At 40.3% G+C, this 143,499-nt stretch overlaps 1 protein-coding gene, 2 long non-coding RNA genes and 1 pseudogene across 3 annotated transcripts; 1 reads left to right on the top strand and 3 right to left on the bottom strand.

The window, feature by feature from the left end:
- The first annotated feature begins 24,493 nt into the window (after window positions 1-24,493).
- On the top strand, window positions 24,494-26,031 carry LOC136686737 (uncharacterized). Its single transcript, XR_010800368.1, has 3 exons — window positions 24,494-24,703; window positions 24,856-24,912; window positions 25,743-26,031. It is a non-coding gene; the product is annotated as an uncharacterized lncRNA (long non-coding RNA).
- A 14,231-nt stretch (window positions 26,032-40,262) lies between these two features.
- Window positions 40,263-44,042, bottom strand: LOC136677810 (B-cell receptor CD22-like). The gene is made up of 5 exons (XM_066655463.1): window positions 44,000-44,042; window positions 42,588-42,938; window positions 41,746-41,979; window positions 41,113-41,355; window positions 40,263-40,519 (listed from the first exon to the last, which is right to left on the bottom strand). Exons 1-5 carry the CDS (start codon window positions 44,040-44,042, stop codon window positions 40,263-40,265), a joined length of 1,128 nt encoding a protein of 375 aa, XP_066511560.1.
- A 9,424-nt stretch (window positions 44,043-53,466) lies between these two features.
- On the bottom strand, window positions 53,467-139,574 carry LOC136677804 (sialoadhesin-like; annotated as a pseudogene).
- On the bottom strand, window positions 134,073-134,982 carry LOC136686741 (uncharacterized). The gene is made up of 3 exons (XR_010800373.1): window positions 134,893-134,982; window positions 134,694-134,774; window positions 134,073-134,403 (listed from the first exon to the last, which is right to left on the bottom strand). It is a non-coding gene; the product is annotated as an uncharacterized lncRNA (long non-coding RNA).
- Window positions 139,575-143,499: the final 3,925 nt, after the last annotated feature.

The following is a 143,499-nucleotide window of genomic DNA, read 5'->3' as shown; positions in this document are numbered from 1 at the left end:
TCTCTTACTTTGAAATCACTAAGACGAGGGGAACAAACTGTTTTTCTGTCTCCCTCGATCAATCTCTACAGAAAACAAACTTAAACATGGTGTTACCAGTCGTTTGTTTGTGCACAAATTCTATATATTTGATTATTTAAATAAATTAATATGAAAGTTACATCTTTTTGCTGTAGGTTTTATTTTTCTAAAATATGGTTAAATTAGGGGGAAAAAAACAAAGTACTGTGTGCAAAGAACTACTGTGTGCAAAGAGGACGCATTAGTCCCACCCTGCATTACATTTCAAAAGCTCTACTAAGCTTTGATATATTTTCAAAAGCACAAATTATATTTTCCTAGCTTCAGGAAAATGTTGTTCAACTTCTAAATCATAAGAACCAAAGTCCCTGATTACGGTAACATTTACAGTCAATAAAATAAAGTTTACTGTCCGTATGTTTAAGGTTGCAGTGATGCTGATACTTTAGAATACTTTTCTTTTCAACCTTCCCTCTCTTCCTTCCTGTCGTCAAGTACAAAATATTACATTTTCATCAAGTCACATTGTATTGTCTCAAAAGCTTAATCCATGTTTAGGAACAAATCCATTTTCAGAAAAGTTTAGACTGTTTATAAAATGCAGCAAAATGGTTCTTTCTTTTTGAACTTTTATTTAAATGACAAAAGTAAGAAAGCATTTCCAACCTGATGGTATGTAGATTTGAACAAATTAAGGTTCTCTACTTACACCCGTCAGACTGCAGACTAAGGACATCATAAAGTACATTTCAATCATTCAACTTGAGCGGTAATTGATGCAAATCCAAAAGAATAGCAAACAATTGCCCTCCTTTCATATGGTGACATTTATCTTCTGAACCCAAAAGTCAAATTGGGTCAACAGGAAGAGATTTTGCATGTAACAGTTAACCTGTCGAAGACTGTGGTAAGGCTTTTTGCTTTGAAGAGGCGCCCTTCATTTCAGCCCACATACACGTTCTTCCACCCTCCAGTTAACTGTAAAATGAGTTAAACACTGTTACTGCACTGAACATTAGATGTGTGTTACATAGCAGTGTTTCTACAGTTATAGAGAGAACACTTTGTGGATCCTGAAGGAAACTGCAGCGTTGCAGTAGCAGACGCATATTCCACATGAACAGACATAAACTAAACTAGACATAGACTATACTCTATTTATCATTTATTTAATTGTAAATTATAAAAACATTAAATATTGGAAGAACTGTTGTATATTGTAGAATACAGAGTCAGTAGTGAGATGATGAACATCTTCCATTTAATCAATGAATTTAATCTTTCTTTCTCATCTGTCGGTTGAGAGATTGAGTAACTGATAAACACCTCTATTTTCTCTAACCCGTACTTCCGTTGTTGCCTCTGAACAGGCCTCAGTGGTGAGTGTGGTTAGTGTGGTAGAGATGTCATCTACTGTTATACTGATGGCTTATACTGCCATCAAGAGGAATTTAGAGAGATCTACTCCCACTGCACCATAAGGTCCATCACTGACTGAGATCTGGAGCTCTAGTAACTCATCTGTCTCTTCATCCATCTTTCTCTTCTGCTCAGATTTCACTTTAAACATTGTCCTCAACATGTTTCATTTCATATGACGATAACTGGTGTTAAAGTGATGGTGTAACAGTTTTGGCAGAAAGCAGATAAATCTGAGATACAGCTGGAAACTCTGAGTGGAATCATCTCACACCGTCAGATATGAAGAAAACACACACACACACACACTGATTGTTGTTTGTTCTGGGATCACTTTCTCTGGTCTGAGAATGTAGGAGCAGTGTACATGTGTGTGTGTGTTTAATTTTCTAGTTAGCCAGCATAGTGAACATTTATAGAGAACATTTATTTATCTCTGTGCTTCTCTGTCAAAGTTTTACATCAATGTATTTACAGAGTTCAGATGAAGGTCCGTTCAGATCATAATCCTTTTGGAGTCTCTACTGAAGAAGGCCCTGAATACAGCACCAACTTTGCTCCAGAGGATGCTGTTGTTAATGTAGAAATGTTCATATCTGTTACACACCTGGCAAAGGGCCGCTGATTGCTGACAAAGTCTCACAGATGGTCAGTGATAAGAAGTTCTTTGCTGCTGAAACCTTGGTGATGATGGAGTCATCTTTGCATTGGATGTGAATGACCCTTTGAGGGAAGACATGTTGAAACAGCTCAATGCAGCTACTGCAAATGATTGTACACTGTAGAAACTGAAAGACATTAAACTAAATAGCTGTCCAAAATGTAGAACGCAGCTCCACCATGTGCTTCAGCAGTACACACTGCTCTTCAGGGTATGTAGTGAACAAGGGAACGTACCAGAAACCTCATGTATTGGCCAGGAATGACCAGGTATATCAAAGAGATGGGGGCGGTATGTCCAGCTGTTTCAGCCAAAGAACCAGAAAGAGCTGAATTTGGCATGAAATCCCAGAGCTTCTCTGGCTGAAAGTGGCTGGAGAGGTCAGTCTTTGTTGTTGATAGTTGACTGTCTGTCCTGAAATACTGAATATCAGAGAGAAGTCATTGACTGTGGTCTGCAGAATGAAGGTATTGTTTACCAGATACGGCAAACAAGAGGATAAAGTCTGACCATGTGCTGTTCTCCAGTTTTGAAAGTTGAGTTTGTATCTACTTGTCTTGACTCATCCTGGAACCAGTGAAGTGTAAACCCTGCAGAGCACTGATTGGCCAGAGAGACTTATCAACCACAGTGAAATGCAGACATCCAGCACAAACTCACCATCTGTATGATCTCCAGTTTACAGCAGCGACCACAGTTGTTTTTATCCGACTCACAGCAGCAGCTTATAAAATTACACTGTGGTCTTTTAAAGAGATTCAAATGTCCCTTTGATCTGTGGCTGAAGAGAAACTCCAGCAAGAGGTGGATGTACAACAAGTGACAAAATAACTGCTGATCTGTGAGAACTGGGATGTGGAGCCGTGGAGGACAAGGGCTGAAAAGCACATTGAGGCGTGCCAAGTCGAGTAGGACTTTGGGCTGAGAAATTCCAGGCAGCTTATCCACAGTCAGTGGGCTAGCAGAAAGAAACATACAGACTGTAAAGCAGTTACTGAAGGAGGCAGAACTGTCAGGTTCATCACAGTCCTCCTTCACTTTAGAAACACCCTCACCATAGACATGAAACACTCTCCAGCACAGATCTTAAAGGCTTGTGTCCTCAGAATCACTCTCCCTGCTACCACTGCAGTTCTGTTCCCAGCTACGCCTAAAGGTGTTCATCTGGCACTGACACGACTGCAGAGGAGGCAACAACACTACTTCAACAGAGGAACAAAAGCTCCTCCTGTGCTGCAGGCTGGTGACACAGTGCACATGGAGACAACTCAGGGGTGGTGACCTGCTGTAGTTGTTTCTCTCAGAGATGAATCCAGATCCTATGACGTTGTAACAACACGAGGACAACAGTTTCATTGCCACAGGTGTCTCCTGAATCACACTGTACCAAGTCCCTGTGGAGTTTGTGTGTTGATTGTTGTGGTAAAACACTGCTGTGTTTGTCTGTAGTTCGTTATAAAGAAACACTTCACCTGATCTGTCTGTTGCCACATATTTTTATTAAGCTTCCACTTCACATGAATCCCACAATACGATCGTAATATAAACTAAAGAACTAGTAGTTGATATTTATTTTTTAAATACTCTTTACATCCCAATAATGATTAGTAAAATGCTCTGAAAACAGACTGTGCTCTAGATGAACCTTTTTCTTTTATCAATCTTATTAATATTAATATATAATATAATAATAAAAAAAATTTCTGCGGCACAGTGGCGCAGCAGGTAGTGTCGCAGTCACACAGTTCCAGGAGCCTGGAGGTTGTGGGTTCGATTCATGCTCTGGGTGACTGTCTGTGAGGAGTTGGTGTGTTCTCCCCGTGTCTGCGTGGGTTTCCTCCGGTTGCCCCGGTTTCCTCCCACAGTCCAAAAAAACACACGTTGGTAGGTGGATTGGTGACTCAAAAGTGTCCGTAGGTGTGAGTGAATGTGTGTGTGTGTGTTGCCCTGTGAAGGACTGGCACCACCTCCAGGGTGTATTCCCGTCTTGCGCCCAAAGATTCCAGGTAGGCTCTGGACCCACCGCGACCCTGACTTGAATAAGCGCTTACAGATAATGAATGAATGAATAAATATTCCTTTCTCTGTGTTTTTCTTGTTCTCCAAAAGGTGGTGCTGTTGAGTTGTGGTGGATACAGAGAGAGATCCAGGTATTTGTTGGACATTTTTAAAATAATAAACTGTTGGTTGATGTCACACATTGTCCTTTCTTCCAGAAAGTATGTCTTTAACAGCGGTGGTCACTGAAATATTCTTCATAAATTCAGTTTCATTAGAAATATGTTCTCTATCAAAACGACTAATCCACAAAGTGAAATCCAAATTTGATGAAACTGAACTAATATCTTCTCTTTCCAGTGGGATTCAGATGAAAACTGTCAGCGGGTCATAACTCTGGTTCTGAACAGGTCTGTGAATGTTATTTTACACTGCTGTAGATCACTGACAGATCCTCAAATGTGGAGGTAGGAGACCTGCATCAGCAGAACAAACCGTGTGAGTTACCACAAACAGATATTTCAATAATAATCCAGTTCTAAACTGTTAGGAGAGACCAAGTACGTTTGATAAAGACAGTTCCTCTCACCATAGACTAGAGATTATTATTATTATTATTATTATTATTATTATTATTATTATCATTATTATTGGAATCTAGGTTGTTAGCGTTGTATGCTGCATGTAGTAATGCTAAGACAAATTAAGCGTTTATTCTCAAAAATAAATAATACATTAAATATTTTCTGCCATTAAACACAAAAAACTGATATTACTTTGTTGTAACTGATTCACCTGCTGTAGGTTTACTTCATCAGTGGGATTTCCTCTTCTCTTTCTCCTGAAGAGTAGTGAGAGTTATAATAACAAACCCAACATGCATATTCTGACTGATACAAACAGAAAACTCACACAATGGAAAAGTCCAAGTGAATCATGGGTAAAATTATCCATTAATATTCAGTTTCAAAGCATTATTTTCAGAGAATGGATCAGAAAAGATGTAAACACTTACCGTAAACATACAACAGCAACGATGAGAGATAAACCTCCAGCTACCACTGCAGTCACTGCAAAGACAACTACCAAACCAGACCCTGTGGGCAGATAAACACTGCAGTTTAAAGAGATTAGCTTTAAGGAATGTCCTTTAATGATTTCTTAACTATTTAATACCTTTTACACTGACAGACACTGCAGCTGCTGTCTGAGCTCCGTACTCATTCTGAGCCACACAGTAGTAGGATCCACTCTGTAGAGCACTGTAACTGTGTCCAGATCCTACAGGTGAGGTTTCACCTTCTTTAAACCAGGTGTAGTTCTGCACAGGTGGATTAGCATCACTGCTGCAGGTCAGAGTCACTGAACTGTCCACTGTTTCACCAGAGGGACGGATGGACACTGAGACACTCTTTGGAGGATCTACACATCAGAGAATAACAGCAGTGAGTGATCTGATCATCACAGGACACAGAGTCTGATTAAACAAATCATTATTCACTTACACAGAACATTCAGAGTCTGAGCTTCAGAGTATTTCTCTCTGTGTTCATTACTGCACTTGCACTTGTATTCTCCACTGTCCACAGAGCGGATCCTGTTCATTGTGTAGTTCTCTCCTTTTGATAAAAATGATGTTCCTTTAAACCAGTTACACTCTGGAGGTGGATTAGCATCACTGCTGCAGGTCAGAGTCACTGAACTGTCCTCCACTGTATCACCAGAGGGACGGATGGACACTGAGACACTCTTTGGACCGTCTGGAGGTAGAGAGACACATTGTGTTTTACAGGGATGAAAATGTCAGGACTAATGACAAGTGTCTAATATAAGTTTAATAACTATCACATTAACTGTTGTCAGTTTGGAATTATTCATTAAAAAAAAAACAAAAAGAAAAACAGAGCTTTAATATAAACTCATCTAAAGCTAATTGGGACCAGTATAAAATAAAGTTTTGTGAGATGTTCTTCTTCTGGTTGTTTTTCAGACAGGTTTAGACTGTGTTCATCATTTTCAGATTTAAAGCTCCTTCCTGCAGATATTTCAGTGAACTCTGGAGAATTTCTGTAACTGTGTCTTTCACTCATAGATTTGTTATTGTTTAAAGAGAAATTACTGCTACAGTTCAGCACCAACCCTCAGTTTCTTTATAGACTCAATCTCTACCTACATCAGTGATAGCTGTCCTTATTCTTTTACTTTATTATATGACTTCTCTGGTTAGCGACAATGTTTACATGAAACAAATGGTGTATAATTACAGTTTTTGCTCAATTATTAATTTAGACATCATTGCAATAATTGGATCTTCAGCTTTGGTCGAATTATGAAACTTCAGGACCCTGTACTTACATCTGACATTCAGCGTGACCTCAGGAGACTTTAGGGACATCGGACTCCGTACAGCACAGTGATATCTGTCTTTATTCCCACTGCTGACTGACTGCAGGAGGAGAGGGTCAGTGCTGTAAAATGTATATTGTCCGTTTTTGTACCAGGTGAATGTTGCACTGTCAGTCAGATTGAAACTTGGTTTACATGTGAGAGTGATGTTATCTCCCTCTATCACTCTCTCAGGAACCTCCACCTGCAGATCTGGAAGTTAAAACATGCTTGTACTTTATTGTCCTGGGTTTAGCTGAATAAAAGTGTCAATATTAACTGTACATTCATTAAAATTACTGCATAGATTTAAAACATAACTTTAATGAACCTTTAGAAACTCATGACATTACTCTGATTACTCCAATCCAGTCAGTGTGTAAACACCTCAGAATCATCTCTGAGTTAGAGAACTGATCTAAGACCAGATTCAGTCGCTGTTACTAATGATTACAGCCACGGAATCCTTAATCAACACTGTATTCCTTTCATAAATGAACAAATGAATATTTACATTCACTTATGGATTTATTATTGTTTAAAGAGAAACTATGGAACAACCCTCAACTTTCTTTATTTTCTAAATAGAGAAAGTCTGTACTTACATCTGACATTCAGAGTGACCTCAGGAGAGTTCAGACCCTGTACAGCACAGTGATATCTGCCCTTATCCTCCCTGCTGACCGACTGCAGGTGGAGACGTTTAGTACTGGAGGATAAACCACGTCCATTTTTGTACCAGGTGAATGTTGCACTGTAAGTCAGACTGCAGGAGGTTTTACATGTGAGAGTGACTTTATTTCCCTCTGTCACTGTCTCAGGAACCTCCACCTGCAGATCTGTAAAACAAGGCAAGTTTATTTGTAGAGAATGTTTCATACAAAATGGTCAAAGAGTTTTACAGAGACAAGAGGAACAGTAAAAAGCAGCTAAAAAAAAAAACCAGTGCAATCAAAGAAAAACATTTAAATACTATTCAAAATTATTCTACAACATAGAAATAAACATGAAAAATTAAAGAATGAGAACATTGCTGAGATCTAGCTCCTCAGAAAGGAGTTTAAATAGATAGTTAAAGGAAGATCATATTAAAGTCTGGAAGTTTCCTCTGAAAGTGAGGAAGAGCACCTTGATAAAGGCTGATAGAACTTAGGAGAACATTTACTCGAGTCATTTCCAGCCCCTGAGTGAGGAAGAGTGCTAAACGCTACAGCTTTCACCCAGTGTACAGCAGCCATAACTGAATATGATCTTACTCTGTAAACAAGAGGAATATATACACAGTGCTGTCCTCACATTAACGGAATAAATGCTCCTCCAGGACTAAGCAGTGTTTTTCTCAGGTGTGGTGTGAAGGACTGATGTAGTTCTCTTACAGAACTGCTGGAGGAATCCTGTTCACCAGTGAATGAAGTACAGTGTCTTATTTCTGCTGATGGATCTTACCTGTGACAGAGAGATCAACTCCATCTGCACCTTGATACTTTCCTCCAGTCTGATCTGTTATAAATCTGAAGTAGTATTTATTCTGGTCCTTTTCTGTCACATCTCTCAGTCTGAGGGTGCAGTTGTGTTGTTTATCTCCAGTGAACTGAACCCTGTCTCTGTACTCTGGGGCATTTAACAGATCAGGAGGCTCTTCACCATTTACAGGCCACCCTTTGGTCCAGAAAGCTCTTTGGACTGAGCGACCCCTTGGATATCTGTAAGTGCAGCCCATCGTCACTGTAGACCCCTTTAGAGCACAGATAGATTGAGGGCTGTAATCCACACACCACCAGTACTGAGCAACACCTCCTGCAACACACACAATACAGAAGAAGAATTACAGTGAGGGTCTCAGTCGTGCAGATTGCTGCTTTAACTAAGACTCTTCAGCTGAACTCAGTTAAAATCATGAAGTGAGAATCTCCACAGATTTGTCAGTAATGTGGGGGAGGGGGAGGGCTGCAGAAACGAACACACTGTAGAGAACTGTTAACACTGAACACACAGTAAAACTGACCAGGGTCATATTCCAGAAATAACCTCACTCTAAAATCTAATCTTTATCTGTAACGTTACCATGAAAACTTCCATTAGGACTGAGTTTAGGACGATAGCTGTTACACAACAGCAGTTTCTGAGTTCAGTCTGATCCTGACTCTAGAGAGGAGCAGTGTTACAGAAGATAATGTGGATAAATACCTGCTAAATACATTAATGTAGAGATGGTGCTGAAAATTGTGAATAATGTAAACAACTGGAGAATAATCATTTAAAAGTTGAGAGAATTAAATCCAAACACAGTGGAGAAATACAGCCTTTGTTCAGAGAGATCTAGAGGACACTCCCAGTGTATCCTCTGTGTCCTGCACTTACCCACAATTCACTGCACACTGTACAACACAGAGAACAGAAATCACTATCTTAGAGGAAACTGAAGTCTCCAGGTTGGAGTTTGTCTTAAAATATATTATTTAATGCTCTTAAATTTGACCAAGGCTTTGGGAAATGGAAACTGCAGCAGAGACACTTTGTGAAACAACAGGGGGCGCTGTTACAGTGTTTCACACTTCCAGTTCTGCACACTTCAGTCTGGACATTTTAATTTTTGTAGCTGTGTGAAGAACTAACTAACAGCTGTTTATTAGGGTTCAAGCACACAGTGCGTAGAACCCTATTGTTTTTGTACCGGTTTTTCTTATTATTCTTTTTCTCCTGTAAAAGTCATTGTGCGGAAGAGACCGTAGGTCATACAGACTTCCCACTTGGAGGGTAGATGTAGTTTGTGTGCATCTCGGAGGACAACAAAAATTACACTGATTGGCCTAATGGTGGCGCTATAGCAAAGTGAAACGCGTTTAGGTTCATATCTCCTACACCGTGAGGCGTAGAGACAAAATCTTTTTTTCCACTGATTCTTTGGGTCCTGACAAATCAAAAACGGGTTAGTCAAAATTTCATATTTCCAACGTTATTATCACGCTAATTTGCATAATTTGCAAAACCTAGTCCGGGGATTTTTGTCCAATTCTCTTGAGCTTGGTGCCAAAATGTTCGCAGGAGTCTGAAGGTTAATAATAATCAAAAAAAAGTTTAAATTTCGATTCAATATGGCCGCCACATGCAAATGAACCTCTTCGGCTTATCGTATGTTTTACTTACGAATTTATAACAATTTCATACTTTACTCCAATGTGTTCAAATTTCTTATTCTACTTCCAGATATGATTCTGAGGTAGCATGTCAAATGAGGAGCCAATATTCATATAGGGGGCCCTGTAAATGCTACAAGTGTATATCTCAGCATCCGCAAGGCAGATCGGACCGCCGTTTTGCATGCTGCTTCTGTGGGCAAGGCTATAAGTGGAAAATTAAGGACAATTAAATTCGGGCAAAATTGTGAACGTCATCGACCAATCAGATGTTAGCACCTGTTTGACTACCTTAACAAGGTCCAATCATCATGGGATTTGACTGGTATGTTCCTGAGAGCACTCCCTAAGTGCATAAAAATGTTCGAAACGATAGCCACTAGGGGGCGCTATATCAAGAAAATATGATATTTCTCAGCGAAAAGTAAGCGTATCAACACGAAGTTTACTTCTCTGTATACTCTGCAGAGGGCCTCACAACTTTATCATTGCAAGTGTTGTCAAAAAATGCATTGTATTTTCTCAATCGCCAGTTGTTTAAAATCAAACTTTTTTTAAGTAGTCCGTGGAATTTTGCTCTATTCCCAAATAATTGACCTTGTTAGAATCTGCAGAGCCTGTAGGTCAATAATTATCAAAAAAAGTTCAACATTTGGACAAACTTTTGTTGTAATAAATCAATAAATCGAAGTGTGTGGAGCTTTAAACATTCTTTCAGCTGTAACTCAAACAAATTAAGCCCAATCAAGACTAAATTTGACATACGTATGTAGGACCTTACTATGAATATACAATATGACTCCAATCCACCAAAAGGGGGCGCTACAATTGGACAATAACTGATAAAATTAGCTTTTTTGTGTTATAGCGCCATCTAGGATTGCAGTGGCACCACAATTTAATCATGTCATCTGATCCTCATACTGATCAAGCATGTGCAGTTTTGAAATTTTGGGGGAAAGCGTTTTTGAGTTATAGGTGCATTTGTGATTTCTAGAATTCATGCTGGATCTCTATTATTTGGAGGGGCCTGTAAGCCACATAGTGATGAAAGTTCAACATTTTATTGATAATTATTATATGCCAGGACTTTAGGATTCCACTGATACCACATATGTCCATGTTAGGAAAATATCCATAGAGTAGTACTCCCTTAAACAGTTCTAACATGAAAGACTGTAACTGCTTAGCAACACTATGTTACAGTAGTAAATTCTTTCACCACCAGGTAGAACTACAAAACTAAATATTGTTTTGTTGATCTATATGGAGGTTAAGATCCTATTCACCTGCAAAGGTTAATGGTCATACCATAATTAAAAATTATAAAGTCTCCTATACCTCTTCAAGTGCCCATTTACCCTCACCAGTCAGAAAATACCCTTTGTTATTGTGTGTTTTATTCTGATGTACTGAGTTTCTGATGTTTACACTTGTTTCTCACAGAGTACAGTGTCCCATTTAATGCCTGACATGTTAAAAGGCAAGAGCTGCACTCTGATTGGCTGTAGTGCGAGGCAACCTCCTCCCCCACACCACCTCCTGCATTTAAATGCCCACCTGCATTTAAATATTTTAGATTTATATATAACTACTCTATAGTAGCCTGTCCAGAGCACAGGTTGCTCTGATAGTGGCCTTCAGCTCTTCTGCATTGTTGGGTCTGGCGTATTGCATCTTACTCTTCACAATACCCTGTAGATTTTCAATGGGGTTAAGGTCAGGCATGTTTGTTGGCCAATTAAGAACAGTGAGACCATGGTCCTTAAACCAGGTACTGGTAGCTTTGGCACTGTGTGCAAGTCCCAAGTCCTGTTGGAAAATGAAACCTGCATCTCCATAAAGTTGGTCAGAGCAGGAAGCATGAAATGCCCTAAAACATCCTGGTAGACGGCTGCATTGATCTTGGCCCTCAGAGAACACAGTGCACCAACTCGAGCAGATGACATGGCAACCCAAACCATCACTAACTGTGGAAACTTTACACTGACCCAAGCCACACTCTGATGCTGTCTCTTGTTCAAGAGTGGGTTCACACAAGGAATGCAACGCTGAAACCCATGTCTTGCATAAGTCTGTGCGTGGTGGTTCTTGAAGCGCTGACTCCAGCTGCAGTCCAGTCTTTGAGAATCTCCCTGACATTTTTGAATGGGTTTTATTTAACAATTCTCTACCATATCTTTTCCTTTCCTTCACCTCTCTATTAATGTGCTTGGACACAGAGCTCTGTGAACAGCCAGCATTTTTAGCAATGACCATTTGTGTCTTGCTCTGCTGGTGTAAGGTGTCAATGGTCGTCTTTTGGACAACTGTCAAGTCAGCAGTCTTCCCCATGATTGTGGAGCCTACAGAACTAGACTGAGAGACCATTTAAAGGCCTTTGCAGGTGTTTTGAGTTAATTCACTGATTAGAGTGTCGCACCAGTTGTCTTCAATATTGAACCTTTTCACAATATTCAAATTTTCTGAACTACTGAATTTGGGGTTTTCATTAGTTGTCATTTATAATCATCAAATTAAAAGAAATAAACACTTGACATATATCAGTCTGTGAGTAATGAATGAGTATAATATACAAGTTTAACTCTTTGAATAGAATTATTGAAATAAATCAACTTTTTCATGATATTCTAATTTTATGACCAACACCTGTAATATTCAAGTTTTTAGTAAGCACTGCTCACACATTATATATCTCACACAAAGACCCTCTTACATCACACACATCACTCAGAAACAAACACACCTCAGAGACTGTAGAACACAAGTCACAAACACAAGCACTTATTACAAATAATCTGACACTGCACATACCTACTTGGCTCAATGTCTAACAATTTTGCCATAGCCACAAATGTCAATACATCCTCTCCCGATCAATTCATACTACAGGAGTTGTCAGATTTGACTTGACTGCCATATTAAGCCAGTTAGTGCTTGAACCCGCAGATAGCCGCTAGCGGCTCTAGTTTTATTTTGTTTCTGGTAACAGACCGATCAAATGATTACTGACCTCTTTAGAGTCGAGGATTTCCAAACACGAGATAAGAGTAGGGTTTAATAAAACAGAACTGTATCAGATCTAGAGTCAGGACTAAAGACAGGACATTAACACAGCCCCAAAGGATGATATAATAATAAACTCCTAACTGTACAGAGTGGAGATTATAAATGATGAGGAGTGACAGCTCTGACTCACCAGAGATGAAGAGCAGAAACAGCAGAGAAACAGTGAGAGACATTCTGAGTGAAACCATCAGTGAAACCTGGATGATCAGAAATGACACATTACTTTTTCAAGGCTCAGCAACATCTCTAAATCTGCAGAACCATGTTCATAGTGCAGACACAGAGCTCTGAGTTAAACACTGTTACTGCACTGAACATTAGATGTGTGTTACATAGCAGTGTTTCTACAGTTATAGAGAGAGCACTTTGTGGATCCTGAAGGAAACTGCAGTGTTGCAGTAGCAGACATATTCCACATGAACAGACATAAACTAGTCTAAATAGAGGGGGTTATAGTTCTCATATCACTGCTACATTTCCTCTGTTATATACATGCACTTCACTAACAGTGCGTCTCAGTAGATGCTTTAGAGTAGAAATGATCACAAGGGACCAATAGTCAACCTACATTTCTGAACCTAAAGACAACACAAATATTAGAGTCACTTCACTTCTCTTTCCATTAACAATGAATTAATGACTCTTTACTGATTCCAAAAGCACTGGGTCTTTCCTACCTTCATTAAGCGTCGTTCATCTCTTCAACACAAAGAACAAATGCTGAGACCAAGACAAGCTTTATCCATTTATTCTGAGCCTAAATGCGTTTAAATTGTTGCTGAGTTGTTCTTCCTGTTTTTACTGCATTTGTCCTTCCGTATTCCAGTATAAACTAGACATAAACACTCTCCTACTCAGAGAAATGGCAGATTATCAAAAACAACCTATATATTGAAAGAATTGTTGAATATTGGTGAATACTGAGGCAGCAGTGAGATGATGAACATCTTCCATGTAATCAGTGATTTTACTCCTTCTCATCTGTCTGTAGAGTTTGAGAGACTGATGAAGTTCTCTATTTTCTGACATTGCACTTTCCTTTTCCTCTGAACACTCACGCCTCAGTGTGGAGCTGAACTTGTGGTCAGTGTGGTGATGATGTAATCTATTCTTGTCTTAAACTGCCGTCTAGAAGAATTCAGATCTACTCCCACTGCTCCATAAGGTCCATCACTGACTGAGATCTGGAGCTCTAGCAACTCATCTGATTCATCAGACATATTCCACATGAACAGACATAAACTAGTCTAAATAGAGGGGGTTAAAGTCCTCATATCACTGCTACATTTCCTCTGTTATATACATGCACTTCACTAACAGTGCGTCTCAGTAGATGCTTTAGAGTAGAAATGATCACAAGGGACCAATAGTCAACCTACATTTCTGAACCTAAAGACAACACAAATATTAGAGTCACTTCACTTCTCTTTCCATTAACAATGAGTTAATGACTCTTTACTGATTCCAAAAGCACTGAGTGTTTTCCTACCTTCATTAAGCGTCGTTCATCTCTTCAACACAAAGAACAAATGCTGACAAATATAGGATTAAACTATATGTGGGTAAAGTGTTGCTGACTTATTTTCACACAGACACCTTTTCTTCCTGTTTTGAATGTGTTGACCCCTCCTTAATTACATTGAAACCAAACATGAACGAGACTAAATTAGGTAAATTAGGAAACATTGAAGATTTAAAGAACTGTTTGTAGAATGATGAACATCTTGTATTTAATCAGTAATTTTACTCTTTCTCATTCGTCTGTCTGCTGAGAGATTGAGTAACTGATGAACAGCTCTATTTTCTTTCATTGGAACTTCCTTTACCTCTGAACACTCAGGCCTCAGTGGTGAGTTCAGCTTGTGGTCAGTGTGGTAGAGATGTCACCTACTGTTGGGTTATACTGCTATCTAGAGGAGTTTAGAGAGATCTACTCCCACTGCACCATAAGGCCCATCACTGACTGAGATCTGGAGCTCTAGTAACTCATCTGTCTCTTCATCCATCTTTCTCTCCTGCTCAGATTTCACTTTAAACATTGTCCTCAACATGTTTGATTTCATATGACGATAACTGGCGTTAAAGTGATGGTGTAACACCTGTGGCAGAAAGCAGATAAATCTGAGATACAGCTGGAAACTCTGAGTGGAATCATCTCACACCATCAGATATGAAGAAAACACACACACACACACTGATTGTTCTTTGTTCTGGGATCACTTTCTCTGATCTGAGAATGTAGGAGCAGTGTGCACGTGTGTGTGTGTTTAATTTTCTAGTTAGTCAGCATAGTGAACATTAGAGATCCATTCATGAGCCTTTGAAGAAAGTAAAGTCTAAGGAGACGAGATCTAATCACCAGCAATGGCTTTATTTAAACAGTACCTTGTGGACACTGAGAAGAAAAATCAGACATTGTGGACGTGCTTAAAAGTTTGTGGCTTAAACAAAGCCGTGTTTAGACAGCATTCTCCATCACTCATTGAACATCTCCAGCAGCTGCTACAGAAAGACATGGATTGGGAGTGGAATCACGAAGTTGATGAGGAACAGAAAAGCCTTAAGAAAACCTTGATTTAATGCTCCAGTGCTCAGGTGCTTTCATTCTACTAACTATCACCTGCAAATTGAGGGCTCTTACTGACACTGGACTCAGATAGAGAACATCTAACAATGTGCTTCTCTGTCAAAATATTCCATCAACATATTTACAGAGTCAAGGGGAAGGTCCATTCAGATCATAATCCTTTTGGAGTCTCTACTGAAGAAGGCCCTGAATACAGCACCAACTTCGCTCCAGAGGATGCTGTTGTTAATGTAGAAATGTTCATATCTGTTACACACCTGGCAAAGGGCTGCTGATTGCTGACAGAGTCTCACAGACGGTCAGTGATAAGAAGTTCTTTGCTGCTGAAACCTTGGTGATGATGGAGTCATCTTTGCATTGGATGTGAGTGACCCTCTGAGGGAAGACATGTTGAAACAGCTCAAGGCAGCTACTGCAAATGATTGTACACGGCAGAAACTGAAACACATTAAACTAAATAGCTGTCCAAAATGTAGAACGCAGTTCCACCAAGTGCTTCAGCAGTACACACTGCTCTTCAGGGTATGTAGTGAACAAGGGAACATACCAGAAACCTCATGTATTCACCAGGAATGACCAGGTGAAGGAGATGGGGGAGGTATGTCCAGCAGTTTCAGCCAAAGAACCAGAAAGAGCTGAATTTGGCATGAAATCCCAGAGCTTCTCTGGCTGAAAGTGGCTGCAGAGGTCAGTCTTTGTTGTTGATTGTTGACTGTCTGTCCTGAAATACTGAATATCACAGAGAAGTCATTGACTGTGGTCTGCAGAATGAAGGTATTGTTTACCAGATACAGCAAACAAAAGGATAAAGTCTGACCATGTGCTGTTCTTCAGTTTTGAAAGTTGAGTTTGTACCTACTTGGCTTGACTCATCCTGGAACCAGTGAAGTGTAAACTGATTAGCCAGAGAGACTAATCAACCACAGTGAAATGCAGACCTCCAGCACAAACTCGCCATCTGTATGATCTCCAGTTTACAGCAGCGACCACAGTTGTTTTTATCCGACTCACAGCAGCAGCTTATAAAATTACACTGTGGCCTTTTAAAGAGATTCAAATGTTCCTTGGACTTGTGGCTGATGAGAAACTCCAGCGAGAGGTGGATGTGCAACAAGTGACAAAATAACTGCTGATCTGTGAGAACTAGGATGTGGAGCCGTGGAGGACAAGGGCTGAAAAGCACACTGAGACGTACCAAGTCGAGTAGCACTTTCGACTGAGAAATCCCAGGCAGTTTATCCACAGTCATTGGGCTAGCAGAAAGAAACATACAGACTGTAAAGCAGTTACTGAAGGAGGCAGAACTGTCAGGTTAATCCTAGTCCTTCTTCATTTCAGAAACACCCTCACCACAGACATGAAGCACTCCCCAGCACAGATCTTAAAGGCTTGTGTCCTCAGGATCACTCTCCCTGCTACCACTGCAGTTCTGTTACCAGCTACGCCTAAAGGTGTTCATCTGGCACTGACATGACTGCAGAGGAGGCAACAACACTACTTCAACAGAGGAACAAAAGCTCCTCCTGTGCTGCAGGCTGGTAACACAGTGCACATGGAGACAACTCAGGGGTGGTGACCTGCTGTAGTTGTTTCACTCGGAGATGAATCCAGATCCTATGACGTTGTAACAACATGAGGACAACAGTTTCATTGCCACAGGTGTCTCCTGAATCACACTGTACCAAGTCCCTGTGGAGTTTGTGTGTTGATTGTTGTGGTAAAACACTGCTGTTTGTCTGTAGTTCGTTATTAAGAAACTTCACCTGATCTGTCTGTTGCCACATATTTTTATTAAGCTTCCACTTCACATGAATCCCACAATACGATCATAATATAAACTAAAGAAGTAGTAGTTGATATTCATTTTTGAAATACTCTTTACATCCCAATAATGATTAGTAAAATGCTCTGAAAACAGACTGTGCTCTAGATAAACCTTTTTCTTTGATCAATCTCATTAATATTAATATATAATATAATAATAATAAATATTTCTCTCTGTGTGTTTTTCTTGTTCTCCAAAAGGTGGTGCTGTTGAGTTGCACGTGGTGGATACAGAGAGAGATCCAGGTTTATGTTGGACATTTTTAAAATAATAAACTGTTGGTTGATGTCACACATTGTCCTTTCTTCCAGAAAGTATGTCTTTAACAGCGGTGGTCACTGAAATATTCTTCATAAATTCAGTTTCATTAGAAATATGTTCTCTATCAAAACGACTAATCCACAAAGTGAAATCCAAATTTGATGAAACTGAACTAATATCTTCTCTTTCCAGTGGGATTCAGATGAAAACTGTCAGCGGGTCATAACTCTGGTTCTGAACAGGTCTGTGAATGTTATTTTACACTGCTGTAGATCACTGACAGATCCTCAAATGTGGAGGTAGGAGACCTGCATCAGCAGAACAAACCGTGTGAGTTACCACAAGCAGATATTTCAATAATAATCCAGTTCTAAACTGTTAGGAGAGACCAAGTACATTTGATAAAGACAGTTCCTCTCACCTCTCACCAGATCTGACACTAGTAAACTGAGTGTCCTCTCTGCTCTTCTTTTTCACTTTATCAGGGCGGAGCTGGACAGTGGCGTACTGAACCTCCTCATCAGCCCCAGAGGCTTTAGGTGAAGAGCTTTCAGCGTTCCTGGGGTTTCTGTCTCTCCGGGGGACAACATTACCATAATGAACATCGTCCTCATTGGGCGGCTCTGGATCAGTCGATGTGTCACTGACTGGAGATCTCACTGCCACATCGCTGTAGAGATTTTCCTAAAGTGAGGAGTAGTGACCAGCTGAATAAAGAATTTTGCTACGATGCAATGGAAGTTGATTAAAAAATTTTAAACCACACAATTTTGAATTGTTCCATTTTACATTTAGTTAGTTTTGGGTTACAGTAAGTGTTATGTTTCTCTACAGTAACTACTGCCTTTCAGCCATAGACTGGAGATTATTATTATTATTATTATTATTATTATCATTATTATTGGAAGCTAGAATGTTAGTGGTGTATGCTGCATGTAGTAATGCTATAATAAATTAAGCGTTTATTCTCGAATATATATAATACATTAAATATTTTCTGCCATTAAACACAAAAAACTGATATTACTTTGTTGTAACTGATTCACCTGCTGTAGGTTTACTTCATCAGTGGGATTTCCTCTTCTCTTTCTCCTGAAGAGTAGTGAGAGTTATCATAACAAACCCAACATGCATATTCTGACTGATACAAACAGAAAACTCACACAATGGAAAAGTCCAAGTGAATCATGGGTAAAATAATCCATTAATATTCAGTTTCAAAGCATTATTTTCAGAGAATGGATCAGAAAAGATGTAAACACTTACCGTAAACATACAACAGCAACGATGAGAGATAAACCTCCAGCTACCACTGCAATCACTGCACAGAGAACTACCAAACCAGACCCTGTGGGCAGATAAACACTGCAGTTTAAAGAGATTAGCTTTAAGGAATGTCCTTTAATGATTTCTTAACTATTTAATACCTTTTACACCGACAGACACTGCAGCTGCTGTCTGAGCTCCGTACTCATTCTGAGCCACACAGTAGTAGGATCCACTCTGTAGAGCACTGTAACTGTGTCCAGATCCTACAGGTGAGGTTTCACCTTCTTTAAACCAGGTGTAGTTCTGCACAGGTGGATTAGCATCACTGCTGCAGGTCAGAGTCACTGAACTGTCCTCCACTGTTTCACCAGAGGGACGGATAGACACTGAGACACTCTTTGGACCGTCTGGAGGTAGAGAGACACATTGTGTTTTACATGGATGAAAATGTCAGGACTAATGACAAGTGTCTAATATAAGTTTAATAACTATCACATTAACTGTTGTCAGTTTGGAATTATTCATTTAAAAAAACAAAAAGAAAAACAGAGCTATAATATAAACTCATCTAAAGTTAATTGGGACCAGTATAAAATAAAGTTTTGTGAGATGTTCTTCTTCTGGTTGTTTTCAGACAGGTTTAGACTGTGTTCATCATTTTCAGATTTAAAGCTCCTTCCTGCAGATATTTCAGTGAACTCTGGAGAATTTCTGTAACTGTGTCTTTCACTCATAGATTTATTATTGTTTAAAGAGAAATTACTGCTACAGTTCAGCACCAACCCTCAGTTTCTTTATAGACTCAATCTCTATCTACATCAGTGATAGCTGTCCTTATCTCTTTACTTTATTATATGACTTCTCTGGTTAGCGACAATGTTTACATGAAACAAATGGTGTATAATTACAGTTTTTGCTCAATTATTATTTTAGACATCATTGCAGTAATTGAATCTTCATCTTTGGTTGAATTATGAAACTTCAGGACCCTGTACTTACATCTGACATTCAGAGTGACCTCAGGAGACCTTAGGGACATCGGACTCCATACAGCACAGTGATATCTGTCTTTATTAAACCTGCTGACTGACTGCAGGAGGAGAGGGTCAGTGCTGTAAAATGTATATTGTCCGTTTTTGTACCAGGTGAATGTTGCACTGTCAGTCAGATTGATACTTGGTTTACATGTGAGAGTGATGTTATCTCCCTCTATCACTCTCTCAGGAACCTCCACCTGCAGATCTGGAAGTTAAAACATGCTTGTACTTTATTGTCCTGGGTTTAGCTGAATAAAAGTCCTAATTGACTCCACGGTGTCATTGTCATTGAACTGAATGTGTGTGTGTAACACGTCACTCGTCTCCTGTCTCCTTCTCGGGCTAGAGTACGCTGGCGTCGCTCTGTTGACTGCCGCTTCTCCCCGTATGTTTTGTTTTGTTTGTTCCCCGTTCCTGCTGACTTTGTGGATTCCCGGTTGTAATCTTCGCGGTTATTCGACTGTCTTCACCAACACTGCGGATTCAGGCCGGCTTGCACCGAGGCTGTCCTGCCCTAGCTCTGTGGATTCCCGGCCGGTTAGCTTTGCTGCTGTCCTGCCCTAATCTGCGGTTTTCGGCTGCTGTTCCAGTTAGCTTCGCCGCTGTCCTGCTCCAACTTCGCGGATCCCGGCTGCTGTTCCGGCTGGCTTCGCTGTTGTCCTGCTCCAACTTTTCGGATCCCGGCTACTGTCCCGCTTAGCTTCGTTACTGCCCTGCCCCAAATCTGTGGTTCCTGCCTACAGTGTCTGCTAGCACTGCGGCTATGCAATTACTTTGCTCCAACCCATTGACAATGCACCTGCTATCTGCTATGACTCTATTACTGGCTATTCCACTTTTTCCCATCCTTGATTGCCCCCACATGAACCCAGACCCCCTGTTCAAATCACTGTTTGTTAGTTATACGGCTGATGAACTACGTAAATATAGGTATTCTCACTGCCTTTCCAAACATTCTGCTGTTGCTGCCTGCAGAGCTGGTATACTCAAACGGCGACGCTATCTTCACCGTGGCTCAAGGCAATAAATCGCAATAAATCTGTACACTATACCAATGGTAGTAACATTTGCTCTTTCTGGACACTGTCTCGCTCACCTTCTCATTCTACAAAACGTTTTTCTAATCTGTCTAATTTACGCCCTCTTACCCCTGTTCCCCCTAGTTCCTCGTTTGCCCTCCTTAATGTCCGCTCACTCACTAACAAATCTTATCTGTTGCAAGAATTAATATTGGACAATTCACTTGATCTCCTTTTCCTAACAGAAACATGGCAACAACCAGGTGATTACTATTCTCTCAACCAAGCAACCCCACCCAACTTTAATTATGTGCAAAAACCACGTTCCTCAGGCCGTGGGGGCGGTCTGGCAGTGATCTTTAAAAACAATCTCAGAATTACTGAACTTGTTTTCTCATCACCATCATCTTTTGAGTATCTTGCAGTCAAAACACCTGGCTCTATTACCGTACTCCTCATCTATCGCCCTCCCAAATCTAATTCATCCTTTTTCTCTGAACTATCTGAGCTACTCACTCTCGCTAACTCTTCTTCTTCTCGACTGTTGCTACTTGGTGACTTCAATATACACGTTAACACTCCTGACAACAAGTTAGTGACTGATTTTTTAGCTCTCCTTGACTGCTTTTCCTTCACTCAACATGTAGATTTTCCTACTCATGACAAAGGTCACACACTTGACCTAGTCTGTTCTTCTTCTGTCCTGGTTCACAACCTTCATCCTCTCCTGTTTCCACTCTCTGACCATAAGCTCCTTCTATTCTCTGTCCCTATGAATGTAGCTCATCAATCTGTTAAAAGACTTATCTCTTTCCGTAATATTAAATCTGTTGATCCCTGTTCCTTCGCTCAGTCCATCAATATGAGCTTTCCTGTTCTCACTGCTCCATCCTCTCCTGAGGTACATGCCATAATGCTTAACTCTGCTCTTTCCGCGTCCCTCAACGCTTCTGCTCCTGCGAAAACCAAATTGGTCTCTTTCACCACTTCTGCTCCCTGGTTCACCACTGAGCTGCGCGCTATGAAACAAGCCGGACGTCAGCTTGAAAGGCTGTACAAAAAAACCAAATTAACGGTGCATGCTGATGCTTATCTGCAACACATGCGCAAATACAGAGATTCCTTACACACCACCAAGTCTAGGTATCTCTCAGGTCTTATTAATAGGCCTAATGCTAACCCCCATAATCTCTTTACAACAATCTCTAAACTTTTCAAAGCCCCTGGCAGCAACATGACACCCTCCTCTGAACTCTGCAACTCCTTCTTACACTTCTTTGAAGATAAAATTTCCAATATTAATAACTCTCTTACGATTATCTCATCTAAATCCACCTTTCCTTCCTCACTGTCTCCACAGCCCTCAGTCTGTTCTATATCCACGCCCTGTTTTTCTGATTTCAGCCCGGTTACTCCTTCTCTTATCAGTGATATCATTACCCATTCTAAAAGTACCACCTGCTCTCTTGATACCCTCCCTACCTCACTAACGAAAGCCTGCATGACTGCTTTGGTCCCTCATCTAACCTCTATTATTAACCATTCACTGTTTTCTGGCTATGTCCCCTCAGTTTACAAATTAGCTGCAGTTACACCTATCCTTAAAAAACCTGGTCTTGACCCAGCAAATCTAAATAATTTCCGTCCGATTTCAAATCTTCCATTTTTTTCTAAAATCCTTGAGCGTGTCGTAGCCACCCAGCTGACAACATATCTAGAATCCAATAACCTCCTCGACTCATTTCAGTCTGGTTTTCGCCCTCACCATAGTACCGAAACTGCCTTGGTCAAAGTTATCAATGATCTGCTGGTGGCTGCAGATACGGGAGCTCTAAGTATTCTGGTCCTCCTTGACTTAAGTTCTGCCTTTGACACAGTAAATCATGCCATCCTCCTCTCAAGACTGCGTGAGCTGGGTGTCACTGGTTCTGCCCTTGACTGGTTTAGATCTTACCTAACAGATCGAAAACAATTTGTCACACTTTCTGGACATAGTTCAACCATCTCATCCATCTCACAAGGGGTCCCACAAGGCTCTGTCCTTGGCCCATTACTGTTTATTGTCTATGTACTTCCCCTCGGCCATATTATCCGTCATTTCAATCTTGATTTTCACTGTTATGCTGATGACACACAGATTTACCTCCGGACCAATTCTTTCAACAACCCACCACTCTCCAAATTGGAACTTTGTCTCTCAAAAATCAGGCACTGGATGACACAAAATTCACTAATGCTTAATAGTAATAAAACTGACCTAATCCTCATTGGCTCCAAATCTACTCTCAATAAAACTGGCTCCCTCTCAGTCTCAATTGATGATGTCACCCTGTCCCCCTCCACTGTGGTCCGAAATCTTGGTGTCACCCTCGACTCTACGCTCACGTTTCATTCCCATGTTAGTTCCGTCATAAAAACCTCATTCTTCCACCTTCGCAACATTGCTAAAATCCGTCCTTCTCTTTCCCAGTCTGCCTCTGAACGCCTCATCCATGCATTCATCTCCAGCCGTCTTGACTATTGTAACTCTCTTCTTTCTGGCATTAGCTCCTCACTACTACATAAACTCCAAATGGTCCAGAACTCTGCTGCCCGTCTCCTCACCCACACCCGGTCCCACCACCACATCACCCCAGTTCTCCACAACCTCCACTGGCTTCCTGTTAAATATCGTATTCAGTTCAAAATCCTCCTTCTAACATACAAAGCTCTCAATAACCAAGCTCCCTCTTACTTATCGGACCTTCTTCAACCATACACACCTAATCGCATTCTCAGATCTTCCTCAGCCGGTTTACTCACCATTCCCCCTTCTAAGCTGCGTAGTCTTGGAGATCGAGCCTTCTCCAGACATGCCCCCCGCCTCTGGAACTCCCTTCCTCCAGAAATTCAACAGTCAACATCTCTATCACTATTTAAATCCAAACTTAAAACACACCTGTTTGCGGCTGCATTTAATCCCTCTGTTTCTGATTAGCCCTTGTTTTTTTTTTTTTTTTTTTTTTTTTTTTTTTGTTCCTGTTTTGTATCATTGTATGTTATGTAGTGTTATGGATGTGATTGTCTTTATGTGTTCATCATCTGATTGTAACAGCGTCTTTGGGTTACTGAAAAGCGCTTTAAAAATTCCATTTATTATTATTATTATTATTAAAAGTGTCAATATTAACTGTACATTCATTAAAATTACTGCATAGATTTAAAACATAACTTTAATGAACCTTTAGAAACTCATGACATTACTCTGATTACTCCAATCCAGTCAGTGTGTAAACACCTCATAATCATCTCTGAGTTAGAGAACTGATCTAGGACCAGATTCAGTCCCTGTTACTAATGATCACAGCCATGGAATCCTTAATCAACACTTTATTCCTTTCATAAACGAACAAATGAATATTTACATTCACTTATGGATTTATTATTGTTTAAAGAGAAGTTATGGGAACAACCCTCAACTTTATTTATTTTCTGAGACTGAGTCTGTACTTACATCTGACATTCAGAGTGACCTCAGGAGAGTTCAGACCCTGTACAGCACAGTGATATCTGCCCTTATCCTCCCTGCTGACCGACTGCAGGTGGAGCTGGTCAGTTCTGGAGGATAGATGTAGCCAGGTGAAAGAAAAAAATAAAAATAAATAAAATAAAAACAAAAAAAATGAATAAATAAACGAAACCATACTCAGTTAAGACAAATATTGGGAATATATAAATATGTATTTTACTTTAATTGCTACATCGGCAGGGTTTCAGATTTTTTTATTGTAACTAATTTGCATTTGCTCAGTTCGCTTGGCTCCGCGTGGGTGGTGCCTGGGGTTCAGCAGACAATCAGGAGCTGTTCAGGTGACGTTCAGCCTATCGGTTGGAGGTGTAGGGAAGTGCGTAGTTTCTCCCGGGTTTTGCTCTGGACCTCGGTCACGAGAATGAGGGCAGCTTCATGCTAAACAGAAGAAAGAAGAGAAAAAAAAACCCCGAGAAAAGTCGGCGTTACACCACGGCACGGAAAAGAGTAGGTGAACTTTCCTATTAGGAGTCAGAAGCCGAGTAATTGAATAACGACAACGCGTTGTATCAGATAAAAGAGTGCTTGTTAATATTTATCGTTGTCACCCAATGCTAATGCTAGTTTGGTGTATCATCGGCTAATCACTTTCCTTCCAGTTTCGGGGCCGCTTCAAGCCGAGGACGGCGGGCGCAGTTTTGAAATACGGAGCAACGGTGAGAAACATGTCTCTCTTTGATGCCCTGGGGCTAAATTTATCTTACGTCTAGTGTGCTATCAAAAGCTGGGGTATTTCTGAAGTCTGCGAATGCATAGAAGTGAGTAATTGTGCAAAGTTTGGAACATGTATATTGTATTTATTATTTTATATCAGTGTATAAGAGGAACGGTTTTATTTTCTGTTGCCCATTTAAGGAAAGAAAGGGAATAATAATGATTTGATAATTCATATGATGAGTGTAAAACTACATTCTATTGTACTTGTAACTGCAGAAATACATTAATTCCAATGGTGAATTTAAGGAATTAAGAGGGTAATTTTTGGCGCAGTCTTCTTCACACTAGGAGGCCTATAGTGTATGACAGGGGTGGGCAATCTTATCCGCAAAGGGCCGGTGTGGCTGCTGGATTTAAGTCCATTCAGGCTCAAGCACACCTGATTTCACTCCTTTAATTAGTTGGCTTGAGTAAAACAAATGATCATGTGACCTCCTGGTTGGTTGGAACAAAAACCAGCAGCTACACCGGCCCTTTGCGGATAAGATTGCCCACCCCTGGTGTATGAGGAGTAATTAATTAAGCACACGTCTTTGATACCTCTGGAAGCAACTCAGAATGTTAAGTATCTCACTGTGAGTAACATTGAAACCTTTCATATGAGTGGAAACCCATATTTTTGAATGTTGTACAACTGAAACTGAAGATGTGAGATCTAATAAGATTTAAGATATATGTATGAAGTTGGGTGTAGTATGTAGAAATTAGACATTTAAACTTTTAGTGATGAATCTGAGAATAGAAATAATAGATATGACCTTGTTTATAGGTCCGGTTTTCTGAGAGGACGGGAAAATTCAAGAATCAGGACGTGATTCCGAATGCATTAGATGGCGAGCCAGGAACATTGAAGAAAAGACACGGACAAGGAGATACCTACGTACCCTCTTGTACATCCTCAAGACACTCAGACGAACATTTAATATCAGGTGCACCTGGAACAAATTCTCAGGCCTGAGGGATCCCAAACAGACACTTTATTTTATTTTGTGTGTGCACACTTTTGGTTATTGATTATTTTGTGAAACAATATTTTTGGTTAATTGAAAAATACAAGAGAGGTTAATCAATATTCATTCCCTTGTCTGATTCTTTATTGCTGCTCAACACACCGGCTCCTAGAGAATTTGGTGTCTTCTGGTTCGGGTCATAGATTGTTACCGGTCCAACTCATTATCATACTGTAACTTACTATTATATTACTGATAATTGGTTACATAAACCATGTCTATTTTTGTACCAGGTGAATGTTGGACTGTCAGTCAGACTGCAGGAGGTTTTACATGTGAGAGTGACTCTATCTCCCTCTGTCACTGTCTCAGGAACCTCCACCTGCAGATCTGTAAAACAAGGCAAGTTTATTTGTAGAGGACCTTTCATACAAAATGCTCAAAGTTAGAGAGTTTTACAGAGACAAGAGGAACAGTTAAAAGCAGCTAAAAAACAGTGTAATCAAAGAAAAGACTTTTAAATATTAGTCAAAATTATTCTACAACATAGAAATAAACATGAAAAATTAAAGAATGAGAACATTGCTGAGATCTAGCTCCTCAGAAAGGCGTTTAAATAGATAGTTAAAGGAAGATCATATTAGAGTCTGGAAGTTTCCTCTGAAAGTGAGGAAGAGCACCTTGATAAAGGCTGATAGAACAGAAGAATCCTGTTCACCAGTGAATGAAGTACAGTGTCTTATTTCTGCTGATGGATCTTTCCTGTGACAGAGAGATCAACTCCATCTGCACCTTGATACTTTCCTCTAGTCTGATCTGTTATAAATCTGAAGTAGTATTTACTCTGGTCCTTTTCTGTCACATCTCTCAGTCTGAGGGCGCAGTTGTGTTGTTTATCTCCAGTGAACTGAACCCTGTCTCTGTACTCTGGGTCATTTAACAGATCAGGAGGCTCTACACCATTTACAGACCACTGTTTGGTCCAGAAAGCTCTTTGGACTGAGTGACCCCATGGATATGTGTAAGTGCAGCCCATCGTCACTGTAGACCCCTTTAGAGCACAGATAGATTGAGGGCTGTAATACACACTCCACCAGTACTGAGCAACACCTCCTGCAACACACACAATACAGAAGAATAATTACAGTGAGGGTCTCAGTCGTGCAGATTGCTGCTTTAACTAAGACTCTTCAGCTGAACTCAGTTAAAATCATGAAGTGAGAAGCTCCACAGATTTGTCAGTAATGTGGGGGAGGGGGAGGGCTGCAGAAACGAACACACTGTAGAGAACTGTTAACACTGAACACACAGTAAAACTGACCAGGGTCATATTCCAGAAATAACCTCACTCTAAAATCTAATCTTTATCTGTAACGTTACCATGAGAACTTGTGGTCAGTGTGGTGATGTAATCTATTCTTGTCTAAAACGGCCATCTAGACTAATTTAGTTCTACTCCCACTGCTCCATAAGGTCCATCACTGACTGAGATCTGGAGCTCTAGTAACTCATCTGACTCTTCATCCATCTTTCTCTTCTGCTCAGATTTCACTTTAAACAGAGTCCTCAACATGTTTCATTTCATATGACGATAACTGGTGTTAAAGCAGTGGTGTAACAGCTGTGACAGAAATCAGATAAATCCGAGATACACCTGGAAACTATGAGTGGAATCATACCACATCGTCAGATATGAAGAAAACACTCACACACTGATTGTTCTTTGTATAGAGATCACTTTCTCTGGCGTGAGATTGTAGGTAAATAAAATGGCTTTCCAGTCTGTCACTAAAATGTCTGAAGTGTAACACACACAATGACTTTTATGAGTTTTATTTATATGGGACTTTTAGTTTGTATCTAGACACATGCCTCCTCCAACAGTGGCTTCACTTATGGTTGAAGATCCTTAGACTATGTTCTGGCGCCCCCTCTAGGTCACATTCTACAATGTTAATAGAGAGGGGAAGATGGTGGCTGAATTTATTTCTCAATTTAGTTTGAACGAGGATGGAGGAGAGAATCAAGTGCAGTTGTTTTTTTAACAGATCAGAGAATGGTGTACAGAGCCCCATCATGGTCCCACACATTCAAAAAACTGTCAAGCTTCTTCTTTGTCTTATAAAACATAAAATCAACTTTGATTCTTAGTTGAACCAAATGTTTAAAGGTCTCACAGACATCACAATCTACACCAGAGTCTGGGTTTTTCTTTCTGCTAAAATGGGTTTAAATTTTAGCATGACCTTAAAATCAATCAACAAGCACTTTTCTTTTTTCCTGACACTGAAGAAAAAAACAATGTAGATTACAAAATTCACCAAAATCATAATGTGAAGTTAAAATTTTAAATAAAGTTTTCAGTCTAAAACAGTGTAAAACAATGAAACACTTTCTTTCAAACAGCAAAAAAGGCATAGACTTGGCATGGATGGAAGTGATGTGTCCCAAGAAATATCCAGCAATTTTCTAGTACAGACCACACCCGTAGAGGCTGAAACTGGGAGGTGAACTCAGACGTCTTTGGGGATGAGAGCAGGGCGGCTTATGAATGCATATGAAGCCGGACCCCCAAAAATTTACAAGAATGCTGGTCATTAAGTGCTACAGAATGGACATGTTCAGGAACTCTGGTCAAGGGTTTGATTGGTGTCCTGATTGTGTGTAGGTGAATGAAAGGGATTAGTGAGTCTTTGAATGAACTATCTTTAATAAACTGGTGCATGACTGAGTGTGAGACGGTAGAGAAATAGCATGAGGAAGTTTAATGTCCTTTATTGATTATGATAACGGAAATTCTAGCGTGACTGGTAATTTGAGTATTCAGATGCCGCAGCGGTAAAGGGGTGATGATTGTGAAATGCGATAGAGTCAGAGTTGGTCTTAAGACGGACAAGATCATCGCGTCGGCATAAAATCAAATTGATCAACTAATAATAGAATTTTAAATTATCACCAGGTAAATGTCATTAAGCTACGGTGTAACAATAATAGTGACATTTATCTGGGGCCACCATGATAGTGCATCAGGCTGGATGCACTGGACAGTGTGTTGCTAAGTCTCAGTGTAATTGATGGTGATTGGGTAATAGTGAGGGGTCTGAGGCGGGCAACAATAGGTGGAAAGTGGATTAGTAGCAGCCTTGAAGTCAAGTACTACAGAGGGGCAGCATTAATAAAGCAAGATGTGCTTCGTTGGCGGGGGTGCCCTGGTGGTGCCTTTCCAAAGGCATAGAGGGAATTGAGAACGGAATGGTGATCTAGAGAGATGACAGATGAGGCCAATTAAGAAGCCCAAAAAGGTCAGCACCACAGGAAACGCGAGATAGAGAGAAGGCAGTTTGTCACATGGGAGAAAACTCTGAAAGAGAAAAATTCAAAAGTTGCTAAGGAGCTCAAGCCAGGAGGCAAGGTAGAAAGTTAGAAGCTGAGAGCAACAAGGCTGTATGTAAGAGGGTGACTTGAATTTGAGGTGGCGGCCTGAGTGCTGGGTAGGGGGGCTGGTCTAAGGCCACGCCTGTGAAGAGAGCTTAAGCTGGAACTTAGGGGCTCGGAGCAGCATGATCGCGAAGAGGAGAGGTCAGGTTGAAAGCCCGCAGCTGCTGGAAGAATTAGTACGAACAGTACCATAAGAGGCAGTGTGAGGTGCAGTCGCTAGGAGAAGCTTAGCGGTCCTAGTCCCAATATTATGTTATTACATAACTTTACTTATTTAATGGTCCCCACCAATAATTTGATCTCCAACATAAAAAAATAAAATAAAAAAAAGATCTGTCACCGTCTCATTAACTTAGAGGTGCAGAAAGGGTTAAATCATTTTCTCTACTGGAGTCCTTCCTCCCCGTATCACATATGATCAGAGTGATTGGCTGTGCCTTTCCCTGATGTCATGTGAGACTCTGTAGCTATGTTTGGTTGTTAGCAGCACCAAAACTGGAAGGAAGTCTTTCCAGTCATAAGTGAGTGTTACTGAAAGAGTAAGGTGCATCCTGGGTGACACATGGGTGTCAAAAGCAAGTGAAGATGGCAGCAAAAAAGAAGAAGGTGGACATGAGCTATTTTTCAAAGAAACATTTAAAGTCAAGTTTGCAAATGAAATGAGTCCATCACAATAAGATTAAAGGCAATGCTAGGCTTTGGCACACAGCATACAGCAGGCTGAAGTCTGTAGCTATGAATAACGTCATTTGGAAATTAACTGCACAACAAACTGCCAGCTGTCAGTTCACTTAGTCTCCCAGAGCAGCTAACTTTAGTTAAAACTCTCAATGTCAGAGAAAACATTGACACATTGAGAGAGACCTTTTTTCTGTCATTGTTACTTTGTTGGTTTTGTGGAGATTATGAAGTGGTGAGTGTGATTTACAGTGCGCCTGGAAGTCATCTCTGTGTAACATGAAGGTAGTTTCTGAAGAACTGAGAAGGCTCAGTGGCACAGAGGGATATAATGTTTGTTAAATCTGAGCTCTGAGTTTTAAAAGAAATTAACAAACCTTTCCTCCCCTCAGATTTAGGTCTGTGATGGAGCAGGTGCTGAAACACTGATCTAAAGTGAATTAGAGACTGAATCCATGAATACAGGAGACCCAGTAAACTCACTGTTACTGTTCACAGTGAGCACTGCTGAGGGTTTACTGGGTCTACTGTAAAAACTGAGAGGGGCAAATATATGTTAATTTCTTAAAAATCTCAGAGGCCCAGGTGTTTGTAAAGTTATTTTAAACATTATTTCCCTCTTGATATTGAGCATGCATGAGTCAGTATAGATTTTTCAGTGTGTTGTGTGCAGGTTTTTCAGTGTATTTTGCCCTAGACGGCCTCTCATAAAACTGGACTTACTGCTGTTTCAGCATTGGTTTTCTCACCTACTCAAGTCTTCTGCAAACAGCCCATTCCACATTAAGTTCTGAATCTCAGGTCTGTGCTCTGATCTGGTTTATTTTCATCAATTATCATTCACACATATGTAAAACTAAAAACTAAAAGAGGGAGTGAGGTAATGTTAATGATAAATATCAGTAAAAGTCATGACAGTGATATTGTCTGTGATTGTGGGGAAACTGTTCCATCTGTTTTCTTTATATTAAGAAACTCAGCGTCTTTTAAGGTGGAAGTGCGAGTTTCAGGAAGAAAAAGGTCTTTGTTTGTACGTGGGTACAGTTTAACTTGTCTCCATGCATATAATTTTATTTAGGTATAAATATGCAGTTTCCCGAGATAAAGAACGTGGATTTACACTTGGCTCTCATGAGCAAATTCAACACATGAACACAGCACTCACTCGTATAATATAGAAAAGTTATTTATTTGGGTAAAAATAATGTTCATAAATGGAAATTAATGATTAAAATTTCATTGATTGGTCTAATTGGCAAACCAAAACCCTTATATGACCTTCAATAATGTGTGATGAAAGTTTAATGTGTGTGGATTGTGTTAAGAGATAAATTATAATTAGTGACAAAAGGGGATGGAAAATTTAATCAAAAGGATTGAAGGCATTCACCTTAAAAGCTCGTTTGAAGACAGAGTCTTACTGTACACAATGGTGACTTCTCACGGCTGTCAGCTCTAAGCAAATGATCTGGGTCTATGGTAGAGGTCCCGGGCAATCAGTCCTCTCACTGATAAGGGCGACCTGAAGGATTGTTTTTCAGGGTCTATCTGCTGGGCGCTTCAGGCGTAGCGGGGTCCTGGTGGTGAAGAGTTGGTTCCTCAGGACTTGCAGACACTGGAATATCTTGTCCTGGGCTGGCTGTGGTTGTCGACAGGCAGGTTGGATGAATGCTGAGCGTTTATTATATTATAATCTCTGATCTGTGAACTTAATCTAGGGTGGTCTACTTGCTTGGCCAAATGAAGTTTACCAGCCGTTGATCAGTTATCAGGTACGAAAGTTTTTTCTTAGGATTATACAACCCCTAATTAAGAAATAATTTACCATTCTAAAGAAAAATATACAGAAAATTGTAGGAGACATGCTAGATGAAATAACTCTTTGAAGAATTTGTTCAAATACTTTGAGGTATTCTTTTGTTGGATTCGTTCCCTGTGTGGACCCAGTTGCTGCTGAAAATTCAGGATTCAGATGAATGCTCTCTCCATGGGTCAGAATGATTTTCCTGGTGCAGAGGTTTATTTCGCACTGCAGTAGATCACTGTCAGATCCTCCAGTGTGGAGGTAGGAGACCTGCGTCAGCAGAACAGAGTGAGATAGCAGAAACAATTATTTAATTATGAATCCAATTGTAACGGTTACAAGAGATAATGCAGTGTTGCTAAGGACAGTTCCTCTCACCTGTTAGCAGCACCAGTGTGAGCAAATCAGAAACTAGCATTCTGAGGGTCCTCCTCAGGCTTCTTTTCCACTTTATAATTGTGGTGAAGGACAGCAGTGTACTGGACCACCTCATCTGCCACAGAGACTTTTGGTGAAGAGCTTCCAGCATTGCTGGGGTTTATGTCTCCCCGGTGGACAACACTACCATAATTAACATCGTTCTCATTGGGCTGCGTAGAGATTTTAGTAACCAACTGAATAAACAATTTTGTCGTGATGCAACAGAAGTTTATGATGATGATTTAAGAAAAAAAACTAGATCATAATATTTGGAATACTGATACATTTCACATGTGATTAGATGAGGATTACAGTAAAACTTGAGCTTTTTTTTATACTGTGCTTTATTTCTTTAAAGAAAATACAGCCCTTTTTCACGCTGTAGACTGGAGTATTATTATTATTATTATTATTATTATTATTTATTTTTTTAGATTAATTTGTAGAAGTGTATATTGTACACATTAAATAAATAAGTAAATGTAGTTTACATGTAGTTACTCATTTAAAATTAAATGAATATTTTAATAAATATAGAGCAAAAGGAATTAAAACATGTATCTGATGTTATTAGTGTTGTAACTGACTTACCTGCTCTAGATTTACTTCATCGACAGGATTTCCACTGCTCTTTCTTCTAAAAAGTGGTAAGAGTATTAATAATAAACACAACAATGATAAAGGATGTTTAAATAAAGATAAAGGAAATCAAGGAACAGCATCACTGGTACTAAAAAAAGACTAATAGTGGAAGAACAACGTATGTTTGAAGAAATCTGAAATTATATTAAGTTTCAGAGCACGTATTTAAAAGATGCACACACTTACATTATAAATAAAACAACAATGACGACAAATAAACCTCCAGCTAACGCTCCTACAACTGCATAGAGAACTGCATTTCCACCTCCTGTGTGCAGAAGAGTTTTAAATATTAAAGATAAGACTTTCATTAGTGTTCTTTAATTCACTTAATCTTTTTATTAATACCTTTAACATGGACAGACACTGCAGCTCCGTACTCATTCTGAGCCACACAGTAGTAGGATCCATTCTGTAGAGCACTGTAACTGTGTCCAGATCCTACAGGTGAGGTTTCACCTTCTTTAAACCAGGTGTAGTTCTGCACTGGTGGATTAGCATCACTGCTGCAGGTCAGAGTCACTGAACTGTCCTCCACTGTTTCACCAGAGCGACGGATGGACACTGAGACACTCTTTGGAGGATCTACACATCAGAGAATAACAGCAGTGAGTGATCTGATCATCACAGGACACAGAGTCTGATTAAACAAATCATTATTCACTTACACACAACATTCAGAGTCAGAGCTTCAGAGTATTTCTCTCTGTGTTCATTACTGCACTTGCACTTGTATTCTCCACTGTCCACAGAGCGGATCCTGTTCATTGTGTAGTTCTCTCCTTTTGATAAAAATGATGTTCCTTTAAACCAGTTACACTCTGGAGGTGGATTAGCATCACTGCTGCAGGTCAGAGTCACTGAACTGTCCTCCACTGTATCACCAGAGGGACGTAGGGACACTGAGACACTCTTTGGACCGTCTGGAGGTAGATAAAACTTTATGTTTAACACTTTATTATATGACTTTGCTGGTCAGCTCCATTTTGACAAGAAGAAATGGTGTAAACGTTTCTGTGCAAATCATTCATTTAAATTTAATCACAAATAAATGAACCTTCATCTTTGGTCGTATTATCAACCTTCAGGACCCTGTACTTACATCTGACATTCAGAGTGACCTCAGGAGACTTTAGGGACATCGGACCCCATACAGAACAGTGATATCTGTCTTTATTCCCCCTGCTGACTGACTGCAGGAGGAGCTGGGCACTGCTGTGGTATGAATATTGTCCATTTTTGTACCAGGAGATTTGTGGACTGTCAGTCAGACTGCAGGAGGTTTTACATGTGAGAGTGACGTTATCTTCCTCTTTCACTGTCTCAGGAACCTCCACCTGCAGATCTGTAAACAAGAGAAAACACACTTACACTGTGATCTCCTCACATTAACTACAGTGCTGTCCACACACCGACTTAATGAACACATCACTGATGACGTGTCTCTATTTATTACAACAGTAAACTACACACTGTGTTCTTATCAAGTCATAGTCAAACGTTATCAGAGTGGAAGGGTAAAGAGAGCAGGGCCTTACACAAGTGATATTTATCCTACTGCTGTAATTATCATCACATCAATGTTGATTTGTCACATACAGAGTCACACATGGTACAACCAGCAGTGAAATGTTCTGATGACTGAGCACTTCTTTGGGGGAAAATAATCAGTATCAGAATCTATAAGAAATTAGAAATAAAGATATATAAAATGTAAGGACGGAGTTCTCAATTGAACCTGAAATAAGACGAGGACACAGAGATATTACTCTAATGTAACTGTTCAAAGGCCCAGTGTGTATAACAGACTTATAGTCGTTCAGTAAATAAGAACTTAAATGTGTATGTTAATATTTTCTTTTCTTTATAAATGTGCATTTAGCCATAGTTATTTCTCATTGGTTGAAGCTCTGTCACATGACTCACGTTGGTTTCCAGCATCGTCTACTAAGGGAGCAGTAGTTAAGTGCCGCCACCATAGTTCCCTCTCAGTCTGCTTTGTGTTATTCAAACTAGGTGATGTGTGTCATTGATGAAACGTGAGTCAAATGTTATTCATTCATATTAGTACCTGGATGCTAAGGAATCTCCGCGAGTTCGTGTTTATGAGCATTATTGCTTAATTAGGCGAGTGTGTTCTGTCCATGTGCTCCTTTTGTATGTTCCGTTTCCCTTCTCTCGGTGTGTACTGTGAATTTATCTCTTACCGATAGTGTCCTACTTTAAGTGTAGATTTATTCATTCTTTACGTTATATGTTCATATATATGTGTAATATTCTTAATTTATGTTATGGACATTGAATTGGTGGGTGGAGAAACCGTAGGAATGCTACCATCGTCTTCTCTGAATATCATTGGGTTAGTTACAGGAACCGACCGCTAGGTGGTGTCTCAGTTCTATTTATAATGATTAATGCTCTGATGTTGCTGTACTGAATCCTGAGTTTAGAACCCCACCCATTTATCACAGTTCGACACGTGTCTACACATGTGTTTCTTTCTTATTCATATTGCTATTTTTGTGTATTAATATTTACAATATTTTATGTATTTGTTTTCTACAGACCACACACACACATACACCCAGAGCCCTCATTCCTCATGTTCATGGACTAATAAATTCTTGAATTAACTCTGGCCTCAAGTGGTGTTCTGGCCGACACACCGGATTGAACCCAGGACAAACCACGTATCAGTGGTAGCCTTCTAATATTACAGTGGTCTCCACCACAGTAACTAAGGGAAATAGGTGAATAGTGTCTAGTGAAAAATATCCTCTCTCTCTCTGTGTGTGTCTGTGTCTGTCTGTCTGTCTGTGCACGTGTGTGAGAGACACATACCTCCTGCACTGAGGGAGTGGGTGGCTGAGACATGTTTACCTACCCACACTGCTTGTGGTCTGTCGGTCAGGAAGTTTCAGACCACAAGCAGCGTAGATAAACGAACATGTCTCACTCACCCTCACCCTCAGCACTGGAGCCTCCAGTATTTAATACGGCTCTGTGTTTAACCTCAGTGTTCTCTCCCCTAATTCTTCCAGTCACAGTTAATAACTCCGTAAGAGACAATACGGTTCTTACACTCGCACTGTAGGAGGTTTTAACGCTGAGGATTTTACCATCACACACCACCACCATTCAGTAACATTCAGATGTGTAATGCAGGGCAAGTATCAGGTAAATCTCCCTGAATCTCAGCTACAAAACCTCATCTGATATAAACACTCTTACTGTGTAGTGGATTGTAAATGTTGGTACCACAGCTTTTAGCAGTAAGTCCCTAATTCCACATGTAGTGTGAAGGACTTGTGTAGGTCTCTTACAGAACTGCTGGAGGAATCCTGTTCACCAGTGAATGAAGTACAGTGTCTTATTTCTGCTGATGGATCTTACCTGTGACAGAGAGATCAACTCCATCTGCACCTTGATACTTTCCTCCAGTCTGATCTGTTATAAATCTGAAGTAGTATTTACTCTGGTCCTTTTCTGTCACATTTCTCAGTCTGAGGGTGCAGTTGTGTTGTTTATCTCCAGTGAACTGGACCCTGTCTCTGTACTCTGGGTCATTTAACAGATCAGGAGGCTCTTCACCATTTACAGACAGGTATTTGGTCCAGAAAGCTCTTTGGACTGAGTGACCCCTGGGATATGTGTAAGTGCAGCCCATCATCACTGTAGACCCATTTACAGCACAGATAGACATAGGTCTGTAATTCACACTCCACACGTCCTGAGGAACAACTCCTGCAACACACACAATACAGAAATGTGTACATTATTACACTGAGGGTCTCAGGCTGAGAAAGTGCTCCATAAACACTGTGCTTTAACTGAGACTCTTCATTTTGATGAATATTTGAGCTCAGGTGAAATCATAAAGTAAATATATGGAGAATAAATACTGGAAAGTTGTGAGAACAGAGTCTGAACACAGTGGAGAAATACAGCCTTTGTTCAGAGAGATCTGGAGGATGCTCCCAGTGTATCATCTGTGTCCTGCAGTTACCCACAATTCACTGCACACTGTACAACACTGAGGAAACACACTAAACTTGGTGGAAACTAAAGTCTTCATTACTGAGTTGGTCTTAAAATATATTGTTTATGCTTTTAAATAAGAACAGCTCAGAATTTACCAGGCCTTGGGAAATGGAAACTGCAGCAGAGACACTTTGTGAAACAACAGGGGGCGCTGTTACAGTATTTCACACTTCCAGTTCTGCACATATTAGTAGTTTATTTTTATCGCAGTGTGATGAACTAACTCACATTTTTTAAATAATATATATTTATATTTACATTATATTTATCTGGTAACAGAGCGATCAAATGAATCTCCACAGAGTGAATATGATGAAGAGTGACTCACCAGAGATGAGCAGAAACAGCAGAGAAACAGGGAGAGACATTCTGACTGAAACCATCAGTGAAACCTGGATGATCAGATCAGGCTCAGCAACATCTCTAAATCTGCAGAACCATGTTCATAGTGCAGACACAGAGCTCTGAGTTAAACACTGTTACTGCACTGAACATTAGATGTGTGTTACATAGCAGTGTTTCTACAGTTATAGAGAGAACACTTTGTGGATCCTGAAGGAAACTGCAGCGTTGCAGTAGCAGACATATTCCACATGAACAGACATAAACTAGTCTAAATAGAGGGGGTTATAGTTCTCATATCACTGCTACATTTCCTCTGTTATATACATGCACTTCACTAACAGTGCGTCTCAGTAGATGCTTTAGAGTAGAAATGATCACAAGGGACCAATAGTCAACCTACATTTCTGAACCTAAAGACAACACAAATATTAGAGTCACTTCACTTCTCTTTCCATTAACAATGAACTAATGACTCTTTACTGATTCCAAAAGCACTGAGTCTTTTCCTACCTTCATTAAGCGTCGTTCATCTCTTCAACACAAAGAACAAATGTAGAGATCTAAAGAGTAAAACTATATGTGTGTAAGGCGTTGCTGAGAATTTCACACACTCTGACAATGCTCTTCCTGTCTTCACTTTACTGGTCCCTCCTTATTCAAGTTTAATCTAGACATAGACTAGACTCTCTCATTAGAAATGGAAGATTATAAAAACATTCAATATTGAATGAACTGTAGTATATTGTAGAATACTAACGTTGTAGTGAGATGATAAACATCTTCCATTTAATCAGTGATTTTGTTCTTTATTGCTTTTTTGTCTGTAGAGGATTTGAGTGATGTCACCTGATAACCAGCTCTATTTTTATGTTTGTCTAGCATTTCCTCCACCTCTGAACACTTAGTGGTGTCAATGGTGAACTCAGCTTGTGTCCATTTAGAAAGGTCTACACCCACTGCACCATTAGGTCCACAATTGACTGAGATCTGGAGCTCTAATCTCATCTGTCTCCTCATCCACCTTTCTCTTCTGTTCAGATTAAAATTGAATCCTCAACAGGTTTAGTTTCATATGACTACAACTGGTTTTAAAGATAACGTGTTACTGTGACAGGAAACTTTGAGTGGAATCATCTCACACTGTCAGACATGAAGAAAACACTCATAAGCTCCTCTTACACATGCACAGTAACAAATATTTTGGGACTTTACCCTGAGGAAATGTGGGTGTGAACACAAACATCCTTAACATTTGTACGATACATTACACAGACTTTATCCTGCCAGCCCCCTAACTCTATGTCTGAGCAATATCTGAGTAAGCCAGTGTGTGAATAGAGCCGCTAATGTTCCGGACTATCACAGTGAAATTATGTTGTTTCTCCTGCAGGTGCTGCCCCATGTCTACACCACATGGAAAGATTTGAGAAAGTGTCTGATACAGAAACTCTCCAGCTGTGCACTACATGAGTGAAAGGTCAACTCTAGAAATGTCTGAATCTGAGTCTCCAGACATTTTCTATAGTTCATATGTGAAGGTAGTTTAACACTGATGTTTCTTTGCACTGAGATCACCTTCTCTGGTCAGAGAATACAGGAGCAGTGAGTGTGTGTTTAATTTTCAACGTAGCCAGCATTGAGAAGATTGGAGATCATTTAATGAGCTCAGAAAAAAGAGAAATCTGAACACCAGCAGTATCTTTATTGAAACAGTACCTTTTAATATTGTACAGTTCAGCAAATGCAAAACCCCTGATTATTAACTCATACAACTCATTTTAATAGCAATATGATCATAAAATAATTCCTTCTTCCTTCAGTTTGTTCTTGGTGAGTCTGTGATAATCTGAAACTGATGTTTTCATCACTGTTTTCTGTGATGCTGGTCATTGCTGGCTCCTCCTACCAGTGCTTTATGGGTTCTTTGGTGATTGTTGGTCACAACTATTGTTTAACAATCTGAAAGAAACACACACACATGGAATCTGATGCATAAACTCACCAAATGGTAGTAGCACTAACATTTAAATCAATAACTCAAATATGTTTATACTAAAACAGAATACTGAGGGAATCATTTATGAACAGAGAACAAGCCACAGAAGAGGAAGGAGAAGCTGTTTAGATGGTGGTGAAGGAGACTCCAGAGTGGAGACTCTCCTGTGTCTTGAAGAGCTACTAAACAGTCCTCAGTAGAAGAGGATTGACTCACTGCTAGAGTGTCGTGCTCAGGAGAGCAGGACTGAGGATCCAGAGCTGTGTACGGATCATCAGAAGGACTGGAATGGACAGTCTGTTTGAGGGAGAGACAGAATGAAGCAGAGGAGGAGACATGGAGACGTTTGAGGTGTGTAGGAGTTCTTCATGAATCTGAATGTCTGAGTGAAGTGTGTTTCTGAAGAGACTCTTACTGCGAGTGTGTGGTACACATCATCAGAGGACCTGGACATGGGGTGGAGAGCTGTGTATGTGTCGTCCTTGGTGTTAGGGTCAGACTTCTGGAGAGAGGAGGGTCAGAGAACAGAAGCAGGTCAAGTCCTCACTGACTTAAGTTAGAATGAATCTGGTTTATAATGTTTAGTTTGTGATGGATTCAACTGCTGTAGGTTTACTTCATCAGTGGGATTTCCTCTTCTCTTTCTCCTGAAGAGTAGTAAATGTAATAATAACAAACCCAACATAAATATTCTGACTAATACAAACAGAAAACTCACACAATGGAAAAGTTCAAGTGAATCATGGGTAAAATAATCCATTAATATTCCGTTTCAAAGCATTATTTTCAGAGAATGGATCAGAAAAGATGTAAACACTTACCGTAAACATACAACAGCAACGATGAGAGATAAACCTCCAGCTACCACTGCAATCACTGCACAGAGAACTACCAAACCAGACCCTGTGGGCAGATAAACACTGCAGTTTAAAGAGATTAGCTTTAAGGAATGTCCTTTAATGATTTTTTAACTATTTAATACCTTTTACACCGACAAGACACTGCAGCTGCTGTCTGAGCTCCGTACTCATTCTGAGCCACACAGTAGTAGGATCCACTCTGTAGAGCACTGTAACTGTGTCCAGATCCTACAGGTGAGGTTTCACCTTCTTTAAACCAGGTGTAGTTCTGCACAGGTGGATTAGCATCACTGCTGCAGGTCAGAGTCACTGAACTGTCCTCCACTGTTTCACCAGAGGGACGGATGGACACTGAGACACTCTTTGGACCGTCTGGAGGTAGAGAGACACATTGTGTTTTACAGGGATGAAAATGTCAGGACTAATGACAAGTGTCTAATAGAACTTTAATAACTATCACATTAACTGTTGTCAGTTTGGAATTATTCATTTCAAAAAACAAAAAGAAAAACAGAGCTATAATATAAACTCATCTAAAGTTAATTGGGACCAGTATAAAATAAAGTTTTGTGAGATGTTCTTCTTCTGGTTGTTTTTCAGACAGGTTTAGACTGTGTTCATCATTTTCAGATTTAAAGCTCCTTCCTGCAGATATTTCAGTGAACTCTGGAGAATTTCTGTAACTGTGTCTTTCACTCATAGATTTATTATTGTTTAAAGAGAAATTACTGCTACAGTTCAGCACCAACCCTCAGTTTCTTTATAGACTCAATCTCTACCTACATCAGTGATAGCTGTCCTTATTTTTTTACTTTATTATATGACTTCTCTGGTTAGCGACAATGTTTACAAGAAACAAATGGTGTATAATTACAGTTTTTGCTCAATTATTATTTTAGACATCATTGCAATAATTGAATCTTCATCTTTGGTCGAATTATGAAACTTCAGGACCCTGTACTTACATCTGACATTCAGAGTGACCTCAGGAGACTTTACGTACATCAGACTCCATACAGCACAGTGATATCTGTTTTTATTCCAGCTGCTGACTGACTGCAGGAGGCGCGGGTCAGTGCTGTAAAATGTATATTGTCCGTTTTTGTACCAGGTGAATGTTGCACTGCCAGTCAGATTGAAACTTGGTTTACATGTGAGAGTGATGTTATCTCCCTCTATCACTCTCTCAGGGACCTCCACCTGCAGATCTGGAAGTTAAAACATGCTTGTACTTTATTGTCCTGGGTTTAGCTGAATAAAAGTGTCAATATTAACTGTACATTCATAAAAATTACTGCATAGATTTAAAACATAACTTTAATGAACCTTTAGAAACTCATGACATTACTCTGATTACTCCAATCCAGTCAGTGTGTAAACACCTCAGAATCATCTCTGAGTTAGAGAACTGATCTAAGACCAGATTCAGTCCCTGTTACTAATGATCACAGCCACGGAGTCCTTAATCAACACTTTATTCCTTTCATAAATGAACAAATGAATATTTACATTCACTTATGGATTTATTATTGTTTAAAGAGAAACTATGGGAACAACCCTCAATTTTCTTTATTTTCTGAGACTGAATCTGTACTTACATCTGACATTCAGAGTGACCTCAGGAGAGTTCAGACCCTGTACAGCACAGTGATATCTGCCCTTATCCTCCCTGCTGACCGACTGCAGGTGGAGCTGGTCAGTTCTGGAGGATAAACCATGTCCATTTTTGTACCAGGTGAATGTTGGACTGTCAGTCAGACTGCAGGAGGTTTTACATGTGAGAGTGACTTTATCTCCCTCTGTCACTGTCTCAGGAACCTCCACCTGCAGATCTGTAAAACAAGGCAAGTTTATTTGTAAAGAATGTTTCATACAAAATGGTCAAAGTCAGAGAGTTTTACAGAGACAAGAGGGACAATAAAAAGCAGCTAAAAAACAGTGCAATCAAAGAAAAGACATTTAAATATTAGTCAAAAAGAATCTACAACATAGAAATAAACATGAAACATTAAAGAATGAGAACATTGCTGAGCTCTAGCTCCTCAGAAAGGCGTTTAAATAGATAGTTAAAGGAAGATCATATTAAAGTCTGGAAGTTTCCTCTGAAAGTGAGGAAGAGCACTTTGATAAAGGCTGATAGAACTTAGGAGAACATTCACTCGAGTCATTTCCAGCCCCTGAGTGAGGAAGAGTGCTAAACACTACAGCTTTCACCCAGTGTACAGCAGCCATAACTGAATATGATCTTACTCTGTAAACAAGAGGAATATATACACAGTGCTGTCCTCACATTAACTGAATAAATGCTCCTCCAGGACTAAGCAGTGTTTTTCTCAGGTGTGGTGTGAAGGACTGATGTAGTTCTCTTACAGAACTGCTGGAGGAATCCTGTTCACCAGTGAATGAAGTACAGTGTCTTATTTCTGCTGATGGATCTTACCTGTGACAGAAAGATCAACTCCACCTGCACCTTGATACTTTCCTCCAGTCTGATCTGTTATAAATCTGAAGTAGTATTTACTCTGGTCCTTTTCTGTCACATCTCTCAGTCTGAGGGTGCAGTTGTGTTGTTTATCTCCAGTGAACTGAACCCTGTCTCTGTACTCTGGGTCATTTAACAGATCAGGAGGCTCTTCACCATTTACAGGCCACTGTTTGGTCCAGAAAGCTCTTTGGACTGAGTGACCCCATGGATATGTGTAAGTGCAGCCCATCGTCATTGTAGACCCCTTTAGAGCACAGATAGATTGAGGGCTGTAATACACACTCCACTCGTACTGAGCAACACCTCCTGCAACACACACAATACAGAAGAATAATTACAGTGAGGGTCTCAGTCGGGCAGATTGCTGCTTTAACTAAGACTCTTCAGCTGAACTCAGTTAAAATCATGAAGTGAGAATCTCCACAGATTTGTCAGTAATGTGGGGGAGGGGGAGGGCTGCAGAAATTAACACACTGTAGAGAACTGTTAACACTGAACACACAGTAAAACTGACCAGGGTCATATTCCAGAAATAACCTCACTCTAAAATCTAATCTTTATCTGTAACGTTACCATGAGAACTTCCATTAGGACTGAGTTTAGGACGATAGCTGTTACACAACAACAGTTTCTGAGTTCAGTCTGATCCTGACTCCAGAGAGGAACAGTGTTACAGAAGATAATGTGGATAAATACCTGATAAATACATTAATGTAGAGATGGTGCTGAAAACTGTGAATAATGTAAACAACTGGAGAATAATCTTTTAAAAGTTGAGAGAATTAAATCCAAACACAGTGGAGAAATACAGCCTTTGTTCAGAGAGATCTGGAGGACACTCCCAGTGTATCCTCTGTGTCCTGCACTTACCCACAATTCACTGCACACTGTACAAGACAGAGAACAGAAATCACTATCTTAGAGGAAATTGAAGTCTCCAGGCTGGAGTTTGTCTAAAAATATATTTAATGCTCTTAAATTTGACCAAGGCTTTGGGAAATGGAAACGGCAGCAGAGACACTTTGTGAAACAACAGGGGGCGCTGTTACAGTATTTCACACTTCCAGTTCAGCACACTTCAGTCTGGACATTTTAATTTGTATAGCTGTGTGAAGAACTAACTCACAGTTATTTATTTTATTTTATTTCTGGTAACAGACCGATCAAATGATCACTGACCTCTTTAGAGTCGAGGATTTCCAAACACGAGATAAGAGTAGGGTTTAATAAAACAGAACTGTACCAGATCTAGAGTCAAGACTAAAGACAGGGCATTAACACAGCCCCAAAGGATGATAAATAATAACAAACTCCTAACTGTACAGAGTGGAGATTATATCTGATGAGGAGAGACAGCTCTGACTCACCAGAGATGAAGAGCAGAAACAGCAGAGAAACAGTGAGAGACATTCTGAGTGAAACCATCAGTGAAACCTGGATGATCAGAAATGACACATTACTTTTTCAAGGCTCAGCAACATCTGTAAATCTGCAGAACCATGTTCATAGTGCAGACACAGAGCTCTGAGTTAAACACTGTTACTGCACTGAACATTAGATGTGTGTTACATAGCAGTGTTTCTACAGTTATAGAGAGAACACTTTGTGGATCCTGAAGGAAACTGCAGCGTTGCAGTAGCAGACATATTCCACATGAACAGACATAAACTAGTCTAAATAGAGGGGGTTATAGTTCTCATATCACTGCTACATTTCCTCTGTTATATACATGCACTTCACTAACAGTGCGTCTCAGTAGATGCTTTAGAGTAGAAATGATCACAAGGGACCAATAGTCAACCTACATTTCTGAACCTAAAGACAACACAAATATTAGAGTCACTTCACTTCTCTTTCCATTAACAATGAATTAATGACTCTTTACTGATTCAAAAAGCACTGAGTCTTTTCCTACCGTCATTAAGCGTCGTTCATCTCTTCAAAACAAAGAACAAATGCTGAAACCAAAAGGAGCTTTATTCATAATCTTTCATACTATATATAGATATAATGTTGCTGATTTGCACTCTGACATTGTTCTTCCTGTTTTCACTGCATTGGTTCTTCCTTATTTTAGTATAAAGTAGGTAGACTAGACTCATTCAATCCAGTCATTCATTGTCTGTAACAGCTTATCTAATTCAGGGTCGTGGTGGGTCCGGAGTCAATCCAGAATCACTGGGCGCAAGGCAGGAACACATCCTGGAGGGGGCGCCAGTCCTTCAGACTAGACTCTTCATTAAAAATGGATTGATATGAAAACAAATATTTTTCACCATAGTTTCCTCCGGTCTCCTCCCACAGTCCTAAAATACACATTTGTAGGTGGACTGGCAGCTCAAAATTGTCCATAGGTGTGTGTGAGTGAATGCGTGTTTGTCACCCTCCGAAAGACAAGCGCCCCTCCAAGGTGTGTTCCTGCCTCTGTTCTGTGTTTTAACCAGACGTGCTGAACCATTTCTACGCACGGTTTGAGGCACAGAACAACGTAACGGCGAGAAAGTCCACCCCTTCTCCCAGTGACCAGGTGCTGTCGAGTTTTTTTCTGCAGCTGACGTGAGAAAAACTCTATGAATGTGGCTGCAGAAGTCAGTCTTTGTTGTTGATTGTTGACTGTCTGTCCTGAAATACTGAATATCAGAGAGAAGTAATTGACTGTGGTCTGCAGAATGAAGGTATTGTTTACCAGATACAGCAAACAAGAGGATAAAGTCTGACCATGTGCTGTTCTCCAGTTTTGAAAGTTGAGTTTGTACCTACTTGTCTTGACTCATCCTGGAACCAGTGAAGTGTAAACCCCGCAGAGCACTGATTGGCCAGAGAGACTTATCAACCACAGTGAAATGCAGACCTCCAGCACAAACTCACCATCTGTATGATCTCCAGTTTACAGCAGCGACCACAGTTGTTTTTATCCGACTCACAGCAGCAGCTTATAAAATTACACTGTGGCCTTTTAAAGAGATTCAAATGTTCCTTGGATTTGTGGCTGATGGGAAACTCCAGCAAGAAGTGGATGTGCAACAAGTGAGAAAATAACTGCTGATCTGTGAGAACTGGGATGTGGAGCCGTGGAGGACAAGGGCTGAAAAGCACACTGAGGCGTTCTAAGTCGAGTAGGACTTTGGGCTGAGAAGTTCCAGGCAGTTTATCCACAGTCAGTGGGCTAGCAGAAAGAAACATACAGACTGTAAAGCAGTTACTGAAGGAGGCAGAACTGTCAGGTTCATCCTAGTCCTTCTTCCCTTCAGAAACACCCTCACCACAGACATGAAGCACTCCCCAGCACAGATCTTAAAGGCTTGTGTCCTCAGGCTCACTCTCCCTATTATAGACTTATTTAAATTAACCTCACTTAATTATTTTGCTTTAGTTACTACAACTTACTTTCATGAGTTCAATTAACTTAAAAGTCACACATTTTATCTCAAAAGAACTTTTTAGTTTGAGACTACGTGAAACAATGAAGTTTAATGCAGCTTTACGTCTGACGTCATTACGTAAGCTTTGCACGAGGCAGATCTCTGGTACCGACAACAGGTTCGCCCGCCGACGTGACTCGAATAAAACAGTAAATATGCTACCCACCATAAACAAACATTTAATAAACCTTAAAATTGAAACAGACTGTGTTTAATGTCGAAGTATCGTCAGCTATTTGCTCTTAATACATTTGCTAGTTGTAATTAGACACGCTGTTTGGCGGGGTTCAAATCTTAAAATGTTTTAACATGGTTAGACTGAACTTTTATTTTGTGTGTACATTTAGTTTTACCCTAAAAACCTCAAAGACCTCAAAGCTGAAAGTCATGTATGTAGTGACAAACATATTTGATTCGAACTTCAGACGTTCTGGTCAGGTTCAGGTGAAAATTTAATATTGGCCTCACGTGTATTCTTATTCAGAGGACTGCGCATTCTGGTGGGAAGGCGCTGAACTGCATCCAAATGTGGCAGCGGTTAATGTGTTGCAGTGGCGGCCAGACTTCACTTTATAGCATTAACCACTGTGGACAAGTTGTTTATTTATGGGTAAGCTTAACTTGCTTGAAATTACGGAAGTGTGGTTGCCCATGCAAAACTAATTCAATATGCTGCAACTCCACTGTGCTAATCACTGTGAGCTGCAGCCAGTGAAGCCATTTTTTACACTTTTCTCATGCTGCTTACTGGCGACATGATATAAAACGCATAATCCACAGATTTCTGTAAGCGTGCACGTAGGCTGCTATGACAGACTGCTACTTCCACCTAATGGTTTCACACCTCCACCTTCCCAAAGTCAGTGTCAGAGTTAATGACAAAATTCTGTTACCTCTTGCTGTAACTGGCGGCTATATTAGATGCAGCATGAGCTCGGGTTCAACTTGTGAAGATGATGGTTGTCACAACTTCGGTCAGGACATTTTTTCAAATTATTTTATTATTTTATTCTGTATATTTGTTCATTTTCCCGCAATTGCACATCCTACCACTGTATAGTTTCCTTATGTTTTAAGTTTTCCTTTAATGTACAGCCTCTTAATTTTTTTTATGTTGTTTTATTTATAGTGTGACACTACAGCATACAGCCTACACAAAGCTTTAACAATGCGTGGCTTCCACTGTTACTGAATTATCCTCGCTGCTATTTAAAACGTCTTTGCAATACCATTATGCCAGGTAAAAGAAAACGCAGCCTCAAAATGTTTAAATGAAAGGCAAGTGCGTAGCCCTGCAAATGTAAACAACAGCGCAAGCAGAATTAAACTACCGGTTTCCGCTATGAATTTTGGGTAAAGGTGCGAAGTCAGGAATACTGTGGATACCCTGATAGCGCTAAGAATCCATCAGCTGTCATTTCTTTTTAAAAAGCAAAAGAAAAAAAGCAATATATTTTTGTAGGAACGTTGCAATAACTTGTCCTCCCCACTTCTCTTTTCAGGCCTGGAACCAAGATCAAACCATATAAGGTGAGCCAAATTTGCTTCATAAAAGGAATTGCTTAATATCATAAAGCTTCTAATTTAGAAAAAAAAAACATTAAATACAAAATAAATATGAAAAGTGAATATGCTATATTGATATGAAATGTGTGGTCTAAACTAATTCAAATAATGGGCTCTATACATGGCATAATTGTAGGCAGTTTACAGTAAAAGGAATAATAAGTGGGTGGTGACAGAACAAGATGAAATGAATTTCCTTCAAAGGGGGTTGATGGGCTCTCCCTCAGAGATGGGGTCAGAAGCTCAGTCATTTAGGAGAGGCTGAGAGGAGAGCTGTTGCTCCTCCACATCCAGTGGATCCAGCTGAGGTGGCTCAGGCATCTGATTAGGATGCCTCCTGGAAGCTCAGGGAGGTGGCTGGGGAGAGGGAAGCTGCCCTTGCAACCCCACCGTTGATTAAGCAGTGGAGAATTGATTATAGTCAAATAAGCTTTTGTGTTTTTTTTCTCCAATATCTGAAGCTATTGTAATTTCTAAGAGTGAACAGACACAAAATAAGAATGGAAATATTGTCCCTCAGTGGGAAAATTCCAGTGCAACAGCAGAAAGCGACAGGCAGTTTATTCACACAACCACACATACGTGTGTGCATGTATATATGCACACACACAGAATTAAGAGTAACATACTATACAGCCAGGGCAAAATTACAAACTAAATATACTGTGGAGTAATTAAAAAGGCTTACTGCCATCCTAAGGACTGTGCAACTGAGTAGGACAATTTAAGAAATATGTATATATACATTAAAAAAATACTTTCAATATTAACAACATGACATTGATTTTATATAGAGAATGCTTTCAGTAAAAACACAATAAAAATAGTAATGGTAAAAAATGCATTTTGAATCTATATTTTACCAAGCAGTAAAACAAACATGTCAAGTATTGCATTGGGCTAGGGAGTCAAAAGTTACTCTGCTTCCATATTCGTTTCATCTTCCTTGCCTTCTTGGCAACATATAGGTAACAGAGTTTCTCTCTTGTCCTTCTAGTGTCGCACTTCATGTGGAGATGCAAAGACTGCAAGAGTGTGTTTTCCAGAAGATCTGAATTGCTCAAGCACTACAAACTAAACCATAGGCATTATGGACGGGGCTATTCATATCCATGCACATATTTAAGTTGCGCATGTAGATTCAAGACCCGGAATGCTTTACTGAGCCATTTATCAAGAAATCATCCAGTGAAACAAACAGTTACCAAAGACTTAACCAGATCCAAATGCCCCATTTGTGATTTTAATCAACTTTCCCATTGAGAGAGATTTTTTTCAACATATATTTCAACATCTCAGGAACAAAGCAACTGTCACGTGTGTGTTTCAGGACTGTGTTTATCAAAGAAATACTTACGAGAACTACAAAAGTCATAAATACAGAAAACATTCCGGCACTAGCAATGCATTTAAGACTGGGATTACTGAACAGAAACAATTAGACTGTGGTGAAGAATTTTGTGCTAGTGCTGGTAGTGATATTTTTGATCAGGAAAGTACTGTAGAAGATAATCCAGATCACACACTTAACAAAAATGATTCTGAAAACCTAGAGAGAGATATTGAACTTAAACTTGCATCAGTTCTTCTGAAGTTAGAAAGCAGTTTTCTTGTGTCAAATGCAGCTATTGATGAACTATTGCAGGAGTTAAACTATTTAATTGGTTCTTTGTCCCTGCCAGTTACATGCAGAACTATAACCCAAATACTACATGATCATCATTGCCAGTTTGACCAGTCAGTTGTTGAAAAACTTGCCAATGCCCCCTGTCAAACAAACCCTGTAAAAAAAGCAATAGGAGATAAAGGCTCCCTTTCTAGTGCTTGGAGATGAAAACAATTCTATAAAAGACATTTTAAAGTGGTAGAACCAGAAGAATATATTCTTGATTAAAAAAAAAAAAAGTCATTCCAGTATGAATCAATCCTAAAGTCTTTGCAGCAAGTCCTTGATTGTGAGGCTATCTTGGATCAGACTGATGATTTAAAGTGTGTGAATAAACTACTACAAAGATGTAGTGTTCATACATATAGGTCGTTCTGTGATGGGTCATTTTTCAGTGAAAATAAGCTTTTGTGTAAAGAGGAGAGCATTTCATTAATTTTGTATATTGATGATTTTGAAATATGCAATCTTCTTGGTACATCTAAATGGAAGCATAACATTTGTGGCATATACAGGATTCTTGGTAATTTGCCACGGGTGTAATTCTAACTTGTCTTCCATTTACCTGGCTGCTTTAATTAAAACCAATGATGTGCTATGGTTACGAGACGGTTTTAGAACCTTTACTTAACGAGCTTGTGATTTTGGAACAAGAAGGGGTGTCAAAGTTTGGGAGAGCTGTAAAAGGCACAGTTCAGTTGGTTGTTTGCAGATAATCTTGCTGCCCACAGCATTGGTGGCTTTGTAGAAACCCTTTTGTGCCCAATGATTCGAGGTAGGCTCTGGACCCACCGCGACCCTGAATTGGATAAGCGGATACAGACAATGAATTAATTAATGTTTTAACACAGGGGTGTCAAACCAAATCCACGGAGGGCCGTGTGGGTGCAGGTTTTCTTTCCAACCATGCAGAAGCCACACCTCATTCCACCTGTTTTTAATAATTGGATCTAATCAATAGATCTTGACTTTCAGTAGTGTGGGGCTTTTGCGTTGTTGAAAAGAACACCTGCACCCACACGGCCCTGCGTGGATTTGGTTTGACACCCCTGTTTTAACATATTGTTTACCCTATCCAGGACAGCAGCGGAGATGATGCCCAGATAGAACTCAAACAACTCACCATGGCAGTGTTTGTGATTTGGAAGGAGGACGAGGGATTGAAAGAACCCCCAGAAGACATTGGCATCGTCATTGAGGGAGTGGAGGTGTTGCATGACCTTACTTCAGTTGCCTCAGCATGTGCCCTGCTTCGGGGTTTGATATATGCCCTTAACCTGGCTTATCCAAAGGGACATTGTGCATATTAAAGCCACAAGTAATACAGAGTTTAATGGATAACAATTGTAACTGGCATTTCTACTGATGATGTTTTGATGAGCATTATCCTATTGGGAGTAGGTCCTTTTTTTGTTGACATTTTATAAAGATATATGATTTATCTCTTTGGTTTTGTGTGGACCAAACACAGGTTGGGGGGAGGGGGGCGTTTACAGAAGGAAAGTAGTAGCCTACTGCAGAGACACTTTCACAAAATTTTCTATTGGCATTTTTAAAATTTGGATCATGAGATTTTTGCAGTGTTTTTTGAAGGAATGTTAATGTTGATGTCTTAATGTTTACTATTCTGTCCTTTCCTCGTGTCGGTTAACTTAATTGTCAGACTTGGCTTAAAATAGGCACATCCGTGTTTGAAAGCTTTTTGCTCAAATATTTTTTTGGGTATTGTTTAGTGTGGTCTTGAAGATGTTAAAAATAGTCACTAATTCTATTATATTTTATGTCATGTTCTTAGCAAATCTTACGGTCTAGGAGTTTTTAGGATGACTTGTTAATTCTGAAAAACCTACAGAGTCCTGGAGAGCTACCATTATGCAACTTTCAGATAGACCCTATTTTGATATCACCTGAATCAAATTGCTGAATTCACACACCAGCAGACATTCAACTCAGCACAAGCATGGTAATGAGCAGTTCATTTGATTCATGTGTGTTGGAGATGGGATGCATCTGTAGTATGTTTAATGCACAAGAGTTTGTGAAAAATTAAGTTTGTGATGTTTTCACAATAAAATTTAAAAATTTTAAAATTTGTGCAATGTAGATTTATTATTTTAACCAAGTTGAATTTCTGAGTAGCGTAAAGGTTTTTTACTCCTATTTACAAAACTAAAATATGCTAAAAAAAAAAAACACTTTTAAAATTATTTAAATATAAGCTGTATTTTAAGTATAAAGTGAGTGATAATGTAATTTGGAATAGTTTAGTTTTTTAAGTTGGATCAAAATTTTTTGTTGACTTTCTATAAAATTAAGAGGGATTTAAATTTTTTATTTGAAATAAATAAATTGAGTTAGACTGACTTACAATTTTCAAGTTAAAAAACCTTAAAAAATTAAGTTGGATAAACTTAATTGAATTACTTGTTACCAATTGAAGCAATTCAGTTAAGTTGGATCAACTATTTTCTTTCTTCAGTGTACCACTGCAGTTCTGTTCCCAGCTACGCCTAAAGGTGTTCATCTGGCACTGACACCACTGCAGAGGAGGCAACAACACTACTTCAACAGAGGAACAAAAGCTCCTCCTGTGCTGCAGGCTGGTAACACAGTGCACATGGAGACAACTCAGGGGTGGTGACCTGCTGTAGTTGTTTCACTCTGAGATGAATCCAGATCCTATGACGTTGTAACAACATGAGGACAACAGTTTCATTGCAACAGGTGTCTCCTGAATCACACTGTACCAAGTCCCTGTGGAGTTTGTGTGTTGATTGTTGTGGTAAAACACTGCTGTATTTGTCTGTAGTTCGTTATAAAGAAACACTTCACCTGATCTGTCTGTTGCCACATATTTTTATTAAGCTTCCACTTCACATGAATCCCACAATACGATCACAATATAAACTAAAGAAGTAGTAGTTGATATTCATTTTTGAAATACTCTTTACATCCCAATAATGATTAGTAAAATGCTCTGACAACAGACTGTGCTCTAGATAAACCTTTTTCTTTTATCAATCTCATTAATATTAATATATAATATAATAATAATAAATATTTCTCTCTCTGTGTTTTTCTTGTTCTCCAAAAGGTGGTGCTGTTGAGTTGCACGTGGTGGATACAGAGAGAGATCCAGGTTTATGTTGGACATTTTTAAAATAATAAACTGTTGGTTGATGTCACACATTGTCCTTTCTTCCAGAAAGTATGTCTTTAACAGCGGTGGTCACTGAAATATTCTTCATAAATTCAGTTTCATTAGAAATATGTTCTCTATCAAAACGACTAATCCACAAAGTGAAATCCAAATTTGATGAAACTCAACTAATATCTTCTCTTTCCAGTGGGATTCAGATGAAAACTGTCAGCGGGTCATAACTCTGGTTCTGAACAGGTCTGTGAATGTTATTTTACACTGCTGTAGATCACTGACAGATCCTCAAATGTGGAGGTAGGAGACCTGCATCAGCAGAACAAACCGTGTGAGTTACCACAAACAGATATTTCAATAATAATCCAGTTCTAAACTGTTAGGAGAGACCAAGTACGTTTGATAAAGACAGTTCCTCTCACCAGATCTGACACTAGTAAACTGAGTGTCCTCTCCGCTCTTCTTTTTCACTTTATCAGGGCGGAGCTGGACAGTGGCGTACTGAACCTCCTCATCAGCCCCAGAGGCTTTAGGTGAAGAGCTTCCAGCATTCCTGGGGTTTCTGTCTCTCCGGGGGACAACACTGCCATAATGAACATCGTTCTCATTGGGCAGCTCTGGATCAGTCGATGTGTCACTGACTGGAGATCTCACTGCCACATCGCTGTAAAGATTTTCCTAAAGTGAGGAGTAGTGACCAACTGAATAAAGAATTTTGTTCCGATGCACTAGAAGGTGATTAAAAAAATTAAACCACGCATTTTACATTTAGTTCGATTTGGGTTACAGTAAGTGTCATGTTTCTCTACAGTAACTACTGCCTTTCAGCCATAGACTGGAGATTATTATCATTATTATTATTATTATTATTATTGGAAGCTAGATTGTTAGTGGTGTATGCTACATGTAGTAATGCTAAGTAAAATTAAGCATGTATTCTGAAATATAAATAATGCATTAATTATTTACTGCCATTGAACACAAAACTGATATAACTTTGTTGTAACTGATTCACCTGCTGTAGGTTTAATTCATCAGCTGAATTTCCTCTTCTCTTTCTCCTGAAGAGTAGTGAGAGTTATAATAACAAACCCAACATGAATATTCTGACTGATACAAACAGAAAACTCACACAATGGAAAAGTCCAAGTGAATCATGGGTAAAATAATCCATTAATATTCGGTTTCAAAGCATTATTTTCAGAGAATGGATCAGAAAAGATGTAAACACTCACCGTAAACATACAACAGCAACGATGAGAGATAAACCTCCAGCTACCACTGCAATCAATGCACAGAGAACTACCAAACCAGACCCTGTGGGCAGATAAACACTGCGGTTTAAAGAGATTAGCTTTAAGGAATGTCCTTTAATGATTTCTAAACTATTTAATACCTTTTACACCGACAGACACTGCAGCTGCTGTCTGAGCTCCGTACTCATTCTGAGCCACACAGTAGTAGGATCCACTCTGTAGAGCACTGTAACTGTGTCCAGATCCTACAGGTGAGGTTTCACCTTCTTTAAACCAGGTGTAGTTCTGCACAGGTGGATTAGCATCAGAGTCAAAGTCAGAGTCACTGAACTGTCCTCCACTGTTTCACCAGAGGGACAGATGGACACTGAGACACTCTTTGGACCGTCTGGAGGTAGAGAGACACATTGTGTTTTACAGGGATGAAAATGTCAGGACTAATGACAAGTGGCTAATATAAGTTTAATAACTATCACATTAACTGTTGTCAGTTTGGAATTATTCATTAAAAAAGAAAAACAGAGCTATAATATAAAATCATCTAAAGCTAATTGGGACCAGTATAAAATAAAGTTTTGTGAGATGTTCTTCTTCTGGTTGTTTTTCAAACAGGTTTAATCAAATCAAATCAAATCAAATTTATTTATATAGCGCTTTTCACAACTGATGTTGTCACAAAGCAGCTTCACAGAATTCCAGTAAGACAAAGATTTGACATGAAATGTAAAAACAAATGTAAAACCCTCAAGTGAGCAAGCCAGGGGTGACAGTGGCAAGGAAAAACTCCCCCAGCTGAGGAAGAAACCTTGGGAGGAACCAAGGCTCACAAGGGGTGACCCATCCTCCTCTGGTCAATCTACTGGTGATGATAGTTAGTAGTCCATGAGAACTTCAGTGTAGGGACAGCTTCAAGGCACTTGGTGGTTGCAGGAGCGTGGGCAGCTGGTCTGAAGCGTGGAGGAGGATCTCGACAGTCATCCATCAGTGTCCAGACAGACAGGTGGGCAGTTGTTTACTCGGAAAGATGTAAAGGGATGGAGTTAGTTTTGAACTGTTTTGTGTTTGTAAAGTAGAAAATATGAGAATTTCCAGAGTGTGGCTAATGACTCCGGCAGATCTGACTATGACAGCTTTAACTGAAAGGAGAGAACCAGGAGGACACACAGACACGGGAGCATCCTGAAACACTGGCATCCCTCCGCTCCACCGTCAACAAACCTGAGTGATCGCGAGAAGCGGCGGGACGACAGCACCAGCGTCTCAGTTTACTATAATTCCCTGTGTCCATGGACCCCCCGGATCTGCCGCCTTTATCTATGGGGGAGCATTAGCTACCAAAAGATAAACTAAACAAATGAGTTTTTAGCCTAGATTTGAAGATTGCGACTGTGTCTGAGTCCCGAACATTTTCTGGAAGATCATTCCAGAGTCTGGGGGCTTTATAAGAAAAGGCTCTTCCCCCAGCTGAGGCCTTCTGAATTCTGGGAACAATTAAAAATCCAGTATTCTGTGATCTGAGTGAACGTGGAGGCTCATAATAGGAAATTGTATCTTGAAGATATTCAGGAGCAAGCCCATGTAGAGCTTTATATGTTAATAACAAAATTTTGTAGTCAATGCGGAATTTAACAGGCAGCCAATGAAGTGATGATAAAACTGGGCTGATATGTTCAAATTTTCTAGTTTTAGTGAGGACCCTAGCTGCAGCATTTTGAACTAGTTGAAGTTTTCTTAAATTGCTGCTGGTGCATCCTGACAGTAGTGCGTTACAGTAGTCAAGCCTTGAAGTAATAAAGGCATGTACTAATGTTTCTGCGTCCTGAGGAGATAAGGCATTTCTAATCTTAGCGATATTGCGAAGATGTAAAAAAGCTGTCCTAGTGATACTACCTGTGTGTTGATCAAATGATAAATCCGGGTCAATTATGACACCAAGATTTTTTGCTGCTGAACCAGGTTTAACTGGAAAATCAGCGAGATTTAAAATTAAATCTGATAATTTATTTCTTGCCACTTTTGGACCCAAAAGCAGGACCTCTGTTTTGTTGCTGTTTAGAAGGAGGAAGTTACGCAACATCCAGCCTTTCACGTCTTTTACACAGTCCTCTATTTTCTTTAATCTGTGTTTGTTATCGGGCTTGGCTGAAATATACAATTGTGTGTCGTCTGCGTAACGGTGAAAGTTAATGTCATGGTTTCTTATAACTGTGCCTAATGGTAACATGTATAATGTAACTAATAATGGTCCTAAAATAGAGCCTTGTGGAATTCCAAATCTTACTTTAGAATAATTTGAATTTAGATTGTTTACTTTTACGAATTGATAACGTTCCGTTAAGTAAGATTTGAACCATAATAGGGCTGTCCCTGTGATTCCAACCATGTTTTCTAACCTTTCTATGAGAATATTGTGGTCTATTGTATCGAAGGCTGCGCTTAGGTCAAGAAGCACCAACAGGGATACGTGGCCTTGATCAGAGGCAAGAAGAAGATCATTTGTTATCTTGACTAGAGCTGTCTCTGTACTATGATGTTGCCTGAATCCAGATTGGAATTTTTCATATATATGATTCTTATGTAGATATAAACTAAGTTGTTGGGCCACAGCTCTTTCTAAGATCTTGGACAGAAATGGCAAATTAGAAATAGGCCTGTAATTAGACAGTGTATTAGCATCAAGATTTGGTTTCTTGATCATAGGTTTAATAACTGCTAGTTTAAAAGCTTTGGGTACATGGCCCAGACTAAGGGATGAGTTTACTATAGTTAAAAGAGGATCAATAATAGCTGGTAGTACATCTTTGAGCAACTTTGTGGGAATTGCATCAAGTGTGCAAGTTGTACAGTTTGCGGAGGTGATAATCTTCTCTAGTTCCAATTGTGGGAGTGGGTAAAAGGTTTCAAGTCTTTCTTTTACAGTTATATTATGTTTTATATCATTCACATCGGGTGGCAGCCAGGATGGATTTGATCCTGTGGCTTGAGTTCGTTGTCTAATATTCTCAATTTTATTATTAAAAAAGTCCATAAAATCTTTACTGGTGAGAGTTGCTGGAATTAGTTGTTCAGAACCTGCTTGATTTTTTGTAATTCTAGAAAACACACTAAACAGTGCTCTCTGATTATTTTTATTATGGGAGATCAGCGAGGTGTTGTAGAAAACAATTTTATTACTTTGTGTTTGTTGACAAATATCCTTAAATGATGATTAGTTAAATTAGCATACTCATTGTGTGAAATCCTGTACCCTATATGCATGTATATGAATGACTAACCAGTATTTACATTATTAATTACTTACACATGTAGTTAAACATTTTTACTTGATTCTGCACTACTAACTCATATGATAATTACTCTTAAAGACATATTATAAGCTAACTTCACTATATGGCATGATAACTTGATATTGACACACAGTTTTAATTCTTAACGTCTAACCTTGAACGGATGTGCACTCCAGGATTGTAACACACTGACATCATAGTGTTGGGCATGGAGGCGCTGATCTGTAGCTTCTTCTTGTGGCCTTGAAGTGTATTTCTAACTCCCTAAATTTTAGTCTCTAGGGAAAAAGTGCTGGGAAGAGAGGCCCATTGTCAGCCTGGCCGGATAATGAATGTCTTCAAGGTCACAACAGGCACCTGAATATTGCACGTGAAGAGCTGAGTACTAACACGTGAAATTATGCATATTAATATACGCTAATCAGCCAGAAACGCCTTACTACCAGGCTATACGTCATCATGGGTATAACTTTCGGAGTCAGAGGATGGGAGGTCAGAATTTTCACTTGGGAGGGGTATCACACTGTTCTCAATGTGTTAATTCTCTTGGATCCAATACTTTGTAAAATAAATACTTTGATTTGCTTTGAACTTCACTCGACTGGTGTCTGCGACTCTCTCGTGACGGACACGCCTTCCCCGAAGAGGGAGAGTGTATTTTTGGACCTTTTTGTTATTTTCTCATGAGTTGGTAAATTTTGAAATACTTTGAGAACGGTCCAAGGCAACATTGTTTATCTTCAGAGGCCAGATATGCTGAGCGAGCTTTAGTGAGGGCATTTCTATACTCTATAAGGCTGTCCTTCCAGGCAGAATGGAACACTTCAAGCTTGGTTGATCGCCATTTCCGCTCTAGTTTTCGTAATGTTTGTTTTAAAGTACGGGTCTTATCATTATACCATGGTGCAAGCATTTTCTGTCTTATACTTTTATGTTTAAGTGGTGCTACCTTTTCTAAAGTAGATCGACAGGTATTTTCTAGGTAATCAGTTAGTACATCTAGGTCCATTGGGTCTGATGGAGTTGGAACTGGGGTCGATAGTTCTGGTAGGTTTTCTATAAATTGTAGGGCGGTAAATGGTTTTATTATACGCCTTGTAGAATAGCGAGGGTTCTTACATATATTATGGCTAAAATGTAGCTCATATGAAATTAAGTAATGATCAGAGATTGCTGAGGATTGCGGTAAGATATTAATTTTTTCAATGTTAAGACCTAGTGTCAGAACTAAGTCTAAAGTGTGGCTGCAGTAGTGTGTAGGCCCTGTTACATTTTGAGTAATACCAATAGAGTCTAAGATTGAGGTAAATGCCTTTTTTAGTGGGTCACTTTCCTTCTCAAAATGGATATTGAAATCTCCTACAATTATAACTTTATGATTGCACACCGCTAGGTTTGTAGCAAAATCACTGAATTCTTTCAGAAATTCTAAGTAAGGCCCTGGTGGTCTGTAAATGTTGCATAATAAAAATGCGTCCTTTTTTGTGACCGGATTTGTAATAATAGTGGAGAGAACCTCAAAAGAAGAGAAGGTGTCACATTGTTTAAGACTAATTTCTAGGGTATTTTGGTAAATTACACATACTCCACCTCCTTTGCCTGATATTCTTGGGCTATGTGCATAATTATAGCCTAGGGGGGTGGCTTCATTTAGTGCTAAATATTCATTTGGTCTAACCCACGTTTCCGTGAGACAGAAAACATTGAATTTATGATCACTTATAATATCATTTACGATGAGTGCTTTTGAGTTTAGTGATCTAATGTTGAGTAACCCAAATTTTAGTTTTAGTTCTGAGGTGTTGCTGCTAGGTGTTGTGTATGATTTAATATTGATTAGGTTGCTGAAACAGGCTGATTTTGTTTTTCTACTTTTACATTTAGTTCGGGGGAAAGACACAGTCTCAATACAGTTGAACCTGGGTGACACCTCAAGATAGTTCGCAGACGGTCGGTTTAGCCTGTCTGTCTGCGGCCTGGTCCCGGCTCTGGATTGTCAGCAGCTATCTACACTACTCTGCTGACTAACTAAAAGACTATGTGCTATGCTGCAAGAAAGTAAGGCAGCACCCTCCCGCGTGGGGTGGATACCATCCCTACCTATAAGACCAGGCTTGCCCTCAAAACGTAACCAATTGTTTAGACTGTGTTCATCATTTTCAGATTTAAAGCTCCTTCCTGCAGATATTTCAGTGAACTCTGGAGAATTTCTGTAACTGTGTCTTTCACTCATAGATTTATTATTGTTTAAAGAGAAATTACTGCTACAGTTCAGCACCAACCCTCAGTTTCTTTATTTTCTGAGACTGAGTCTGTACTTACATCTGACATTCAGAGTGACCTCAGGAGAGTTCAGACCCTTTACAGCACAGTGATATCTGCCCTTATCCTCCCTGCTGACCGACTGCAGCTGGAGCTGCTCAGTTCTGGAGGATAAACCATGTCCATTTTTGTACCAGGTGAATGTTGGACTGTCAGTCAGACTGCAGGAGGTTTTACATGTGAGAGTGACTCTATCTCCCTCTGTCACTGTCTCAGGAACCTCCACCTGCAGATCTGTAAAAAAGAGAAAGATAATTACAGTGCTGTCCTCACATTAACTGAATAAATGCTCCTCCAGGACTAAGCAGTGTTTTTCTCAGGTTTGGTGTGAAGGACTGATGTAGTTCTCTTACAGAACTGCTGGAGGAATCCTGTTCACCAGTGAATGAAGTACAGTGTCTTATTACTGCTGATGGATCTTACCTGTGACAGAGAGATCAACTTCATCTGCACCTTGATACCTTCCTCCAGTCTGATCTGTTATAAATCTGAAGTAGTATTTACTCTGGTCCTTTTTTGTCACATCTCTCAGTCTGAGGGTGCAGTTGTGTTGTTTATCTCCAGTGAACTGAACCCTGTCTCTGTACTCTGGGTCATTTAACAGATCAGGAGGCTCTACACCATTTACAGACAGGTCTTTGGTCCAGAAAGCTCTTTGGACTGAGTGACCCCTTGGATATGTGCAAGTGCAGCCCATGGTTACTGTAGACCCCTTTAGAGCACAGATAGACATAGGTCTGTAATACACACTCCACATGTCCTGAGGAACAACTCCTGCAACACACACAATACAGAAATGTGTACATTATTACACTGAGGGTCTCAGTCTGAGAAAGTGCTCCATAAACACTGTGCTTTAACTGAGACTCTTCATTTTGATGAATATTTGAGCTCAGGTAAAATCATAAAGTAAATATATGGAGAATAAACACTGGAAAGTTGTGAGAACAGAGTCTGAACACAGTGGAGAAATACAGCCTTTGTTCAGAGTGTTTCTCACTTCCAGTGTTACAGTGTTTCTCACTTCCAGTTCAGCACATATTAGTAGTTCATTTTTATTGCAGTGTGATGAACTAACTCACATTTTGTTTTATATTATTTTATCTGGTGACAGAGAGATCAAATGAATCTCCACAGAGTGAATCTGATGAAGAGTGACTCACCAGAGATGAAGAGCAGAAACAGCAGAGAAACAGTGAGAGACTTTCTGAGTGAAACCATCAGTGAAACCTGGATGATCAGAAATGACACATTACTTTTTCAAGGCTCAGCAACATCTCTAAATCTGCAGAACCATGTTCATAGTGCAGACACAGAGCTCTGAGTTAAACACTGTTACTGCACTGAACATTAGATGTGTGTTACATAGCAGTGTTTCTACAGTTATAGAGAGAACACTTTGTGGATCCTGAAGGAAACTGCAGCGTTGCAGTAGCAGACATATTCCACATGAACAGACATAAACTAGTCTAAATAGAGGGGGTTATAGTTCTCATATCACTGCTACATTTCCTCTGTTATATACATGCACTTCACTAACAGTGCGTCTCAGTAGATGCTTTAGAGTAGAAAGGATCACAAGGGACCAATAGTCAACCTACATTTCTGAACCTAAAGACAACACAAATATTAGAGTCACTTCACTTCTCTTTCCATTAACAATGAGTTAATGACCCTTTACTGATTCCAAAAGCACTGAGTCTTTTCCTACCTTCATTAAGGGTCGTTCATCTCTTCAACACAAAGAACAAATGCAGACAATTATAGGGTTAAACTATATGTGTGTAAAGTGTTGCTGAATTATTTTCACACATACACCTTTTCTTCCTGTTTTTAATGTGTTGACTCCTCCTTAATGACATTTAAACTAGACATGAACTAGACTCTCTTTCTCATTAAAATTGTAAATTAGGAAACATTGAAGATTGAAAGAACTGTTTGTAGAATGATGAACATCTTGTATTTAATAAGTAATTTTACTCTTCTTCCCTCGTCTGTCGGCTGAGAGATTGAGTAACTGATGAACAGCTCTGTCTTCTCTCATTCGAACTTCCTTTACCTTGGACACTCAGGCCTCAGTGGTGAGTGTGGTCAGTGTGGTAGAGATGTCATCTACTGTTGGCTTATACTGCTATCTAGAGGAATTTAGAGAGATCAACTCCCACTGCACCATAAGATCCATCACTGACTGAGATCTGGAGCTCTAGTAACTCATCTGCCTCTTTATCCATCTTTCTCTTCTGCTCAGATTTCACTTTAAACATTGTCCTCAACATGTTTGATTTCATATGACGATAACTGGTGTTAAGGTGATGGTGTAACAGCTGAGACAGAAAGCAGATAAACCTGAGATACAGCTGGAAACTCTGAGTGGAATCATCTCACACCATCAGATATGAGGAAAACACACACACACTGTTGTTTGTTCTGGGATCACTTTCTCTGGTCTGAGAATGTAGGAGCAGTGTGTGTGTGTGTGTGTTTAATTTTCTAGTTAGTCAGCATAGTGAACATTAGAGATCAATTCTTCCCTTCAAGTAAAGTCAAAGGAGACGAGATCTAATCACCAACAATGGCTTTATTTAAACAGTACCTTGTGGACACTGAGAAGAAGAATCAGACATTGTGGGCGTCCTTAGAAGGTCGTGGCCTAAATAAAGCTGTGTTTGGACAGCATTCACTCATTGAACCTCTCCAGCAGCTGCTACACAAAGTCATGGATCAGTCAGCGAGAGTTCCCAACATCACCACTCAGCTCCACAGACTCTCCACGCTGATAGAAACTCTGTGTGGTTAGGCTCACGGTGGAGACTTGTGTGCTTACATCAGTTTGTGTCTGTTAGGTGTAGACCCTTTTATATTATAAGGGAATTAACAGCAGTGCTCATTTTCAGAGTATATATTTCACAAAGACACTCTGTGTAGTGTACGGTGTGATTATAGTGAACTGCAGATCACACCCTGATGGACAGTTTAATGTCGTTAAGAGATTTTCAATCCGGGGAATCTCACTCAGTTTTCCTTAAATTCTACCAACATATGAACTTTACAACAAGAGGAACATACGCACTGGACCTGGTTTACACAAATACACCCAGCGTTTACAGGAGGAAGCCCCGCCCCCACCTCGGATACTGATTACATTTCTGTATCCCAGCACATAGACCTCTCACCAGACACCACACACCAGTCAGAAAGCGGGCAAGAACATGGCCAGCAAGAGCCACCTTTGCTCTTCAGGACTGTTTTAAGTGCAGAATCAACACAGACAAAATTAAGGAGATGATTGTTGAATTCAGAAGAACAGGGTGTGATCTCTCTCCACTGAAGATCAGCTCCACTGTGGAGATCCTCAGGATCTTTCTCCTGGAAGAGGATCTCACCTGAACACCAGCTCCATCACCAAGAAAGCCCTGCAGTGCTTCTACTTCCTGTGAGGGCAAGGGTGAGGGAAGCACATGTGCCACCTCCCATCTTCACTGTGTGCTACAGAGGGAATATTGAAAGCATCCTGAACAGCTGCATCACTGTCTGCTTTTGGTAAGTGCACCTCCACAAATCACAGCTGAGAAGATCATTTGTGTGTCTCTCTGTCTCCTCCATCACTGATATTTACACCACACACTGCATCCACAGAGCAATCAGCATCGTGGGTAATCACACAACCCCCTCACACACTCTTCACTCATACCATCTGGAAAATATACTCCCCCAAGCCTCCAGACTCCCTAACATTCATTGACTGAACTAAACACACACACACACATACTGCACTTTATTTCATTATTTCCCCTACTGTGTGTAGCGTAGTGTTTTTATTGTAATACCTACCCTATCCAGTAAGTGGTAGTGGTGGCAGTACTGAGTTTTAGTCTCAGTTTTCAAGCCATAAGGGGTAAGCACATGGTAGCTTGCTAAGTTAGAGAAAGCTGTGGCTTCATTCCTCAGTGGACCTTTGTTTGAGGAACTGTTCTCTTTTTATTTTGACACAAGTTAATTGTTTTCATTATTTTTCTGTATTAATTAAGGTTCATGATTTTCTTTGTATCTCTTTGTTTAGTTACTTTTCTTTGCATCCTGCTGCACAAGAGATCTCTTACTGGAGATGATCCCAACCCTGCAGCCATCCATCCCAGATACCTCTTTCCAATCATGTACAATATCTTAAAATCAGATCAGATTCAGGCCAAGCTCAGCAATTCAACTCACTGGACACAATGTTACAAAGGACAGTCTATGCCACCCACTGTGCTGGTTAGAGCTCATTGCAGAGTATGAGAAATATCACTGAACCCTCAAAGGCAATGTTCAGTGTAAACCATTGACTTTAGTGACAAAGTCCTTTATAGTGAGCTCTTTTAGACAACATTCGGCATCTGTTGCAGTAAAAGAGTGATAAACTCTGCCAGAGTGCGTAGTTCCACAGCCACACTTTAGATTCCCGGCACCTTGCTGCTGATGGCATCCACTCCATCAGGACAAAGTTCTCTATTGGTTTATCGTTATTATAACTGTTCTTTGTCTGGCACTGTTCCATCTTTGCACTTGTGTGTGTGTGTGTGTGTTTAATAAGTTTAAGATAACCAGCATAGAGAACATTAGAGACCATTGTGAGATCTGGAAAAATGTAAAGTCAAAGTAGGCGAGATCTAAACACCAGCAATGGCTTTATTTAAACAGTACCTTTCATATGATGCAGTTCAGCAAACAAAACACCAGCTAATAAAAACTTAAAAATGAATAAAGAATAAAAGCAAAATGACAACTAAACACAAAGGTTGCATATAATAAAAGATCTAAGTGAAATAAACTGAAGCACTAGAAATTAGATATTTGTGTAAAAATAATATATATATTATGACAAAAATCATGGGTTCAAAGGACATCAGGTAAGATTTGGCATTTTTCTTCCACGGTATGGAAGCAAATTTGTCTTACCAGACTTTGAATAAATATTTTATGACAAAAGACCATGGGGTCAATGGACATTGTGTAATATTTTGTATTTTTCCTACAGGGCCCCCTACAGCTGCAGTGTGTTATTTAATTTCACAGCACTGTCCTGAAACCATGTCATATCCTTACTTTCACTATTTACCTATTTATTCACTGTTTAGCTCACAACAACAAAATATATCAGTAAAATAATTAATAAAAATGACAATTATGACAATTTTCATGAATCCAAAGCAGTCTTACAAAAATAGTACAAAGAACAAAGATCTCCAAAAGACAGAAGAGAAAGTACAGAACAGCACAGAACAGTGGTGAGAATAGGGATCCAGGCAGTGAGCAGCATCAGACGATGGGGTTAAAACAGACTTGTTACATTTACACTCACTGTAACAGTCACAGGGCAATGGAGAGGGGTTCGCTTTGTTGATATTACCAGCTACTCACTACTAGCCACACTCCATTGTTCAATATTACCTTGGGCTAACAGCAGTGTTACAGACTGCTAAATGGACACAGACTCCCTCGATGTTAGTGGCTGCTAACTGCAGATTTCCCCTTGGGCATAAAATGTGGTTTAAAACTTTTTGCAGTCCTCATAAGAGGTATCCACTCTGGTTACAAAAGTTGCATAATGCAGTTTCTACAGTGCTGATGCCACAGTAGCAGTAACAAAGGTTCTGTTCTCTCCCTATTACAGGTCAGTGGGTGATGTTGAAGCTGTTATTTGAAGTTAGAAATGCTACCTTGTGAAATAAAATATACAGAGATAACAGATGATGTATCAGATGATTCTGAAGATGTATCAGACCACATTAAACAGTGATTCCTAAAGGTTAGAAACAGGACAAAACACCAGGCTGACTAAGACTTCCTTCAGTTTGTTCTTGGTGAGTTGGTGATGATCTGAAACTGATGTTGTGTTAAACTGACCGTTGATGTCCATTAAGAAAATAATCCTCCCAAACACTGCTCCCTGTTTGTAACGCTTTTCTGTGTTGGTCGTTGCTGGCTCCTCCTACCAATGCATTATGGGTTCTGTGGAGATTGTTGAATGCCATTATTTTTTAGAAATCTGAAAGAAACACACCACACACACACACACACACACACACACACACACACACAATTTGATACAAGAACAAAGAAAACACACACGTTCCAGTAAAAGCTCCATAGAAGAGGAAGCAGAAGCTGTTCAGATGGTGGTGAAGGAGACTCCACAGTGGAGACTGCTGTGTCTTAAAGAGCTACTAAACAGTCCTCAGTAGAAGAGGATTGACTCACTGCTAGATTCTCGTAGTCTGGAAAGCAGGACTGAGGATCCAGAGCTGTGTACGGATCATCAGAAGAACTGGAATGGACAGTCTGTTTGAGGGAGAGACAGAATGAAGCAGAGGAGGAGACATGAAGACGTTTGAGGTGTGTAGGAGTTCTTCATGAATCTGAATGAAGTGTGTTTCTGACTCTTACTGCAGCTCCGCTACACATATCAGAGGACCTAGGAATGGGGTCAGGAGCTGTAAATGTGTTGTCCTCAGCCTTTGGGTCATAGTTCTGGAAAGAGGAGTGTTAGAGAAAATAAGCAGTTTGAGCAGAATGACTCTTGGATTTTGGCACTGGATTCAAGAGATAACTCTTTACTGACATACAAGTACATTGTAGTGGAGTATGGACCAGATCAAGAAATGAAAAGTTTAAGACTCTCCACTCTGATAAGGATTTTCAGAACAGAACCCCACATTCCACAGAATGTGTGTGTGCTGAAAGACACTGCACCCCCCACACACACACACAAACTCACGCACACACATATGTCTTCAACCCAAGGACTAAGCAGAACACACTCCAGTGACCCCAGGATGAATGAATCACCACCTCCAACCCAGATGACTACTCCCCTCTTCTTCAGGAATGCAAAGAAAAGGAGAACCCAGTTTATGACGCTTTTAAGCTGAGGAGATCAAACAAAGTTTTGGAGACCAGGATTAAAGAACCCCAGTTTATGGCCACTGGCGCCTAGATAGCAATGATTATCTTCTGCAAAGTCAACAGGTGACCCCAGAATTGGCCTTGTGGTGAACTCTCGCAACCCTGGTTCAAACCAGGCAAACAGCATGGACCAACAGTGCCTCCAAGTGGACATTTGCGAAATCACGTTTCGCCCTGCCGCCCTCTAAATACATAACGGACGCGTCGGGGCGCCGCTGTTATAAACATGTTTTATGCAATATGTATTAATGTTACTCTCTGTTATTCTCAGGTGAATGTCTACTAACTAATGAAATGATGTGTATTACTGTTTCAATCATGAAGGAAAATTTCTGTCTCTGTTTAGGAAAACGAATTAGTTTCTAACATCTAGAATAGTTGGTAATGTACTCAAGATATATACATACATATATATTTGATAAACATAATCCAGTACACTCATTATGCTATACCCAAGTATGTATGAAAGTATACTTTATCCTGTATTTTATCTTATCCAGTATTTTGCAGTAGCCAAAAATGTGACTTCTCTCTCTCTCTCTCTGAAACGTGAAGAAAGTCACATGAGCCTCAGACCCAGGATCCAATCAGAGAAAGGAGACCTCCCAAATGGGCGTGACTGCGCCACATCTGAAAAGGAGTCGCCCAGCTCTAAGCAGCTCTCTTCGCACTTCGCTTCTTCTCTCTTCGCTTGCTACGCTTCTTTGCGACACTCTTCTTTCAGTCCAGTCCAGTCATGAAATTTCCTCAGTACTAAATATCCACAGTCAACTGTCAGTGGTATTTTAACAAATTGGAAGCAACTGGGAACAACAGCAACTCAACCACGATGCGGTAGGCCACGTAAAAGGACAGAGAAGTGACAGCGGACAGTAGGGAAATAATGCACAGAGGTCGCAAACTTTCTGCAGAGTCAATCACTACAGACCTCCAAACGTCATGTGGTCGTCATATTAGCTCAGGAACATTGTGGTGAGAGCTTCATAGAATGGCTTTTCATGGCCTAGCAACTGAATCCAATCCTTACATCACCAGGTGCAATGTGAAGCGTTGGATGCATTGGCGTAAAGCAGATGGCTGGACTTTAGAGCAGTTGAGACATGTTTTCTGGAGTGAGGAATCACATGTCTCAGTCTGGGGATCTCATGGATAAGTCTGGGTTTGGCAGTTGTCAGAACTTTGGGATAAATTAGAGGTGGGTCTGTGAGCCAGGCCTCGTCCAGCATTATTGTCTCAGTTCACTAATGCACTTATTGAGGAATGGTCAAATATTCCCATATACACTGCTGAACCTTGTGGAAAGCCTTCCCAGAAGAGCCGAAGCTGTTATAGCTGCAGAGGGTGGGCCAACGTCATATTAAGCCCTATGGATTAACAATGGGATGTCATTCAAGTTCATATGCGTTCAAAGGCAGACAAGCGAATAATTTTGGCAATAAATTATATATGCCCTTCTTGAATTTAATTATCAAGACTTTGCTAATATAGTAAAAAATAAAAGAGAGATATTTCTACAGGCAAGGAACAAGTTTTAATATTGTCTGGCTGTGATCAGGCCCTCAGATGGCAGTGAAATAAAAACAGACACGATACTGGTGGAAGTGGAAAACTGTCCTGTGGTCCAAAAAGTCAAAATTTGAAATTCAATCTGGAGACTACGGACGTTGCCCTCTTTCCATGTTTTACATTAACACTACCATCCACCGGCTAAAGTTAGCAGGTGCTGGCATTCGTCCTTATTCTTCAGCAACTCTCAAAAACCTGATTCTAACAGTGTCCCCAACAAAGCTTGGGTTCAACTGACACAAAGTGTAACTCTAGCCATTTCATCCACACAGCAACCCACAGCACTTATTACCAGATTTGATTTCTAACATGAAAAAGTGCGCTAATCCGGCCAAAGTTAGCAGCTTAAAACTCTGGCTCACTGCACAGTAACTCTCAAAAACTGATTATAACACTTTGGTCAACAAAACTTATCACTAACTAACACTGCAACACATGAAAGTTACAAAGCAAGTTACTTACAACTCCAACACCAACCCTACTCTAATGTGTAAATTAAGTCCAGTATTAGTACTTTTGTTCCTGTCTCTCTCTCTCATATAATGTCTGTACTGGGAATATCGAGCTATATTCTTCTTGTAGATAAGTAACCACCCATGATTAAAAAGTTGCTTAGTGCAGTAAACCAGCAGAGGACCCAGCATCCACAGAGGCTCTGTTCTCTCTATTAGAGCTTCATGGAACATCACAGTCATTTAGAAGGTATAATTGTAAGGTAGAAATACTACATAGTGTTCCTTTAAACAGCTCACCTGGTAGATATGATCATGATCTTCCACCACACACTTCTTTACACTTTTCTTATTCTTTTTGTTCTTCTTCCTCCTTTCAGAAAATGATTTATCAGCATGATTATTTAATGTAGAATTATTATTAGAAATGTGTAGCCCTTCAGACACAAATGCTTGACAGTTACACTAAAGGTTACTTGATTAAACTATAGAGATAACCAATGGACCAGTTAGGTTTGCTCAGGGAGCAAAATACATTAAAGAGATAAGACCAGAGATGTGGAAATTATGAAATGTATTTCATATTTGAAATATCCATCCATCCATCCATCGTCTGTAACCGCTTATCCAGTTCAGGGTCGCGGTGGGTCCAGAGCCTACCTGGAATCATTGGGCGCAAGGCGGCAATACACCCTGGAGGGGGCGTAGGTCCTTCACAGGGCAACACAGAAACACACATTCACACCTACCAACGTGTGTTTTTGTACTGTGGGCGGAAACCGGAGCACCCAGAGGAAACCCACACAGACACGGGGAGAACACAAAAGCAAATAAACAAAATACATAAAAATGTCCCCAAAACAAAAACAATACGTACTTGATCGAGATAAAAAAAAAAAACCCAAAGGTAAATACTGATTTTCCTTTCTGTTCAATGTTTATCAGTTGGTTACAGTTATTATTATTCAACACTAAACACCTGTTTTCTTTTACAGATATTTTATTTAGTGCTTGGGTAAGTATTAATGATTAAATACTATTTACAGATATTTTACCAACGAATGTGTCCTTCCTCTTCTCTTTTAGTTTCACTTAAATTTTAAAGTAAATGTAAGTATTAAGGTAAGTGTTGGTGCTGGGTATTATTTAGATTCAGTATATTTTTCTCCTTTTTAAAAATGCAATAGGTATGTGTTCACATTTACTTTTAGCCCAACCTCTCAGTTCAAATACCTCTCAGTTATCAATAACCTTAACAGTAAACACAAAGTGTATCAAAATCAACAATAAAATTACCCAAAATAATTTAATAAATCAGTAATGAATAAGAAAAATAAAGGCTTTTTTTCTACAGTTTCTTGGCTTCAAATAAAACAATTATTTTAATCCTCTTTGTGTTCAATGTGTCTTTTCAAAATATCCCTTTTTTCCCAAAATGTCCTTATTGACATCGAAGTAGTTTCACCCAATTGTAAATCTGTGGGAAAACAATAGTCAGAGAGAGAATGATCCGAGAGTATACTCAAAGTTAATTTGGTCCATTATGGGCTCTGTTGTTTTACACACTGTTTAAGGTTAAATTGGGCATGAAGTTTTCCCTCCACCTGCAGATTACCAGGACATATAGACTGGAAAGTGTGCCTGCTCACAGTAAGTGAAACTTTTCACCCATCATCTGCTCTGTAAACTCCCAGATTTACCAACAGTGGGCAGCTCTGTACTGATTAATTTACTGGATAGAAACGATGAAACTTAGTGTTTCTCTAATATTTTTTATATTATGAGCCAAGAATTTTCTGCTCAAATGTTCTCTCTCACTTCTTCTAACCCACAGAGACTTTTTGGACAGTGAAACAGCTGGGCTCGATGCCTACACTGTAAAAAATATCTGTACATTTTAGGGGGAAAATTGTAAAACCTTGACAGTAAATGGCTGTAAACTCTAAAAAGGTTGAAAACAGTGAAATACTGTAAATATTTGTATTAGCCAAAATACTAACTTTTACAAGTCTTTACTGTAAAAATACATTATTTCACTGTTAAACGCACAAACCATTAGGGGCAGTACAAGTGTACAAGTACTAAGAGGAGCTGAGACTTCCTGCTCCATATTGTGCTGTGATTTTCAGTGTTTTTTTGTTTTTCTCTGTCTTTGAGACTTTTTGACTTTGGGATGCATTATGGTGATTATTTTGTGTTTGTTGTGCATGTTGTGACAAGATGTGTGTTGGTCAGGAAAGTTCACCATCAGCCTGTGTTCGAGTGATGGATAAGATACTGCACTTTTTGCTCCTTTCCGCAATACCTCCTTTTAAGGGTTGAATATAGAATGTGGGTGCAGCAGGTAGTGTTGCAGTCACACAGCTCCAGGGGCCTGGAGGTTGTGGGTTTGTTTCCCGCTCCGGGTCACTGCATGGGTTTCCTCCAGGTGCTCCAGTTTCCTCACACAGTCCAAAAACACATTTTGGTAGGTGGATTGACGACTCAAAAGTGTCCGTAGGTGTGAGTGTGTGAGTGAATGTGTGTGTGTTGCCCTGTGAAGGACTGGCGCCCCCTCCAGGGTGTATTCCTGCCTTGCGCCCAATGATTCCAGGTAATTAGATAAGCGGTTACAGATAATGAATATAGAATGTGGTATGGCTATATCTAAGTATGGCTGCATATGCAGTTTGGCTATATCTCAGTCTCCGTTCTCTACTTTTTATTTTATCCAACGGAGAATTGGGTTACAAATGCTTTTATCATATCTCATTATGTGTTTTAATGTTATTTTAAATTCCATAGTTTTTATACATAAAGGAACATGGGAAAATAATATGTAAATGTAACACACACTCAAACAAATGCCCATTCTTACCACATCATTAAAACTGCAGCAATGATCACTGCAACTCCACAGACTCCAACTCCAACCCCCACATACAGGATCAGGGACTTTACACCTGAGAGACACATGAACAGAAACCAGGACAAATGTTTATACATTCTATGAAAAGTCACCAGACTGTCAGTAAATATCTAGGAATGAATACATTGCTTTAAATATCTTTTATACCGACTGGAACTGCAGCTGATTTTTTAGACCCAAGTTCATTCTGAGTGAAACAGTAGTACCATCCACTGCTTCTGGAGTTCAGTGTAAAGCTGTAACTGTGTCCAGATCCTACAGGTGAGGTTTCACCTTCTTTAAACCAGGTGTAGTTCTGCACAGGTGGATTAGCATCACTGCTGCAGGTCAGAGTCACTGAACTGTCCTCCACTGTTTCACCAGAGGGACGGATGGACACTGAGACACTCTTTGGAGGATCTACACATGAAAAAAAAAAAACAGCAGTGAGTGATCTGATCATCACAGGATATAAAGAAAGAATACACAAATGTACGAAGTTAAAATGCACTTACACAAAACATTGAGAATTAGAGCTTCAGAGTATCTCTCTCCATGCTCATTAAAGCACTTGCACTTGTATATGCCACTGTCCACAGAGCTGATCTCTTTCTTTGTGTAGGACTTTGATTTTGTTTCTAATACTATTCCTTTAAACCAGTGACATTCTGGAGGTGGATTAGCATCACTGCTGCAGCTCAGAGTCACTGAACTGTTCTCCACTGTTACACCAGAGGGACGGATGGACACTGAAGCAATCTTTGGGCCGTCTAGAGGTAGAACAATATAAAATAAAATATGGAATTAAATAGTTACACAGCAACTGTGAATTTCCTGAACAATAGTCCAAAATTCATTAAATCATTATCTATTAGACTTCTGGAACCATTTCATCCCATTTAGGTTCAGGGTGGGTCTGTATCCTACTCGGAATCGTTAGATGCATTGCAGGATCACACCCTGACCAGGATGCCAGTTCATCACAGGGCATTACACACTCACCCAGTCACTAACACTCAGTTTTACACAGTCAATCAACTTAAAAACATGTATTTTTAACACCCAGAGGAAACCCAGACAGACACAGGGAGAGCACACCAAACTCCTCATAGCCTATGACCCAACATTTTGTCTTTCATTCCTAGGTTTTTATTGTTTAAAATAGAAATTACTTCTACAGTTCAACACCAAACCTCAACTTTTCTGAGACTGAGAGAAATTAATCTGTACTTATGTAGCCTGGTTAAAAAATAAGACCATATGTAGTTCATATATGAAAATATGAAAGCTAGTTTACGTAAAATTAGTTACTGTCTCTTTAAGAATGGTCAGATTGGAATGTACAAGCTGAGCATATGCTCTTTGTCCGCAGGTTAGGTTTACTTTTAGCTCTTTGGCTGAATGAGCGTAGCTAGTCAATGGGGTGACGAAAGGGATGGGACTTGGAGGAAAAAAAAGGAGAAGAGACAGTGGAGTGGGTGAAGAGTGAAGAAGAGCAGGAAAAAAAGTTTGAAAGTGTTTCTTTAAAATTGATTTAAAAAAAAGTTAATACCCTTTCAGTTATTAATTGAACACTAATTTTATGCAGAGACACCACAGTGAACCACCTTTGCTGTGTGTATATGTTTTGCTCTGTGTAACATAGATCTGTTAGCTACATGCCACACTGGATATCAGAGGTCTGTTCACTCACAATTCGAGGAGGACATTGGTCAGACGGTTTTCTGGGCTGATGTGTCATTTCAGGGTTTTTTTGGTTTCGAAGGAAGACACTTTCTGCCTGTTGATTGTACGGGTCGTTCAAACAGAGGTGTGTGAGACAGCTGCTGTGTTGAACCTGGCTCTCAGTGAACGAGGTACCATTTGTTTTTTTATTTGGCCCAGAGTGAAGAAACCATTTTCTGTTTTAAGGGCCTCAGTGCACCAGAGCAATGACACAGGCCTGTTACGAGGGGTTTGTGTGTGTGTGTGTGGGCCCACATTTACGTTAACATGCTTAAAGATGAACATTTCCATGGATTTACATTGGTGTTGTTGCACTACTGAGTTATGTTAGGCATACCGAGTTGTGAATTTATGTTCATAATATTTAACTACGGAGTTTAAAATTGAATACTGAGTTTAACTCTTTTCAGACTATTGTGAATCTGAACTCTTCTAAACTATTAGTAAGTTGCTACCTGAAGTCAGAGCATTTATAAGTGTAGTGCTAAATCATAGCTCTGAGTTTCAATCATCATATCACTCGAGTTATAAGATTTGTATTTCTGTATTTGGACATCTGATTTGGTGCATTGATCTACATTCACGGTGTATTATAGTTCATTAGATGGTAACTGTAAAGCAATCTTAAGTGCATACTTTATAGATACTAGCTCTTTACAGGTGGTAACTTAATCTTCAGTATTTAAAAATATTATCTGAATTATAAATGTTTAATTATTTTTTATATTGAGCAAAGGGAAACAGTAATTCTATATTTTATTACAACTTTACATTAAATTCAGTTATATTGGTACATTTATAAGGGTTAAACAATTAGATAAATAAGAATACTCTATCATAACTGCTGTTCCTTTAGATTCAAGCATAGGCTTTACACGGGCAATACTGCAGTGAGGATATAAAATAAAGGATCAAATTGATCTCAGAGACCCTCGGCTTAGTAACTTTTAAAATAAATATGGGAAAGGGAAGCAAGGGTGTTACACTTACATCTGACATTCAGAGTGACCTCAGGAGAGTTCAGACCCTGTACAGCACAGTGATATCTGCCCTTATCCTCCCTGCTGACCGACTGCAGGTGGAGCTGCTCAGTTCTGGAGGATAAACCATGTCCATTTTTGTACCAGGTGAATGTTGGACTGTCAGTCAGACTGCAGGAGGTGTTACATGTGAGAGTGACTTTATCTCCCTCTGTCACACTCTCAGGAACCTCCACCTGGAGATCTGTAAACAAGAGAAATATATACACAGTGCTGTAAAATCTTTCATTTTGTTTGTAAATGATCTACAAGAAAGGACTGGCGGGGCGTACTCCAGGGTGTATTCCCGCCTTGCACCCAATGATTCCAGGTAGGCTCTGGACCCACCGCGACCCTGAACTGGATAAGGGTTACAGATAATGAATGAATGAATGATCTACAAGAGTCTGCTGTCACTTTAAGCTGGGGTTACACGACAACTTTTAGTCCAATTTTAACACTGATTTCCACTTGGGCCGGGTGTGTTCTAGTTGGCTCTAGTCTGCAGACTCTGTTGCAGTCGCAGGTGTCAGTCCGGGTGAAAGTTGGGTAGTGTGCGAGGGGCTCTGACTCCAAACTGCGTATCAGACATATCAAACGTTTGATTTTTCAACACTATTTTGGGGTGTGACATTATTCCAGTCTCCGTAAAAATCATCCAGAAATAAAGTTGTGTAGTGAGAGTAACCCAGTCTGTTTATAATCTGTCCCAACATTAAAAGTAGTGTAGTGTCTCCAGGGCTTTAGAGTCAAACTCACATTTTAAACAGAAACACAGAAATATTGCCTTCATTTTGTTGATATATGTAAATTACTCTGACACCCCATTTGTTTTGCCTCCCCACGTTATTGTTTACATCTGTATATGCATAGATTGTGCTGGGTTTTCCAGTTGCCATTGCAAAGGTAGACTGCTGATGTCTGAAAATGGGTGGAGAAAAACACAAGACTAAAAGAGAGGAAAAAAAATCTGTAAACAGACAAAATTCTCAGAAAATCCTTCACACGACTTTGTGCTCACAGGTATATGGTTTTATCCTCTAAAGATGAGTGTTTTGAGCCTCAGTTCACTGGAAAATCATCTGCGCCTGTTAGCGCCAGCTGACCAGGTATACACCAGTGTCAGTTATTACTGGCACTTTGACTAGCATCCACATCCAAAATGAAAGGTAAGGAAATATCAGCATTGTGTAGCCTTCCACATTACACATTACATTGTGTTTTGTTTTGTTTTAGCCGTATGTCTAATGACACAAGAGTGGACTTTAGCTTGAGCCTGGGGCAGAATTTGTGGTTTGTTTGATTTTATTTGTTGAGGGAATGTGTGCTTATTTTTTAATTAATTAACTATATGTGCCCTGTGAAGGATTGGTGCCCCCTCCAGGATGTATTCCTGCCTTGTGCCCAATGATTCCAGGTAGGCTCTGGACCCACCACGACCCTGAATTGGATAAGCGGTTACAGATAATGAATGAATGAATGAATTATATATGTATAGTTTTTGACACTGATGTGTGAAACTCTTCAAAGTCACCCAGAGCGGGTCTTGGCCACATACCCAGCAGGTCCAAAACTGGACCAAGACCCATGCAAAATGTATCACCCCCGATCAAGAAAGTGAAAATAAACTGCCTCCCACCATCAACAAACTAAACTGAGCACCCACTTTCACCAGTGCCACACGGATCTAAACACAGATTGTAGAACAATTACATTTTTGGCCAAATCATATTTTTGACTTTTTTTTTTCAGCAACATCCAAATATTTTGACATTACCCCTGATGAAGCCAGATGCTGCAGCACCCTGGTTGAGAAAGGTTTGTATTTCTAAACACACATCTCCTGCTCTATGCTACACAGACCTGAATTACCTGAATTGTAGTTGTTTGCTGGCCACATTTGACCAGAAAGTTTTTGTACTGAATGTATTCTTGTATATAAGTTTGCACAATTTAACATACCTGTAGACCCCTTAAGACCACAGATAGGTGTAGGGCTGTAATTTACACTCCTCTCAGTCTGTGTAGCAGCTCCTGTAACACAAAAGAGAAATGTGTAATTTATGATATGGCTCTTTGTTAGTAAAATGTTCTCCTGTAGAAATGTGAAATGAAATAAAAGAGCAGATAAAGTGAATGAATAGAAATTAAACTCAGATGGAAACCTGAGGCTATTTCCAAAAATACATCAATGAAGGGGTTTTATTATTATTATTATTTTTTTGTCCTTGTATGGAGGGGCACAAAACAAATGACAGCATTCATAGGCTTTTCAGCATGTGTCCCACCTATCAAGAAAGTGAAAATAAACCACCTCCCACCATTAAAATAAACTAAACACCCACTTTTACCAATGACACTGAGTGTAAAAACTGTGGACCTGCAATTATTTAGACCCAGCTGCAATGTCATTTTTGGCCACTGTTCAGGCCACGGTAATTGTCTACATAGTATTATTTATATCTAATGGGGAGTGGCAGCTGACTCACCAGAGATGAAGAGCAGACACAGCAGAGAAAGTGTGATATGCATTCTGAGTGACACCATCAGAGAACCCTGAATGAATATAAACATGCAAAACTTCATTTAGAGCCAAAAATAAATACACTATTTTGCCAAAAGTATTTGATTGACACATGAAATTGTCATGGTTTGTAAACAGGAGAGATGCTTGCGGGTTTTTAGCAGGGACAGTTTTACTTCAGAGACGTTAAGGTGCAAAGCACACCGTAAAGAGAGAGCAATCACAACAAAAAGAACAATCCAAAGAATAGTGAGGTACAGGCTGAGGTCAAAAACATAACGTATCAAACAATAGCAGTCCGGATCCAAAAACACAGAGTCAAGAGAAACGTAAGAAAGGGTCATACAAGGGTTAGCGTTCATAAACAAGGTTCGCTCAGTAAGTAACAAACCGTTAGCAATACTTTGCAAGTGGCAGATGCAAAAGCATGGGTTTATATAGTAACTGAATGATTATGTGAAATACAAAACAGTTGTAAGTTAAAACTCAGGTGACCCGGAGCGCACCAAAGAGTTCCCATTGGTTGAAGGAGTCATGTGACCATCCGTTGAACCGTAGGAACTGAAGTCCCCAGAGTAATTCACAGACTCAAGTGGTAATCCGGCATGAAGTGAGGGAGGAAGCGAGGTGTCCACAGAGACAGGTGTGACAGAACTAGTGTTCATGGCAATCAGCAGTCGGATTTAGATGCACAACATTATAAATAGTGTTGAAAAGTTAGGCCAAAGGGTATGAATAAGTTCTTCCATTTTGGGTCGTTTACAGTACTACTCATGGTGTTATTTCCAGACTGTAGACCTAGTGTTACATTAAATGTAGAAATTCTGGAAGTTATAATTGTTCGTGATTGTAATTATAATGTGGCAATGATAATTTCAGAAGGGAATTTACTTCCCCATTGCAGAACACTCCCTTTTGAAAGGCTTGATACACCCCTGCATTTGGCTGCCATTCTCACCTGTGTGTGTGTTTGTGTGTGTGTGTGTGTGATCCTTAGATGTCTAGACAGGCACAATATAAGTGTAAATGTAAAGAAAGACCTTTGAAGTCTTCAGGGCGATCTGGTCAAGAGAGAGCTCACAGAAATATTTATTTCACTGTTGTAAATGTTGTGTCCTACCTCCTTATTCTTTGAGAAATACTTTCAAATGCACATGTTGCTTTTGGTAGTGAATTTGTTGTCACTGTGTTGTTGTTTGGGAGTTATCAGCAACACATAGTGACTCATTACTAATGAGCAGGGTGTTACTGTGTTCTTCATTAGGAATTGATGATCAGGAACAGTATAAAGTGATATAAATGATAACACAGTGCTTACTTGTGTTTAGTCAAATGTTTCTTTATTACAACTGCTTTGAATAAATGTGAATGTGAGCTGAATGTATTAATTACATAAACATGGTTTTATTTCACGAATAGTAACACTTGGAACAGCCATTACCTCAAATGAGTTTGTCACCACTGGTGATGACCACTATTCTACAGTATGATACCCTGCCTGCCCCATGCCCCAGGAGCCCCATTCACAGATGCTGTATCACGCCACACTGGGTCTTCCCTTAACTCATGATTTACAAACTAAGCACTGGTCTGAACTTTGTCAGTTTTATTAATAACACATCTTTTATTCTTTCTTTTATAGTTAAATGATCTTCAGGGACAAAGCTTATTAACAAAAGTGTAGTAAATATAACATTACAAATGCATCAATTCACATTTCTTTCCATTAATTAATAATATTGCACACCCTACTTCTCAGTTTTTTATTTGTTAAAAAAGTTTGACACATCCAATAAATTTCATTGCACTTCACGATTGTGTCCCTCTTGTTGTTGATTCTTCAAAAAAAATTAAAATTTTATATATTAAATTTATGTTTGAAGCCTGAAATGTGGCAAAATTCAATATTCTTGAATTAACAAAGACTTAATTAACACAAGGGGCCGAATACTATTGCACGTCCCACTTTTCAGTTGAGTTCTCATTTTATATCTTTATGTTTGAATCCTGAAATGTGGCAAAAGTTTGAAAAGTTCAAGGGGGCCAAATACTTTCACAAGGCACAATATATTCTGCTGTTGCATCAGTGGTCTCCTCCCTGCAGTTACATAAGCATGGCATGCTGTACTCTGGGTTGCTCTGTAGCGGACGGATGCTCTCATTTGATTGGTTGTCATGTAGGTTATGTTCAAAAACATAGACAGCTAGGGTTAGTTTCCAACATATACCGAACCACCTCTAACCCCCCCCAACTCCAACATCCTAACAACTTGAAAGTTAATAATTATCAAAATTATGAAGAACTTGAATTACTGTGTATTTCCAGATTCTGTTTAAAAACAGCTGTGCAGTCTGCGTTCCAAGCATCACAGAAAAACAACTGTAACTCAAATGCTATTGCCATATGATATGAAAATGAACAAGGTCCTTTCCCATGGGCTTCAGAAAATATCTTTCTTATCTATGCGAAGCATATACAGTGAAATTCTGTCAAAATCATACAGTTGATAGCCAAGAGGTCCCTCTGTGTAATGACAGTGGAATGGTTTAGGCATTATGGGTAATTTTGAGAAATCCATATCGGTAGGTATTCAGTATAAATCCATGAGAATATTATACAGTGAGCTACCTCTGTTTAATGACAGTAAAATGTAATCTGTATTTCTACATGTCCACCAGGATTACTATTCAAAGCCAGTTAAGTGTTTATAGAAAAGTAAAAATAAATACGTAAATGTATGAAATAATAAAATCAAAGCGTGTTTTGCCTCTTTAAAGTGATTTAAAACGAAATATATTCCTAATGGCTTGTTAATTTTAGCCCATTTAGTCCATTTTAGCATTGCGTGCATTTATTTAGTAACAGAGACATCGCTGCTCAAACGCGGGTTTCAGACTCTCTCTCTGTCCCAAAGCGGATGTGGTGTTCTCCGAAAATGAAAAACCGTAATGACGCGCCTATACGTGCCAGTCATATACCGTCAGTTTCCAAAGTGCGGATAGCTTGACTCCAGTTGTTAAGCGCTGTGATAGGTGCGAATGGTCGAGATCATGGTGTACACACTCTGCTGTTTTTGTCCAAGTAGTGGCTGAGGCAACTTCTCCCCATTTTCCCCTTCTTCCCCGCGCTGGCAATTATGGTTCCTATTCCGAGTGAGAACGGAAAGATCCGATTTCGCACGATCATCGTCGATAGGTTTCAGCTATTAAGCTCGACTCGTAACTCGAATTGTCGCTCGTAAAACGAACAGAAATTTCGCTCTCGACGCTGCTCGTATCTTGAATTACTCGTTTGTAGAGTAGCTCGTATCTCGAGGTTCCACTGTATCTCTTTATTTCCTAAGTGTCTCAAAAATCTGAAAGGCCCACTGAAGACACGATAAAACAGACCATTAATATCATGAATATGAAGACATTTTACTGTAGAATTGTATTTTATAATTTCCCTGTGAGCATAGCATTGGATGTAAATGTGTGGGGAAATTGCATATTTGGCTTCATTCATTGGACATTATCTTTTTACTTTTAAAGTGTCTCAAAAATCTGAAAGGCTTAATGAAGTCACAGAAGACTATCAGAATCCTAAAGATGAAAAAAATGTCACTGTGGAATTGCTTTGTCATAATCCTGTGAATATAGCACATGACATGGTAGAATATGTAGAAACATGAACCTCGGGTACATGGCATTTTTATTTTTTAATTGTCAGATTATCAGGAATCTGCAGTTGATATTACAGAAGGTGTAGTACAAATATAATATCCCAAAATGTAAAGTTTAATTGAAAGGTATGTTTGTTTAAACACTTAATGTCAATGTGTATATTCACAATGTCTGGTTATTTCCAATATTATTATATTCTTATTTGCTAGTGCGGACCACGCCCATAGAGGCTGAAACGGGGAGGTAAACTCTGGGGAAGAGTTCAGGGTGGCTTATGAATGCGTATGAAGCCGGACCCCCCCCCACCCCCCGTTGGATAAATGAATATGAAAAAAGGGTGTACAATGCTATGTTCAATTACAAAAAAATCCACAGTAAAATGTCTTCATCTTCAGGGTATTAATAGTCTGTTATATTGTGTCTTCGGTGAGCCTTTCACATTTTTGGGACTCTTTGAGTCTCACGTGTAGTTTTTTCATGTTATGGAAGGTGTGTTCGGACTTTGCCATCTAGCGGCGACAGAATGAAACAATTTCACCATTTAAGGTGACACAGAATCCGAATAAGAAACTGGCGAATAAGTAACCAACTTCAGCGTCATTGATTTTCTGCTCTCGCTGTCGCTGTTTTCGCTCTGTTTTCTTGATTCTGTGCGCTCGTTGAGTCTGACTTGCTCGATTTAGTGTTGTCTTTGTGCTCTCGCATAAAAGACAATGATCTTACTCCATATAATATAACTAAAATATATATGAACAGAGCTCATATCTTTACCTAATTGCTCTTTAAACAATTCCTTTCTGGCTTTAAAGCCTTTTCTTTTCAGTTTAGTTGTCTCTATCCAGGTTGGCACTGTGGCGCAGCCACACAAAAAGGAGCACCTGGAGGAAACCCACATGGACACTGGGAGAACACACCACACTCCTCACAGACAGTCTCCCGGAGCGGGACTCGAACCCACAACCTCCAGGTCCCTGGAGCTGTGAGACTGCGACACTACCTGCTGCACCAAAGACAGAAATTATTCATGTTTTAATACTAACTTTATCCTTGTATAATGGCCTATTAAAGGTGGAATGGACAATTCAGATAGGAACATTTCATTTAGAATGGCACCAGTATTAGCTTTGAAAACTGACCCATGTAAGGTGGAACTAAAGGTTTGAATTGGAAAATTGTGAACAATAATCAAATAACTGCCAACTAAATTATATTTTACGTGGAAATGAAGAATAAATAAGGAAGATAAAAGTCTTGATTATAATATCAGATACATCTCTCTTCTCATTTTATCTCTTTCTTAAAGGTTACTACCAATTTCTACAGTTTTTATTCATTCAGTCATTCATTCATTATCTGTAACCGCTTGTCCAATTCAGGGTCGCGGTGGGTCAAGAGCCTACCTGGAATAATTGGGCGCAAGTCAGGAATACACCCTGGAGGGGCGCCAGTCCTTCACAAGGCAACACAGACACACACACACACACACATACATTCACTCACGCACTCACACCTACGGACACTTTTGAGTCACCAATCCACCTACCGACGTGTGTTTTTGGACTGTGGGAGGAAACCAGAGCAACTGGAGGAAACCCACACAGACACAGGGAGAACACACAGTCACCCGGAGCAGAATATGAACCCACAACCTCCAGGACCCTGGAGCTGTGACTGTGACACTACCTGCTGCATCACCACCCTATAGTTTTTATATTTTCTCATAAATGTATAGCTGTATTTAAACCATGAGTATGTTAGTTGCTACTTAGTTGCTCTCTGTCTGTAATGATTTATTGTTTTTCAATAATTTCATGTACAACGTGCACTCTACTTCTTGCTCTATTGTTTTCCCACCCATTTTGGGCTCTACATTTCTAACTCTGTTGGTCTGACAGCAGCTGTGTCTCTCTGGTGGGTTTGTCGGCAGATTATCACTTTCGTTTGCTGGGTGTTAGAAACCGAAAAATTAGTGTAAACAGCAGGATTTGATTTTTAAGATTTTTCCTAAAGTCTTTTGCCTCTGGTTTTCCATCTTTTTCAGTCTCATCCCTTTTCGTCATCTCCTGATTCTGTTTTTGGACTTTTAGAACCTCCCCAGTCACAAGTACTACTACCTCCTCTATAATAGAGAAGAGCACACACTTCCCTTTCACACCTGCAGGCCCGGTTGTAATCTCACTGACTGCAAAACATCTCTGTTTGCTTTTGAGTTCTTCCTGGTGGTTAGTGCTAAAAACACGCCAGCACTGCTATCCAGGGATTCCCCTGTGGATAGCTGCCCCATTAGTGTGAAACCTGGATGATCAGAAATGACAGTAAACTGTTACTGCACTGAACATTAGATGTATAGAATAGATATTTAGAGTAGAAATGATCACAAGGGACCAATAATCAACCTACATTTCTGAACCTAAAGACAACACAAATATTAGAGTCACTTCACTTCTCTTTCCATTAACAATGAATTAATGACTCTTTACTGATTCCAAAAGCACTGAGTCTTTTCCTACCTTCATTAAGTGTCGTTCATCTCTTCAACACAAAGAACAAATGCAGAAAACATACAGTTAAACTAAATGTGGGTAAAGTGTTGCTGAGCTATTTTTACACACTCTGACATCGTTCTTCCTGTCTTCAAATATTTGGCCCCTCCTTAATGAAGTATAAACTAGCCATAAACTAGAGTCTTTATTATTAAATCTGTAGATTATAAATACATTAAATACTGAAAGAACTGTTGAATAATGTAGAACACTAAGGCAGTAGAGAGATGATGAATATCTTCAGTTTAATGAGTGATTTTACTGTTTGTCACTCGTCTGTCTGTAGAGAGATTGAGTGACTGATAAACAGCTCTATTTTCTCTCATTGAAACTTTCCTCTGAACACTCAGTGGTGAGTGATTTCATCTACTGTTCGTAAATACCGCCATCTAGAGGAATTCCACATTCACGGCACATTTTTTCACATAAAATTAATCACTGACTAATGTGTGTGTGTGTGTGTGTGTGTGTGTGTGTGTGTGTGTGTGTGTGTTTAAAGATATCCAGCACAGACAACAGAAAGTAAAGTGAAAGGAGATAAGATCTATTCACCAGCAATGGCTTTATTTAAACAGTACCTTTCATATGCTGCAGTTCAGCAAGTACCTGCTCAGAAAAATATATAACTCAGTGTATTAACACTATCATCATAAAATAAATCAAACTTAAAAATGAAATAAAGGATAAGAGCAAACCAACAAGTAAAGACATAGTATTCATTTAAAGCAGTGGCTCCCAAAGTGGGGGCGTGGAGTGACTGCAGGGGGAGGTGCAGCGAGGCAAAGGAAAAACCAAAGGGTAAACAAGTAAATATGACGAGGCATATCTCAGAAGAGATGAAGGGGTTAAATGTGTCATTTTTTTTTGAAGAGCCAAGGTGCAGGTTTTGGGCTTTTTCTCTCAGGAACCTGTTCTATATTTAATTTTTAGTGCAGGGAAGCAATTAGGAACAAATATGTTTAACAACGACTGTTAAGCACAAGCACTATATTTCTGTTCTTTTCTACAGTTGCAGTGGTGTATGAAAGTACAAGTGAATTCCAGTGGAGCTTGGAAGTAAAAGAAGTGTAAATGTGTCACTGTCTAAATATTCTCATCTACAAAATGGAGGCACGGTAGAAAAGTTTGGGGATCACTGATATAAAGAATGACAGATGTGAGTGAGATGAGCTGAAGAACTAGAAATGAGATATTTGTAAAAGTAATAAATATTTGATGAGAACAGATGAATTCTCCAAACCACAGTTTAAAGGTTTTAGAAATTATAACATTAATATAGTGTAATAGTATAAATATAGTATAATATACAGAGAGGGTATGATTCTGAAGATGTGTCAGACCTCATTAAACAGTGATTCCTAAAGGTTAGGAACAGGACAAATCACCAGGCTTACTAAGACTTCACACACACACATACACACACACACACACTTTCACTGTTCTTCCTTCAGTTTGTTCTTGGTGAGTCGGTGATGATCTGAAACTGATGTTGTGTTAAACTGACCGTTGATGTCCATTAAGAAATTAATCCTCCCAAAAGCAGCTCACTGTGTGTAACGTTTTTTTGTGTTGGTCGTTGTTGGCTTCTCCTACCAGTGCTTTATGGGAACTGTGGTGATTGTTGAACGCCATTATTTTTTAACCATCAGAGAGAATAACACCACACACACACACACACAAATTAGCTGTAACTGTGTCCAGATCCTACAGGTGAGGTTTCACCTTCTTTAAACCAGGTGTAGTTCTGCACAGGTGGATTAGCATCACTGCTGCAGGTCAGAGTCACTGAACTGTCCTCCACTGTTTCTCCAGAGGGACGGATGGACACTGAGACACTTTGTGGGCCATCTAGAGGTAGAAAGAGTGTTGCAGAAGATAATGTGGATAAATACCTGATAAATACATTAATGTAGAGATGATTGTAAATAATGTAGTGACTAAAATGGTGCTTTGTCAGGAACATAGTTTAAAATGTTTGTTTCTGAGAATAATGTAAATATTTTGAAAATAAAATTGTAAAGTTGTGTGAACAGTGGTAATATTTCCAGAGGAAGTTACTGTATGAACTACTAACAGTCTGATTAATTAATAACAGGTGCTGATGTGATCTATTGAACCTGAAGACAAGACCTGACACTGTAACAACAGTAAGTTTATTCTATAGTGTAGTTCACAGTGAGGCCTTGCTGAGCAATCACTGCAAGACTAAAAGATTTATTCTGACGCCACATTTCTAACTGAAATTGCAGGGTTTAACTCAAACACAACTGAGGCCAGCTTTCCCTCTGTATTTATGTAAATGCACTGGAACAAATCTTCAGCAGGAACCAAGCTCCTCAGGATGAGAGAACATCGCTTTTGATTGGTAATCACCAGACCACATCACTGCTAATTTGTATAAAGCTCAACAGGGTTTGAATTAATCCTATGTTTCTCTTAAAAAATGTAACACCACCCTTTAAGACCTTACAATGTATTATTTTTCTTTCACAGACCCCTTAAACATTTCCTTGCCACGTTTGTATTTTTCAGTTGTTTTGGAAACAGAAGAAACACAGCAGGGCCCCACCCCATCTACAGCGCCCCCTGTAGTGATCTAGCTGTATGAGTCTCAATAAAAATAGGCTCCAACTGGACTGGGTTTGGAGTAATCAGCTACAATTTACTGAGCTCCACTGGAGCTAAAAGTACAAAAGGGAGAAGAAGATTCTCAGTTCTAACACAGGACACTAAACTGTTTAAGCTGATCACACTTTCCTTATTAATCTTTATTTTAAAATAAAATCATAAATAATAAAAAGGGTTCATGATGTAACAACTCTGACTTACCGTTCATGAGGAGCAGAAATACCAGAGACGTGGGAGGAGCTAATCGGAGTGACATCAGTGTAAAATCTATAAACACAGCAGATAATAAAATGTGCTTTTTTTCTTCTTAATTTAACTTTTTCAGCAAACGACACATATTTAACAATATTAATACTGAATTAATATTAATTAACAAGCTAATTTGACAATAGAATTTGACAATTGAAATGGACAAAATCTTTTGAGACATGAATATGGATCAACAGCATATGAACTAGTCACATGGGTGTCTTAACATTTCACACATACTGAAATTAAAACACCGTTGTACCAGGAACCAAACCAGACAACAACTAGCTCATAGAATAGAATCTCTACTGAGAACTAGTCAAGTCTCTGGACTTGCTCTGGCATCATCTATTCTAATGCAGGCTTCACAACTCAGCAGTTCAAAGCAATCACTTAAAAATAAAGCATTTCTTACCTCACAGAAGACAGATTTGTCCCTAGTCACTGTCCAAATAGCGAATGAAGGAAGGAGAGTCAGCTCTGAGGTGAGAAATGGCAACAGTCTGTGGTTTCTTATGAACATTAACACACACACATTTAGCAAAGTTCTGCTTTTCACTGCATCACTCATCCTTTACTTCGTCACACACCAATCCATGAACAGATTAATCTTTTAAAGTGCAGTATTTAATTTAACCCAGAAAATGTTGAACAGACATTTAATTATTCATTCATTCATTCATTATCTGTAACCGCTTATCCAATTCAGGGTCACGGTGGGTCCAGAGCCTACCATCTGCAGGGATTCAGGCAACGTCATCTCACTGTCTCCAGCACTGTCCGAGGTGGAGGAGGATGAGGAAAACCACTGCATAGACCAAACAATGTTTTAAGCTACAACATGGCGCCAGTTTTCTTTTTACAAGCTAATTCAATAAATAAAATAAAACCAATACACTGCATTCTGCATCTTCTTTTATTTAGTTTTCGGGACGTTTCAGGATTATTATTAGTGGTGGTAATAGAATTAACAGCATTGTTGTTATTGTGCTTCTTGTTATTATTAATAACTTCATAAAATATGCTGGTCTGGATCCTACCTGGTAACACTGCCACACATTCACTCTGGACAAGACACAGTCCATTGCAAGCTTCATGAAATATGGGATGTAAAAAGCACCAGATATAAAATGTACTGTCATGGCTGGAAACACTTCTGTATAAATACGTGTATAAATACTTATTTCCTGACTATATCTTACATATCTTCATTTCTTGCAGAACAACACATCAGGAGATGTTCTACTTTTCCCTGTAAATCATTTGAGTTTCAGCACATTTTTATCTCTGTAGTTTAATAATAAAAACCTCAAAATCCAATTAACAGCAGGGGAACCTTAAGCTTTCAACAACGGCAGAATAAAAACTGTGGATAACAGGCATTATAGAAGTGTGTAAGTAGCTTTTTTTTTGTTGAATGGAAGATGTCCAGTAGTTCAGATCAGGATAAATGTGTGTTCTCTCTGCAGCATGTGGACTTACATTATAGAACACCAGCAAAGCATGTTATTGACCTGTTATTTGGCATAGGACCCATTGCTTAAAAAATGCTTTACACGAGGACAGTTTTGTGAACCTGGGGGTAGAAAGCACCTGGATGCACTATGGGACGAAGGCAAGCATGTGTAGTGGAGTATGGACCCAGATCAAGAAATGAAAAATTAAGACTCTGACTTTCCACTCTGATGATAAATTTTGGACTCACGCACACACCTATGTCTGACAACAAAGGCTAAGCAGAACACTTTTCAGTGACCCCCAGGATGACAGGAAGGAGTCATCTTCACACTTACGACACCAGATGACTACTCCCCCTTCTTCTTCTGGAATGTAAAGTGGAAACATGTATTATGCAATGTGTTAATGTTATCCTCTTTTATTCTCAGGTGGCTGTCTACTAACCAATCGAGTGATGTGAATTACTGTTTCAATCACGAGGGAAAATTCCTGTCTCAATTTAGAAAGACAATTTAATTTCTAACATCTAGAATAGTTGGTAATGTACTCGATATATATATTTGATAAAAGTAATCCAGTATACTCATTATGCTATATTCAAGTATGTATGAAGTATATTTTATTCATTATTCGTATTCGCGGGAAAAAATTGTGATCTCTCTCTCCTCCCTGAAACGTGAAGAAAGTCACGTGAAACTCAGACCCAGGAACCAATCAGAGAAAGAGACCTCCCAAATGGGCGTGACCGCACCACCTCTGAAAAAAGGGAGTCGCTCTGCTTCGCAGTAGTGATGGGAATTTCGGCTCTTTTTGGGGAGCCTGCTCTTTCGGCTCCTAAATGGCTCTTTGTTTTACCACTTATTTCCACTGGTACAGAACAATATTACCTACATTTTACATGACTATATGGACAAAATATTATTGTTCAATATTAAAAATAATAAAAAGTGTTCCAATGGCCAATTGTTTTTATGGCTGTCTTGTAATAACTCACTGACTGCACTCACACACTCAATTGTATAAATAACTGGATTCTTATTTAAACACCTTAATAAAAAATCACTTGTAAACTCTGAAATATAGCCAATGGAACCCAAAAGGTAGGTTTTAGAAAATAGCTCATTAAATTAAATAATCATCCATTTCTGGGTAATAAAATAAACAAATACTCTGCAAAGCGCAAAACAGCAGCATTCAACGGTGGTGATTAAAACAACCACAACTGTCAACAAACATTTAACTGATTTAACTTTTTCTTCAACTATTTTTTGGAAGGCAGATTGTCATTCAGAAAAACCAAGTGTCTCAGCTTGGAGGGTTGGAGGGCTGGAGCTTGCTTGTTGTTCTCTGATTGGTTGAAAGACAAGCCTTAGGAAAAAAATGGCTCGGTCTTAGACGGGAACCGGCTCTCATCGTTCACTTACAAGAGCCGGCTCTTTGAAACGGTTCGTTCGCGACCGACACATCATACTTCGCACACTTCTTCTTGATTTCTTCCACGCTCCTTTATCTCCTCTCGTACGCTTCTTACGCTCTTTTGTCTTCTCTTTACGACGACAAGCCGACTCTTCAAAGACTTTTAAGAAAAGACCTTAATGCAACTTACAAGGGACGCCTTGTGTCAGTTAGCAGTGCAATACAGGGACTAAAAAAGTAAATGTCGATTAATTGTCAGTAATCTTTTCTCATTTGTGTTCGTCGTTTGTAGCCCAATCCGAGTTTAATTTTATGACTGATCAAAGCAGGTGAAACTTATTTTGGCCAGAATAAGGGCCTCCGCTGAAATCGTAAAATAAGTATTTTAAAGCAAATAAAGCAAATTATTCAAAAATTAGCTTCTCAAGATCGGAGAAAAAAAACAGCAAACATTTATTCTGACGCCCCTTTCATCTGGAGGAAGACTCCCACTCAGGACAGCGAGCCAGAGGGAATCCTTAAACTGACGTCACTGCGCTCTGAGGGCGCCTGAAGCGGCCTGCCTCGCCTCCCACGAAACCCAGCCTCAACGCTCCAACGAAAAAGAACCGCGGGAGCCAGGCTGGACCTCTCTCCAATCACCTCAAAAGCGCTGCTGTACCCATCGAGTGGTTGAATCGTAAAAGTAAGAGAAATTCCTCATCTTCAGAGCTGATATCGAATTAAATCTCTTGATAAAATTATACCCTAATTAAATCATTTAGCAACACATCATTCACAAGTCATATAGCCTAGGCAATTAATAAATTCGAACTGGTTTCACCTGCGTTGATTCCGTGAGATTTTGATGGTTGTGATATGTTTATCAACCTATTATCTTTGCTTTTAAAAAAGTGTTTCCATTATTTGAAATAATACAGTGTGTGGAGTTTGTTCCTTAAGAGTCTGAAAATCCTGAGAACTCATCCCTAGCGTTGACAGTATTTCAATCTTTAATAAATTATTAATATTTTTAATAATAATAATAATAATTATAAGTGATAATCACCATTAAACATAACCAACTCAAATACTGTTACTCCGCTACACGTCTGTGTGACACACTGGACAATGTTGTGCTGGGAAAACTTTTGGACCTGGTGTTCATGTGGATGTTACTTTGATACGTACCGCCAACCGTTGGTGAATACCAGGCACACTCCTTCCTGTCAGTAGCCTTCCTTAATGGCAGTGGCTTTATTGACACTGCTCCCTGCTGCAGCACAAACATCGCTAAGGAATGGTTTGAGGAACATGACAGAGAGTTCATGGCACTGACTTAGCCTCTGAATTCCCCAGATCACAATTCACTTGAGTGTCTGTGTGGGTTGTGCCTCAGAGTCTGTATTTTTGTACTAAGTATTTTTGTATTAAGTTTGTAGTTAAGATTTAAGAGAGAGAGAGAGAGTGTGTGTGTGTGTGTGTGTTTAAAGATATCCAGCATAGATAACAGAAAGTAAACTGAAAGGAGACAAGATCTTTTCACCTGCAATGGCTTTATTTAAACAGTACCTTTCATATGCTGCAGTTCAGCAAGTACCTGCTCAGAAAAATATATAACTCAGTGTATTAACACTATCATCATAAAATAAATCAAACTTAAAAATGAAATGAAGGATAAGAGCAAACCAACAAACAAAGACATAGTATTCATTTAAAGCAGTGGTTCCCAAAGTGGGGGCGTGGAGCGACTGCAGGGGGAGGTGCAGCGAGGCAAAGGAAAAACCAAAGGGGAAACAAGTAAATATGACGAGGCATATCTCAGAAGAGATGAAGGGGTTAAATGTGTCATATTTTTGAAGAGCCAAGGTGCAGGTTTTGGGCTTTTTCTCTCAGGAAGCTGTTTCAAATATGTTTAACAACGACTGTTAAGCACAAGCACTATATTTTTGTTCTTTTCTACAGTTGCAGTGGTGTATGAAAGGATAAGTAAATTCCAGTGGAGCTTGGAAGTAAAAGATATGTAAATGTGTCAATGTCTAAATATTCTCATCTACAAAATGGAGGCACGGTAGAAAAGTTTGGGGATCACTGATATAAAGAATGACAGATGTGAGTGAGATGAGCTGAAGAACTAGAAATGAGATATTTGTAAAAGTAATAAATATTTGATGAGAACAGATGAATTCTCCAAACCACAGGTTAAAGGTTTTAGAAATTATAACATTAATATAGTGTAATAGTATAAATATAGTATAATATACAGAGAGGGTATGATTCTGAAGATGTGTCAGACCTCATTAAACAGTGATTCCTAAAGGTTAGGAACAGGACAAAACACCAGGCTGACTAAGACTTCACACACACACACACACACACACACACACAGTTCTTCCTTCAGTTTGTTCTTGGTGAGTTGGTGATGATCTGAAACTGATGTTGTGTTAAACTGACCGTTGATGTCCATTAATAAATGAATCCTCCCAAAAGCTGCTCACTGTTTGTAACGTTTTTCTGTGTTGGTCATTGCTGGCTCCTCCTACCAGTGCTTTATGGGAACTGTGGTGATTGTTGAATGCAATTATTTTTTAACCATCTGAAAGAAACACACACACACAATTTGATAGAAGGTCAAAGAAAACACACACATCCCAGTAGAAGCTCCACAGAAAAGGAAGGAGAAGCTGTTCAGATGGTGGCGAAGGAGACTCCACAGTGGAGACTCTGCTGTGTCTTAAAGAGCTACTAAACAGTCCTCAGTAGAAGAGGATTGACTCACTGCTAGAGTGTCGTACTCAGGAGAGCGGGACTGAGGATCCAGAGCTGTGTACAGATTATCAGAAGGACTGGAATGGACAGTCTGTTTGAGGGAGAGACAGAATGAAGCAGAGGAGGAGACATGAAGACGTTTGAGGTGTGTAGGAGTTCTTCATGAATCTGAATGTCTGAGTGAAGTGTGTTTCTGAAGAGACTCTTACTGCGAGTGTGTGGTACACATCATCAGAGGACCTGGACATGGGGTGGAGAGCTGTGTATGTGTCGTCCTTGGTGTTAGGGTCAGACTTCTGGAGAGAGGAGGGTCAGAGAACAGAAGCAGTTCAAGTCCTCACTGAATTAAATTAGAATGAATCTGGTTTATAATGTTTAGTTTGTGATGGATTCACCTGCTGTAGGTTTACTTCATCAGCGGGATTTCCTCTTCTCTTTCTCCTGAAGAGTAGTGAGAGTTATAATAACAAACCCAACATGAATATTCTGACTGATACAAACAGAAAACTCACACAATGGAAATGTCCAAGTGAATCATGGGTAAAATAATCCATTAATATTCAGTTTCAAAGCATTATTTTCAGAGAATGGATCAGAAAAGATGTAAACACTTACCGTAAACATACAACAGCAACGATGAGAGATAAACCTCCAGCTATCACTGCAATCACTGCACAGAGAACTACCAAACCAGACCCTGTGGGCAGATAAACACTGCAGTTTAAAGATATTAGCTTTAAGGAATGTCCTTTAATGATTTTTTAACTATTTAATACCTTTTACACCGACAGACACTGCAGCTGCTGTCTGAGCTCCGTACTCATTCTGAGCCACACAGTAGTAGGATCCACTCTGTAGAGCACCGTAACTGTGTCCAGATCCTACAGGTGAGGTTTCACTTTCTTTAAACCAGGTGTAGTTCTGCACAGGTGGATTAGCATCACTGCTGCAGGTCAGAGTCACTGAACTGTCCTCCACTGTTTCACCAGAGGGACGGATGGACACTGAGACACTCTTTGGAGGATCTACACATCAGAGAATAACAGCAGTGAGTGATCTGATCATCACAGGACACAGAGTCTGATTAAACAAATCATTATTCACTTACACAGAACATTCAGAGTCAGAGCTTCAGAGTATTTCTCTCCGTGTTCATTACTGCACTTGCACTTGTATTCTCCACTGTCCACAGGGCGGATCCTGTTCATTGTGTAGTTCTCTCCTTTTGATAAAAACGATGTTCCTTTAAACCAGTTACACTCTGGAGGTGGATTAGCATCACTGCTGCAGGTCAGAGTCACTGAACTGTCCTCCACTGTTTCACCAGAGGGACGGATGGACACTGAGACACTCTTTGGACCGTCTGGAGGTAGAGAGACACATTGTGTTTTACAGGGATGAAAATGTCAGGACTAATGACAAGTGTCTAATATAAGTTTAATAACTATCACATTAACTGTTGTTGCAGGTAGTGTCGCAGTCACACAGCTCCAGGGGCCTGGAGGTTGTGGGTTCGAATCCCGCTCCGGGTGACTGTCTGTGAGGAGTTGGTGTGTTCTCCCTGTGTCCGCGTGGGTTTCCTTCGGGTGCTCCGGTTTCCTCCCACAGTCCAAAAACACACGTTGCAGGTGGATTGGTGACTCGAAAGTGTCCGTAGGTATGAGTGTGTGAGTGAATGTGTGTGTGTCTGTGTTGCCCTGTGAAGGACTGGCGCCCCCTCCAGGGTGTATTCCCGCCTTGCGCCCGATGATTCCAGGTAGGCTCTGGACCCCCCGCGACCCTAAAATTGGATAAGCGGTTACAGATAATGGATGGATGGAGATGTTCTTCTTCTGGTTGTTTTTCAGACAGGTTTAGACTGAGTTCATCATTTTCAGATTTAAAGCTCCTTCCTGCAGATCTTTCAGTGAACTCTGGAAAAATTTCTGTAACTGTGTCTTTCACTCATAGATTTATTATTGTTTAAAGAGAAATTACTGCTACAGTTCAGCACCAACCCTCAGTTTCTTTCTTTTCTGAGACTGACTCTGACATTCAGAGTGACCTCAGGAGAGTTCAGACCCTGTACAGCACAGTGATATCTGCCCTTATCCTCCCTGCTGACCGACTGCAGGTGGAGCTGGTCAGTTCTGGAGGATAAACCATGTCTATTTTTGTACCAGGTGAATGTTGGACTGTCAGTCAGACTGCAGGAGGTTTTACATGTTAGAGTGACTCTATATCCCTCTGTCACTGTCTCAGGAACCTCCACCTGGAGAACTGTAAAGCGGGGCACATTTATTTGTAGAGAATGTTTCATACAAAATGCTTAAAGTCAGAGAGTTTTACAGAGACGAGGAACAGTAAAATGCAGATAAAATCGGTTCAATCAAAGAAAAAACATTTAAATATTAGTCAAAATTAATCTACAACATAGAAATAAACATGAAACATTAAAAAATGAGAACATTGCTGAGCTCTAGCTCCTCAGAAAGGTGTTTAAATAGATAGTTAAAGGAAGATCATAATAAAGTCTGGAAGTTTCCTCTGAAAGTGAAGAAGAGCACGTTGATAAAGGCTGATAGAACTTAGGAGAACATTTACTCGAGTCATTTCCAGCCCCTGAGTGAGGAAGAGTGCTAAACACTACAGCTTTCACCCAGTGTAGAGCAGCCATAACTGAATATGATCTTACTCTGTAAACAAGAGGAATATATACACAGTGCTTTCCTCACATTAACTCAATAAATGCTCCTCCAGGACTAAGCAGTGTTTTTCTCAGGTGTGGTGTGAAGGACTGATGTAGTTCTCTAACAGAACTGCTGGAGGAATCCTGTTCACCAGTGAATGAAGTACAGTGTCTTATTTCTGCTGATGGATCTTACCTGTGACAGAAAGATCAACTCCATCTGCACCTTGATACTTTCCTCCAGTCTGATCTGTTATAAATCTGAAGTAGTATTTACTCTGGTCCTTTTCTGTCACATCTCTCAGTCTGAGGGTGCAGTTGTGTTGTTTATCTCCAGTGAACTGAACCCTGTCTCTGTACTCTGGGTCATTTAACAGATCAGGAGGCTCTTCACCATTTACAGGCCACTGTTTGTTCCAGAAAGCTCTTTGGACTGAGTGACCCCTTGGATATGTGTAAGTGCAGCCCATCGTCACTGTAGACCCCTTTAGAGCACAGATAGATCGAGGGCTGTAATACACACTCCACCCATACTGAAGAACAGGGTGTGATCTCTCTTCACTGAAGATCAGCTCCTGGAAGGAGATCTCACCTGAACACCAGCTCCATCACCAAGAAAGCCCTTCAGTGTCTTTAATTCCTGTGAAGGGTGAAAGAAGCACAATCTCCCACCTCCACCGTGTTCTACAGAGGGACTATCGAGAGCATTCTGAGCAGCTGCATCACTGTCTGGTTTTGGGAAGTGCACCTCCACAAATCACAAGTCCCTGCAGCGGATATTGAGGACAGCTGAGAAAATGGTCTGTGTGTCTCTCTGTCCTCCATCACTGATATTAACACTACACGCTGCATCTACAGAGCAACCAGCATTGAGAATAATCACACACACACACACTCTTCACACTCATACCATCTGGAGAACTATAGAGAAGCATTCAGGCTTCTCACTTACTTCCCCCACTGTGTGTAGTGTACAGTGACTAGTCAATTACAGTTTCCCCTACCTATTATTCACTGTTTATTTTTATTGTCACATTTCCTAGTGTGGCACTGTTGCACGCTTGCACCTGTGTGTGTGTGTGTGTGCGTGTGTGTGGTTTACTTCTCAAGATAACCAGCACAGAGAACATTAGAGACCATTATGAGCTCTAGAATTAAGTAAAGTCAAAGTACGTGATATTTATTTAGAGAGACTTTATTTAAACTGTATCTTTCATATGCTGCAGTTCAACAAACATAAAATACCTGCTAATAATAATATATAACTCAGTATAATAAATATATGATAAATTTATGATATCATAAAGTAAATGAAACTTGGAAATAAATAAAAAATAAGAACAAAACAAAACTAAACACAAAGATTTAATATAATAACAAAAGTGAATGATATAAACTGAAGCAGTAGAAATAAGATATTTGTGTATAAATGATATAGAGTTTATGAGAAATATTTGGTATTTTTCTTCCAGAGCGCCCACTACTGCTGCATTGTGTGAAACCATATCACATTATCATCCTCACTATTTACCTATTTATTCACTGTTTAACTCATAACAATCAATAAAGGACAGTGAAATAATTAATAATTATGAAATTATAAAGTATATTTATTACAATTTTTAAGAACACTTACAAGAATAGTACAAAGGACAAACATCCCCAAAAGACAGTACAGAGCAGCACCAGACAATGGGGTTAAAAAATGATCACTACATTTAAACTCACTGTAACAGTCATATGGCAATGAAGAGTGGTTCCCCCGGTCGATACACACTGGTAGTTTCAGTCTATTTTGCAATTTTACATTCAGTTAACTGCAGTGTTACAGACCTCTAACTGGACATGGACTCTCTCTGTCAATGTAAGGGACTAATCAAGTCCGTGTTACAGACCACTAACTTGACACATACTCCCTTGGTCAAAGTTTGCAGCTGCTAAAGTCAGTGCTATATGCCACTCATTGGACACAGATTCCCTCAGTCAATATTAGTGGCTGCTAACTGCAGATTTCCCCTTGGGCGTAAAATGCGGTGTAAAGTGTTATGTAGATCTCATTTGAAGTATTCACCCTGGTTATTAAAGTAACATAGTGCAGTTTCTACAGTGCTGATGCCACAGTAGCAATGACAAAGATTCTGTTCTCCTCTATTACGAGTCTGTGGATGATGTTATTTGGAGGTATACTATCTACAGAAATAAAACATACAGAGATATATAAATATACAGATATAATAATGAATCAGACCACACTAAAGAGTGATTCCTAAAGGTTAGGAAAAGGACAAAACACCAGGCTAAGACTGAGACTAAGACACAAACAATCACATACACAATTTCGCTGTTCTTCCTTCAGTTTGTTCTTGGTGAGTCAGTGATGATGTGAAACTGATGTTGTGTTAAACTGACCGCTTACATCCGTTAATAAATGAATCCTCCCAAAAGCTGCTCACTGTTTGTAACGCTTTTCTGTGTTGGTCATTAAACAGAGCTACTAAACAGTCCTCAGTAGAAGAGGATTGACACACTGCTAGAGTGTTGTACTCAGGAGAGCGGGACTGAGGATCCAGAGCTGTGTACGGATCATCAGAAGGACTGGAATGGACAGTCTGTTTGAGGGCGAGACAGAATGAAGCAGAGGAGGAGACATGAAGACGTTTGAGGTGTGTAGGAGTTCTTCACGAATCTGAATGTCTGAGTGAAGTGTGTTTCTGAAGAGACTCTTACTGCGAGTGTGTGGTACACATCATCAGAGGACCTGGACATGGGGTGGAGAGCTGTGTATGTGTCATACTTGGTGTTAGGGTCAGACTTCTGCAGAGAGGAGGGTCAGAGAACAGAAGCAGTTCAAGTCCTCACTGACCAACATCAAGTCCATTAACACCTCAGACTAGACTTACAGACCACTCTAAGCTCTGAGACTGAATCACAGATTGTGTTCAAACTGCAGAATTCAGAATCAGCTCCTTGAACAGCCCTCTTACTGCACACCTGTGATTCTCTACAGACTCGTCTTAGATCAGTACTGCCATCTACAGGTGGAGATGTGTAATGACTCCAGCTGCTGGAGCTCCTCTCCACTGCAGTGGCGTGTTTACTCTGCTCTAACCCACTACATCATCTCAACAGGTGAGAAACAAGCCCCTCACCTGGTAGATATTATCTTGATCCTCCACCACTCTGTTCTTCACACTCTTCCTCCTCCTGCTGTTAGAAAAGTGTGAGTGATGTATCAGCGTGATTCATTAGTGATTAAACATTACATTGCTATGAAATGTCTGGTTTTCTTCATGCATTTAGATGTTTCAGTGATTTGTAGTTTTGCTGCATAAATAATAATAATAATAATAATAATAATAATATTTTGTACTTAGTGCTTTTCAGGAACTCATTGACGCTTACAATTTGTAATACACAATGGAAAACAGATAACAAGAACACCTTGATACATACTCTTAGACAAAACGTAATATAACAGGACAGGACACAGTGAAAGAACAGATTAGACTTGAGGCAGATAATATGAGAGTGTGAAAAGATATTATTTAAAATTAGAATTAAATATGAAAAGAGAATTATGTTGTTTAATCAGTGGAGGAAGAGAATTCCAGACGATCAAAGCCCTCAGTACAGGACCTGAGGGTGTGGGAGGGAGAATTTTTAATTGAATACGATATTTGAGCGTAAGCCTGTGGAGATGTTGGAAAACAGGTGATGCATGTGAATGTGGGTGAGGAGACGCACAGCAGAATTCTGGAGTTTGTGAATAGAGGAGGAGCTGATACCAGCAAGGAGAGGGTTACAGTAACAAAGACGACTAGAAATCAAAGTGTGGATAAGTGTTTCTTCATAAAGGAATAAATATCCATTCTTACTACATCATGAAAACAACAGCAGTAATCACTGACACTCCACAAACTCCAACTCCAACCCCCACATACAGGATCAGTGACTTTACACCTGAGAGACACATGAACAGAGATCAGAACAAATGTTTTATACGTTGTACCCAAAGCCACCAGACCGTCAGTGATACATCATCCATTTCTCTTTTAATACCTTTTACACCGACAGACACTGCAGCTGCTGTCTGAGCTCCGTACTCATTCTGAGCCACACAGTAGTAGGATCCACTCTGTAGAGCACTGTAACTGTGTCCAGATCCTACAGGTGAGGTTTCACCTTCTTTAAACCAGGTGTAGTTCTGCACAGGTGGATTAGCATCACTGCTGCAGGTCAGAGTCACTGAACTGTCCTCCACTGTCTCACCAGAGGGACGGATGGACACTGAGACACTCTTTGGACCGTCTGGAGGTAGATAAAACTTTATGTTTAACACTTTATTATATGACTTTGCTGGTCTGCTCCATTTTGACAAGAAGAAATGGTGTAAACGTTTCTGTGCAAATCATTCATTTAAATTTAATCACAAATAAATGAACCTTCATCTTTGGTCGTATTATGAACCTTCAGGACCCTGTACTTACATCTGACATTCAGAGTGACCTCAGGAGACTTTAGGGACATCGGACTCCATACAGAACAGTGATATCTGTCTTTATTCCCCCTGCTGACTGACTGCAGGAGGAGCTGGGCACTGCTGTGGTATGAATATTGTCCATTTTTGTACCAGGAGAGTTGTGGACTGTCAGTCAGACTGCAGGAGGTTTTACATGTGAGAGTGACGTTATCTCCCTCTGTCACTGTCTCAGGAACCTCCACCTGCACATCTGTAAACAAGAGAAAACACACTTACACTGTGATCTCCTCACATTAACTACAGTGCTGTCCACACACCGACTTAATGAACACATCACTGATGAGTGGCCTATTTATTACAACAGTAAACTACACACTGTGTTCTTATCAAGTCATAGTCAAACGTTATCAGAGTGGAAGGGTAAAGAGAGCAGGGCCTTACACAAGTGATATTTATCCTACTGCTGTAATTAACATCACATCAAAGATGATTTGTCACATACAGAGTCACACATGGTACAACCAGCAGTGAAATGCTTTGATGACTGAGCACTTCTTTGGGGGAAAATAATCAGTATCAGAATCTATAAGAAATTAGAAATAAAGATATATAAAATGTAAGGACGGAGTTCTCAATTGAACCTGAAATAAGACGAGGACACAGAGATAATACTCTAATGTAACTAAGGGAAATGGGGGAATAGTGTCTAGTGAAAAATATCCTCTCTCTATCTGTGTGTGTGTGTCTGTCTGTCTGTCTGTGCACGTGTGTGAGAGACACATACCTCCTGCACTGAGGGAGTGGGTGGCTGAGACATGTTTATCTACCCACACTGCTTGTGGTCTGTCGGTCAGGAAGTTTCAGACCACAAGCAGCGTAGATAAACGAACATGTCTCACTCACCCTCACCCTCAGCACTGGAGCCTCCAGTATTTAATACGGCTCTGTGTTTAACCTCAGTGTTCTCTCCCCTAATTCTTCCAGTCACAGTTAATAACTCCATAAGAGACAATACGGTTCTTACACTCGCACTGTAGGAGGTTTTAACGCTGAGGATTTTACCATCACACAACACTAGCATTCAGTAACATTCAGATGTGTAATGCAGGGCAAGTATCAGGTAAATCTCCCAGAATCTCAGCTACAAAACCTCATCCGATATAAACACTCTTACTGTGTAGTGGATTGTAAATGTTGGTCTCACAGCTTTTAGCAGTAAGTCCCTAATTCCACATGTAGTGTGAAGGACTGATGTAGTTCTCTTACAGAACTGCTGGAGGAATCCTGTTCACCAGTGAATGAAGTACAGTGTCTTATTTCTGCTGATGGATCTTACCTGTGACAGAGAGATCAACTCCATCTGCACCTTGCCACTTTCCTCCAGTCTGATCTGTTATAAATCTGAAGTAGTATTTACTCTGGTCCTTTTCTGTCACATCTCTCAGTCTGAGGGTGCAGTTGTGTTGTTTATCTCCAGTGAACTGGACCCTGTCTCTGTACTCTGGGTCATTTAACAGATCAGGAGGCTCTTCACCATTTACAGACAGGTCTTTGGTCCAGAAAGCTCTTTGTACTAAGTGACCCCTGGGATATGTGCAAGTGCAGCCCATCGTCACTGTAGACCCCTTTAGAGCACAGATAGACATAGGTCTGTAATTCACACTCCACACGTCCTGAGGAACACCTCCTGCAACACACACAATGCAGAAATGTGTACATTATTACACTGAGAGTCTCAGTCTGAGAAAGTGCTCCATAAACACTGTGCTTTAACTGAGACTCTTCATTTTGATGAATATTTGAGCTCAGGTAAAATCATAAAGTAAATATATGGAGAATAAAAACTGGAAAGTTGTGAGAAAAGAGTCTGAACACAGTGGAGAAATACAGCCTTTGTTCAGAGAGATCTGGAGGATGCTCCCAGGGTATCATCTGTATCCTGCAGTTACCCACAATTCACTGCACATGTACAACACTGAGGAAACACACTAAACTTGGTGGAAACTAAAGTCTTCATTACTGTGTTGGCCCTAAAATATATTGTTTATGCCTTTAAATATGAACAGCTCAGAATTTACCAGGCCTTGGGAAATGTAAACTGCAACACAGACACTTTGTGAAACAACAGGGCGCGCTGTTACAGTATTTCACACTTCCAGTTCCGCACATATTAGTAGTTTATTTTTATCGCAGTGTGATGAACTAACTCACATTTTTTAAATAATATATATTTATATTTACATTATATTTATCTGGTAACAGAGCGATCAAATGAATCTCCACAGAGTGAATATGATGAAGAGTGACTCACCAGAGATGAAGAGCAGAAACAGCAGAGAAACAGTGAGAGACTTTCTGAGTGAAACCATCAGTGAAACCTGGATGATCAGAAATGACACATTACTTTTTAAAGGCTCAGCAACATCTCTAAATCTGCAGAACCATGTTCATAGTGCAGACACAGAGCTCTGAGTTAAACACTGTTACTGCACTGAACATTAGATGTGTGTTACATAGCAGTGTTTCTACAGTTATAGAGAGAACACTTTGTGGATCCTGAAGGAAACTGCAGCGTTGCAGTAGCAGACATATTCCACATGAACAGACATAAACTAGTCTAAATAGAGGGGGTTATAGTTCTCATATCACTGCTACATTTCCTCTGTTATACACATGCACTTCACTAACAGTGCGTCTCAGTAGATGCTTTAGAGTAGAAATGATCACAAGGGACCAATAGTCAACCTACATTTCTGAACCTAAAGACAACACAAATATTAGAGTCACTTCACTTCTCTTTCCATTAACAATGAATTAATGACTCTTTACTGATTCCAAAAGCACTGAGTGTTTTCCTACCTTCATTAAGCGTCGTTCATCTCTTCAACACAAAGAACAAATGTAGAGATCTATAGAGTAAAACTATATGTGGGTAAGGTGTTGCTGAGAATTTCACACACTCTGATAATGTTCTTCCTGTCTTCACTTTACTGGTCCCTCCTTATTCAAGTTTAAAATAGACATAGACTAGACTCTCTCATTAGAAATGGAAGATTATAAAAACATTCAATATTGAACGAACTGTAGTATATTGTAGAATACTAACGCTGTAGTGAGATGATGAACATCTTCCATTTAATCAGTGATTTTGTTCTTTATTGCTTTTTTGTCTGTAGAGGGTTTGAGTGATGTCACCTGACAACCAGCTCTATTTTTACATTTGTCTAGCATAGAACACTCAGTGGTGTCAATGGTGAACTCAGCTTGTGTCCATTTAGAAAGGTCTACTCCCACTGCACCATTAGGTCCAGCATTGACTGAGATCTGTAGCTCTAATAACTCATCTGTCTCCTCATCCACCTTTCTCTTCTGTTCAGATCAAAATTGAATCCTCAACAGGTTTAATTTCATATGACTATAACTGGTTTTAAAGATAATGTGTTACTGTGACAGAAAACTTTCTGAGTGGAATCATCTCACACTGTCAGACATGAAGAAAACACTCATAAGCTCCTCTTACACATGCACAGTAACAAATATTTTGGGACTTTACCCTGAGGAAATGTGGGTGTGAACACAAACATCCTTAACATTTGTATGATACATTACACAGACTTTATCCTGCCAGCCCCCTAACTCAATGTCTGAGTAATATCTGAGTAAGCCAGTGTGTGAATAGAGCCACTAATGTTCCGGAGTATCACAGTGAAATTATGTTGTTTTTCCTGCAGGTGCTGCCCCATGTCTACACCACATGGAAAAATTTGAGAAAATGTCTGATATAGGAAATCTCCAGTTGTGCACTACATGAGTGAAAGGTCAACTCTAGAAATGTCTGAATCTGAGTCTCCAGACATTTTCTATAGTTCATATGTGAAGGTAGTTTAACACTGATGTTTCTTTGCACTGAGATCACTTTCTCTGGTCAGAGAATACAGGAGCAGTGTGTGCGAATTTCATTTTCAACATAGCCAGCATTGAGAAGATTGGAGATCATTTAATGAGCTCAGAAAAAAGAGAAATTTGAACACCAGCAGTATCTTTATTGAAACAGTACCTTTTAATATTGTACAGTTCAGCTAACGCAAAACCCCTGATTATGAACTTATATAACTCATTTTAATAGCAATATGATCATAAAATAATTCCTCATTCCTTCAGTTTGTTCTTGGTGAGTCGGTGATGATCTGAAACTGATGTGGTAAACTGACCATTGATGTCCATTAAGAAAATAATCCTCTCAAAAGCTGCACACTGTTTTTTGTGATGCTGGTCATTGCTGGCTCCTCCTACCAGTGCTTTATGGGTTCTTTTGTGATTGTTGGTCACAACTATTGTTTAACAATCTGAAAGAAACACACACACACATGGAATCTGATGCATGAACTCACCAAATGGTAGTAGCACTAACATTTAAATCAATAACTCAAATATGTTTATACTAAAACAGAATACTGAGGGAATCATTTATGAACAGAGAACAAGCCACAGAAGAGGAAGGAGAAGCTGTTCAGATGGTGGTGAAGGAGACTCCAGAGTGGAGACTCTCCTGTGTCTTGAAGAGCTACTAAACCGTCCTCAGTAGAAGAGGATTGACTCACTGCTAGAGTGTCGTACTCAGGAGAGCGGGACTGAGGATCCAGAGCTGTGTACGGATCATCAGAAGGACTGGAATAGACAGTCTGTTTGAGGGCGAGACAGAATGAAGCAGAGGAGAAGACATGAAGATGTTTGAGGTGTGTAGGAGTTCTTCATGAATCTGAATGTCTGAGTGAAGTGTGTTTCTGAAGAGACTCTTACTGCGAGTGTGTGGTACACATCATCAGAGGACCTGGACATGGGGTGGAGAGCTGTGTATGTGTCGTCCTTGGTGTTAGGCTCAGACTTCTGGAGAGAGGAGGGTCAGAGAACAGAAGCAGTTCAAATCCTCACTGACCAACATCAAGTCCATTAACACCACAGACTACACTTACAGACCACTCTAAGCTCTGAGACTGAATCACAGATGGTGTTCAAACTTCAGAGTTCAGAATCAGCTCCTTGAACAGCCCTCTTACTGCACACCTGTGATTCTCTACAGACTCGTCTTAGATCAGTACTGCCATCTACAGGTGGAGATGTGTAATGACTCCAGCTGCTGGAGCTCCTTTCCACTGCAGAGTGGAGTGTTTACTCTGCTCTAACCCACTACATCAACTCAACAGGTGAGAAACAAGCCCTTCACCTGGTAGATATTATCTTGATCCTCCACCACTCTGTTCTTCACACTCTTCCTCCTCCTGCTGTTAGAAAAGTGTGAGTGATGTATCAGTGTGATTCATTAGTGATTAAACATTACATTGCTATGAACTCTATTGAAAGGTATGTTTTTTCCTCATGTATTTAGATGTTTCAGTGATTTGTAGTTTTGCTGCATTAATAATAATAATAATAATAATAATAATTTGTATTTAGTGCTTTTCAGGAATCCATTGACACTTACAATTTGTAATACACAGTGGAAAACAGATAACAAGAACACCTTGATACATCCTCTTAGACAAAACTTAATGTAACAAGACAGGACACAGTGAAAGAACAGATTAGACTTGAGGCAGATAATATGAGAGTGTGAAAAGATATTATTTAAAATTAGAATTAAATATAAAAAGAGAATTATGTTGTTTAATCAGTGGAGGAAGAGAATTCCAGAGCATCAAAGCCCTCAGTACAGGACCTGAGGGTGTGGGAGGGTTTACAGAGAAGAAGATGATCAGACAGATATGAAGGAGGGAGATTGTTAAGGGCTTTATAGGTGAGTAGAAGAATTTTGAATTGAATACGATGTTTGAGCGGAAGCCAGTGGAGATGTTGGAAATCAGGTGTAATATGGTGATGCATGTGAATGTGGGTGAGGAGACACAGCAGAATTCTGGAGTTTGTGAATAGAGGAGGAGCTGACACCAGCAAGGAGAGGGTTACAGTAACAAAGACGACTAGAAATGAAAGCGTGGATAAGAGTTTCTTCATAAAGGAATAAATATCCATTCTTACTACATCATGAAAACAGCAGTAATCACTGACACTCCACAAACTCCAACTCCAACCCCCACATACAGGATCAGTGACTTTACACCTGAGAGACACATGAACAGAGACCAGAACAAATGTTTTATACGTTCTACACAAAGCCACCAGACCGTCAGTGATACATCATCCATTTCTCTTTAAATACCTTTTACACTGACAGACACTGCAACTGCAATCTGTGCTCCGTACTCATTCTGAGCAACACAGTAGTAGGATCCACTCTGTAGAGCACTGTAACTGTGTCCAGATCCTACAGGTGAGGTTTCACCTTCTTTAAACCAGGTGTAGTTCTGCACAGGTGGATTAGCATCACTGCTGCAGGTCAGAGTCACTGAACTGTCCTCCACTGTTTCTCCAGAGGGACGGATGGACACTGAAACACTCTTTGGAGGATCTACACATCAGAGAATAACATCAGTGAGTGATCTGATCATCACAGGACACAGAGTCTGATTAAACAAATCATTATTCACTTACACACAACATTCAGAGTCAGATCTTCAGAGTATTTCTCTCCGTGTTCATTACTGCACTTGCACTTGTATTCTCCACTGTCCACAGAGCGGATCCTGTTCATTGTGTAGTTCTCTCCTTTTGATAAAAATGATGTTCCTTTAAACCAGTTACACTCTGGAGGTGGATTAGCATCACTGCTGCAGGTCAGAGTCACTGAACTGTCCTCCACTGTTTCACCAGAGGGACGGATGGACACTGAGACACTCTTTGGACCGTCTGGAGGTAGAGAGACACATTACACTATACACTTCATTATATGACTTTGTTGGTCTGCCCAAATTATTCATTTAAATTTAATCACAAATAAATGAACCTTCATCTTTGGTCGTATTATGAACCTTCAGGACCCTGTACTTACATCTGACATTCAGAGTGACCTCAGGAGACTTTAGGGACATCGGACTCCATACAGAACAGTGATATCTGTCTTTATTCCCCCTGCTGACTGACTGCAGGAGGAGCTGGGCACTGCTGTGGTATGAATGTTGTCCATTTCTGTACCAGGAGATTTGTGGACTGTCAGTCAGACTGCAGGAGGTTTTACATGTGAGAGTGACGTTATCTCCCTCTGTCACTGTCTCAGGAACCTCCACCTGCAGATCTGTAAACAAGAGAAAACACACTTACACTGTGATCTCCTCACATTAACTACAGTGCTGTCCACACACCGACTTAATGAACACATCACTGATGAGTGGCCTATTTATTACAACAGTAAACTACACACTGTGTTCTTATCAAGTCATAGTCAAACGTTATCAGAGTGGAAGGGTAAAGAGAGCAGGGCCTTACACAAGTGATATTTATCCTACTGCTGTAATTATCATCACATCAATGTTGATTTGACACACACAGAGTCACACGTGGTACAACCAGCAGTGAAATGTTCTGATGACTGAGCACTTCTTTGGGGGAAAATAATCAGTATCAGAATCTATAAGAAATTAGAAATAAAGATATATAAAATGTAAGGACGGAGTTCTCAATTGAACCTGAAATAAGACAAGGACACAGAGATAATACTCTAATGTAACTGTCCAATTAATAGCCAACCGCGGCACAGAAGTACAGTGTCTTATTTCTGCTGATGGATCTTACCTGTGACGGAAAGATCAACTCCATCTAGACCTTGCCACTTTCCTCCAGTCTGATCTGTTATAAATCTGAAGTAGTATTTACTCTGGTCCTTTTCTGTCACATCTCTCAGACTGAGGGTGCAGTTGTGTTGTTTATCTCCAGTGAACTGAGCCCTGTCTCTGTACTCTGGGTCATTTAACAGATCAGGAGGCTCTTCACCATTTACAGACAGGTCTTTGGTCCAGAAAGCTCTTTGGACTGAGTGACCCCTGGGATATGTGTAAGTGCAGCCCATGTTTACTGTAGACCCCTTTAGAGCACAGATAGACTTAGGTCTGTAATCCACACTCCACACGTCCTGAGGAACAACTCCTGCAACACACACAATACAGAAATGTGTACATTATTACACTGAGGGTCTCAGTCTGAGAAAGTGCTCCATAAACACTGTGCTTTAACTGAGACTCTTCATTTTGATGAATATTTGAGCTCAGATTAAATCATAAAGTAAATATATGGAGAATAAAAACTGGAAAGTTGTGAGAAAAGAGTCTGAACACAGTGGAGAAATACAGCCTTTGTTCAGAGAGATCTGGAGGATGCTCCCAGTGTATCATCTGTGTCCTGCAGTTACCAACAATTCACTGCACACTGTACAACACTGAGGAAACACACTAAACTTGGTGGAAACTAAAGTCTTCATTGCTGAGTTGGCCTTAAAATATATTGTTTATTCTTTTAAATATGAACAGCTCAGAATTTACAATGAATTGGGAAATGGAAGCTGCAGCAGAGACTCTTTGTGAAACAACAGGGGGTGCCGTTACTAAATAATGTTTTAAAATAATATATATTTATATTTACATTATATTTATCTGGTAACAGAGAGATCAAATGAATCTCCACAGAGTGAATCTGATGAAGAGTGACTCACCTGAGATGAAGAGCAGAAACAGCAGAGAAACAGTGAGAGACTTTCTGAGTGAAACCATCAGTGAAACCTGGATGATCAGAAATGACACATTACTTTTTAAAGGCTCAGCAACATCTCTAAATCTGCAGAACCATGTTCATAGTGCAGACACAGAGCTCTGAGTTAAGCACTGTTACTGCACTGAACATTAGATGTGTGTTACATAGCAGTGTTTCTACAGTTATAGAGAGAACACTTTGTGGATCCTGAAGGAAACTGCAGCGTTGCAGTAGCAGACATATTCCACATGAACAGACATAAACTAGTCTAAATAGAGGGGGTTATAGTTCTCATATCACTGCTACATTTCCTCTGTTATATACATGCACTTCACTAACAGTGCGTCTCAGTAGATGCTTTAGAGTAGAAATGATCACAAGGGACCAATAGTCAACCTACATTTCTGAACCTAAAGACAACACAAATATTAGAGTCACTTCACTTCTCTTTCCATTAACAATGAATTAATGACTCTTTACTGATTCCAAAAGCACTGAGTCTTTTCCTACCTTCATTAAGCGTCATTCATCTCTTCAACACAAAGAACAAATGTAGAGATCTATAGAGTAAAACTATATGTGGGTAAGGTGTTGCTGAGAATTTCACACACTCTGATAATGTTCTTCCTGTCTTCACACTTTAGGCCCTTGTTCCGCCGTTCATTAAGAATGAGGCGATTATGAAAGAACTGGCTTGGTTTGGTAAATTCGCCAGTGCCATGAGAAGGATTCCTCTCGGCTGTAAAACTGCAGCTGTTAAACAAGTCCTGTCCTTCCGTAGACAGGTTTTCATGTTTCTAAATAACCGTGATCAGTACATAGACCTGAGTTTCAGGGTTAAACACGGGGAGGGCTTGTACACAGGGTTCGCGGGTACAGAAAGACTCCGCTGCTTTGAGTGTGGAGACATCAGCCATAAACTGTTCGGCTTATGTCGGCCACATATCAAAGAGCAGCAGGGGGGTGATGGGCCTCAGCAGAGTGATTTAATGGAGGGGCTGCAGGTAGGGGACAGAGGTGAGGAGGCAGCTGAGGACTCGGGGCCTGAGAGCAGACCTGAACCCATTAGCTCTGCAGGTGGGGATGGGGTAGATGGTTCTGGGCCTGAAATATCAATAAATGAAACTCATAACAGAAGTGATAGTAATGTTAATGTTGGTACTGTATCTGTGAACACACCCAGTGACCTCACTGACTCAGTCGGGCCTAGTGTTAGCTCCCACAGAAAGGCCAAGTGTAAGACTGATAAACCCGTGGAGGAGGGTGGAAGGTCAGTTTTGAAGCAGGAGGAAGTTATTGTAGGCTGTGTGCGTGATGAGTGTCTAGGTGACTCGGTGGAAACTGCTGGACTCATTTTTTATCGTTTTTACTCGTGTTTTATCGGATTGTTCAGGGCTGTCTGAAGTACCTACTAGTTTGCCCTGCAGGCCGGGCTTTTCAGCTCATGCCGGTCCGTCTCACACCTCCATTGCAATACCTGGGTCCCCAGATGATGTTTATTCATTCTCAAAAATTAACCGTTTTTTGATAGTTACGAAAGGTAAAAGGAACGTGTCTTTAAATAGTTTCTTCTCAGATTCACAGAAGTTTATTAGATCAGTGCAGTATGCCACTAAGAATGAGAACTTTATGTAACTGTCTTCTAAGAGACGGTTCAGACTGAGGAAGTGGTTGACGGTCGCACTGAAAAGTTTGATTACTCCTATTGTGTAGGTTTCTCTGGCACATCTCTTGGTGGTGTTTCTCTGGTGTCTATTGCTTTTGGGTGATGTACGTTTCTCTGTGAACACTGAGGGGTCTACTGAAGATGAATATGTCCATGGATATGAAGAGTGTGTACAGCGCACGCAGCACGGTGGATTGTGGAGACTGTTCATGTGGTTGGAGCACTGCCGGACTCGGGAGGATGGTGCTGTTTGGTTCAACAGTCCCTAAGAGAATGGAAGCCTCATAGTGGCGCACCAGATATGGGCTACAGCCGCCAATAAGAGTACTGTCCAGGAAGTGGAGACAGGCCAGCGGTTTTGCTCTCAGCTAGAGCCTGTCCATTGCCTCTCTACTGACTGCTCACAACTGACTGTCCTCTTTGGGTTTTTACATGGACTTTGCCAGAGACTTGTGTCTGAGGAATCTGCACTGGACTCACATCTGATGGAGTAACAGAGTGGGGACTCGGGCTCTTTGAACTGGATGAGAGACTGATGTGTTTGAATCTGAAGGACATTATATATTTCTGTTCAGTATGTTTGATCATGTGGTGTGCTGATCAACTACTGTGATGGTTTGGTGATGGAGAGCGTGGGTGTGTGTGTGTGTGTGTTGTGTTTTTCTTACTGTGGGATTTTAAGAGGGTTTTTGGGTGGAGCAGAGTTGGGGTTTGTTAGATTAATGTCTATTTGTTTTTAGTTAAATAAAGTGAATGAAAGTCTCTCTCTCTCACTCTCTCTCACTCTCTCTCGCTCTCTTGGCATGGTTAGTCATCTGACCTGAGCTAATTAGTTTCAGTAATGTTAAATCTCCAGGCTAAGTGTCCACATCTGGAACCACACTGTCACGGTTGGGCAGGACAGACAAGGGAGGTGGACCTAAATGCAAGGAATCTTTATTTAACAAGACCAAAAGAAAACAAACACAAACAAGGAGTTACACAAATGAAACAGGAACAGACAGGAAGACTGACAGACAACCGAGAACAGGGGTAGACATGGGAGACGCCAAGAAAGAGAAACACACACAAGAACCGACAAGGGAACACTGAAACTAAGGGACTATATATACACAGATCACTGATAAGGAACACCTGGGGACAATAACGAGAGTGCGGGACTACAAAGGACACTCAGATGAGAGGGCGGAGCTAAGGCGGGACTAGGGTGGAGACAGGAAGAATAAACAGAGCCATGTGCTAAATGAGCACATGGCTAGGGAAACAAACACAGGATGTGACACACACCACTACCAAATCCCACCTTAAAGATTATCCCTTCACCATTACAACTTAAACATGACATTCTGAATGTTCCACCTTCACAGTTACACTGTTAATGTGTCAGTTGTAGTGTTAAATGACAAAGGTGGAATATTTAAAGAGGAATAACAATTTGTGCATCATCAGCAATGGACCACAGGTGAGGGGTTTCTGATAAAGTGGCGAGGAAAATCATTTGTCTGCGTGTAAAATGTGAATGTATAGGCAGAGATAAACAGGTGTGGGTGTGTGGGGGTACAACTATTTCAATTAATATTTATTACATCAGTAATAATAGTTTAAATACTCTGATTTTTATTTTTTATTACCAGAGAGCTTGTATTTATTTATTTATTTATTATACAGTACAAATTACACAAATTGGCCAATGTGTTTTTGGGTTTGACTGTCACGCCTGTAGCGGCGGACGTCTCGCTTCCTCCCTCAGATCAGGACACTTCAATACTTGAGGCTGGGAAAGACTCAGAGAACTTCAACTCCCAGGATTCAGCTGATGGTCACCTGACATCAACAACCAATAGAACTCCTCTCACACGATCCAAGTCACCTGAGTTCTGATTCACAGCTGTTTCGGTTTTAGCTTAATCACTCACTCACCATAAAAACCCGGACTCTTACCTTCACTCTTTGCGAAGTATTGCTAACCCATGTTACGTACCGAGCGAACCTTATCTCTGAAAGCCTACCCGTGTATGACCCTTGCTTACGTTTCTCTGGACTCTGTGTTTTTAATTACGGACTGCTACTATTTACTATGTTGTGTTTCTGACCCTAGCCTCTCCCTCACTATTCTTTGGATTGCCCCTTTTGTTGTAATTGTTTTCTCTTTACGGTGTGCTTTGCACATCTTTAAAGTAAATCTCTTTTTGTTAAACACCCGCGAGCGTCTCTGTTGTTTACCAAGCCTGACAGAATACTTTGCCTTTAAAATGCAGACGGCGGGTTCTGGTGATTTAACAACTGTGATCGGTAACCAAGGTCAGTTGTTAGGAGAACATCACTCGATATTGCAGCAATTGTCTGAGTCGGTCACTTTATTGAGACAACAGCAGAGCCAGCAACAAGAGCAGATGGCGGTGATTTCTGAACATTTAAAGAATCTCGTTCCCCAACGACCTTTTGCTCCTCTGCTCGAGCCTCCGTCAACCTCGAGTGAAGTTTCACCTGTTTCTGTTCCATCATCTCCGTATAGCGTGAGTAAACCGGAGAAGTATGATGGTTGTATGGACAAATGTCGGGGATTTTTGTTGCAATGCTCATTATATTTCAATAGCTCCCCTCCATGCTCTGATTTCGCTCGGATATCATTTCTAGTATCGCGCTTAACTGGTAAAGCTCTCAATTGGGCTACGGCCGTTTGGCCTAACATACAGAACATTTCCTACGATCGTTTTGAAAAGGACTTTAAGACTGTTTTTGATCGTCCTAATGAGGGGAGATCTAATGGCGAAATAATCGCAAAGATTCGTCAAGGCAGCAGATCGGTGGCTGACTATGTTTTAGAATTCCGTATCCTCGCTGCTGGTAGCGGCTGGAATGAACCAGCATTAATCATTGTTTTTCGTAACGGACTTAACGGGAATATCCAGTCGGAATTAGCCTGTCGGGATGAGAATCTCTCACTGGAAGGATTATTTGACCTGGCTATTCGTCTGGACCATCTTTTAAGTGCTCGTAGAAGTCGCAATAGTGGAAAGACATCCCAGGTTACCCACACTTCTAACTCACGGCAACAGCACCACAGAGCAACTACTACACCTGGTTCTTACAATCATCAAGCATCCGAGTATCCTACTCCCATGCAATGTGATTCGTCACGGCTTACACCAGAAGAGAGGCTTCACCGTCAAGACAACGGTTTATGCATGTACTGTGGCTCAGCGGATCACGTACTTCGTCAGTGTTCAGCTCGGCCACGCAAATATCAAGCACCTCTTTCTGGAAAGCACGCGACAACTCCGCAGAGAAAATTGGTGAGTACCATCACAAAGGGACTCATTTCGAGGTCATTCACTATTCCTGTGGACATTCACTGCTCTCAGGCTTGTTCTTCTATATTTCCAGCGTTGATTGATTCGGGAGCAGAGGGAAACTTCATCACTGCGGCTGTGGTAAAGGACTTGAAGATTCCTGTTATTTCCATGGAGCAATCTCTACAAATATCAACTATTGATGGAGACCCTCTAGGAACTGGTTTGGTGTCCCAAATGACTGCTCCTGTACTGTTAGAGACCAGTGCTTTGCATAAAGAAAAGATCAGTTTCTTTGTTATAGACTCTTCAGACTACCCTGTAATTTTGGGCTTACCTTGGCTAGTGAAACACAATCCTGTTATCTCTTGGTCCGAAAGGGAGATTTTGTCTTGGTCTCTGCACTGTTTTAAGCATTGTCTGTCTACACCCCAGATCAACATTCATTCCACTTCTATTGAGAGCCCTGAGACTAGTATCCGGTGTGATATTCCTCATGAATATAGAGACATTAGTGAAGTCTTCAGCAAACTCAAGGCCATGTCACTTCCCCCCCATCGTTCATACGATTGTGCTATAGACCTTATTGAGGGAGCTGATCTTCCTAAAGCGCGGATTTATCCACTTACACAAAAGGAAAATCAAGCTATGGAGGAGTACATAAAAGAAGCCTTACAACAGGGTTTTATTCGTCCCTCTACTTCACCAGTATCGGCGGGATTTTTCTTTGTCGAGAAAAAAGATGGGGGTTTGAGACCTTGCATTGATTATAGAGGCTTAAACCAAATAACTAAGAAATTTACATACCCTTTACCCTTAGTGCCTGAAGCCTTGGAACAAATTAGAGGAGCAAGTGTCTTTACTAAACTAGACCTCCGTAGCGCTTATAATCTAATAAGAATTAAGGAGGGCGATGAATGGAAGACAGCTTTTTCAACTAGCAATGGACATTATGAATATTTAGTAATGCCTTTTGGTCTGGCAATCGCGCCTTCGGTCTTTCAATCATTTATTAATTATGTTCTCAGAGAGATGCTGGGAAAGTTTGTTATCGCATATTTAGACGATATATTAATTTACTCACCCGACATTAAAACACATGTTCAACAGGTTCGTCAAGTCCTCAGTAGATTACTAGATCACCAGTTATACGTAAAGAGAGAAAAATGTGAGTTCCATGTACCTACAATCTCGTTCCTAGGATATATAATAAGTAATCAAGGGGTAGTCATGGATGACAATAAGGTGGACACTGTTATTAACTGGCCAGTTCCCACTACGATAAAGGGTCTACAAAGTTTTTTGGGGTTCGCTAACTTTTACCGCCGTTTTATTAGAGATTATAGCACAATTGCGGCTCCTTTGACCTCATTACTTAAAGGGTCCCCTAGAAAGCTCCAATGGAACAGTTCTGCTGTCACTGCCTTCCACAAGCTTAAAGAGGCTTTTACTACAGCACCCATACTTCATCATCCCAATCCAAAAATGCCTTTCGTGGTGGAAGTAGATGCTTCAGATGTCGGGATTGGAGCAGTTCTCTCCCAACGTTCAGAAAGTGATAAAAAACTTCATCCCGTAGCATTTTATTCCCATAAATTAACGTCTACGGAGAGAAATTACGGTATAGGGGACAGGGAATTATTAGCCATTAAATTGGCTCTCGAGGAATGGCGTCATTGGTTGGAGGGGTCACTACATCCCTTCCTAGTTTTAACGGATCATAAGAACTTAGAGTACGTACGTTATGCAAAGAGACTCAATCCTCGTCAGGCTCGTTGGTCTCTTTTTTTTTCACGTTATCAATTTACCATTACTTACCGCCCGGGTTCTCGTAATACCAAAGCTGATACTCTGTCTAGACAATTTTTCACGGAGGAGGACTTGGAGAAACAGACGGAAGAAATACTGTCACCCGGGGTGGTAGTAGCTGCAGTTAGATGGGAGATTGATGAGAGAATTGATAAGGCATTAGAAACCACGAATATTCCTTCTCGGTGCTCTGTCGACAAGAAATACGTCCCTATGGAATTCCGAGATTATTTAATCACGTGGGCTCATTCTTCAATTTCCTCTGGTCATCCAGGAGAGAAACGTACTCAGGAACTCGTAAAGGCTAGGTATTGGCAGGAGAACATGTCAGTTGATATTCACCGTGTTGTTGCCTCCTGTTCAGTTTGCGCACAATGCAAGACACCAAAGACTTTACCTGCCGGAAAGTTGCATCCATTACCGGTTCCTAACCGTCCATGGTCTCATATCGCGATTGACTTTATCACTGACTTACCTCTTTCACAACATTTCACCACTATATTAACAGTGGTAGATAGATTCTCTAGAGCGGTGAGGTTCATTCCATTTTCTCAGGTTCCTACAGCCTTTGAAACTGCAGAAGTTTTGTTCAATTATGTGTTCAGAATGTTTGGAATTCCGGAAGACATTGTGTCAGACCGTGGTCCACAGTTTACTTCCCAGGTTTGGTCCGCATTTTTTGAACATTTGGGAGTAAATGTAAGCTTGACTTCTGGTTACCACCCTCAGTCAAATGGACAATGTGAAAGAGTTAACCAGGAATTGGGTAAATTTCTTAGAATATATTGTCACAAGAACCAAACAGACTGGGTTCGTTTCCTCCCTTGGGCCGAAATGGCACAAAATTCCCTTGTAAACTCCACAACAGGTATTACACCATTTGAATGTGTGTTGGGTTATCAACCTCCAATCATGCCTTGGACAGCGGTGACTACAGAAGTTCCAGCTGTGGACAGCTGGATGAAGAGAAATGAACAGGTATGGGAACTTACTCATCAGCATATTGAAAGAGTTATAGGAAGATATAAAGACTTTGCTGATCGTCACAGAAAAGAGACTCCAATTTATCAGCCGGGAGATCGGGTCTGGCTTTCTACAAGGGACTTCAGATCTGAAGGTGGTTGTAGAAAACTGACTTCTAAATATATTGGTCCGTTTAAGATTATTGAAAGAATCAATGATGTTACATATAAGTTGGACTTACCTAAACAATATAAGGTTTCTAGATCTTTTCATGTGTCCCTTTTAAAGCCTGTGGTTCCAGGTCCGTTGGACGAAGAGATACCAGGTGAGACACCTCCGCCTCCGGTGTTCATGGATGGAGATCCGGTGTACCAGGTTCGTGGTTTGCTGGATTCCAGGAGGAGGAGTGGTCAACTGGAATACCTGGTAGACTGGGAGGGTTATGGTCCGGAGGAAAGGAGTTGGGTTCCTGCTAAGGATGTTCTGGATCCTGCTTTAGTTTTAGAATTTCACCATCTCCACCCTGACAGACCAGCCCCTCGTCTTAGAGGACGCCCCAGGTCTCAACCACTTGGCTCGGGCAGGGTGCCTACTGCTCGACGTTCTGGGAATCGTCGTGGGAGGACTTCTTCAGGTCAACACTCTTTTGACTCAGGTGGTTCAGGAGGCTTACCTCTTCGTTCCGGAGCGAGTCATCCTGTTCGACCTCGTCCTTCAACTGCGCCGGACTCCTTGGGGGGGGGGGTACTGTCACGCCTGTAGCGGCGGACGTCTCGCTTCCTCCCTCAGATCAGGACACTTCAATACTTGAGGCTGGGAAAGACTCAGAGAACTTCAACTCCCAGGATTCAGCTGATGGTCACCTGACATCAACAACCAATAGAACTCCTCTCACACGATCCAAGTCACCTGAGTTCTGATTCACAGCTGTTTCGGTTTTAGCTTAATCACTCACTCACCATAAAAACCCGGACTCTTACCTTCACTCTTTGCGAAGTATTGCTAACCCATGTTACGTACCGAGCGAACCTTATCTCTGAAAGCCTACCCGTGTATGACCCTTGCTTACGTTTCTCTGGACTCTGTGTTTTTGATTACGGACTGCTACTATTTACTAGGTCGTGTTTCTGACCCTAGCCTGTCCCTCACTATTCTTTGGATTGCCCCTTTTGTTGTAATTGTTTTCTCTTTACGGTGTGCTTTGCACATCTTTAAAGTAAATCTCTTTTTGTTAAAAACCCGCGAGCGTCTCTGTTGTTTACCAACCCTGACATTGTCATTTTGAGTAAAAAAAAACAAACAAAAAAAACAAAATGTCTTTTAATGAAGTCAAACGCTGTTGTGTTTGCTACAGGTTCTGAGTTTGTATGTAAAAAAATAAAAGCCATATTTCCTGCTTGATGGTGTAATATCCTCATAATACAACACTCTTAAAAATAAAGGTACTATAAAATGTTTATTGAGCGATGCCATAGAAGAACCACTTTTGGTTCCATAAAGAACCATTTTTGTTAAATAAATGCATGTGTGAAGAACCTTTTTAAAGGTATAAATATCCATCACTCTGTCTTAAGTTTCTTTACCAATTTAAACATATCAGCAAAAATGGTTCTTTATGGAACCAAAAGTAGTTCTTCTGTGGCATCGCTCGAAAAACCTTTTGTAGCACCTTCGTTTTTAAGAGAGAAAAAACAGGCTGTGACCAAAGTGGCTCTCTGCTTCTTCATTAGTATTGTGCTACATAGTGAGGCACTATTTAGTTCATGGAGCTAAGAAACACAAGTGAATTTGAACACTTCCACCTTCTGTTACTGAGTAACAAAGAAATTTGCAATACATTTTGGTCCACATTCAGCTTATGTCATGTTCTCCAATGTTCACTATATATTACCAGTATATTGTGGGAGATTGCAGTGCCCTCAAAACCATGCTCAAATTGGAATTTACGATGCCGGCAATCAAAGGAAAATGACTGACGTACACATTAGTGCCCTAATAATGAAGTAGGGAATTCCAACTCTGTGAGCTTCCAGCCTTCTTTTTCTGCACTTCTACCATTACTGCGGTGTAGTCATGAAGAAGGACACCTATCAGAAGTGGATTAACAGAGCTACATCAGTGGAGGACATTAAGGGCCTGAAGCTAATTGTGGTGAGAAAGGCACCAACTCCTCCTGATAGAAAGGACAGTTCTTTCCTCCCAGAGCTGTGGAGAAACATCTGAAGAACGCAGGTCTCAAAGCCCCTGGAAAGCTGTCACCGCTTCTATTGCAGAGCAATGCTGGAAAGCCATCTGCTACCGGAGACAGCAGCTTTACTTCTGAACCTAGGACAAAATTTCCTCAACTGAGTGTAGTAGGGCATGGATGTGCTGTGACTAGAGGCACTTCTCTTCAACCGAAAAGACAGAGCAGCACCTTCCCGACCAATGTGGCTGTGTTGAAGAGGGAGCAGACACAGAGGACCAAATTTACACCATCTTTAGATTAGATTAGATTCAACTTTATTGTCATTGTGCAGAGTACAAGTACAGGGCCAATGAAATGTAGTTAGCATCTAACCAGAAGTGCAATATATAACATTATTTACATAATTTACATAAAGTGCAGTTGTGAAATGACATTATGATTATGGATTGTGATTAAAGTGCAGTTGTGATATGACATTGTGATTATGGAAGTTAAGTAACCATATATACATATTGAAATATAAAAAATGTAAACAAAGTAACATTGTGTAGGTGATGCATTAAGTACTGAGGGATAAATTAAATACAACTTTACAGAAGGTGCTGCGCCTTTTTGATGAGGACAGAGGAGTTCAAGAACCAGGTGAGATCATTGGAAATGTGGAGACCAAGGAACTTGAAACTGGACAACTGATCCACTGCAGTTCCGTTGATGTGAATGGGGGCGTGAGCTTGGTTCCTAGTCCGTCTGAAGTTCATGATGATCTCCTTTGTTTTGAGCGTGTTTAGTACCAGGTTATTGTTGTGGCACCACAAGGACAGATGCTGTACTTCATCTCGGTAGGCTGTTTCATTATTATCTGTAATCAAGCCTATCAACGTGGTGCCATCTGCGAATTTGACTATGGTGTTTGAACCATAGGCCGGTACACAGTCATGGGTGAAGAGAGAGTACAGAATCGGGCTCAAAACACAACCTTGTGGAACGCCAGTGTTCAAGGTGATGGTTGATGAGTGAAGGCTGCCTAATCTAACAGATTGGGGTCTGTTAGACAGGAAGTCTAAAATCCAGTGGCAGAGTGATGTGCTGATACCCAGTTGGTTGAGTTTGGATATCAGCATAGACGGAATCACTGTGTTGAATGCCGAACTAAAATCGATGAACAGCATTCTCACATATGAGTTCTGACAGTCCAGGTGGGTTAGTGCAGTGTGTAGTGCTGTTGAGATAGCGTCCTCGGTGGATCTGTTGCTACGATAGGCAAACTGGTGTGGGTCCAGCGTAGCATGCAGGCAGGATTTCAAGTGGGAAATAACTAGTCTTTCAAAGCACTTGGAAATTATTGGGGTGAGTGCAACAGGTCGAAAGTCATTTAACTCTGAAGCAGTAGAGTGCTTAGGCACAGGCACAATGATGGCAGACTTAAAGATGGATGGTACAGCTGCCTGGGCAAGCGAAACATTAAAAATGTGAGTGAAGACACCCGCAAGTTCCACAGCACAAGCTCTTAGCACACGGCCAGGTACACCATCAGGGCCAGCTGCCTTTCGTGCATTCACTCTGCTCAGCATGCGACTGACGTCCGAAGTGGAAAGTACAAGTGGGTTGTGGTCTGGTGGAGGATGGTTTGTTGAAGATATCTTGTTGCCCTGGTCGAACCGAGTGTAGAAGTTGTTTAGCTCATCAGGGAGTGAAGCACTGTTGGTAGATGGAACAGAGTTGGCTGGTTTATAATCAGTCAGGGTGTGAATTCCCTGCCACATACGCCGAGGGTCAGAGGAGGAAAAGTGCTCCTCAATCCGGCGTTTGTAGCAGTGCTTGGCTATAGCTATTCCTCTCCTCATGTTAGCTCTGGCCAAGCTGTATGCTTCCCTGTCTCCTGATCTGAAGGCAACATCTCTGGCTTTGAGCAGAGTGCGAACCTCTCTGTTCATCCAGGGCTTCTGATTAGGGAATGTTATTATTGTCTTTTGTGATGTCACTCTGTCCACACAGTTGTTGATGTGTTTCAGGACAGAGTTAGTGTAGGTGTCCAAGTGGATGTGTGAGCCTGTGGTGGCTCGGGCAGCATACTCACTCCAGTCGGTGTGCTGGAACTGTTGCTGAAGGAAGGAGTCAGCCCCATCCATCCAGATCTTTACAGTTCTGGTTGAAGGCTTAATCCTCTGCATGACTGGAGTGTATTTGGGAAGCAGGAACAGAGAAAGATGATCGGAAAGCCCAAGATGGGGGAGGGGTGTTGTTTTGTATGCATTTGCCACATTTGTATAAACTTTGTCCAAAGTCTTTTGTCCCCTTGTGGTGCAGGAGACATTCTGAAAAAAATTTGGTAGTCCAGATTTTAAATCAGAGTGGTTGAAATCTCCTGATACAATAAAAGCTCCGTCCGGATGTGTATTTTGCATTTTGGTGATAGAAGCACAAAGACACTCCATTGCCGAGTTAGCGTTAGCGTCAGGAGGCATGTAGACTACGGCTGAAACAATACAGCTGAACTCACGGGGCAGGTAGAAGGGTCTGCATTTAATGATCAGGAACTCCAGGTCTGCAGAGCAGTGGGTTTCCACAACAACAGAGTCCGTGCACCATGCTTTGTTTACGTAAATACAGTTTCCTCCGCCGCGGGTCTTGCCCGTAGTCACGCTTGACCGGTCAGCTCTGAACAGTGTTCGTCCCTCCATTTCCACCACGCTGTCCACCACATTGTCCCTTAGCCATGTTTCTGTGAAGAACATTAAATTACAGTCCCTGAGCCAGCTCTGTGTGAGGGTCCAGATTTTTAATTCATCCAGCTTACCCAGCAGCGAGTGAACATTCGCGAGAAAAACGCCAGGTAATGCTGGCCGGTGTGGGTTTAGCCTTAGCTTAGCGCGTAAGCCACCGCGCTTACCTCGTCTTTGTTTACGCTGGCGTCGCCGGCGTCGGGTCCTTCCGGTCGGCAAGATTGACTCGCTTGGTCCCGGTGTTCGGGTCATCTCTGGTGGAAGCAGGTTGAAGTTGAACTGATGCATGAATCCGGTGTTTGTGCAGTGAATGTTAATTTCCAAAAGTGTCTGTCTGTTGTAGCTGTAGTTCGCAAGAGTTATTTGCGCAAGAAAACTGGAGATTGCTAAGTAAATAAGTATAATATTACTAAAACTGGTAAGACACTGAGCCTCGCGGTGTGATCGCTACGCCATCTTGGTCTTTATCTGTCTCTTCCCTGGTTGTAGCTCCTGTGCCCAGAGCACCAGTGAGCTCATTGGACAATGGGATCGACAAGGTGCAGGAAAAGTCCTGCACTGTCCAACAGAGGGACAAGAGAACTTCACTTGAAGCTCTGAACGTAAACTATACTCAGCCGAGCCCACCTGCCGGACCAAAACCAGAGAGGAAGACCTCAAAGAGGAGATGTTGAACAAGACTTAAACTCAAACATGACGCCCCAGCAAAAAAACCTGTTGAGAACTCAGCTCAGAAGAGTGAAGATGCTCCGGGTGTTGCTCCAGTAGTGTGTGAGATGACGTTGCCTGAGTCCCTGCAGATGGGCTACAGAAGGAAACTCTGTTGCAGGTCAATGGCTGAGTGCAATTATTTCAAACACCGATGCCCCCTCTGCATGTGTCAAGCTCTCCAGTACTGTCTGAGGTGGAGGAGGATGAGGAAGACTACTGCATCGACCAAACAATGTTTTAAGCTACAACATGGCACCTGTTTTCTTTTTACAAGCTAATTCAATAAATAAAATAAAACAATACACTGCATTCTGGATCTTCTTTTATTTAGTTTTTGGGTCGTTTAAGGATTATTATTAGTGGTGGTAATAGTATTAACAGCATTGTTGTTATTTTGCTTCTTGTTATTATTAATAACTTCATAAAATATGCTGGTCTGGATCCTACCTGGTAACACTGCCACAAATTCACTCTGGACAAGACACCAGTCGATTGTAAGCTTTATGAAATATGGGATGTAAAAAGTACCAGATATAAAATGTACTGTCATGGCTGGAAACACTTCTGTATAAATACATCTATAAATACTTATTTCCTGACTATATCTTACATATCTTCATTTCTTGCAGAACAACACATCAGGAGATTATCTACTTTTCCCTGTAAATCATTTGAGTTTCAGCACATTTATCTCTGTAGTTTAATAATTAAAACCTCAAAATCCAATTCACAGCAGTGGAACCTTAAGATTTCAACAACAGCAGAATAAAAACTGTGGATAACAGGCATTATAGAAGTGTGTAAGTAGCTTTTTTTTTGTTGAATGGAAGATGTCCAGTACTTCAGATCAGGATAAACAGTGATTACATATTAAATGTGTGTTCTCTCTGCAGCATGTGGACTTACGTTATAGAACACCAGCAAAGCATGTTATTTGATCTGTTATTTGGCATAGGACCCAACATTGCTTCAAAAATGCTTTACACAAAGACTGTTTTGTGAACCTGGGGGTAGAGAGCACCCGGATGCACTATGGGACGAAGGCGAGCATGTCTGTGTGACACACTGGACAATGTTGTGCTGGGAAAACTTTGGGACCTGGTGTTCATGTGGACATTACTTTGATACGTACCGCCAACCTAAACTTTGTTGAATACCAGGCACACTCCTTCCTGTCAGTAGCCTTCCTTAATGGCAGTGGCTTTATTGACAGCAGGACACTGCTCCCTGCTGCAGCACAAACATCTCTAAGGAATGGTTTGAGGAACATGACAGAGAGTTCATGGCACTGACTTAGCCTCTGAATTCCCCAGATAACAATTCACTTGAGTGTCTGTGTGGATTGTGCATGAGATAGTGATGTGTCGGTCGCGAACGAACCGTTTCAAAGAGCCGGCTCTTGTAAGTGAACGATGAGAGCCGGTTCCCGTCTAAGACCGAGCCATTTTTTTTCTAAGGCTTGTCATTCAACCAATCAGAGAACACCAAGCAAGCTCCAACCTTCCAACCCTCCAAGCTGAGACACTTGGTTTTCCTGAATGCCAATCTGCCTTCCAAAAAATAGTTGAAGAAAATGTTAAATCAGTTAAATGTTTGTTGACAGTTGTGGTCGTTTTAATCACTACCGTTGAATGCTGCTGTTTTGCACTTTGCATATTTGTTTATTTTATTTCCCAGAAATGGATGATTATTTAATTTAATAAGCTATTTTGTAATACCTACCTTTTGGGTTCCATTGGCTATATTTCAGAGTTTACAAGTGATTTTTTATTAAGGTGTTTAAATAAAAATCCAGTTATTTATACAATTGAATGTGTGAGTGCAATCAGTGAGTTATTACAAGACAGCCATAAAAACAAATGGTCATTGCAACACTATTATTTTTAATATTGAACAATAATATTTTGTCCATATAGTCATGTAAAATGTAGGTAATATTGTTCTGTGCCAGTGGAAATAAGTAGTAAAACAAAGAGCCATTTAGGAGCCGAAAGAGCCAAAATTCCCATCACAAGCCTGAGAGTCTGTATTTTTGTACTTTAAGTTTGTGGTGTGTTAAGGTTTAAGTGTGTGTGTGTGTGTGTGTGTGTGTGTGTGTGTGTGTGTTTCTAAAGATATCCAGCATAGACAACAGAAAGTAAACTGAAAGGAGAAAAGATCTATTCACCAGCAATGGCTTTATTTAAACAGTACCTTTCATATGCTGCAGTTCAGCAAGTACCTGCTCAGAAAAATATATAACTCAGTGTATTAACACTATCATCATAAAATAAATCGAACTTAAAAATGAAATAAAGGATAAGAGCAAACCAACAAGTAAAGACATAGTATTCATTTAAAGCAGTGGTTCCCAAAGTAGGGGCGTGGAGCGACTGCAGGGGGAGGTGCAGCGAGGCAAAGGAAAAACCAAAGGGGAAACAAGTAAATACGATGAGGCATATCTCAGAAGAGATGAAGGGGTTAAATATGTAATTTTTTGAAGAGCCAAGGTGCAGGTTTTGGGCTTTTTTTCTCAGGAAGCTGTTTTATATTTAATTTTTAGTGCAGGGAAGAAATTAGGAACAAATATGTTTAACAACGACTGTTAAGCACAAGCACTATATTTTTGTTCTTTTCTACAGTTGCAGTGGTGTATGAAAGTATAAGTAAATTCCAGTGGAGCTTGGAAGTAAAAGAAGTGTAAATGTGTCACTGTCTAAATATTCTCATCTACAAAATGGAGGCACGGTAGAAAAGTTTGGGGATCACTGATATAAAGAATGACAGATGTGAGTGAGATGAGCTGAAGAACTAGAAATGAGATATTTGTAAAAGTAATAAATATTTGATGAGAACAGATGAATTCTCCAAACCACAGGTAAAAGGTTTTAGAAATTATAACATTAATATAGTGTAATAGTATAAATATAGTATAATATACAGAGAGGGTATGATTCTGAAGATGTGTCAGACCTCATTAAACAGTGATTCCTAAAGGTTAGGAACAGGACAAAACACCAGGCTGACTAAGACTTCACACACACACACACACTCACTGTTCTTCCTTCAGTTTGTTCTTGGTGAGTCGGTGATGATCTGAAACTGATGTTGTGTTAAACTGACCGTTGATGTCCATTAAGAAAATAATCCTCCAAAAAAAAAGCTGCTCACTGTTTGTAACGCTTTTCTGTGTAGGTCATTGCTGGCTCCTCCTACCAGTGCATTATGGGAACTGTGGTGATCGTTGAATGCCATTATTTTTTAACAATCTGAAAGAAAAACACCACACACACACAAAATTTGATACAAGATCAAAGAAAACACACACATCCCAGTAGAAGCTCCACAGAAGAGGAAGGTGAAGCTGTTCAGATGGTGGTGAAGGAGACTCCAGAGTGGAGACTCTGCTGTGTCTTAAAGAGCTTCTAAACAGTCCTCAGTAGAAGAGGATTGACTCACTGCTAGAGTGTCGTACTCAGGAGAGTGGGACTGAGGATCCAGAGCTGTGTACGGATCATCAGAAGGACTGGAATGGACAGTCTGTTTGAGGGAGAGACAGAATGAAGCAGAGGAGGAGACATGAAGACGTTTGAGGTGTGTAGGAGTTCTTCATGAATCTGAATGTCTGAGTGAAGTGTGTTTCTGAAGAGACTCTTACTGAGAGTGTGTGGTACACATCATCAGAGGACCTGGACATGGGGTGGAGAGCTGTGTATGTGTCGTCCTTGGTGTTAGGGTCAGACTTCTGGAGAGAGGAGGGTCAGAGAACAGAAGCAGTTCAAGTCCTCACTGACTTAAATTAGAATGAATCTGGTTTATAATGTTTAGTTTGTGATGGATTCACCTGCTGTAGGTTTACTTCATCAGTGGGATTTCCTCTTCTCTTTCTCCTGAAGAGTAGTGAGAGTTATAATAACAAACCCAACATGAATATTCTGACTGATGCAAACAGAAATCCCACACAATGGAAAAGTCCAAGTGAATCATGGGTAAAATAATAATCCATTAATATTCAGTTTTAAAGCATTATTTTCCAGAGAATGGATCAGAAAAGATGTAAACACTTACCGTAAACATACAACAGCAACGATGAGAGATAAACCTCCAGCTACCACTGCAATCACTGCACAGAAAACTACCAAACTAGACCCTGTGGGCAGATAAACGCTGCTGAGATTAGCTTTAAGGAATGTCCTTTAATGATTTTTTTAACTATTTAATACCTTTTACACCGACAGACACTGCAGCTGCTGTCTGAGCTCCGTACTCATTCTGAGCCACACAGTAGTAGGATCCACTCTGTAGAGCACTGTAACTGTGTCCAGATCCTACAGGTGAGGTTTCACCTTCTTTAAACCAGGTGTAGTTCTGCACAGGTGGATTAGCATCACTGCTGCAGGTCAGAGTCACTGCACTGTCCTCCACTGTTTCTCCAGAGGGACGGATGGACACTGAGACACTCTTTGGAGGATCTACACATCAGAGAATAACAGCAGTGAGTGATCTGATCATCACAGGACACAGAGTCTGATTAAACAAATCGTTATTCACTTACAAAGAACATTCAGAGTCAGAGCTTCAGAGTATATCTCTCCATGTTCATTACTGCACTTGCACTTGTATTCTCCACTGTCCTCAGAGCGGATCCTGTTCATTGTGTAGTTCTCACCTTTTGATAAAAATGATGTTCCTTTCAACCAGTTACACTCTGGAGGTGGATTAGCATCACTGCTGCAGGTCAGAGTCACTGAACTGTCCTCCACTGTTTCACCAGAGGGACGGATGGACACTGAGACACTCTTTGGACCGCCTGGAGGTAGAATAAAACCTTATGTTTAACACTTTATTATATGACTTGGCTGGTCAGCTACATGTTTGACAAGAAGGAATGGTGTAAATGACAGGTTCTGTCCAAATATGGATTTTGCAAAGTGCGGACCACTCCTGATGTGAGCAGGGCAAGGAAGGGGACTTGTGCTGGAGTTCTGGGCAGCTGTTGCTGGTAAAGATTGTAGCTGGATTCCAAAAGCTCCCGTTCAGGGAAATGAGAGTTTCTCATGTAATATTCTGAGATTGTTGATTTGGGAACCGATGTAGCTGTGATATGCCTGAGAGGACCGTCGGTGTGGAGTTGAATGGTGTGATCTGACTGTCTCTGATGGGAGTCTGTGGAAGCTGCGCCGATTTGGAATGAATGGCCAGTGGGTAACTGCTGACTAAGAGAATGTGACGGAGATGAGTGTGGAACCAGTATTTTGAAAGTATGGATCTGGATTCTGTGATAAATAGTGGGTCAGTTGGTTGTTTATTCTGGGAATTCCTAAGATTGATGATGAGGGGTTCATAGAGAGTGGAGAATTTAATTTAAAAAGATATATATGAGTTGTTTTGCTTTGATGTTAAAGGTTTATATTGTTCAGAATGCTGTCACCCTAACACTTAATGCGTGGGTCTGGGATGTGCACTGTTCACGTGCTGAGCCGGTGGCTGAACAGTGCTCAGCTAGAGAACCAATCAAAACACTCTGTTGGTGGCCTCGTGACGGCGCCACCTGGACCTGCTGCTGCACAGAGTTGAGGAGAGCTCACCGGAGTAAAGGGTATCAGCATAGCCAACTTTTGGATACTGCAAAAACTTTACGACAGAACATTTCTCTATCATCATCTCTACTGTGTATCCATGAGACTGTATGTGTTCAATAATCAATGCCTTAGTTACTTGGAAGAGAAAGAGGGTCAAGGTCGGCTGTTACCAACTTGGTGCCTCAGTCACGCAGATGCTTTGTGCGTCATTATAGAGACTGCCTCTGTGTGCTTGATGTGGCATGGTGGCGCATGTAGTTTTAAAGTAACAGTATCATATTTCATCCTACCTCTGGCATGGTAAAATAACACTCTAGTAAATGTAATAGTTACCTTTTCTGCATTTCTAATGTCAATAATTTTACTAATACAGATGGTCTATATCTTCAGCAGTTAAGCTATTTTAGAATAGTAGTTAAAATCATACTTCTTTTTAATGGCTGACTGTATTCATGCCTGGCAGCATACTTAGTCTTTAATTCAGGACTATATTTGTATGTGATGTGCACAATATTATTGTCACATATTTGTTTATTGCATTTATTTAATAACTGCGTATGTCCTGTTTATTTCTGTTCATAGAATCCACGGGTTTATATCTAAGTCAGGGGTCGGCAACCTTTACCACTCAAAGAGCCATTTGGACCCATTTCACACCGCAAAGAAAACCCTGGGAGCCACAAAACCCTTTTGAAATTTTAAATGAAATAACACTGCGCATAACAGGGTTTTTTGCCTTTGTGCTATGTATAAACAAACTATACTGTGTTACATTTATGAATTTATGACTGTCTGTGAGGAGTTGGTGTGTTCTCCCCATGTCCGCGTGGGTTTCCTCCGGGTGCTCCGGTTTCCTCCCACGGTCCAAAAACACACGTTGGTAGGTGGATTGGCGACTCCAAAGTGTCCGTAGGTGTGAGTGAATGTGTCTGTGTGTGTTGCCCTGTGACTGGCGCCACCTCCAGGGTGTATTCCTGCCTCGTGCCCAATGATTCCAGGTAGGCTCTGGACCCACTGCGACCCTGAACTGGATAAGGGTTACAGATAATGAATGAATGACTGCAGAGAAAATGAAAGAACATTTCTGCATGCAACAAAACATTTTTAACTCCGAAAAAAAGACGTTGTGGTGACGGTTAAGTAAAATTCTCAATGTCTATTTGAGTCCTTGTAGTAATGGGGAAAAAAACGCAGAACTTAAATTATCCACAGGCAGCAAACAAAAATGCTGTCCTCTCTCTGCGTGCCGTCATTATTTTACTGGCGCCGTGCAGTCAGCTGTCAAAAAGTCCAAGAAACCGCACACTGGCGGGTGTCACACATTGGAAGTTGTGAGGTGTATTACGAGCGACAAAAATATTTTAAATATTAAATACTAAAATATTTTACATGTTACAAGATCGTCATAATCTTCATAGAATTACATTTTGAAAATGAACGAACTATAATAAAATACATTTTAATTAAATACTCTTTACCCCGCATCAGAGGGATCAAAGAGCCGCATGCAGGGGTCGCCGACCCCTGATCTAAGTGCAGAGTGGTCAAAGCCAATGGAAGGAGCAGTGTCTGTAAAAAGCTAGTGGGTTGGAAATAACATCATTCTAAAAGAAAGAGATGCCATTCCAGTGGTGAAGAAGTTTGAGCCAGGACTTAAGCTCAGAAAGGCAAGATTTGTCCAAGGTGACAGAATGGTGGAGTGAGTGGACTGAGGAGGCAAGATGAAGGAGATGAGAGCTGAATGCGAGACCCTGTGGGTTAATACGAATGGCATAGTTGAGGTGGCCCAAAAGAGATAGACGCTGTTGTTTTGTACAGATGGGAGATTCTCTAAAAGTGGAGAAAGCATGGAGGCAGGTGAAGATCAGCAGAAGCACTAAGAACCAGAGTGAGGTAAATGAGAATGGCTGTGTCGGTATGATGATCCTGATGAGGCAGTACTAGTAGGAGTAGCAGGTACAGAGACAACCGACCTGGAGTAGATCGAGAGGGAAAAGGAAGAGGAGTTTTGTGTCAGAAGCGGTGATGTCGAGATCCATGGCAGAAGGGAAAGAGAGGAGTACCACAGCTGAACAGGAAGCAGCTTGGTCGGTGCAAATTTCATCACAAGAAGGTGAGGGGAGAGGAGTGTTTTTATAGGGTGCATAATGGTGAAGGGGAGGAGTCTGGTGTGGTCCTTCTCCCAAGCTTTAGTTATTTCATAACTCCATTTAAACTGAATCACAAATAAATGAACCTTCATCTTTGGTCGTATTATGAAACTTCAGGATCCTGTACTTACATCTGACATTCAGAGTGACCTCAGGAGACTTTAGGGACCTCGGACTCCATACAGCACAGTGATATCTGTCTTTATTCCCCCTGCTGACTGACTGCAGGATGAGCTGGGCACTGCTGTGGTATGAATATTGTCCATTTTTGTACCAGGAGATTTGTAGACTGTCAGTCAGACTGCAGGAGGTTTTACATGTGAGAGTGACGTTATCTCCCTCTGTCACTGTCTCAGGAACCTCCACCTGCAGATCTGTAAACAAGAGAAAACACACTTACACTGTGATCTCCTCACATTAACTGCAGTGCAGTCCACACACCGACTTAATGAACACATCACTGATGATGTGCCTCTATTTATTACAACAGTAAACTACACACTGTGTTCTTATCAAGTCTTAGTCAAACGTTATCAGAGTGGAAGGGTAAAGAGAGCAGGGCCTTACACAAGTGATATTTATCCTACTGCTGTAATTATCATCACATCAATGTTGATTTGTCACATACAGAGTCACACATGGTACAACCAGCAGTGAAATGTTCTGATGACTGAGCACTTCTTTGGGGGAAAATAATCAGAATCTATGAGAAATTAGAAATAAAAATATATAAAATGTAAGGACAGAGTTCTCAATTGAACCTGAAATAAGTCAAGGACACAGAGATAATACTCTAATATAACTAAGGAAAATGGGTGAATAGTGTCTAGTGAAAAATATCCTGGATTTGTATGTGTGTGTGTGTGTGTGTGTGTGTGTGTCTGTCTGTCTGTCTGTGCACGTGTGTGAGAGACACATACCTCCTGCACTGAGGGAGTGGGTGGCTGAGACATGTTTACCTACCCACACTGCTTGTGGTCTGTCGGTCAGGAAGTTTCAGACCACAAGCAGCGTAGATAAACGAACATGTCTCACTCACCCTCACCCTCAACACTGGAGCCTCCAGTATTTAATACGGCTCTGTGTTTAACCTCAGTGTTCTCTCCCCTAATTCTTCCAGTCACAGTTAATAACTCCATAAGAGACAATACGGTTCTTACACTCGCACTGTAGGAGGTTTTAACGCTGAGGATTTTACCATCACACAACACTACCATTCAGTAACATTCAGATGTGTAATGCAGGGCAAGTATCAGGTAAATCTCCCAGAATCTCAGCTACAAAACCTCATCCGATATAAATGTAACAGAGTTAAAATATATGTATTACAACCTAAAAAATTACACAAAGCTATTATTATTAAAGTGGTCTTTTTTGGTATAGGGCAGCTGTATTTTGACGTCTCTTCTCCTTCATAAAACTCCTCCCCCTTCCCTGCCTCTCCCCTTTTTACTCGTGTGTAATATGGAGAGGTAGGTTTCAGGCTTACTCCATAATTTATCTTTTGTAATCCTATGTTTCTAGATTATTTTAAGTCACCAAATTATTTTATATACTTCATGTGTCCATTATTAATCATTATGTTGAGATATTTTCTGATGATGGTGTGTCTTATGACAAATATGCCCATTTTCATATTGCTATTGTCACACCGTATGCTCTATGCTAAGAGACTAATTCTGATCTCTTACGGGTTTTTTTTATATTCATGTAAAATCACAGAGGAGATACGAGGAGAGAAGAGATACACACTGCCTGTCTAATACTAAAAGGCTGTTTATTTCTGTTGTCAGGTATGGGGAATTTAATATGAACTCTGATAGACTCTTATGTATTCACTTTAGCAAATATATATGCTCATGCTATTATAGTGAAGTTCAGTAGAGTGACGTCATGACTGTACCCACCCTATCCAGAAATCTTAGCAATTGTTAAGTTAATACGTTTTAAGTTAATCATTTATTGCATTATCGTTAATCTGTAATTGATTCATTAATGTGATATACATTCTGAGGTGCATTTCTTTCTCTCGCCGCGCCCTTTTTACTCTTGGGTGTATGGAGAGAGGAGATACGAGGAGAGAAGAGATACACACTGCCTGTCTAATACTATAAGGCTGTTTATTTCTGTTGTCAGAATAAATCCTCAACGGGAAAAAAAACACAACGCAAAGTCTCTGTTTATCCGCAACCACCGGTTACATAAACACTCTTACTGTGTAGTGGATTGTAAATGTTGGTACCACAGCTTTTAGCAGTAAGTCCCTAATTCCACATGTAGTGTGAAGAACTGATGTAGTTCTCTAACAGAACTGCTGGAGGAATCCTGTTCACCAGTGAATGAAGTGTGGTATGGCTAAATGCCTAATAGTGCTGAATATTAATGTTAACATGGACTCTTGCAACTTTAAAGACCAGCAGAGGTCTTATAGGGACAAACCCACTGTAGAGTGGGTGGAACCCAGGTAGGGAGCATATTGATCTCCAGGGGAAGATAAAAAGGAGCACACCCAGATGAGTTCACTTCCACTTTGTTTAAATGAAGGCGCGGCAGGAATCGTCTGGTGTATTGCTGTCACGCAGAGCTCTCTGAACTCCAGATCCCAGAATTCATTAGACAGTCACATGACATCACACCGTTCTCAATCACCAGAGTTCTGATTTGGAACACCTGCCTATCTCTCTATTTAAGCTTCACTCACTCACCAGTCATTGCCGAGTATTGCGTGATTTATCTCCGAATACAAAGCGTTCTCTATTTACCAGTCTGTCTTGAATTCCAGTTACTTACCTTATGCTCGTCTTTCGGTTTTCGTCCCTGTCTTGCCCATTTGGATTTGTTTGCTCTCCGGTTTATGAACTCTGCCTGGCTTTTCGACTACTCTTTAGGATTATCTCGGATGTATTGTTTGTTCCCGGTGTTCGACCCTTCTGTCTGGCTTTTCGACTACTCTGCTGGTTTATCTCTGAGGTACTGTTTGTTCCTGATAATCGACCTGTGCTAGTTATTGTTAACCCCTTGTGGACTGTTGCTAATAAACTCTTTATACTGCTCGCCGCTTGTGTCTGCCTTCTGTCCAGTCGTGACAGAATACTCGGCCTAACCATGCAGACAGCGGGTTCTGAAGCCATGATTACGGCGCTAAGCAGTCAAAGCCAACTATTGGGTCAACACCAACAAACGCTGGCTAGTGTGACTCGCGCTATTGAATCTCTCGCGCAACAACAACAAAACCAGCAACAACAACTTTCGCAGGTATTAGAGAACGTGAAAGCACTTACAACTTGCTTTTCTGATAGTAGTCGTAACACTGAGCCCCTTTCAGTCCCGGTTAATGTCTCTTCGCATTATCCAGTCAGTAAGCCAGAAGTATTTGATGGTAATCCAGCTAAATGTAGTGGATTTTTGTTACAATGTTCGATATTCTTTGAGAATACATTTCCAAGTTCGGATAAATCTAAAATAACTTTTCTGATGTCACGTCTCACGGGAAAAGCACTTGAATGGGCCACTGCGGTATGGAATAATATAATGGACAAAACGTATCCTGAGTTTTTGACTATGTTTAGAGAAGTGTTTGATCACGCTAATGAGGGCCAATCCAATGGAGAGATTCTTCTGACTCTTAAACAGGGCGCTCGCACCGCAGCTGCCTATGCTCTGGAATTCAGAACTATTGCTGCAGGGAGTGGGTGGAATGAGCCAGCACTCATGAATGTTTTTCGAAATGGTCTTAACTCGGATATATTAACTGAATTAGCCTGTAGGGATGAAGGAACATCTCTGGACCAACTCATTTCCATGTCCATTCGTCTGGATCAACTTTTGAAGAAAAGACCCAAGAACACGGGTCAGGGACATCTTACCCCACGGGGTCGTTCCTTTCCTGGTTCAGAGGAACAGAAGATGCACTCGATTGTGGTTCCCGGTCCTAACTCTTCAATGGAGCCTATGCAGTGTGATGCTTTGAGATTGCCTCAAGAGGAACACCGACGACGCCTGCATAATGGATTGTGTTTGTATTGTGGAGGTTCTGATCATTTCAGACGAGACTGTCTCAAACGTCCACAGAGTAAATATACACATCCTCAAGGGAGGGCTTCACACATCAATACGGTGAGTGTACCCACAGCTAGAGTAATTTCAAGATCTTTTGTAATACCCGTCACTGTGTACTGCCAAGGAAATTCTCTTGTTGTTCCAGTTTTGATTGACTCTGGAGCCGAGGGAAACTTCCTTCATCAAACCATTGTCAACAAGTTACACATCTCGACGGAACCTTTGTGCAGACGGGTCCTGGTCCGTGCCCTAGATGGTCTTCCAATTGGAGGAGACCCCATCTCACAAGAGACTGTTCCAGTTCGACTTCAAACCAGCTGTTTGCATCTTGAGTGGATTTCCTAAATCAGACTTTCAGATTATTTTAGGATTACCCTGGTTAGAGACACATAACCCAGTTATTTCATGGAATCCGCGTGAGATCAGGTCCTGGTCCACTTATTGTAAAGACCATTGTTTAGAACTAGATCAACTTTCTGTCCACTCTACTTCTGTAGAAAGTCCTAATTCTCCTGTACACGTCCAAATTCCCACAGAGTATGCTAGGAACTTAGTTTTTAGTAAGTGTTTAGTAAGGTCAAAGCCACAAAATTACCTCCACATAGACCCTATGACTGTGCCATTGAACTTATAGAAGGAGCTTCTTTGCCCAAATCGCGTATATACCCACTTAATTTAGAGGAAGAACGAGCAATGGAAGAATATGTGAAAGAAGCCTTAGATCAGGGGTTTATTCGCCCATCTAAGTCTCCGGCAGCTTCTGGGTTCTTTTTTGTGAAGAAAAAAGATGGTGGTTTGAGACCCTGTATAGACTACCGTGCTCTTAATGATATTACGAAGAAATACGCATATCCTCTACCACTTATTCCGGTAGCATTAGAACAACTTAGAGGTGCTACAATTTTTTCGAAATTAGATCTTCGTAGTGCCTATAATCTTATCCGTATAAAGGAGGGAGACGAATGGAAGAATTTCACACACTCTGACAATGTTCTTCTTGTCCTCACTTTACTGGTCCCTCCTTATTCACGTTTAATCTAGACATAGACTAGACTCTTTCTCTTTCTCTTTAGAAATGGAAGATTATAAAAACATTAAATATTGAACAAACTGCAGTATATTATATCTTCCATTTAATCAGTGATTTTGTCCTTTTTTGCTCATCTGTCTGTAGAGGGTTTGAGTGATGTCACCTGACAACCAGCTCTATTTTTACATTTCCCTAGCATTTCCTCTGCCTCTGAACACTCAGTGGTGTTGCCAGTGGCCTCAATGGTGAACTTAGCTTGTTTCCATTTAGAAAGATCTACTCCCACTGCACCATTAGGTCCAGCATTGACTGAGATCTGTAGCTCTAGTAACGCATATGTCTCTTCATCCATCTTTCTCTTCTGTTCAGATTAAAATTGAATCCTCAACAGGTTTAATTTCATATGACTATAACTGGTTTTAAAGATAATGTGTTGCTGTGACAGGAAACTTTCTGAGTGGAATCATCTCACACTGTCAGACATGAAGAAAACACTCATAAGCTCCTCTTACACATGCACAGTAACAAATATTTTGTGACTTTACCCTGAAAAAATGTGGGTGTGAACACAAACATCCTTAACATTTGTACGATACATTACACAGACTTTATCCTGCCAGCCCCCTAACTCAGTGTCTGAGTAATATCTGAGCAAGCCAGTGTGTGAATAGAGCCGCTAATGTTCCGGAGTATCACAGTGAAATTATGTTGTTTCTTCTGCAGGTGCTGCCCCATGTCTACACCACATGGAAAGATTTGAGAAAGTGTCTGATACAGAAAATCTCCAGTTGTGCACTACATGAGTGAATGGTCAACTCTAGAAATGTCTGAATCTGAGTCTCCAGACATTTTCTATAGTTCATATGTGAAGGTAGTTTAACACTGATGTTTCTTTGCACTGAGATCACTTTCTCTGGTCAGAGAATACAGGAGCAATGTGTGCGAATTTCATTTTCAACATAGCCAGCATTGAGAAGATTGGAGATCATTTAATGAGCTCAGAAAAAAAGGCTAATCTGAACACCAGCAGTATCTTTATTGTAACAGTATCTTTTAATATTGTACAGTTCAGCAAACGCAAAACCCCTGATTATGAACTTATATAACTCATTTTAATAGCAATATGATCATAAAATAATTCCTTCTTTTTTTCAGTTTGTTCTTGGTGAGTCGGTGATGATCTGAAACTGATGTGTTAAACTGAACATTGATGTCCATTAACAAAATAATCCTCCCAAAAGCTGCTCACTGTTTTCTGTGATGCTGGTCATTGCTGGCTCCTCCTACCAGTGCTTTATGGGTTCTTTGGTGACTGTTGGTCACCACTATTGTTTAACAATCTGAAAGAAACACACACACACACACACACACACACACACACATACATAAACACACTGAATCTGATGCATAAACTCACCAAATGATTGTAGTAATATTAACATTTAAATCAATAACTCAAATATGTTTATACTAAAACAGAGTACTGAGGGAATCATTTATGAACAGAGAACAAGCCACAGAAGAGGAAGGAGAAGCTGTTCAGATGGTGGTGAAGGAGACTCCACAGTGGAGACTCTGCTGTGTCTTAAAGAGCTACTAAACAGTCCTCAGTAGAAGAGGATTGACTCACTGCTAGAGTGTCGTACTCAGGAGAGCGGGACTGAGGATCCAGAGCTGTGTACGGATCATCAGAAGGACTGGAATGGACTGTCTGTTTGAGGGAGAGACAGAATGAAGCAGAGGAGGAGACATGAAGACGTTTGAGGTGTGTAGGAGTTCTTCATGAATCTGAATGTCTGAGTGAAGTGTGTTTCTGAAGAGACTCTTACTGCGAGTGTGTGGTACACATCATCAGAGGACCTGGACATGGGGTGGAGAGCTGTGTATGTGTCGTCCTTGGTGTTAGGGTCAGACTTCTGGAGAGAGGAGGGTCAGAGAACAGAAGCAGTTCAAGTCCTCACTGACTTAAAATAGAATGAATCTGGTTTATAATGTTTAGTTTGTGATGGATTCACCTGCTGTAGGTTTACTTCATCAGTGGGATTTCCTCTTCTCTTTCTCCTGAAGAGTAGTGAGAGTTAAATAACAAACCCAACATGAATATTCTGACTGATACAAACAGAAAACTCACACAATGGAAATGTCCAAGTGAATCATGGGTAAAATAATCCATTAATATTCAGTTTCAAAGCGTTATTTTCAGAGAATGGATCAGAAAAGATATAAACACTTACTGTAAACATACAACAGCAACGATGAGAGATAAACCTCCAGCTACCACTGCAATCACTGCACAGAGAACTACCAAACCAGACCCTGTGGGCAGATAAACACTGCAGTTTAAAGAGATTAGCTTTAAGAAATGCCTTTAATGTTTTATTAACTATTTAATACCTTTTACACCGACAGACACTGCAGCTGCTGTCTGAGCTCCGTACTCATTCTGAGCCACACAGTAGTAGAATCCACTCTGTAGAGCACTGTAACTGTGTCCAGATCCAACAGGTGAGGTTTCACCTTCTTTAAACCAGGTGTAGTTCTGCACAGGTGGATTAGCATCACTGCTGCAGGTCAGAGTCACTGAACTGTTCTCCACTGTTTCACCAGAGGGACGGATGGCCACTGAAACACTCTTTGGAGGATCTACACATCAGAGAATAACAGCAGTGAGTGATCTGATCATCACAGGACACAGAGTCTGATTGAACAAATCATTATTCACTTACACAGAACATTCAGAGTCAGAGCTTCAGAGTATTTCTCTCCGTGTTCATTACTGCACTTGCACTTGTATTGTCCACTGTCCACAGAGCGGATCCTGTTCATTGTGTAGTTCTCTCCTTTTGATAAAAATGCTGTTGCTTTAAACCAGTTACACTCTGGAGGTGGATTAGCATCACTGCTGCAGGTCAGAGTCACTGAACTGTCCTCCACTGTTTCACCAGAGGGACGGATGGACACTGAGACACTCTTTGGAGGATCTAAAACCAGTGAATAGTAGTATTAAGTGACCTAAACTTCAAAATGAGATATTTATAACAGATAATGGTTAATTACACAGGTATTATAAGTGAAAATGCCCTTACACAGAATATTCAGAGTCAGAGCTGTAGAGTATTTCTCTCCATGTTCATTACTGCACTTGCACCTGTATTCTCCACTGTCCACAGAGCGGATCCTGTTCATTGTGTAGTTCTCTCCTTTTGATAAAAATGATGCTCCTTTAAACCAGTTACACTCTGGAGGTGGATTAGCATCACTGCTGCAGGTCAGAGTCACTGAACTGTCCTCCACTGTTTCACCAGAGGGACGGATGGACACCGAGACACTCTTTGGACCGTCTGGAGGTAGAGAGACACATTACACTATACACTTTCTAATATAACTTGGTTGGGCATCTACATGTGTGTTTAGGAGAAAAAAATTGTAAATCATAGTTTATCATATTATTCATTTAAACTTGGTTGTGAAATATTTAATCTTCGTCTTTGGTCGTATTATGACACTTCAGGACCCTGTACTTACATCTGACATTCAGGGTGACCTCAGGAGACTTTAGGTACATTGGACTCCGTACAGCACAGTGATATCTGTCTTTATTCCACCTGCTGACTGACTGTAGGAGGAGCTGGTCAGTTTTGGAGTATGTATATTGTCCATTTTTGTACCAGGTGAATGTTGTACCATAAGGCAGACTGCAGTAGGTTTTACATGTGAGAGTGACTTTATCTCCCTCTGTCACTGTCTCAGGAACCTCCACCTGCAGATCTGTAAAGAAGAGAAAACACACTCAGTTGTTCTCATATTAACTGAATGAACACAGCACTGATGATGGGACTATTTCTTCGTAAAAGTAAAATAAAATTGGGTGGAGCCATGGCCCTGAGTCTAGAGAAGCAACCTTGAGGCTGGAGGGTCACCAATTAACTTCCCAGGACTGGAAAGAAAAAACAAATTCACAGCTCAAGTGCCCTTGAGAATGGCGGTTCCCCCAAACTGCTCCCCGGGCACTGAGGTGGTAGGCAGCCCCCTGCTCCACTTGTGTGTGTGTGTGTTCACTGCCCCTAGTGTGTGTGTGAAGAATTGCTCACTTGTGTTCACTACCATGGATGAGTTAAATGTAGAGAAGGGATTAATATAGATGTTTCTCTTCTTAAGGAAAAGTATTTTCTGTTGTGGAAGGACAACGATTACTTCCTCTAGTAATATTTTCACAATGGCAATATTTCATTGAGCACTGTGTTCTCTTTCCTATTTCCATCAATAACAAGTAAATATCTCTGTTAAATCCATTAGAGATCATATGGTTCTTACTCTGTAGCACTGCAGGAGGTGAGACACTGAGTATTTTACAACCCCAAATCTGACAAACAATTGGAGCTCTATGAAAAATACAAATAAAAAAACCTCAGTTTATGAAATTTACTTTGAATTTTATTTAATGGAAGACAATAAAACTGCAAAATATTTTAAGTTTTTCTCTTTGAATTTACTTAATTTCATTTGTTAATATAAATCTGATCCTGTATTTCGGTCCTGCAGCACATTACAGAAAAAGTTGGGACAGGGTCAGTTTAGGGCGAGTAATGAGGTAAAATAATGATATGATTTCAAACAGGTGAAACAGACAACATTACAAAATGTCAACTTTATCATTCTAACTTTTCTGGAATATTTTGCAGGCCAGAAATGCAGGAATGGGTGTATATTCACAGAACAATTGAAGGTGACCAGACAAAACACCAAGTATCTTGGGTTCATATTGTAATTAATGAAATAAAATCAAAGCCAATGTTAAAAATCTAAGTAAATGTAAGAAGGATTTTACACACAACACTACCATTCAGTAACATTAATAAGTGTGTAATGCTGGGCAAGTCTCAGGTAAATCTCCCAGAATCACAGCTACAAATTCTCATCCTGGGGAAGCACATGTAATGTATTAGTGTGTAAATGTTGGTCCCCAGTTTTTTTAACCATTAAATTCTTTATTACTGGTGTGGTTTGAATGACTGGTGAAGTACAGTGTCTTATTTCTGCTGATGGATCTTACCTGTGACAGAGAGATCGACTCCACCGTCACCTGTCCACTTTCCTCCAGTCTGATCTGTTATAAATCTGAAGTAGTATTTCCTCTGGTCCTTTTCTGTCACATCTCTCAGTCTGAGGGTGCAGTTGTGTTGTTTATCTCCAGTGAACTGAACCCTGTCTCTGTACTCTGGGTCATTTAACAGATCAGGAGACTCTTCACCATTTACAGACAGGTCTTTGGTCCAGAAAGCTCTTTGGACTGAATGACTCCATGGATATGTGTAAGTGCAGCCCATCGTCACTGTAGACCCCTTTAGAGCACAGATAGATTGAGGTCTGTAATACACACTCCACCCACTCTGAGCAACACCTCCTGCAACACACACAATACAGAAGAATAATTACAGTGAGGGTCTCAGTCGTGCAGATTGCTGCTTTAACTAAGACTCTTCAGCTGAACTCAGTTAAAATCATGAAGTGAGAAGCTCCACAGATTTGTCAGTAATGTGGAGGAGGGGGAGGGCTGCAGAAACGAACACACTGTAGAGAACTGTTAACACTGAACACACAGTAAAACTGACCAGGGTCATATTCCAGAAACAACCTCACTCTAAAATCTAATCTTTATCTGTAACTTTACCATGAGAACTTCCATTAGGACTGAGTTTAGGACGATAGCTGTTACACAACAACAGTTTCTGAGTTCAGTCTGATCCTGACTCTAGAGAGGAACAGTGTTACAGAAGATAATGTGGATTAATACCTGCTAAATACATTAATGTAGAGATGGTGCTGAAAACTGTGAATAATGTAAACAACTGGAGAATAATCATTTAAATGTTGAGAGAATTAAATCCAAACACAGTGGAGAAATACAGCCTTTGTTCAGAGAGATCTGGAGGACACTCCCAGTGTATCCTCTGTGTCCTGCACTTACCCACAATTCACTGCACACTGTACAACACAGAGAACAGAAATCACTATCTTAGAGGAAACTGAAGTCTCCAGGTTGGAGTTTGTCTAAAAACATATTATTTATTGCTCTTAAATTTGACCAAGGCTTTGGGAAATGGAAACTGCAGCAGAGGCACTCTGTGAAACAACAGGGGGCGCTGTTACAGTGTTTCACACTTCCTGTTCAGCACACTTCAGTCTGGACATTTAAATTTTTATAGCTGTGTGAAGAACTAACTCACAGCTGTTTATTTTATTTTGTTTCTGGTAACAGACCGATCAAATGATTACTGACCTCTTTAGAGTCGAGGATTTCCAAACACGAGATAAGAGTAGGGTTTAATAAAACAGAACTGTATCAGATCTAGAGTCAGGACTAAAGACAGGACATTAACACAGCCCCAAAGGATGATATATAATAATAAACTCCTAACTGTACAGAGTGGAGATTATATCTGATGAGGAGTCACAGCTCTGACTCACCAGAGATGAAGAGGAGAAACAGCAGAGAAACAGTGAGAGACATTCTGAGTGAAACCATCAGTGAAACCTGGATGATCAGAAATGACACATTACTTTTTCAAGGCTAAGCAACATCTCTAAATCTGCAGAACCATGTTCATAGTGCAGACACAGAGCTCTGAGTTAAACACTGTTACTGCACTGAACATTAGATGTGTGTTACATAGCAGTGTTTCTACAGTTATAGAGAGAACACTTTGTGGATCCTGAAGGAAACTGCAGTGTTGCAGTAGCAGACATATTCCACATGAACAGACATAAACTAGTCTAAATAGAGGGGGTTATAGTTCTCATATCACTGCTACATTTCCTCTGTTATAAACATGCACTTCACTAACAGTGCGTCTCAGTAGATGCTTTAGAGTAGAAATGATCACAAGGGACCAATAGTCAACCTACATTTCTGAACCTAAAGACAACACAAATACTAGAGTAACTTCACTTCTCTTTCCATTAACAATGAATTAATGACTCTTTACTGATTCAAAAAGCACTGAGTCTTTTCCTACCTTCATTAAGCGTCGTTCTTCTCTTCAACCCAAAGAACAAATGCTGAGACCAAGAGCTTTATCCATTTATTCTGAGCCTAAATGCGTTTAAATTGTTGCTGAGTTGTTCTTCCTGTTTTTACTGCATTTGTCCCTCTGTATTCCAGTATAAACTAGACATAAACACTCTCCTACTCAGAGAAATGGCAGATTATTAAAAACAACCTAAATATTGAAAGAACTGTTGAATATTGTAGAATACTGAGGCAGCAGTGAGATGAACATCTTCCATGTAATCAGTGATTTTACTCCTTCTCATCTGTCTGTAGAGTTTGAGAGACTGATGAAGTTCTCTATTTTCTCACGTTGCACTTTCCTTTTCCTCTGAACACTCACGCCTCAGTGTGCAGCTGAACTTGTGGTCAGTGTGGTGATGATGTAATCTATTCTTGTCTTAAACTGCCATATAGAAGAATTTAGTTCTACTCCCACTGCTCCATAAGGTCCATCACTGACTGAGATCTGGAGCTCTAGTAACTCATCTGTCTCTTCATCCATCTTTCTCTCCTGCTCACATTTCACTTTAAACAGAGTCCTCAACATGTTTAATTTCATATGATGATAACTGGTGTTAAAGTGATGGTGTAACAGCTGTGACAGAAAGCAGATAAACCTGAGATACAGCTGGAAACTCTGAGTGGAATCGTATCACATCGTCAGACACTAAGAAAACACTCACACACTGATTATTCTTTGTACAGAGATCACGTTCTCTGGTGTGAGATTGTAAGGGGTAAATAAAATGGATTTCCAGTCTGTCAGTAAAATGTCTGAAGTGTAACACACACACAATGACTTTTATTAGTTTTATTCATATGGGACTTTTAGTTTGTATCCAGACACATGCTTCCCCCAACACTGGCTTCCCTTGTGGTAGAAGATCCTAAGATTATGTTCTGGCGCCCCCTCTAGGTCACATCCTACAATGTTAATAGAGAGGAGAAGATGGTGGCTGAATTTATTTCTCAATTAGGTTTGAACAAGGCGGTAGGAGAGAGAGAGAGAATCAAGTGCAGTTGTTTTTTTTAACAGATCAGAGAATGGTGTACAGAGCCCCATCATGGTCCCACACATTCAAAAAACTGTCAAGCTTCTTCTTTGTCTTATAAAACATAAAATCAACTATGATTCTTAGTTGAACCAAATGTTTAAAGGTCTCACAGACATCACAATCTACACCAGAGTCTGGGTTTTTCTTTCTGCTAAAATGGGTTTAAGTTTTAGCATGACCTTAAAATCAATCAACAAGCACTTTTCTTTTTTTCCTGACACTGAAGAAAAATTAAAATAAAAACACGAAGATTACAACATTCACCAAAATCATAAAAATGTGAAGTTAAAATTTTAAATAAAGTTCAGTCTAAAACAGTGTAAAACAATGAAACACTTTCTTTCAAACAGCAAAAAGGGCATAGACTTGGCATGGATGGAAGTGATGTGTCCCAAGAAATATCCAGCAATTTTCTAGTACAGACCACACCCGTAGAGGCTGAAACGGGGAGGTGAACTCAGACGTCTTTGGGGATGAGATCAGGGCGGCTTATGAATGCGTATGAAGCCGGACCCCCAAAAATTTACAAGAATGCTGGTCATTAAGTGCTACAGAATGGACAGGTTCAGGTACTCTGGTCAAGGGTTGGATTGGTGTCCTGATTGTGTGTAGGTGAATGAAGGGGTTAGTGAGTCTTTGAATGAACTACCTTTAATAAACTGGTGCATGACTCAGTGTCATGTGAGATGGGAGAGAAATAGCACGAGTAAGTTGAATGTCCTTTATTGATTATGATAACGGAAATTCTAGCATGACTGGTAATTTGAGTATTCAGATGCCACAGCGGTAAAGGGGTGATGATTGCGAAATGTGATAGAGTCAGAGTCTTAAGATGGATCGACTAATTGATCGAGTAATAATAGTATTTTAAAGTATCACCAGCTAAATGTCATTAAGCTATGGTGTAACAATAATAGTGACATTTATCTGGGGCCACCATGATAGTGCATCAGGCTGGATGCACTGGACATAGTATTGCTAAGTCCAATTTCTACTTCAGTGTAATTGATGGTGTGGATTAATAGGTGGATTAGTAGCAGCCTTGAAGTCAAGTACTACAGATGGGCAGCATTAATAAAGCAAGATGTGCTTCGTTGGCAGGGGTGCCCTGCTGGTGCCTTTCCAATGGCATAGAGGGAATTGAGAACGGAATGGTGATCTAGAGAGATGACAGATGAGGCCAATTAAGAAGCCCAAAAAGGTCAGCACCGCAGGAAACGCGAGATAGAGAGAAGGCAGTGTGTCTCACGGGAGAAAACTCTGAAAGAGAAAAATCCAAAAGGTGCTAAGGAGCTCAAGCAAGGGGGCAAGGTAGAAAGCTGACTCAAAGATAACGAAGATGCCTAGAGGGTGATGAAAAACAGGTGCCAGAGGTGGCGTCAAGTGCCTGAATGCTGGTCCAAGGTAACCTGGGGAGAGAGCATAAGCTGGAACTTAGGGGCTAGATAGCAGCGTGGCTGTGAAGATAGGAGGACAAGTTGAAGGTCCACAGCGCCTGGAGGAATCGGTGCGAACAATACCATAAGAGGCAGGGTGAGGTGCTGTTGCTAGCGCAGAAATGAAAGATAAAGGTCCTCGCTGGAAAGTTAGAAGCTGAGAGCAACAAGGCTGCATGTGAGAGGGTGAATTGAATTTGAGGTGGCGTCAAGGGCCTGAGTGCTGGGTAGGGGGGCTGGTCCAAGGCCATGCCTGAGAAGAGAGCATAAGCTGGAACTTAGGGGCTCGGAGCAGCGGTCAGGTTGAAAGCCTGCAGCTGCTGGAAGAATTAGTACGAACAGTACCATAAGAGGCAGTGTGAGGTGCAGTCGCTAGGAGAAGTTTAGCTGCAAACAGAAACAGAAGGTAAGATCCAGCAGGAGAGAGTGCATCCCGTACAGTGGATGCAGGGTACCGTTTGTTTGTGAGGGGAAGGCATAGGAATGAGCATCCACATCAGTTTCTGAGGAGAGAGTGCAAGCTGTGCAGTTGGAGGCGGGTGGCGTGGCCACAAAGCTACGGGGTTAGGAGGAAGGTCTGTGGCATGAGAGAGGAGGGCTGTAAAGGAAGAGGCAAAATGCAGCGAAACCACAAGGGGACGGGGATTAGGATGAAGGTCCACATCAGGAGATAGGGTGTGCTGTAAAGGAAGAGGCGGGGTGTAGGACAGCCTCAAAGGAGAGGATTAGGACATGGCCCGTAACAGCACCCGAGAAGACGATGAGCTGGAAAGTCAGAGACTCGGGAGTAATGCAGCAGCAAAAAGTGGGGGATGAAGGTGCACCGAAGCACCTGAAAACAGAGCAGGAACTAGAAGCTGTAGAGTGTGAGCAGCAAGGCAGCACAGAGGAGGG

Source organism: Hoplias malabaricus, chromosome 2, assembly GCF_029633855.1.
Source record: "Hoplias malabaricus isolate fHopMal1 chromosome 2, fHopMal1.hap1, whole genome shotgun sequence".
Lineage (NCBI taxonomy): Eukaryota > Metazoa > Chordata > Actinopteri > Characiformes > Erythrinidae > Hoplias > Hoplias malabaricus.
This window is presented reverse-complemented; position numbering and strand designations above follow the sequence as displayed.

What these genes read in the sequence shown, in the direction of transcription:
- LOC136677810 (XM_066655463.1), bottom strand. Translation starts at nt 44,042, where the DNA reads ATGTCTCTCACTGTTTCTCTGCTGTTTCTGCTCTTCATCTCTG. An exon ending in GTTTCTGCTCTTCATCTCTG is followed by an intron (nt 42,939 to 43,999) that starts GTGAGTCAGAGC and finishes TGTGTGTTGCAG; the next exon opens with GAGGTGTTGCTCAGTACGAG. An exon ending in GGTCACTCTGAATGTCAGAT is followed by an intron (nt 40,520 to 41,112) that starts GTAAGTACAGGG and finishes CTCTACCTCCAG; the next exon opens with ACGGTCCAAAGAGTGTCTCA.